The sequence below is a fragment of the Balaenoptera musculus genome, chromosome 5, assembly GCF_009873245.2.
Source record: "Balaenoptera musculus isolate JJ_BM4_2016_0621 chromosome 5, mBalMus1.pri.v3, whole genome shotgun sequence".
NCBI classification, from domain to species: domain Eukaryota; kingdom Metazoa; phylum Chordata; class Mammalia; order Artiodactyla; family Balaenopteridae; genus Balaenoptera; species Balaenoptera musculus.
The window spans coordinates 108459394-108603572 of NC_045789.1; the positions used below are offsets into that span (position 1 = coordinate 108459394).

At 39.5% G+C, this 144179-nt stretch overlaps 2 protein-coding genes across 4 annotated transcripts; both read right to left on the reverse strand.

Annotated features, from left to right (window-relative positions):
• Positions 1-11518: 11518 nt before the first annotated feature.
• On the reverse strand, positions 11519-114675 carry PAPSS1 (3'-phosphoadenosine 5'-phosphosulfate synthase 1). Of its 3 annotated transcripts, XM_036853441.1 has the most exons (13): positions 114253-114596; positions 113123-113275; positions 101683-101797; positions 96485-96720; positions 89996-90134; positions 85988-86106; positions 65496-65609; positions 62996-63107; positions 60392-60597; positions 57130-57265; positions 44431-44699; positions 27610-27839; positions 11522-12229 (listed from the first exon to the last, which is right to left on the reverse strand). In XM_036853441.1, the coding sequence occupies exons 3-13, from the start codon at positions 101792-101794 to the stop codon at positions 12091-12093; spliced, it is 1812 nt and encodes a 603-aa protein (XP_036709336.1). In that variant the 5' UTR covers positions 101795-101797; positions 113123-113275; positions 114253-114596; the 3' UTR covers positions 11522-12090. The 3 variants fall into 3 exon arrangements, with proteins under 3 accessions (XP_036709335.1, XP_036709336.1, XP_036709337.1); XM_036853440.1 differs by lacking the exon at positions 113123-113275 and having other exon boundaries at positions 11519-12229; positions 114253-114675; XM_036853442.1 differs by lacking the exons at positions 113123-113275; positions 114253-114596 and adding an exon at positions 113882-114043.
• Positions 114676-139591: 24916 nt separating this feature from the next.
• Positions 139592-140371, reverse strand: LOC118895335 (ferritin light chain-like). Its single transcript, XM_036852259.1, has one exon. The coding sequence runs from the start codon at positions 140369-140371 to the stop codon at positions 139592-139594; it is 780 nt and encodes a 259-aa protein (XP_036708154.1).
• Between the last annotated feature and the right edge of the window lie 3808 nt (positions 140372-144179).

Genomic DNA, 144179 nt, shown 5'->3' on the forward strand with positions numbered 1-144179 from the left:
GGGAACTAAGATCCCACATGCTGCGAGGCGCAGCCAAAAACAAAATAAAACAAAAAAAAAACTTCAGGAAGCAATTTAAAAAATCTAGTATAGCTGAAAATTTTCCCATTTTCATATTTTTCCACTGGTTATATTTTATTCTTTTTTTTTTTTTGATAAGATTTTCTCTAACACTTTTCAATTGATTTCATTTTTAAGTAAGTTCCTGGAACTGGAAGCCCTGGTTATCATAAAAAGTCACTTGCTTAGACACATTGTAGGAATCTCCTATAATCATGTCGCATAATAAGTCCTTTCATAAGCCTGTCCTGTGGCTTACTTCAGGACTGGAGGGTGGGAATCTTCCACAAGTGACTCTTGGCAGCTGAAGCAGTAGTGAGATGTCTCTCATGGGAAGGGGATGCCCAGACCGAGTGAAGTGTGAGAGAGTTGCCTTGTGTTCCTCAGAGCATTAAGAAAACTTAAAAAAAAAACCCAAAAACTGTAAACATTAAAGAGCTTGCCTAGAGGACTTTGGTGCTAAGCACTTTTCTGAGACTGAAGTGTTCTTTCTTCTCATATTAAAAACCTTTCCAGTGTGATAGGATTGTCATGAAGAAAGGGAGGTGGAAATGCTGAGAGACTGGGAGACTAGCTTGGTCCTGAAGAGAAAAATGCCTGTATTGAGTTCCCGGAACCTCAACTGAAAGGGCAGTGGGAAGCCTTACACCATGTGGGGCTACATCTGCTTATTTCCCTAGTGTTGGAGGGTTTTCTAAAGCAGGATTGATTTGGAGGAATCTGGAGATGTCTATAGGTACTTCGTATGCCTGTTAACCTTTCCTTCTTGAAAGTTAAAATCCGGGACTTCCTTGGCGGTCCAGTGGTAAAGCATCCTCCTTATAATGCAGGGGACGCAGGTTCCATCCCTGGTCAGGGAACAAAGATCCCACATGCCATGGGGCAACTAAGCCCACACGTCACAACTACTGTGCTCGCACACCTCAACTGGAGCCCACGTGCTGCAAACTACAGAGCCTACGCTCCCTGGAGCCTGCGCGCCACAACTGGGAAAGAGAGAACCTGCATGTCACAACTAGAGAGAAGCCCGCACCCCACAATGAAGAGCCCATGCACCGCGACGATAGATCCCGCATACCTCAACAAAGATCCAGCGTGCCACAACTAAGACCCGACGCAGCCAAAAATAAATTAAATAAATAAATAAATAAATAATAAATAAATCTTTTTTAAAAAGTTAAAATTCCATTAATTGATTATAAGGTTTTCAAGTAAGGACCCTGGGCTATCTAGAGAGTATTTATTTTTTTAGAGAGTATTTTGTCATTTCCTGGATGGAGTCTTGTTTTTTTTGTGCGTGTGTTTTTTCATTTTTTGTTTTTTTCTCCGTTAACTTTTTTTAAAAAAATAATTTTGAAGCAACCTAAATGTCCATCAACAGAGGAATGGATAAAGAAGATGTGGTACATATATACAATGGAATATTAGCCATTAAAAGGAACGAAATTGGGTCATTTGTAGAGACATGGATGGACCTAGAGACTGTCATGCAGAGTGAAGTAAGTCAGAAAGAGAAAAACAAATATCGTATATTAACGCATATATGTGGAATCTAAAAAATATTGGCATAGGCGATCTTATTTACAAAGCAGAAGTAGAGAACAAATGTATGGATACCAAGGGGGAAGGGGAGATGAGATGAATTGGGAGATTGGGATTAACATATATACACTACTATATATAAAACAGATAACTAATGAGAACCTACTGTACAGCACAGGGAACTCTACTCAATGCTCTGTGGTGACCTAAATGGGAAGGAAATCCAAAAAAGAGGGGATATATGTATACTTACAGCTGATTCACTTTGCTGTACAGTATAAACTAACACAATATTGTAAAGCAACTATACTCCAATAAAAATTTTTAAAAAATTATTCTGGGTGTACAGAAAAGTTGTCCAAATAATTTCCAAATACTCAGAGTCTCTACATGTTAACATTTTACTGCATTTGATTTCTCTGATTCCTCCTCCACCTTTCCTGGATGGAGTCTTGAACCAAGCAAACTGCAATCACCTGAAGAGGTAATCTAGGATCCGAAAAAAAAAAAATTTTTTTTAATGTTCTGTGTTAGCGGTGGTCTCGTTATATTCCTTAAAAAGATTATATGGACTCTTAGTATTTCAGGAATCCCTGAGAATTATTTATGGGAGAGCAAGTAGGTTTTAACCTTACAGCAAAGGAAAAAAGACTTATCAAAGCCCTAGTCAGGTGAGGACCATCCTTGATCCACCTCTGTCTCTAGTTGCAAATTCTCAACATATTTCTCAAAATGTTCAAAGGACCAGGGCTTTACTAAGTGGTTCTCAACAATAATGTCTCCATAAATCTCACTTTCTGGAGCTGATAGCCAAGACCAAAGCTTATTAAAGTCTTTAATTGGAATGTATATGCAAATCAAAACATGTTATAACTTTTAAACAAACCCATTCAAAAGAACTATCTACCTCAGCTTTTACACCACCAGATATCATACTTTAGGGTGCATAAGAATGACACAAAGCACATATTTAAATGTATATTCCTGGCTTCACCCAGCGATACCAACCCAGGTATCTTTAATAGATGGGTTAAGACCATAATTTGAAAAACATTTCTTTAGACTATTTTCAAATACAGCAGAAGTTGCTAAATACCATGCACCGTATCTTGTTACCGAGTTTGCCAAGGAAGCATTCTGAAGTCTGCCTACCAGACAGGAAAGAAGGAAATACCGTGTGGCTAGCTGTGTCCTCTCTCTTTTATAAGAAAAGCAAAGCCCCCACCCTAGCAGAATTCCTCTTACGTCTTCTTGGCCCAAATTGGTCCCATGACCAATGATAGTTACGAGAGAGTCTGGAAAACACGTAGTGTCTACTTCAAAAGGGGAGGAAGCAAACATATGTTGAATACCTACTATATGGAAAGGTCTGGATCAAGTACTTTCACATTTTAAAAAAATCCCAGTTAACATAATACGCCAAAGTCCCTTGCTTTCACCACATCACCTCTGCTCTCTTTCAGAGTTATCACGGTAGACAATGTCATCACTCCAGTCCCTTTTCTAAAAAGACGGCCTTTTAAAAGTTTCCATTTAATGTATTTTAATCACTCAAAACTGAGTTTCCAAGTTTTTCTCTAAGCTGTATTACATTTTCTTTTCGTGATTGAGGTCCTTTGTTCTCTTTTGTTTATTACTGGCAGTAAAGGAAAAATTTTTATGTAAGCTTTGAGCACAATACTTTTAATCCATTAGAGATATGAATAAAAGGAATCAAATCCCTTCCCAATGTTCCAAACCTAAGACTCTCGAAGCAGCTGTTATGTGGTATATGGTGATTGTCCTGAGAGATTGGGATATTAAAATTTTTCTTTTGTTCTCGTTTTTTAAAAGGAAACTAAATACAAAGAAAAATGTTAATACAATGCACAGGATACAAATTAAAACATGGAAGTCAGGAAATGCAAAGGTGAATGTTCTCATAGGAACCTCAGCTTATATGCCCTGAACACATGCATGATGATCTGTCAGCACTACACATTTTGTGTTTCTGCTGATAAACCTGATGTTCCTGTCACCAATCATTGTGAATCTGTAATTGCCTGGACAGTCATTGTAAGTATAAAAGTGAAAGAACTACTACTGGAACCACTGCTTATTAAAATTTGCATTTATTTTTATTCTTTGCCTTGTATGTATTTTAAAAATATGCCTATTTGGATTCACAAATTTTTAGTTCCCATCACCAGAAGAAATACTGCTGGAGGACTTCCCTGGCGGTCCAGTGGTTAAGACTCCGCACTTCCACTGCAGGGAGCGAGGGTTCAATCTCTGGTTGGGGAACTAAGACCCTGCATGCTGCACGGTGTGGCAAAAAAATTAAAAAAAAAAAAAAAGAAGAAGAAGAAAGAAGAAATGCCTTTGGATCAACATGATGCTAAAAACTCTGTTCTGGTAATCACAGGATTCCTATAAGAGGGAGGCAGGAGAATCAGAGTCAAAGAGAGAGAGAGATCAGAAGATGCTACCCCGCTGGCTTTGAAGAAGGAAGAGGAGGCCACTAGCTGAGGAATGCCGGTGGCCTCCAGAAGGTGGAAAAAGCAAGGAAACATATTCTCCCCTAAAGTCTTCAGAAGAAATGCAGCTCTGCTGGATGCCTTGATTTTAGCCCACTGAGACTAATTTTTGACTTCCAACCTCCAAAACTATAAGATAATAAATGTGTGTTGTTTTAAGCAATAAAACGTATATACACTATTGATACTAGGTATAAAATAAATAACTAACGAGAACCTACTGTACAGCCCAGGGAACTCTACTCAATGCTCTGTGGTGACCTAAATGGGAAGGAAATCCAAAAAAAGAGGGGATATACGTATACGTATAGCTGATTCACTTTGCTGTACAGTAGAAACTAACACAACATTGTAAAGCAACTATACTCCAATAAAAATTTTTAAAAAGAAAAAATAAATAAATTAAATAAAATAAACACTGTTTTATTCAGTAAACAGTTCAATCAACATAGCTCCAAATCGAGTCAGACTGCATGTCTGACACTTAATTGAATTATTTGGACATGTTACTATCAGAAGCATCCAATCTCACTCCCATGATAGGAGGCAGTTGAGCCTATGTACCACTCTCATTTCTCTGACTTTGCAGGTTAAACCTGTTGAGGGTCTGGGTCTCTTCCCTGTTGCCATCTCACTCCCACCCAAGCCGAAGAAGGGAATAGAAGGGTGAGCTATACAGACTAAATATTGAGTGTATTGCTCCATTCCCCAAGTCTGTCCCCTTCTTTTAGTAGGAACCCTGCTGTAGAAGTAATTGTCAGCCTAGAGCAGGGGTCGGCAAACTCTTCCTGTGAAGGGCCAGATGAAAAGCATTTTTAGCTTTTCAGGCCATAGGGTGTCTGTCTCAACTACTCAGTTCTGCTGCTGGAGCACAAATCAGCCTCAGACAATACTTAAACGTGTGTAGCTATGTTCCAACACAACTTTATTTACAAAAACGGACAGCAAGCCAGATCACCATTTGCCAACTCCTGGTCTAGAGAACTCTGCTTCTCTGTTTTCTTCTTATTTTATCCAGGATATATTCTATTTTATAGCTCTGTAACTCAACACTTTTTTTTATATACAGTGTTGCCTAATTCTGTTTTATCTTGCCATTGCTATTTTAATTGATTCTACCATTTATCCTTCTAATCATAAAGCTTCTAGGTGCTACTCCAGTTTCCCTTCTTTTTTTTTTACCTTTACCACAACCCAAATTTCCCCAGCCATCATCAGCTGGTGAGTACAATTGATACATGAGCTGTAATGCCTGTATTAATTAGTTACTGCTGTATAACAAAGCACCCCAAAACTCAGCGGCTTAAAAACAACTACTATTATTTTTCCTGAGTCTTTGGGTCATATAATTATCTTGCCTTTTTGGTACTTGTTATTCCAAATGAATTGATAAAATTATTATAATTCCCCCCCCTAAAAAATTCATTGAGATTTTAGTTGCCTCAAAATCATGAATTTTAGGAAGACTGACATTTTTATGCTATTAAGCCTTTTCACCCGGGACCAAGGTATACTGTTCCACTTTTTTAGACCTTGCTTTTATGTCTTTTCATAAAATTTTATAGTTTTACTCAAGTAGACCGTTTCTTTTCTTCTTAATTTTGTTCCTAAGTATCTTACAGGTTGTGTGACTGTCATTGTTGGTACATTGTTGGTTTACAAACTCAGGAATTTCCCCAGTGAAATCTGAAAACAGCTCGTGAACACAGAGGGCAGGGAGAGAAGAAAGAAGCAGCCACTCCAGATGCCTTGGGGGCAGTTTTAATAAGCAAAGGAACTTAACTTACAAGGCTTGTCTCCAAAGGCTGCAAAATGAGTACATCTCCGCACCCACCCGTCAGAATCTTGAGTTTGTATAGCAGCCTTAACAGGGTTCAGCCCTGCGTACCATCCAGATGGTCTCAACAACACATTATCTCTCAAGGCTGCGTCCTTGAAATGGCTCTGGCTGTGGGAATGGTGAGCGGAATGTACATTCCAAGGATGGAGAGGGATGAGGAATCTCTGATTGCCTGCATCCAGTTCGCAGGTCAACCGGCAGTCATGTCCTTTTGATGACCTCTGCAACAGACATTTTCACTTGTAGTCAATGACTGTTAATACAGAGGTTTTGATTTTGGCAGATTTATGTGACTTTGGTTTTTGCACTTTTCTCTTATACTCGACCTCTTTATCAAAGTTAACTTTTAATGTTAACTTCTCTTCTAACAAAATTATATTATACTGTTAATTTTTATTGCAATTCTTTGAAAAAAATTTTTCTTCTCCTTTCTTAATAATATTTCTTACTATGCCAGTTATTTTATAAGCATTAAACAAAATAATACATGTAAAGCACTTAGCACAGTGTCTGGCAAATAAAATAGTAAGCACTTAGCAAATGTTAGCTATTATTATGATTTTGATTATGTTTATTCAAGATAAATTTAAATTTTGTGCTATTCTTTACTCATTATTCTACTCTTAGCTATGAGATCTTTCGACTATATAAACAGGAAAAAAAAAATCCCTGTGTGGAAAACTCTGGGAAACCATATACTATTTTGCATTTCATATTCCTAATACCTTTATTCCTGTTATATCCATAGAAGATACAAACAATTCTCTAGTACATGAAACACCACTTACAGTTCAATTCTAAAAGTTAAATATATTTAAGATTTTATGATTTGATCAGAGGTGTCAACAAGCTGAACTTTTAAATGAAAAGTGTTGGGGCTTCCCTGGTGGCGCAGTGGTTGAGAATCTGCCTGCCAATGCAGGGGACACGAGTTCGAACCCTGGTCTGGGAAGATCCCACATGCCACGGAGCAGCTGGGCCCGTGAGTCACAATTACTGAGCCTGCGCGTCTGGAGCCTGTGCTCCGCAACAAGAGAGGCCATGATAGTGAGAGGCCCGCGCACCGCGATGAAGAGTGGCCCCCGCTTGCCACAACTAGAGGAAGCCCTCGTACAGAAACGAAGACCCAACACAGCCATACATACATACATACATACATACATAAAATAAATACAGTATAAAGTGTTAAAAATAAATAAATTAATTTAAAAAAAAAAGTGTTAACACTTGTAAAATGCAGCTTTAAAATAGGTAATGACCACATTAATTAAAGCAGGCCTTCTTCAGTAAACTTAATGTTGAGAATAAACTACCTTTCTAATCTTGATCTTCCTCTCGATGATGCTTTCCCAAAGTACCATCATTTTTTCATAGGATTAGTCTATGCTTGCTTTAGGCAAATGTGTATATTTTTCTGCTTTTTCTCTTTGCAAAAATGTACTAGTTTTCTTAATCTAGAAAACACAGGAGAAGTTGAACACAGGGAAAAATTGAGGGGAAAGTATGGCTGAAACAGGGACACTGTGTCTGCCTTTAGATTTGTATCTAACATATACCTGTATTTAGGCACTTTGCTCAGTGGGCTACAGAATGGTTTTATGAAGCAAAGATTACAAGGTATAGTCTCATAAATATTGATATCACTGTTTCTTGGCCAAAAGACTACATCTTTAAATAAAATAATAATAATAAAGGAGCAGTGCTTTACAAGCATTACCTCATATAATTCCTGACTATAACCTTTGGTCCACAGATAAGGAAATCAAGGCCTCATGAAGCTGAAGGTCACATAATCAACAAGGAATTGGTCAAGTTTGCCTTCAGAGCCTGAATTCTTAACCACAAAACTATACTTTCTCTTTTACGCTTGTGCTTCTGTTTAAGCCTAAATGTCTCCTAATAAACTTTTAACTTATTTTTTACTCAAAACTCTCTAATGGCTGCAAATGCCCACTAGAATTGCCCACAACGTATCAAAAGTCATATTGCTATAACTACACCTATGTACAACATATAGATCACACAAAATAGCACTAGCTACACACTGAGGTTCAAAGTCATTCAGGGCAGGCTCTGGGCAGCCAGGTGGTGAACCAGTCATGGGTCAGACATAACTCAGTCTCTCCTTCACTTGGCTTTTTTTCTTGAGGACCTGATTGTGCAGCAAGGCCTCAGCTTACTTTTAACAGATACTTTCTTTCTCTTGGGCAACAGAAGTGGTTATGCTCTCAGAGAGAATAGACACTTTTCAAAGAGGACAAGCCAGAGCTGTTGGAAGCAAAGCAGAGAGGGAGTCGGTGTTCTAATTCATTTCAGTGGAGACGTTTTCCTGTTCTTTTCCTTTCTTAAATTGAAGTATAGTTGATTTACAATTTTCAGGTGTGCAGCAAAGTAATTGTTTTACATACCTGTGTATGTTTTTTTTCAATTTTTCAGATTCTTTTCCATTATAGATTATTATAAGATACTGAATATAGTTCCCTGTGCTATACAGGTCCTTGTTGTTTACCTATTTTATATATAGGAGAGTGTATCTGTTAATCCCAGATTCCCAATTTATTCCCCGCCCCCCTTCCTCTTTGGTAACCATAATTTCTTTTCCTAACAAAGGCAGATCATTATAGATGCTCAGGGCTGGTGCAGGTCTGGGAAATAAAGGTCCATGATGAGATTTTCCATGTTTCTAATTTCAGTTCTTCAAATCTAGGCCCTAAAATCTAGTGCCATTTTCCTGAGGATCTGTTGAAACAGGAAGTTAGGAAAACGAGGTTCCAATCTCAACACACCCCTGGCTCAATTATAGTCCTCACGTACTTACCTTTAGGGAGGCCAGCTTTTACCTTAGTCCAGAAAAGACTGACCGAGAGTTAGGTGGGCAGAATGTGTTTTGCACAACTTATATATAATTATATTCAGGACAAGACTGTGTGGAGGAGGAAATGGAATCCGCAGAAATACAAAGAGGCTTATAGGCCAAGAAATACAGCCCACACATAAAAGCCCGGTCGGCAAATACTTCCTTACTTTGTGAGCCAACTCACCCCTGCATACCTATGTGCTAATAAAAATATACCATATGTGGGAAGCATGACTTCTGAATTTCCTGATAAGGTATTTAAATGCTAACTCCCAAGATATGGACATAATTGTTCCCCTCTTGGATGGAAATGAAACTCAAATATGTGGTCTTGATTATCAGAGTGGAATACAGAATTGACAGATTTAAAACATTATATTTCTGCCAAAACACTGTATTTCTGCACTTTCTTTTCCTCCTTCTTTTTAAAAAAATAATTATTTTTCCAACTGATGGAGAGATAAAAATGGCATTGAGATTTCCAAGACCACTTGGCAGTAGAGGTTTGGTGTAAGGGGTGAAGGTTTTAAAGGTTGGTTTGGGGTCATTTTTATGAGCTGGGAAAGAAAAAATTTCTACATATATCCTATTTGTAGATTAAAGGCACACATACCAACCTGTGGACTGGTAGAAATCACTGGGTACTTTTATCTTCTTCTCCATCTCTCTAAAACACATAAGTGGGTGGCCAATCCGAAGAGCAGAGGGGCTTAGAATCATGTTTTCATCATGTCCCTCTCTGGTGGGTTGAGAACAAGGGGCACTATGGGACTAACTCAGAAATGACAATTACATGACAGAACACAAAGCTCCTTTTTCGACCACATTTCACCCCGATGCTGTTGATTTCTGTTCTAAACGTTCTCAGCTTGATTTTATGAGTATATTTTTATAATTTTAAAAGAATAAGTTTTCTGAGTGCTAAGTATTAAAAATTTTTCTCTATATTTAAACTTTTAAAATATGCTAACAGGGACTTCCCTGGTGGCACAGTGGTTAAGAATCCACCTGCCAATGCAGGGGACATGGGTTCGACCCCCGGTCCGGGAAGATCCCACATGCCGCGGAGCAACTAAGCCCGTGCGTCACAACTACTGAGCCTGCGCTCTAGAGCCCGCGAGCCACAACTACTGAGTCCACGTGCCACACCTACTGAAGCCCACGTGCCTAGAGCCTGTGCTCCACAACAAGAGAAGCCACCGCAGTGAGAAGCCCGCGCACCACCACGAAGAGCAGCCCCCGCTCGCCACAGCTAGAGAAAGCCTGCACGCAGCAACGAAGACCCAACACAGCCAAAAATAAATAAATAAATTTTAAAATAAATAAATAAAATATGCTAACAGTAAAAATCACCTTGAATTTAGCAGTATCAAGATTTTAATGTGAAGTATACATTTTTTTCACGTCACCTGTTACGATCAGGGTTCTTGGCAAACAACAGAAACTCTATATAATTTAGGCAGCAAAGGAATACTTGGGGAGGCTGTTGGGTCTCTTACAGAATTGATGGAAAATGCAAGAGAATGAGCCTTGGAAAATGGTCAGGAACAAAAGGTTAGTGGCAGAGGACTCAGCCAACGTCATACCTGGAATATTCAAGATAGGGTACTACTTTTGCACAGGAGACCCCCACTGCCACGAGCACCACCACCACTGCCCCCAGAATCCTGACTCTGTCGCTGCCACCATGAAACCACAACTCATTCTGTCCTGACATCTTTGCATCATTCCTACACATTCAGCACTTCAGGCTGGAGTTTCTGAATTAGCTGAGCTGAAGTGCTATGTCACACCTTAGCTGTCTGTGGTTGGAGAGCCCATCTCCAATCCTTCAACCTTTATATATACATAAAAATTGAAGATTTATACAAGATTTATATAAAGGAGATCTCCCTAAAAGAGATCTAGATAATGTGGAGCCAAAAAAGTCATATCAACTATCACCTCTAATTCTTCCTATCAACATATGCATTCATATACTTTTTACATCGTCCACTAATGAATATTTTCATTCAGTATCCACTAGTGAATAAACCCATCCACTAGAAACTATTTACTCATATTCTCCATTTTTTTTCTATTTATCAACTTTCTCACTAATTGATTCCCTCGGTGATCTGTTTTTACTTTGTTTTCGTTTTTCCTTCTATTTCTTTTCCTAGTGGTATTTTATTCCCATTTGGCTTAATGACAATACATTATCTCCGTGTATAATCTGCCATCTCTTTATAATGCTGAATTTTCAAGGCCAGATCATGCAAGATTATTTCATCGTAGGAAATACGACTGCAAATCAAAAATGCTGGCATCTCAACCAAAATTATATATCCAGTCCCTAAATAAGCATCTCCTCTTGAATATTCTACTTGAGGATATACTACAAAAGCAAACTTGATATGCTGCCCACCCCCCGCCATGAACTAACCTCCCTCTATCATGTCTCTATTACTAGTACCACCATCTTAGGTATTTAAGAATATCAGAGAGATATTTGGGGAAACAGGTTGAGTTTTTGGATGGACTGAGAATGCATTATTATTTTCCCACTTAAAAATTCACTATGAAACAGTGCTTGGAACTAATTATTATCAATAGATTCCAGTAATGAAAGACGCCTGTATTTTCCCTTCCCCATCAGAAACTTCTTCACAAGAAGGATAAAGTATGTGTAAACAAAACAATATTTTTAAAAAGTCACATAAATAAGAAGCCAAAAAGTTTAATTTTATTGAATAAAGTTCATTCAGGGCTTACATAGATATTAATATACTTTAGATCATAACAGTTGAGAGATCAATAGCTGATAGGAAGGAAGGAAGAAAGCAGTTTGTACTTTCAATGTAAAAAAAAAAATCTAAATGCTACAGATGTCTTGTAAAATTCCCAAAACAAGGTCTAGCCAAGTTTATTGTTTAGTGGATTTTTTTCTTTTTTCAAGAGATGAAAAGTGAGATTCAATGTGTATACTATTGGTTACAACTGATATAACAGCTTGAAAAAATCATGAGACAGAAGCATAAATATAATACAAAAAGACTGTATTGTAGGAATATTTAACTATAAGTGGAAAAGATACATTAAAACCATGAGTGTGTTACACTAGTTCAGAACAGAACTCATAAGGCAGACCAAAACTGATGCTAGTTAAGGAAAAGGGTCTGTTTTTAGGAAGCATGTCCATACAGATACCACCACAAAGAAATGCCAACAGTAACTACATGGTCCCCTCTTGTTACTCAGTGAGGTGTCAAAGATGAAATGACTGGGTTAACAGCTTAAGCTTTCTCCAAGGATTTGTAGTATTCCATCAGCACGGTCCAGGCCTTGGGAGCCATGAAACCTTCAGGAGGTTTCTGGCCTTCTCGGGCAAGTTTGCGCATTCGTGTTCCTGATATAAATTCAAAGTCTTCATGGCTGAAAGGGAGAGAAAAAATAAAAATATTTCACATTTTAAAAAACTTAGTTATAGTGAAATTTTAAAAAACATTTGTTCCTTCTGTTCATGGTAGACAAGCTTAATGAAAAAACTATCTGGATGAAATATACTACTTACGAATATCAACCTGATTTCAAGTTTGTCATTGAGCAAAAAACACCACACTATCAAAACTTACAAAAGAAAAAAAAAAAACAAAAAACAATGATCCCTCAGGTTGCCCTTTTATAGACATACCCATTTCCCTCCCTCCTTCCCAACCCCTGGCAACTAATAATTTAGAAATAGAAATTTTTTTTTTTAGAAAAACATATAATTTAGATGTTTTAGATACACATATTGAAAACTTTTTAGGCAGTCTGAATCTGGAAAGCTAAATGCATTTTGGAACATTAAGAGAAAAATGGAACTTAAAAAATAACAACAGCACGTAAGTAGCAATAATTAATATTATTCCATTGATAAGCTATTACACAAAGGTAGTGCTAGTTCTTTTCATCTTCACACCTACAAAAACACACAAGAGCCCTTAGACCATTAAGCACAGAGCACCTATGGCTATGACACATACTGTCTATTGGTAATTTCAACCTCTTCCCTCAAACAAGGGAACCGACTAGATAGCAGACCCAAGAACAGAGCAAGAGTTCTGGGTCACTCAAGTCACCAGATCACATTCCCTGTTTACTCCTAGTCAGCAACTGTATGTTCCATCCCCACTTTGCTATTTGTGGAGTTAATCTGAGAATTGAGTGAAATCATAAACTGCAAGTGGCCCTTGTTTCTAGAGGTATGCCAGGTATGTTTTAACTAATAATCACACTTTTAGGAATCTACGTAAAGGAGATAATCAGAGATGGCAACAAATATTATGCATAAAGATAGCTGTCTGAAAACTGTTTTACGATAGTTAAAAATGTTGTAAATAATCTAACAGTTGAAGGTCTAAGTAAATTGTGGTACAGCCCTGAGTAGAGTTACACAGTCATTAAAGTATAGTTAAAGATTGGATAAAATGTTCACGATGTAATAATGGTAAGTGAAATAATCAGGACGCAAAACTTTATATACAATACCAATGCAATTTTGTTAAAATAAGGGGGTGGGAGGAGGAGAAGATCATAAAGAAATACACCCAAACGTTAACAGTGGTTATTTCTATGAAGTGGTATCACAGGTGCTTTTAGTTTTGTCATGATAGTTTCTGCAGTTTTCTACAATGATGATTTATATTATCAATATCAAAATAAAATTTAAAATAACATATTATTATCAATAAGAGCTTATTTTTAAAATCTCTATCCAAAAGTGAGTTAAATAATTTTAAATAATGTGACCTTTAATTGATCTGAAACCTCAATCATTTGGAACACTGCCCTGATGAGAGCAGATAAACAGGATGCTGATATAGCATTATACTCCCTATTCTGGCCCTACAGGAGTTACACTGGCTATTAATTCACCCCTAAATGACAGACATCAGCAGTAAAGAGTATATCTGAACAGTGCTGGGGACATACAGCATTTTCAGTAAATAATGACCAGTGATCAAGTACTTTATTAGCTTTCTGACTAGGAACTCAATAAATATTTGGTGAAATATGAAAGAATGAAAAGGTATATGTATAGAAAATTTTTATTCAATATAGAACCATTCAGAGTCTTATAGAAGTCACTACTCTCCATCCCCTGGCCAAAAAAGGGTAAGATGGGGTTTCTGATTGCTGTGGTTCATCTGAGCTCCTTGTATATTCCCTTTTCTCTAAATCTGGATTATTCACATGTAGAGGTTTCTACATGCCCTTCATGACCTCTTCAATAGTCATCTTCTGATCTAGCTTCTCTCTTGACCTTGCTCACCTCCACTTTATTTGGGGGAACCTGGTTCACTTAGTCTATCTATGAGCTCTTGGGTTGTCCACTTGGTAGGACTGAGCTCCAGACCAAGGAAGAATTATTGTGATTTCCTCATGATCCAGTGTGCCCCAGTTTCTGGCCTCTCCTGCTTTTCTAATTTGCATTGTCTGTGTGCTCAATGACCCGACTGCTCACTGGGCTTCTGAACCTTGGACTTGGTTATATTATCACCAGCCTCTACGTATCTTGCATCTGGCCGGTCCTTAGGCCTGCCCACTACTGTTAGTTCCTAAGATCAACTTGACTCTTGGTCCTGGATCTAGGTTTCCCTCTCATATTCGTTGCTGGTCCTAATTCTGGCCTTTCCAACTCCCCAGAGAGGTACCCAGAGTTTAATGAATGTCTTACCCCACTTTGAAACATCTAAGAGTCTGAGAGTTTTATTCTGGAATGCTACACATACAGGATAAGAATATAAAAAAGTGTAACTCATTTAATCAGCCACAGGAAAATCAACGTTAATGCTTTATAATCCCGTCTCTTGCTATTAAGCAGAAGTCACTACTTCTTTAACTCACGCATGTGACATCTTCCCCTAGTAACCTGTCCGCTCTTCTACTCCCTGCACTACCAGAAAGACAGGAAGATATACATTCAACTCAATATTTCAACAGCTCTCATCTTCTCAGGTAAAACATCTTTTAAATGTCTGCTCACATTTTCAAAGATGACCGAAGAAAAGGAAAGTTTAACAGATATTGCTCCAAAGCAAGATGGATTCAAGTAGTTTAAATCTAGGGAGTATCTCCCACTTCTATCATGTGTTCAATGTGCAAGAAAAGTCAAATCTACTATAATAAACTGGCCCATGCAGATGTGTTGGTTACAATAGTTCAAATATGAAGTAAGCTATCATCTTTCTCTTACATAAATGACTACAACTTAAGGGGAGAAAAAGAAATTGACTGCATGTGAGATGGGCCTAGGAAAAAAGCAAGACTATGAGAGGAGCTTTCCAAAAAATTCAGGAAAGGTTGGGGTTAGAAACATAATTTTTAAATTTATCAACACTAAAATGAAAACCCAGTTTGAGAAAATGGACAAGTTCTCCAAGAAAGAAGACTTGCCGAAAGGGAAAGCATTTGTCGAAAGAGTAAGAAGAAAACCAAGATGATTATATGGAGGTCATGGAAAAAGAAAAAAATTTAATGTGAAGGCCACAGAGGGGCTAAGGAAGATGACCATAAGGGGGGGAAAAAATCCACTGGATAAACGAATCAGAATTTAAATTTTCTTTAATCAAGGAGTTTCAGTGGATGATGAAGGAAAGAGATGGAGTGGTAAAGTGGCAGAGATACACAGTGGAGAAAAGATTTTTTTTTTTATAAGAAAAGGGAGGTCTTAGCATGTGTATAGGCAGAAGAAAATAAGTGGCATACAATGAGAAAAGGGAGGAGGATGAAAGCCAGGAGAGGGTAACAGGAAAGAAATGAAAGATGGAGAGGAAAGTCTGGGATGAAGAACACAGAGAAAGGAGCTCTGACAAGGAGGGTGAAAAATGAAGAAAAGAAGAAACAGTGAAAGATGAGGTGGTTAATGCAAGATGGTCTCAAGCTTCTCAGTAAAAATGTAAGGTTGTCTCCTGTGGGTAAACAGAACCTGTGTGGGAATGAACTGATAATAGGATCCATCAACACAGTTTGGTGACTATCTCTAGGCTAGAGAGGTTACCCCTCAGGGCAGGGCTTAGCAAAGCAGCATCTGGAGAGGAAGTCAAGGGCGTGCAGGGGTCCAGATCTCTCCAATTGCATCTAAAAAACCCTCATTCCAACCTGATGTAAAACTGGTTAGTTCAGCTGAGAATCACTTGACAAATATTGCTTGAATGTTTTAGTTCCTTAGGAGGGTCACTTATCAATTCCCTAAATAAGTGTCATTAAGGAAAATTATGACCCTAGATCTTTCTGGCCATGTCAATTTAAAATTTTGAATTCAGAAAGGAAACCCTGTGTCCCATGCATAAATTACCTGTTCCTGACGGGGCAATGAAAAAGAAATGAGGGACCAGCTTGTAGAATGACTCTGTCCTGACTTTGTGATTAAAGGAAAAAAGCCAGACCAATTAAAGTCCTTTCTTTCCTCAGAATGCCAAACAGTCTGAAATCCAGAAGTCTCCTTGCATTCCTTCTGAATTTGAATTTTAAAACCAAACTCCCTGGGTACCTCTTTTCCTGACGCTATTTCACACTCCATCTGCCCCACATGCCACAAGCATTTCTTCATCACATGAAACGGGACTTTCTGCTGCCACATGCTGGTGGTTCCTTCCACTCCACCCTGGCTACGGAAAACACATTTATTTCCCTCTGCCTCAGACTTGTATTTCTATCCCTCACCTGAGGATTTAATTTTTTATCAGAAGTCAGGTGCAAGGACTTGACACTTAGAGGCACTATCTGTAATCTAATCACAGTTTTCACAATTACATCTTTAAATGGATAGCACTTTACAGAAAAAAATTAAATCAAGGAAAAACTGAGGCATTTGGGGAATGCTCTAAAACTAGCTCTGAACTTTACCTGTGAGTAATCGGGAATCTGGCAGAAGCAGAAAAGGCTACTAAACCTTAGGCTTTCACTACAAAGCAATTCTAGCCAGTCCATCTAATTACACTGGTTAACCCACCTCCATGGCACCTGAAAAAGGAAATGCAAGTCTGTTTTTTTTTTTTTCTTCCCTTTTCAAAACCACTTGGTCACAGATTCTTACAATCCACAGCTGACAGAACACCTCCTCTTAAAACACACACACACACACACACACACACCCCAAAGAACAAAAAACAAAAAAAGCCAAAACAAAACCAAAAACACCAAAAAGAAACAACTGAAGGGGAAGGGGTTAGAATGCAAGGACAGAAAAAGCACACCATCCAGCAGACTATGTGGGACCCTGTGGGTCCAGCATCTTGTCCCATGTGGGACACACAACTACATATGGCCAGCATCTTGACCAACTCCAAAGTACAACAGCTCCTGGCCACTTGTTGAAGATTTTAATTCTTTACAAATATCTGCTGTCTCTCAGTCCACATATGTGGCCATCAGAGCCACCAGCACAAGCTGTCCAGACAAGAAGCTGGGGTCAGCCCAGGGGCCTTCAATTTTATCCTTCAAAAGTTCATATTCAATTAGACCAGCTTTTTAAAAAATACTAATTAGATAATAAGCAATCAGAGACGCAAAGGGGAGCTTCTTCTCTGATAGAACTAAAAATAATGGTAGTAACTTATAAGTGAATCTAATTAACTATTTGGGGGCTAACTACCTTTCATTTAACTCGAAAGAAACTCATATATAATACAGTATACATCAAGACACTAAGAATTCTCTTCAAATACAAATCATCTGTTCAAAACCAGATAATTAGTTATTTATGGCTTTCCAGGAGCCAAAAAGCATGGTAATCATGCATGACAAATTTAACAATTTTTATTTCCAAACCAAAGACCAACTGAAATACATGAAAAATTTAATTATCTCGAACTAATTTATCAAAATCCTTAATTCATCATGTTTTCCTCCCCTCAAAAATCTTATAAATAAAAGCTAGAGAACAGCTCCTATCAGACATTCAGTCAAACAAGAAGTTTCCAGGTAATGCCTACTCATCTTTGTTCCAATCCCCATTGCAAGCTACCGAAACCTAAACTATCATTTCATTAACTCTTGCCTGCACTAATGCACACCTTCACACTGACTTCCCTCCCATCTTTCTCTTTTCTATACTGCTACGTCATTTCTATACTTTTATGTGCCACGTAGTAGTTTCAAACTTGTTTTTGTTTTAATAAACACTGCAAGTATAGTTACTTTGTAATCCATGTCTGGTAATTCTAGTATGTGAAGTCTCTGCAGGTCTGCTTGTGCCAACTGTAGTTTCCCTTTTTGTTTTCCCTTGCTTTGGTGCTATGTTTCCTTGTATACTTTATCATTTTTTACTTAAGCTGTTCATTAAGCTTGTATAATTATTTGTGGGAATAAATTGAGGTCTAGGACAAAGCAGTAATGCTCTAGCGACAGTCTACATTTGCTTCTGCTGAATACTTAGAGGCATGCCCAGTTAAGAACCACCAAAAACTAATTTCATGGCTTGAGGGCTTTCTGGTTGTTTATTTGTTTTGTTTTGATACAACCCAGGTAGTATGAGTTTGGCCCATGTGAACAGTTCTGAGCTTTTTTTTTTTTTTTTAAATTAATTATTTATTTATTTATTTATCTTTGGCTGTGTTGGGTCTTCATTTCTGTGCAAAGGCTTTCTTTAGTTGCGGTGAGCGGAGGCCACTCTTCATCGCGGTGCGTGGGCCTCTCACTGTCGTGGCCTCTCTTGTTGTGGAGCACAAGCTCCAGACGCGCAGGCTCAGTAGCTGTGGCTCACGGGCCTAGTTGCTCCGCGGCATGTGGGATCTTCCCAGACCAGGGCTCGAACCCGTGTCCCCTGCATTGGCAGGCAGATTCTCAAGCACTGCGCCACCAGGGAAGCCCAGTTCTGAGCTTTTGAGCCTAAAGCTCAGGGCTGTGCTCAGTCTCCTGGGGTAGGGGAATGGGTGCGGTTCACTTCAGATTCTCTCTTAACTACCTAAGGTGGGAGGGAGCATCAGCTCAATGGGAGTGTCTCCTGTTGGGACTCCCCACCTCGGTCAAGACCAGGGAAATCACACTCAAATTTGCTAGGTCAACCAGGACAAAAGCAACAACACTCAACTTACCTGAAGTTCTAACCTTCATTTAATAGTTTAGCCTCACAGTTCTTATCATGTTATCAGCACCACAGTACTTTTATGAAAACGTATTCCTTTATCCAGAATTTTTAGTTAATTTCTCAGGAGAATCAATCTGTATAATCCAACTTACCTAATTATCAAAAACCTGAACTTCCCAATATTTAATGTACACGGTAACAACACACTATCTTTTCAAAATCTATTCTAGTTTGTACCATTCAAAGAACTGCCTTATCTAGTTCCTTTCTCATCATCCTTCTTTCACTCTCTTTTCCAGCCCACCCTGGCCTTCTTCCCAAACCCTCTGGGTCTATCTCACCTCAGCACCTTTGCATGCACTTATCCCTTTGTCCAGAATGCTATTACCTCCTTCTTTACCAAGGGAATGCCTAACTCATCTTTTGGAGCTCAGCTCAAATGTCTCTTGCTCCAGGAACCCATCCCTGATAACCCAGACCTGGTCACACAAGTGCTAGCAGAGCTTCCCACAAGTCTTCTGCAAAGCACATGCCATCCTTAAGTGGTTTATTGTCTGTCTTCTCTAGAATGTAAGTCCTATGAAGGCAACAACAATATCTGCTTGTTTCCAACCACAGTGCCCACATTTAGCAATGACATGTATGTAGTAAAGACTCAACAAATAGTTAATAAATGAATAAAGCATAGCAAAGTTGGAAAGTTCTATACTAATTTCAATGTAACATGTTGACTTTAAAACAAGACACAGCATATATAAAATATATAATTTGACTTTCAAAAATATACATAGTATTATGTCCCTAATTATGATTAAAATGTATAGTAAGAAAAGACAATGCAATAGATTTTAAATTAGACCTTATCAGTTAATGGTTACGCAATAACCCCCTGCAATAAAATATGTGCAAAATCTACAAACACAGGACAAGATTCATAGGCAAGTTCATGCAGTTACAGTCAGACTTCTACAAGTTTTTAAAAGAAACATCAAAAGTAATAAAAACAAAGCACTTTATAAATGAATGGAAAAGACAGTTCCCCAGTACTCTAACAAATATTTATGTATGGCAAAGACTACATAGCAAGAAAGAAAAAGAAAAGAATTCACTCAAGAAATATTTCAGGGGTCAATATGACAAGACCTGGATGTGAAGAGTGAGGCAAAAGGATAAAGGACTTCGATTCTACATAACGGGGAGAACAAGTAACTAAGGAAATTTAGGATTTGGAGATCTATGAGGGGAAAGGTAAAGTTGCTTCTGGGCATTTTAAATAATAACAAGAAATCTAAGCAGAAAACACCCATTAGCGTGGTAGATAGAATTCTAAGATGGCCTTCATGACCTTCACCCCATGGTGTTACTACCATGATATGTCCTTATATGGCAAAAGGAATTTTGCAGATGCCATTAAATTTGCTAATCAATTGACCAAAAATAGTGAAATTATCTGAGTGGGCCTAACCTAATCACTAAAGCTCTCTAAAAGCAAATATTCTCAGATGACAGCAGTAGTCAGAGATTTGAAGTCTGAGAGGGATTTGACCTGAGGGAGGTTCTACTGCTGAGATGAGGGGGCCCACAAGGAAGACTCTCAACGTGGCTTCTAGCTGCAGAGAGCAATCCCCCCCACTGCGATAGCCAGTAAGAAGATGGGGAGCTCAGTCCTAAAACTGTGAGGAACTGAATTCTGCCAACAAGAGTCATCTTGGAAGCTGATTCTTTTCAGAGCCTTCAGATAAGAGCCCAGCCTGGCCAGAGAGTCCAGCTTGGCCCACCCAGACTTCTGACCTAAGGAACTGTGAGGTAATAAATGAGTAATGTTTTAAGCCACTAAATTTGTGTCAGTTTGTTACACAGCAATAGAAAGCTAACATAATTAGCAACTTGGAAACACTGAGGAATAGCTTTAAGAGTCACCACACAGAAACCACTAGAACAGATGAGCTTTCCTGTAGAAAGTAAATAAAAGAAGTGAAGAATATATGAGAAAAGCCTTGAAGGATGCCTCTTAAGTAGAATGCTTTTAAAAAATGACACTAATAGTACATGATTTAAGGTGTACTCCACCATTAAAAAATATGAAAGAAGTACTCTACTGATAACATGGAAATAACCAGACAGCAAACATTTGTGTCCACCTGTCCCTTCACTGACTCATTTCCACCAGGCACTCTCACTCATGTGCACTCTCTTTTTGGTGAGTTGCTATTTCAATAATCTGAACCAAAATTTTGCATTTATCTATCCAAATACAAAGAAGATTTACTGCATAAAGGAGAAAAAATTAGAAATAGCTGAATTATCTCTAAATGTTTGTAATATGTGAAAGAATGGGCTTTAATCTTGTACTCCTAAAACTAAATTTCCTTGAGTCATTATTACAGCTAATATGAACCTACTTAACTTCCTAAGTATAAACAGATGATTTTTATCATAATTCTTATCAATAATATCTTGCCTGTAATCTTGATGAAATTTGTTTCTTTCTCCCTAAGCCTTGTCTTACACTGGTATTTAATCAAATCAAAAGCTACAAAATCATTAATTACATAAAATCTGGCATTGAATAACAGCCATTAATCAAACATAAGACAACCTCATATGTGCATAATTAATAACTGTTTTCTCACTACATCAAAGACTATCGCCTTTCCACAAAATTTTAATCACTTTCCAACATATCCCCATCAACTTAATTATATTTGAACATAAATATAAAAAATTAGAAAACTAAGGCAGTTTTAAAGCTTCCCAAGTTACAATTTATAAAGATTTGGTAACTCAAAAAAAATTCCAAGAAAATGAGCCAGTCATGCAACTAATACAGAATTCATCATTGGAAAATCTTATGAGAACTGATGTAATTATTTAACTTTTGAATGATTAAAAGAGAGACTTAAAGAAATACTACACAGATTTAACAAAACATGAAAGTTATCAAGGGCTTCCCAGCGCATCATTCAGCTACATACAGATGGGTTCTAGGATCCTGTGTGTGATTAAATCAGATGATCATGCAAAGAAACCACAGTAAGTAAACACATCGGCGCAAGAAGTGTAAAAGAAAAGCTCAACTCTATTTAGTTTTGCTTCCTTAACTCATCAAAATGGAAACTCACCTAAGTTTTAAGCATTTGGCCACTAGCAGAACAATTCTATTTCTCACCCCTCACTCTATAAGTGACCAATTGTTACTTTCAGAACAAGGTTATGCTCAAACATCTTGTACACAAAGTATACAAATAAATTGCATGCTGGGTGAGAAGTGAAGGGCTGCCCTGCCCAGGATTCCATCTCTGACACTATACAGTCTACAGATTTGTAGGAAGGCAAGGCTACCCTCTGTTGGGGGGAGCTTTCAAAAGAATTGTCAATGGGTAATCCTCTCTCCAGACTAAGGAAATTAAAATCTCTGATGGTGGCCCTACATATTTTGAACCACAGAAGGACAGACCTATATTTGAAACTTTTTTATTTTCCTTAACATTTAATTTGTATTTTCAATCACCTTTTGCAGTAATATAGTTCAAGGTTTACTCTAATTGCTTTTTCTTTTAAGAAATTTTCTTTAAGCTTCTAAGGCATCTCTTCGGTAGAAAAAGTCCATTTACAACTCTCAGCACGTCACTTTTATAGCTGCACTTTTTTTAGACAGTGAAATTGTAGAATGTGTGTACGTATGTATATAAGTATATATATATATAGACATACGCATACATATACATACATAAACACACACACATTTATTTTTAGGGCAAAACAAAACATGCCACGATTTAGAGCTAGTTCTAGGTATTGGCAAACCCTGATTTTGTACAAGGGTAAAAATATTCTGGTTTATTGCAAATTCTTCTCATGGTGTGGTTCTGAAGTATACTATAACCTGGGCCACAACTTGGATCTTCAGAAAGTAACAGTCTCGAGTGGCCACGCCAAGGCTACTGGGAACATCAGGAGTTCTTTCATATTTCCCCAAACCAGCTATCCACTAAGACTTTTCTGTTCATTGACTCATAAGGTTTTCCTGTATACTGCTACAGTCTATCACTCAGAAAAGACTGCTATCATCTAAAATTATGCATTTTCTCCAGAATTATTATCATTAAACGAGAAGCCAACAAATCCCTCAAACTCCACTGTTAACAGTAGTATTTCTTTATCCAGATAACTTATCATTTAATTAAATGACACCAAATTTTATGTCCCTTTCAGAAACAAGAGAATGTGTTGATTTTTAAAAAGTTTCTTTTTCCTTCTTGTCTGCACCATTACAAAACAGGCTACAACAAATGAGGACACAGGGTTAGGATCAGCGTTATTCCTGAATGCACAGTCAACTGCACAGTATCAAGGGAAAAAGGATGAGCGCTCTCAGATTAGAAGTTATTAGACTCAGTCAATTTTTAATTAGCACCTGCCAGTAGAGGTGAACTGATAAAACATAAATTAAAAATAGAGCCAACCCTCTATATCCATGGTTTCCACATCCAAGGATTCGATCAACCTCTGATTGAAAACATCTGGGGGTAAGGGGAGAATTCCAGAAAGTTCCAAAATATAAACCTGTAAAACCAAGAGCGGGTTTTTTGAAAGGGTAAACAAAATCAACAAACCTCTAGCCGGGCTCACCAAGAAGAAAAGAGAGAGGACCCAAATAAACAAAATAAGAAATGAATGAGGAGAAATAACAACTGATGCCACAAAAATACAAAAAGCCAAAAATAAAACTTGAATTTATCATGGGCAGGCAACTATTTACACAGCATTTATATTGTATTAGATATTATAAGTACTCTAGAGGTAATTTAAAGTAGAGAGGAGGATGTGTGTAGGTTACATACAAATAATACACCATTTTATATAAGGGACTTGAGCACCTGCAGATTTTGTTACCTGTGGTGGGGGGTCCTGGAACCGATCCCCCCCAGATACTGAGAGACAACTACTTACTGAACATGAATTGTAATTTACATTAAAAAAGCAGGGGTACTAAATAAGCAGATATAATTTGTACTAAATAAGCATCAATCAACAAAGCATGAAGCACCTACTAATGTAAAAAGAACTAGGAGCTACGATTCCCAGAAATGACTACAGATTTTGAGCTAGAAGGGAATCAACTCATCCACTGCCATCACTGTAGAGATGCAGAAACAAGGCCAGAGATGACACAGGAATCTCAAGTCACGCAGGAAGAACGGGGCGCTAGCACTCATGACTTCGGATTCCAGAGCCGCACACCGCCACTCTAAATTTACGGAGTGTACCACCTGCAGGCCTGTCTCATTTACTGCACTTCATTTTGTAGCGCTTTTCACATATTGAAGGTTTGTGGCGACCCTGCATCAAGCAAGTCCGTTAGCGTCATTTTTCCAACAGCACTTGCTCACTTCGTGTCTCTGTGTCACATTTTGGTAATTCTCACAATATTTTGAACTTTTTCATTATTATTATATTTGGTGATCTATAATCTTGGATGTTACTACTGCAATGGTTTTGGAGCGCCATGAACCACGCCAGTATAAGATGGTGAACTTAATCAATAAACGTGTGTGGGGCTTCTCTGGTGGCGCATTGGTTGAGAGTCTGCCTGCCAATGCAGGGGACACGGGTTCGAGCCCTGGTCTGGGAAGATCCCACATGCCGCAGAGCAACTAGGCCCATGAGCCACAACTACTGAGCCTGCATGTCTGGAGCCTGTGCTCTGCAACAAGAGAGGCCACGATAGTGAGAGGCCCGTGCACCGCGATGAAGAGTGGCCCCCGCTTGCCACAACTAGAGAAAGCCCTCGCACAGAAACGAAGACCCAACACAGCCATAAATAAAATAAATAAATAAATAAATTTTAAAAATAAATAAATAAATAAACGTGTGTGTTCTCACTGCTCCACCAACTGGCAGTTCCCCAGTCTCTCGCCCTCTCCTTGGGCTTCCCTATTCCCTGAGACACAACAATATTGAAACTAGGTCAGTGAATAACCCTACAATGGCCTCTAAGTTTTCAAGTCAAAGGAAGAATTGCACGTGTCTCACTTTAAATCAAAAGCTAGAAATGATTAAGCTTATTAATGAGGAAGGCATGCTGAAAAGCAAGACAGGCTGAAAGCTAGGCTTCTTGTGCCAAACAGCCAAGCTGTGAGTGCAAAGGAGAAGTTCTTGAAGGAAATTAAAAGTGCTGCTCCAGTGAACGCATGAATGACAAGAAAGCAAAACAAGCCTTATTGCTGATATGGAGAAGGTTTTAATGGTCTGCACAGATGATCAAACCAGCTACGACATTCCTTTAAGCCAAAGCCTAATCCAGAGCAAGGCCCTAACTCTCTTCAATTCTATGAAGGCTGAGAGAGGTGAGGAAGTTTAAGAAGAAAAGTCTGAAGCCAGCAGAGGTTGGTTCATGAGATTTAAGGGAAAGCCATCTCCATAACATACAAGTGCAAGGTGAAGCAGCAAGTGCTGAGGTAGAAGTTGCAGTAACTTATCCAGAAGAACCAGTTCGGATCATTAATGAAGGTGGCTACACTAAACAAGAGATTTTCCATGTAGATGAACAGCCTTCTCTTGGAAGATGATGCCATCTAGGACTTTCACAGCTGAAGAGGAGAAGTCAATGCCTGGCTTCAAAGCTTCAAAGGACAGGCTCTCTTGTCCTCTGGCTCTCTAATGCAGCTGGTGACTTTAAGTTGAAGCCAATGTTCATTTACCATTCCAAAAACCCTACTGTCTTCAAGAATTATGCTAAGTCCACTCTGCCTGTGCTCTATAAATGGAACAACAAAGACTGGATGACAGCACATCTGTTGACAACACGGTTTACTGAATATTTTAAGCCCACTGTTGAGAACTACTGCTCAGAAAAAAAGATTCTTTTCAAAATATGACGACTCACTGACAATGCACCTGGTCACCGAAGAGCTCTGATTAAGATGTACAACGAGATTAATGCTATTTTCATGCCTGCTAACACAACATCCATTCTGTAGCCTGTGGATAAAGGACTAATTTCCACTTTCAAGTCTTCTTATTTAAGAAATACATTTCATAAGGCTATAGCTGCCATAGATAGTGATTCCTCTGATGGACATGGGCAAAGTCAACTGAAAACCTTCTAAAAAGGATTCGTCAGTCTAGATGCCATTAAGAACATTTGTGATTCCTGGGAAGAGGTCAAAATACCAGCATTCACAGGAGTTTGGAAGAAGCTGATTCCAACACGCATGGATGACTGGAGGGGTTCAAGGCTTCAGTGGAGGAAAAAACTGCAGATGTGGTGGAAATAGAAAGAGAACTAGAATTAGAAGTGGAGCCTGAAGATGTGACTGAATTGCTGCAATCTCACAATAAAACTTAAACAGATGAAGAGTTGCTTCTAACGGATAAGCAAAGAAAGTGGTCTCTTGAGATGGAATCTACTCCCAGTAAGACGCTGTACAGATTTTTAAATGACAACAAAGAATTTAGAATATTACATAAACTTTAGTTGATAAAAAGCAGCGGCAGGGTTTGAGAGGACTGACTCCAATTTTGAAAGAAGCTCTCTTGTGGTCAAATGCTATTAAGCAGCATTGTGCGCTATCGAGAGACCATTTGTGGAAGGAAGGGCCAATCAGTGCAGCAACCTTCACTGCTGTTCTGCTTTAAGAAATCACCACAGCCCCCCACACCTCAGCAGCTACCATCCGATCAGTCAGCAGCCTTCAACACCTAAGCAAGACCCTCCACCAGCAAAAACATTACAACTCACTGAAGGCTCAGATAATACTTTATTTTTTAGCAATAAAGTATTTTTTAATTGAGGCATATAAATTGTTTTTTTAGAAATACTATTATTGCGTACTTAATATACTACAGTATAGTGTAAACACAACTTGTATATGTACTAGGAAATAAATATATTTGTCTGACTTGCTTGATTGAAATACTTGCTTTAATTACAGTGGTCTGAAACCGAACCCACAGTATCTCTGAGGTATGTCCGTACTGATATTATCTATAGATAGCAATAAAAGTTTGTCAGTCAAAGGAAGATAGAGGCATGCTCAATACTACCAATAATTTGTATTAAAAGGTTGTTATTTTTTTGCTCCTTCTAAGATCTTTGAAGAAAAAAGTTGCACTCGTTCTTAGTGGTCAAGCGCATAGGCTCTGGAGCCATACTGCTTGAGCTCAAGTGCTGAACTGCCATTTACTGGCTCTGTGACCTTATACAAGTTATTTGCACTCTGTAGGCCTCAGCTTACTACCAACCTACAAAATGGGGATAATAAATGCACCTACTTCACAGGATTATTATGGGGTATTAATTACAGGTATTAACACCTGTAAAGCAATTATGACAGTGCCTGTCACACAACGATTGCACAAATATTAGTTAAACTCACTCTCATTACATAGATCCCCTGGGCTTACCCGCAAAATCATCACTAGGCCTTGGTACTAAGTCCTAAGCACTTCTACATGCTCAGTAATATGGCAGACAGAAATGTCATTACTGCCCTTAAACACTTCACAACAAAATTCCTGAGATCATGAACCATGAAACCAGATTCAGTTTTTATTTCTACTTCTAACTTCTGAAATATTGAGAAATTCGTTTCCCTGGTTTGCCTTTCTCTGAAATGGGTACAACAAAGCTTGTCACTGATAAGTTATAGTGAAGACGAGACAGTATGTTGAAGCCCTCGGAGCAGCTTAGAGCACAAAGTGCTTCACAGATCCGCGCAGAGAACGCAAAGCTTACTGCTCAGAGTCATAGTAGTCCATCCGCTTCTTCTTCTTGTTATAAGCCGCAACTCGAAAGGGAACTATTTCCAGGGTGATTAGGCCAGGGGCCATGGTCAGCACTTTGGCACCATGAGTTGGCTCATACAGACCCTTCCCTGTTTCTGGATGAGGCACGCCAGCAGGGTCTCGTCCAACAATATAAAAATTGGCTCCTGCAACCATCCGTGCTCTGCAATGCCACTGGACCTAGAACAAAAATTTTCCTATTAGATAACCATGATTTTATGACCAGCACTTAGAAGTATTAAGTGGATAATAAATGCATATACTTCTTATACAGTCAGTATCAGCAGGAAATCTCAACAGATTAAAACGTTCACTTTGGGAGGCCAGAAACAAAACTGGCAACCCCTCGCCTTCCAAAAAATCTAAAAGTATATATGGTATGGATGTTTATGTATATGTATCTATATATTTGTTTTACTGGTAAGAGATATGTGAATGTACATCTGTGTCTATGTGTAGGATTTTATACAACTATTAGATGTCATTTATATATAGTTCAAAATCTAATATGTTGGTTAGAAATCAGGCTAGTGGTTGATCCTCTGAGAGAGGCAACTGAAAGGGGCTTCTGGGGTAATGATAATGTTCTTTTTTCCCCGCAGCTTTATTGAGTATAATTGACAAATAAACCTGTTTATATTTAAAGCCTACAATGCAATGATCTGATATACATATACATTGTGAAATACCACAATCAAGTTACTTAACACATTCATTACGGCACAGTTACCTTTTTGTGCCTATGGTGAGAGCACTTAAGATCTACTCTCCTAGCAAATCTCAAGTATGCAATACAGTATTATTAACCACAAACACCATGCTGTACAATAGATCCTCAGAACTTACTCATCTTATAACTGAAAGTTTGAATACTTTGATCAACCTTGGAAATAAAAGCTTGTACCTAATCCACTTGGATGTTAGTTCTAGGAGTCCCTGGTAATGTTGTTTCTTGACCCAGGATCCAATCCGGGTGCTGGTAATCAGAGTATGCTCACTGTAAGAGTTCACTGAGCTGTGCGTACACTGTGATGTATGTACTTTTCTCTATGTTATACTTTAATAGGTTAAAAAAAATTGGATGAAAATTATTTAAATTATATGAATATTTACATAAACCGGTACTGAGAAAATCCTGTCACCTAAATGATTACTACCTAAGATACTAGGTAAGAATAAAACAAGGTGTTGGTTGTGACTAAATAGCCATGCTGCATCCAAAGCTAGCTCTGTAGCCTATACTTTCACATTAATACTGTTTAAAAACAAAAATTAGTTAGTCTAACACCTAGAACTATAGAACTTTAGAAGTTAAAGTAACTAAGAGACCATCATTCTCATTAAAACTCGAAGGAAGTAAACCCTCAAAGGTTAAGTGACTCGGCCAATAGAGTGTAGGACAAACCCGGGTCTACAAACTTGGTCTTAGCTCCCTTTCAGCGTATGGCTGCATTATTTAGTGAGTTACAAAACCATCTCGGTTCTGTGTGAAAAGAGGTATAAATGATGACCACTACACATCACTTTCATTTTCTCTCTTGATAGTTTCTCTTATACCCAGTACTTTATTTTTATCAACATAGTTCAGAAAGTGCAAGAGCACAGGGGCAATCCCATACCCTACACTTGAATTGGTCACCCTGAGGAGTTTCAACTTTTTTAGTTGTTTCTACTGATATTTACCTCTGTTTTTCTTTTAGTTAGTTAGTTAGTTAGTTAGTTAGTTATTTAGGTGCACCGGGTCTTAGCTGCGCCACGCGGGATCTTCAGTTGGGGCATGCAGGCTCTAGTTCCCTGACCAGGGATTGAACCCAGGCCCCCTGCATTGAGAGCGCAGAGTCTTAACCACTGGACCACCAGAGAAGTCCTTACCTCTATATTTCTAAGCAGCATGTGAACACTGCTGCATCTTGACTGTTTAATTTTAGATATTATATACTGTCATCCCCGATATCTGTGGATGCTCAAGTCTCACAGTCAGCCCTCTGCACTCAAGGTTCTGCATCCATGGATTCAATCAAGCACAAACTATGTAGTACCGTAGGCATTTACTTTAAAAACCCTGCGTATCAGTGGACTGCAGAGTTCAAATTTGTGTTGTTCAAGGATCAACTGTAACACAGCCATTATTTCCACATTACTTATTTCCCACTATAAAGGAAGATATGGGACTTCCCTGGTGGCGCAGTGGTTAAGAATCCGCCTGCCAATGCAGGGGACATGGGTTCGAGCCCTGGTCTGGGAAGATCCCACATGCCGTGGAGCAATTAAGCCCGTGAGTCACAACTACTGAGGCCTGTGCTCTAGAGCCCACAAGCCACAACTACTGAGCCTGCATGCCACAATTACTGAGGCCGGCGTACCTAGAGCCCGTGCTCCACAACAAGAGAAGCCACTGCAATGAGAAGCACGCGCACTGCAATGAAGAGTAGCCCCTGCTTGCCGCAACTAGAGAAAGCCCACGGGCAGCAACGAAGACCCAACGTAGCCAAAAATAAATAAATAAATAAATAAATTTTTTTAAAAAAGAGAAGAAGAAGATATTTGGCTCTTACTCCACTATCCTCATTCCCTATCCAATTTACCCAAGAAATACAGTGATATCAATACTTTGGTGAAATAAACATTCATCTGTAAAATGGGAATTACAGTAGTATTTATCGCATTCAATTTTTAAGAAAATTAACACATGAAACATGTGAGGACTTAGAATAGTACCTGGTATCGAGTAAGTACACAATAAATGTTACCTGTTATCATCTTTATTTTATTCCTCTCCTTGTACAGCTGTTTATTTTTCCTAGAGTTAATAATTGTCTTGATTTTTTTCCACTTGCTTAGTTTTCTATGTACCTGTGTTTCTATGTACCTTGTACCATCCTTCTTCCTGAACACACAGTTTAATACAATTCTCAGTCTCCCTTGCAGTGTGGCCATATGGCTGAGTTCTGGCGAAAGGAATGAGAGCCAAAGTGATGTGTGCCACTTCCAAACACAGACCATTAAAAAGCCTCCAGAGCACTATCCTAGCTTGCTTTCCCCATAAGCCAACTAAACAGAAAGGACCCTAAGGCCCTATAATAAACTACTTCTTTTCCTACTACGGTATTACTTCTGCTTGCATTGAACTGCAACAGTTCTGTATGAACAAGATGGCAAAGCACAATGCTTTGTTCCCCACATATGCCCACCCATCCCAGATTCAGCTCATTCCCCTCTGCCCCTTCATAGCAGACCCACAGAAGACCTTTGCTAGTTCACACTCAGAATTTTTATCAAGAGGTCAGTCAGAATCAAATCATCAATTAACGACTCTGCAACTCCACTTAAATGGAAAATCTTTTCTGCCTCATGAAAAATAGCTACTGCTTACAGAGTTAAATTAAAAGGGCAGTCTAAGTTTTCTGAATTTAGGTGAACTTACTTTTCTCATTAAATATTTATGTCTGGATGCTTAAATCATTCAAGTGCCAAATGGTCAATATGAATATTTTTCAAAAGCATATTGGTGACAGGGGCCAGTGCTAATTCTGCCTTGTAAAATTGCCAGAAATTTAAACTGCTTCTCTGACTTCTTTTAGAAGTTATATGAGTAAATTAAATGTAAACACAACAAACATGGAGTCAGCATTCTCCGGCAGGTAGCCTGAATGATTTCAATATATATTTTAGTGAATGGTTCCCTTATGAGAATACTTTTTAAATTTTAACAGCCATGAATAGGCAAATCACTCGTAACTCTTCCAAGAATGCCTAAGTGTGAGTCAACTTACAACCTACTGAACAGGTAATATGTTTTAATCCAGAGAATGCAAGTCAGCCCACAGCCATCAGTATCTGGTTAAGAATATAGGCTTTATTTAGAGTCAGGTTGTCCTAGATTTGAATACTAGCTTTGCCCCTTAGTGATGGAATGCCCTTAGGAAATTTCCTTATATAAGCCTCAGTTTCCCAGTTTATAAAAATGAGAATGATAATACTTAATGAGTAAGATTTCTGGTAGTTTTGAAAATATTCAGGACACCACCTGGCCCTCAATAAAGGACAGTCACAAATATTGCTGCTGTTAGTATTATTCTGTAAAGTATTTCCTGACAATCACAGTTGAATTAATTGCTTCCTAACCTCTAAAGAAAATTCATTCACTCTCTAAAGATGACATACTGCCCAGAAGACGGCTGCTAAAAATCAGTAAGAGCTATCTATCTACCCAGCAGACTGAGGTCAAGATGTATTATTTATCTTTTCATGCCCAGTGGCTTGCATCATTATCGGAAAACTGAATGCATAGTGAAGAAAGAACATAAGATGATACCTAAAAGTTTTCTATAAACCCCTCTAAGAATCTGTAAATGGCCAACTGAACAACAAATGACTTATTTTTGGCTTTACTTGCATCTATGTAGCAAATAACAAATAGCTTTGTCATTTTTTTTTTATTATAAAAGTAATTTAATTCACAGGTGGCAAACACTGCTAGTTGCCTCCACAACAACTGATTTCTCTTTGCCCTGATCTCCCTATTCCCTGATGACAGAAACGGCACCTTAAATGATGAAAATGTCGGGTCCTTGCTTTCTCAGCCTTCCTTGACATACAGCCCTGCAGCATGGGCATCTAAGCAAACAACAGAATCTCTTGGGAAGTCTGCTGGAGGGTGCTGAAAAACTTTTCCTCCCTAATAAAATTCTCAACTTTCATTTATCTGAAATGTCTTTACTTCACCTTTATTTTTGCTTGAATACAGAATTCTAGATTACAGACTTGTTTTTACTTTTTTTCTCGCTTAAAAATGTTACTCCATTGCTTCTAGTTGATAATGCTCTTGAGAAGTCAGCCATCATTCCTATTATTTCCCTATTGTCCCCTCTTCCTCTCACCCTCCCCATCCCTCTACTTTTAAGGTTCCTCTCTTTATCATAAATTTTCAGCAGATTGACTACTATGTGCCTAATTGTGGTTTTCTTTGGATTTATCCTTTCTTATATTTACTGGGCTTCTTGAATTTGTAGGCTGATGTTTTTCACCAATTTTGGAAAACGTTCAACCACTATTTTTTTAAAAAACTTTTTCTGCCACATTCTCTCTCTTTTTTCAGAACTCCCATTATACATATGTTAGATGGCTTGACGTTGTCCACAAGTTGCTGAGGCTTTGCTCATTTTCTCCCATTTCTTTTCTTTTTTTCAAATAATTTCTATTGAATTTTCAAAAACCCACTGACCTTTTTCTTCTGCCAACTCTAGTCTGCTTTTAAGTTCATCCAATAAATGTTTCCATTTCAGATACTATACTTTTATAGTCCTTGAAGTTCCATTTAATTTTTTTATAGTGTCCACTTTTCTGAGATTCCCCATCCATAAGACTACATTTTTCTTTACGAAGCTTCAATGTTCTTATTTGCTAATTCCACCATCAGCATCACCTCAAGGTATGTCTCTAGTGACAGTTTTTATTCTGGATTATAAATCACACTTTCTTGCTTATTTCCAATAATTTGTTGCTGTATGCTGGACTCCTGAATGACTTGTTTTAAGGAGTCTGAATGGTGCTTTTTTCCTTTAGAATGTTAAGAGCCTGATTCTAGCAGGCAGGTAATTTACTGGCACCTCTCCTTATCTTTTTGAGGCTCAGTTTTAAACCTCGCTGGGCAGGTCCAGTCTAGCTTTTTGGGCCAATTATCAACCCACTGCCTTTCAACTCCAAATTCACCCTCAGTATTTGCTCTGAGATAACGGATTGAAAACTAAGCATTTCGCTTTCACACTGAGCAAAATGTTAAGTTTTATCAGTAGAGGGACATTGTAGAAGGAAGGGTGTGTAGTGGTACCTGAGTATGGGGATAGTTGGTGGCAGTCTGGTCCAGCAGCAAACTCAAAGTGCACCATCCTTCAACAACCGCAAAGCCCTAGCCTGAGGCCAGTGACCGCCTTGCTGCAGCCCTCCTAATGCAAACGCCAGTGCACTCCAAGCCTCCCACCAGCAGCTCCCTGACTCCCTCTGCTCACTCACTCACCACCCTGTGCTCATCTGTGCCTCAGAGGGTTGTTTCCTGCATTAATTCCGACATGGGTATCACACTGTGCACCAATCTGGCAGCAAGCCAGCTCCCAACGCCCTGACCCCCACTGAGCCCCAGTCTATTAGCCCCAGCTAGCTTGTGAACCAGAGGGTTGTTCCCTGCTATGTGGCATCTGTGAACCAGTGCGGTCCAGGCAATCCACTGAACTTCACCATCCAGTGGGATGAAACCATACCTTTTCCAATGAGATCTGAAGCCCAGCTTTGGGAAGAGGATCCCTTTTCCAAGTGTATCTATCTTTCCTTTGGTAATATCCCTCAGCCCCAGGATACCCTTTAGAGTTCACTCTGCATTTTTATAGTTACTTCTCTATTAAAGCTTAACAATTCTTTAAACTTCCCCTGTCCAACTCTGTGTGATTTCCCACCTCCTAACTGTACCCAAATTGATACACTGTTTCTCTAGGGTGTGGTCTTTGTTCCTAAAGCATGTGTTTCTGATGTCTTAGTTGAATGCCAGGGGTGTTAGCAAGGTTTCTCCACTCTAGCTGAGCTGGAATGTCATCTTCCAACAATGAATAACCTCTGGTATCTTCAATCCACTCTCAAACTTATTGCAGCCACTCTCTACCAGGCCTCAGAGTCTTGCCCTGCACGAATGCAGTCCAAGGAACCATGGGGAACACCCTCACAGTCTTCTGCTGCCTTAGCTCTGTACTGCAAGTCTCAGCTGCTCCAGCAGCCCTAAAATCCAATCTCTGCCTTCTCAGCTCAAGAGGTGTACTTATACAATGGAATATTACTCAGTGACAAAAAAACGAAATATTGCCATTTGTAGCAACATGGATGGACTTAGAGATTATCATACTAAGTGAAGTCAGAGAAAGACAAATATTATATTATCACTTATATGTGGAATCTAAAAAAATGATACAAATAAACTTATTTACAAAACAGAAACAGACTCACAGACACAGAAAATAAACTTATGGTTACCAAAGGGAAAAAGGGAGGGGGAGGGATAAATTAGGAGTACTGTATGGGATTAATAGATACACATGACGACGTATAAAATAAACAACAAGGATTTACAGCATAGCACAGGGAACTACATTCAATATCTTGTAATAACATATAATGGAAAAGAATCTGAAGCCGAACACTTGAAATTAACACAATATTATAAATCAACTATAGTAAAATAAAATAAAATGGATGCCAGAATAATGACTACTCAGAATAAGTCATTGAAATAAATTGATATTTGTTTCAGAATTTCCTCCCCAAATACATTTTTGCAGCTAATGTTTACTTGACTCTTTACTTAACTTCCACAGTGTAATACAAGTAAGAATTAAGTTCTGCTACCCAGTAGTGCTAATAGGGGAGTAGTTCATGATTCAAATTATAATCAACTCTCAAAAAAATGAGATTGATCTATGCAAATCCTATAATGGCTTCTCCCTGCCAGCCATCATAGATTAAGATATTGTGCAACTAACAAACCAAAAGTCATTGATATACAGAAACCTAAATTACCCATCTCCATACACATAATATTTATAATATAATATCTTTAGAATTAGAATTGTTCCTGAATCATCCCAATATGGCATATGACCTCGGAGAGTGTCTCTTCCCCATTTTTAATTCACGCCCCTTTTTATAAACATGAAAGTCTCATTTGCTCCCTGACTCCATTAGAAAATAGTACCTATCATTTACCTCTCTACTACCAAACCTAGCCAAGATTTTGGTAAATTTTATTTTCAGTAGTTTCTGAGAGAAAAATAAATAAATTACTTTTCAAATTTAAAATATTACATTATAAAATTATAAAACTGGACTATACCACTTACATATAACACCACTAGTACTACACCATCTTCTTCCTACCCCACAATGGAGAAATTCCACTGTCCTAGAAGCCTGGCAGGTTAAGTATATAATGTTTTCAATTTTGTTTAATTAAAAATACTGAAGATAATAAATAGAACAGTTATTTAAGTCCCCATTTAAATAACCTATTTCTTTATACATTTCACATCAAAATTTTCTTCATGTGTAATGAATTTTATATTAAAGTCAACATTCCATAAAGCCAAACTCATACACTCAACTGGTTTATGAAAGAACTTCAGGCACAGGGACTTTTTTTTTTTTGTAAATGTGCAAATCTGTTTTTTCTAAATCGTCAAAAATGTACTTGTTTTAATGTACGAAAATTCTTTAGAAAGTCAAATCAATTATCTATTTTTGTTGGGTAAAAAAATCTATATCTTCATTCATCTCATGAATTTCACATTAAAATACCTGGTTGTACATTATCACATCCCTTTAGTATTAACCTATTTTCTTGAAATTCCCAAATCTTAATGGTCTGCCTCTTGGTTTTTCAATGGTAGGAACCATTTTAAACTCTTCAAGTTGACTGGGAAAATCGAGAGAGGCAAATGAAAGACAAGGTTCATCCTTCCCATCATGTAGATTCTGGGTACTTATGACTTTCAATCTTTGTACAACTAAGTATTCTAAATGCTTCTAGAATTTCCATCACTCTGTACAGGCACTGAACAGTATTCAGTCGTCATAAGAGTCACATTTCTGATTTGCAATGCAAAAATTATGAAATCCACTTAGACATTCCATTCTCCAGCTTGTAGGAGAGAATTAGACACACCTTATAATTACTCCCATCAGACAATTTTAAGAGTAGAAAGGGAATTTAGATTGTGGAATCCAAATCCTTCAGTCTGCACATCAGGAATCTGAGGCCTGATTCCTCACAAAATACAGACTTTCCCAAAGATTTCCTTTATCTTCAAGGATAAACCTCAGCTGTCTCAGGATTCAAAATAACACAATTCAAGTGTAAGAGAAGTATTTGTTCAGAACCATCAGCAACCAAACTAATTTTATTCTTGTAAATTACCTTGCCCTGGCTGAGCCCAGGCCCCCAGCAGGTGTGAAGGGGGTCATGGGATAGACAGCAAATCCAGTATCCTCCTCCCTCTTCCTGCCTCCCAAGCCCAGGGACCACAAAATTTGCTTTTGATAAAAGCCAAGGGGCTTCCCTGGTTGTGCAGTGATTGAGAGTCCGCCTGCCAACGCAGGGGACACGTGTTCGAGCCCTGGTCAGGGAAGATCCCATACGCCCCAGAGCAACTAAGCCCGTGCGCCACAACTACTGAGCCTGCGCTCTAGAGCCATCGAGTCACAACTACTGAAGCCCATGTGCCTAGAGCCCATGCTCTGCAAAGAGAGAAGCCACCGCAATGAGAAGCCCGCGCACCGCAACGAAGAGTAGCCCTCGCTCGCCGTAACTAGAGAAAGCCCGTGCGAAGCAACGAAGACCCAATGCAGCCAAAAATAAACAAAATAAATTAAAAAAAAAAAAAAAGCCAAAAGTCCTTGATAATCTTCTGTCTCTCCACCCCCTCACTGATTATTAAGGAAGCAAAGGAAGGCAACCATGGTGGTATGTCATTGGAAAACATTTCATGATATCCTTTGCAGGGGTGAGAGAAGAAAAAAATAGGTACCAGTTATTGAATTCTTCCTAATATGAAAACAAAGTGTTTTATAAATACCTCATTTAATGTTTAGAGCAAATCAGTAAGATAATATTTCTGTTTCACAAATAAGAAAACTTTCAATAACACATTCAAAGCTGCAAAACGAACAGCGAAGAGACGGAATATTTGAACTGGGTCTTTCCGACCCCAAAGTCCATGCATACCTACTCTTATTGAGCTACTTACACTGTGTCACGCCCTACAACACAGGACATCAGAGCAGGAGAGGAAACACAAATTAGTACTCATTTAAGGAAGAAACAGCATAGATTACAATTGCAGAAAAAAAGTGAAAAGCCAAACTAAAACACAATATCTGAACTTGATGCTGCTTGAGTAAGAAACAGGCACAAAGAGATTCTGAGTTAGAAATCTACAGAAAAGTCAGGAGAAAAACAGGGTTTCCCACTCCCCCAGGAAAAGCATCCTAAAACACCTGTAAAATCTAATGTTTCTGAATTAAATTAGTAATTTCAGTTCTTAAGACACATATAAGCTAAAAGTATATAAAACAGACTACAGGAATCCCCAAATTATTTTTTAAATAAATCAACAGACTCTAAATGTTTTTGTGATAAAGATCCGCAACTGCTTACCAGAAAACCTGAAGTTCAATTTTTTTCCAGCTTTGTTGAGATATAATTGACATACAACATTATGTAAGTGTAAAGTATACAACATGATGATTTGATATAGGTACATACTACCAAGTGGTTACCATAAGAAGACTACTTAACACATCCATCTGAAATCCAAAAACCCAGTTTTTAACTAACTTAGCAGAACCTGATCAAAACTGACATGAAGTTATCTATGGCCTTTGCTGATCCCAATTAATGTGGAAAGTCATTCACTCTGCTACAGAAATATTAATGTGTTTTATGTCTCAGAACCATCAGGAGAATTAAGTAGTAATACATGACCCCAAGTATTTTGGATAAGAGACTGTGAATCTGTGTTATGCTATTCCAGATACATCAATAAAATAAATGAGCAGAAGACAAAATTATCAAAGACCTCAAAGAGAGTCAAAGGTTACAATTAAAACTTGGGAGTTTATGGCTCCTATAATCAGGCTCAGACCCTAAGAGTGTCCCTTTAGGTTGTTAAAGCTCTTGGAAGTGTTTAAGGGGAAGAAGAGGGTTTATACCCTAACAGACATCCTATTTACTACTCCAAATACTGGTGTAAAGCAGGAACTAATTAAATATACTGGCATCATGTGGCAATACGTTCCTACTGTAGCTGTTTAAGGGCATCTGCTCACTTAAACACAATCAGTTGCTATTAAGGAGTCATTTACCAAGTGCACAGATAACTTTCATGACAAAGAAAAATCCCAGCTTCTAACAATGCATTTTCTCCAAAATTCAGCTGGTAATTTTCACTCAAATGCCTTAAGCGCAAGACAGAACTCATTATTTGTACATATCCACATTCCAAGATACATCTTACTTTCAGCACTTTCACGTAACATGTCTTAAAAAGTATTATTTGTCCTTTACAGAGATGGATTTAGGATTTAGTGAGATGGGACAATTTTCTACATAGTGGATTAATGCCTCAAAAAAAAAAGTACATATATGACACATTTTTAGCATTAGAAAAGTAGCTCTCCCACCACATGCTGCCCTGCACCCCACCTACCCAATCCCTAAAACGGAATTTAGGAATCAAGCCATTAAATCTTTACAGACTGAAAAATCAGGGACATCCTGTTGATAACCAAACAGACTAACAGCTGCTCATTGTCTGAGAAGCATTTGTGCTGCGGAAGCAAATCTAGCACCAATGCCTTCTAAATGACCTACAGAAAATGATTAAAGGAAGAGTCACTGTTTTTTATTTTATTATTATTAGTTGGCACATGAGCATTACTGGCAGACTTTTTCCTGATGTCACTGGAAAAGCTACAAAATGAGTGTTGTGTTTTGGTTTTTTTTCTTTTGAACTATAAAAAAATTCTTCACTTGAGGCTGTGAATAAGCCAAATAAGTCAAACACACAAGTGAGGCACTTGAGAAAAAGAAATGGATAGTTTTCAAAAGCCACTCAATCTAACAGTTTAAATCCTGCCAGTTCATAAACATTAATATATTTAATGGTTTAAAATATGAAGACGTTTATCAGAATTTCTAAATTTTGTTCTATAAAAGTTCAGAAGTTAAAAATGGCCTTTGCTCAGGCACCAGATGCGGTGGTTCCTGAGAAGAGCTACACCTCTTAGCATGTAACTGACACTCCAAACAGAGATCTACAGACAGAAACTACTCTAACACACCTTTATACCCTTCTAGGAAACCTGGAAGCTCTGTGTAGGCTCAGGGGATCCTTAACTTCTTTGCCCTCCCACCGACTGCTAAGGTCCCTTTGAGGCTTCCAGGCAGCAAGGAGCTTTGTGCAAAGAACACACAGGCCTTGGAGTCAGAAAGGCTTGAGTTTCAGTTCCAGCTCTGTGTCTTGCAGGCTGTAAGATCTGACCAAGACTCTCCCCTTGACGTAACTCTGGTCAGGTTCCTCCAAGCCCTCTATGACTCGACCTTCAGTGTCCATCCTTGTAGGGCCTGTACCACCCAGTTGCAGCAAAAATCTTAAGTCAGTCTTGAAACCCTCCATCCTCGATATCTGATCAAATTCTTCATCCCCACCACCCCCCAAGTGATATCTGATCAGGCTGTCCTGCCTTCCGCAAGGATCCTGCTAGGTCTGTTTAACTAGAATCATCCCATGCCCATTGTTTCTGATGTTTCCTTTTAGTAATTTTCCATCCCCTGACCCCAACTCTGCTCCTTGGCTATAAATCCCCACTTGACCACCATGTATTCAACTGAGCCCGGATCTCTGCTGAGGTCTCTTTTCCCCTGCTGCAATAGTTCCTGAATGAAAATCTGTCTTTACTGCTTTAACTACTATACAACTCTGGTTTTCTTGGACAGACCATAGCTATGTTACTTGGTCTCTCTGAGCTTCAGTAACCTCAGCTATAAAATTGAAATAAAACCTATCTCACTGAGCTGTTGTGGGGATGAATACAGACTAAACAAAGATCACAACCCACAACTCTAGACTATGATAAACAAAAAATACGTTTGAAAGGCCCTGTACTAGAGATTCCACCTCTAATGAATGTCAGCCAAGGCCATCCTAATTCACTGTCTGGAACTCCTACAGGATATTTTAAGATTTCCAGTCTGTTTTCCAAAAATCTGCGGCCACATATTTTAATATTATATGATAAGATAAAAATTATTCTGTGGCAGTTATAGTACCTGGCTCTGGAGCCAGACTATCTCGACACTACTGTGTGATCTTGAACAGGTTATTTAACCCCTCTACCTCCGTTTCCTCATCTCTGAAGTGAGGATAATAATAATAGTACCTATTCTCTTGGTGTCGTTCTAAGGATGAAGTTAGCTAATACATGTAAAGCACTTGGAACATTGCCTGGCAAATACAATAAGAGCTCAATAAAAATAGGCTATTCTTATATTCTCAATCATGGTATATAATTTGCTTCTCCATTTCCTCTTCAGTGAAACTGTTTCAATGAAAAAAATTTTGAGGTTCATTAAGAAATAGTAAAAGTATTACAGAACGTTTGGTTACATAGGGCTAGAGGACCCAAATGGCTAAAATGAAAACAGTCATCAAGTCTAGATGAAGAAATACACTGCTGACGAGAATATAAAATGGTACAACCACATTGGAAAACTGACTGGCAACACCTACTAGAGGTGAACACAGGCATACCCCTAAATTGCCTAGAATTCCTAGGTATATAACCAACATAAATGCCCACAAAAAGTCATGCACTAAAATCTTCATACCAGCACTATTCTTAATAGCAAACAACTGAAAACTGCACAAACGCCCATCAACAGTACTGGGTGCAGTCACACAATGGGGCACTCCACAGTACTGAGAGTGACCAATTACAACTAACTACACACAACAGTGAGGGTGAGTTTCACCAACATAATGTAAAGCGAAAGAAGCCGGACGCCGAAGAGTATACACTGTATAATCTCGGTTATGAAAAGCCCTAGGAGAGGCTGGCCTAGATGCTGTGATGCAACGCCCGGGTCCCCCCCAGGAAGGAAGGATTACTCTGCCAGCTTTAGGAGTTGCCAACACAACACCCAGCAGCTGTCAGCCCTCCTTAGAAACTGCCTCTGTGGAAAAGAGCAGCAGCGCCCAAAGGCATGCCCTTCTTGTGCAACTCAGAACATCTTTGAAGGGCCTTTCCAGAATTCCACATGGGGTCAACTGAGGCTTCCACTAAGACTGAACTGCAGCTCAACTTCTCCCCCTGCCCAATCCTGCTCCCTTCCTATCTCTTCTCTTCCACTAGTGTTGATCCCAAGAGCTATCCCTGATACATTTCCTGAACGCTGATCTCTCACTCTTAGAGTCTGCCTCCCAAAGTATCCGACAAGCAAACGAGATCTGTGATGTGAGAGGTGAGGGCAGTGATGACTACTGTGGGGAGAGCAGGTAATGACAGGAGACAGCAGGAAGGAGATCCTCCAGGGTGCTGGTAACAGGCTTTCTACCTATCTGGGTGCTGGTCCTAGGACTGCTCCAATGGGATAAATTCACTTAATTGTAAACCTATGAGATATGCACTTCTTCCTACGTATATTATACGAAGTTAAAAGAAAATAAGGCAAATAAGAAAATGATGAGAATGGGACAGAACCTTAAAGAATATTTAGTCTCACCTCCTTGCGCATCCCTTAAATAACCCTTTTCTGTGCACTTAAACGTAGCTCAGCGAAGTCTAACCTGCGATTACAGACCAGCTGGTGACAAACCAGGCCAAGGACAGGCCCAGGCTTCGACAACAGCCTGTGCTGTTCTGACCAGACCATACTCTTGTGGGTAGCAACAGGAGTCAAATCCGAGGCTGGGCAAGGGCCTGCTGCAGCCGGCTCACTTCGCTGTCCGCTTTGCCTCGCAAGGAGGGAGACTCTGAGGTTAGCCGAAATGCAAGCACCCCAAAGGCACCTTTAGGTACCTTCACCTTTGAATCTTGAGAAACACACCTGGCTCTGAAATCAGAAGACTTAAAAATGTTTCTAGTGTAGACAAAACAGCATGCTTGACCCTTTGTGGTGTTCTCTCAAGAAAGGCCTTTCTCTCTTACCATAGCTGTCTGTTTTGTTTTGTTTTTTTATTAATTAATTTATTAATTTTTGGCTGCGTTGGGTCTTTGTTGCTGCGCTCAGGCTTTCTTCAGTTGCGGCGAGCGGGGGCTAGTCTTCGTTGTGGTGCACGGGCTTCCCATTGCGGTGCCATCTCTTGTTGCGGAGCACGGGCTCTAGGCGTGCGGGCTTCAGTAGTTGCGGCACGGGGGCTCAGTAGCTGTGGCTCACGGGCTCTAGAGCACAGACTCAGTAGTTATGGCGCATGGGCTTAGTTGCTCCGCGGCATGTGGGATTTTCCCAGACCAGGGCTCGAACCTGTGTCCCCTGCATTGGCAGGCGGATTCCTAACCACTGAGCCACCAGGGAAGTCCCATCTGGCTGCTTTTATTATTTATCTATCCCTTCATGGCCTCCTTCTCAAGAGCAGTTTTTAGTTTATTTAGGTAATAAAATGTCACATCTTCCCCTTTTACATAGGGAATAAAAAACACAAATAGGACAAAATATGTCCTCAATAGGGAAGATAAATTCCTTCATTTTCTTCACTGGCTCTTAATGAGATTATTGATAAACTCATTCCTGACCCTAAATTCACTTGCATCATTCCCACAGTAAAAACCACTCACCCTACAATTCTGGAAAACTTCAGTCCAAATCATTCCCTTAAAATGATGATGATGAAGACAGCCCCAAAAAAAGTTGAGAAACTATTGGAACAAAGTTGTTACTTTATTTCCAAAATAATTTAGTTCATCTTTGAGATGTAAGAACTAAAGACCATGGTGGTCTCTGGGAAACTAAAAGGGCTTTTGGTGCCCAATTCTTATGAACATTTTATACCAACAAAGAGGGAAGAATATGAGGAGGTTTACCTCATATGGAAGTTCTAATGCATTATTTAGGCTGGATCCAAGAGAAGAGTCAAATACATTGTCATCTCTTAAACTTGTTGTTATTGTAGTTTTCTGTCAGTATTTCTTAAAGAGTTGCACAGCCCCACAACTAAGCTCCAATAAAAATTTTTAGGCTTGCATAGCACAGGGAGATCAGCTCGGTGCTTTGTGACCACCTAGAAGGGTGGGATAGGGAGGGTGGGAGGGAGACGCAACAGGGAGGGGATATGGGGATATATGTATACATATAGCTGATTCACTTTGTTATACAGCAGAAACTAACACAACAATGTAAAGCAATTATACTCCAATAAAGATGTTAAAAAAAAAACACAAAATTTCAGGCTTGATCCCAAAGAATAGCCAAACACGCTTGTATTTCCTTTTAAACATTTGTTTTGAAGGAAGATATCACAGATTATATACAACTAAATTATTTAATTCTTTCTAAAATGGTTTGCCTCTCAGATAAATCTAAGTACATTCATCTCCCTTCAAGGCAGGGATGAAAAAGAATGCAATAATAAGGTGCATTCCATTCTTTATCTTAAACACTCAACAAGAAGCTGGCTAGGAATTTCCCACACACTGTTTTTTAGGTCATTTATTGATTTATTCATTTATTCAAACAAATATTTTTTGAAAGCCAACTCTATCTTGAAGCAAAAACCTAATTAACTCCTCTTCCTTACATATGGTTATAAAAAGATCTCAAAACCTCCCTTTTGACCACTAAGTAGAACTCTAAAACTCTCTTCCACCCCATAACAAGAAGCAATTTTACTTCCTAACCCTACCAGTCCTTCAATAAAGAACAGATGAAGAATGTCTTCTGAATGTTTTTTTGAAAAGATACCATGCTTTCCTTCCCACTGAAATACCAGAAGCAAAAGTCAGACCAAATCTGTCCCCTGGGAAGAGTAACTCTGGACTTTTCTAAAGGGATAAGATGAGTGTTATCAGATCTGTATAACATGGTCAGACAAGAGCCTGTGTCACACCTTCCCAAGCTCGCCCATGCGAGCATGCCTTGTGTTTAGAATAGACCTACAGACGAGAGAAAAATCAAAAGTCAGGTCTGTTGTTGACACCTGCTCTGTTAGTAACAGTGGTTCAGCACAGCTGCCGGGAATACCTCAGTTGGTCCAGCATACATCATGGGAGATGGGAAGATGGCCACCACTGTGGTTTCAGGATTCAGGACTCCTTCCTCCAGCACTGCAGCATGCTGCTTCATACGCCACATCAGAGGAACATCATCGTCCTTTGTCCAGCCACCAAGAGGGTGAAGGAGAAGGACAGGGCGCCGGTAGCCCCTCTCTAGAAGCTGCTTATGGGTATCCTGCATTAATAGAGCATGGCCATTGTGCACTGGGTTGCGTAATTGAAATGCAAAGACAGCATCTGAAAGAGAATATTCAGAGTTAATAATAGTCCTTTTCTAACAGATTACCTTCCAAAGGATAAGCAATTCTTCTTGAAGCTTGATGCTTAGGATTAAGCAAACACGCATGCTCAGAATCAGAAACTGGTGAAAAACATGTAGTGCGCTGACCATTTACTCCAAGGCAACACGATATAGTAATTATTACTTTACAAATCTTACAAGCCTGAGCATGTGTCACATAGTAGTGATGGATTTATAACAATTACTTTCTGCATTCATGGGCAACCTGAGAATGATAATCAGACTTTCTGGCCCTAACATCTCGGTTCAACTGCTTGCAATGGATATAAATTCTCGGTGTATGCCTTAATTACCCATCAAGTCAATCCTGCCGTTGGATCTAAGATACTCCTTTATTGAAGGAAGACAGAAAGACAGAGATACGTAGAGTTTAAAAAATTTACTTACTCTCCAAATAAGCTCATTTATACTGATTGCTCTGCTTGACTGGAACCCAATGTTGTTTTGTGATGCCAGGTCTCGATTTTGGATTATAGTTTAGCAACAACAATATCCCTTACAAGGACCATTACTATTACTCAAATGTTGAAAACTGCTGGATTAATTAAACTGGTTAACTATGTATCAGCTGATTACAACCCTGGCTTCACTCCTACATGGGGCTCTTGCTATCAGAAGACCTTTCTTAGAAGGCATGGTTCCTTGGAGTCATAGAGTAATTTCACAGAACAGAGTAACAACGCAGTTAGAGGAGCTCTGTATTTGATGCCCTCACAATATCTGATACATCATCACGCCATGTTGATCCAATCTTGACGCAGAGAGGAACAACTTCCTCTTCCCAAATAATTTTAAGCCGAATAGTACAACATCCCCAATCTATTCTCAGTTCTGACCCTCTTCTATCACCGTGACAAAAGGCACAGAAAGAAAACTATGGCACCCTACTTGACCAGGAGATTTTTGGGGACACATCCTGTGATATTCCAAGATTTAGAGCATTTTCACTATGCTTTGAAGTTCTCAAGTTACCTTTTCCTGAGAAACAAGGCTGGTTTTCACCAAAGAAATAGCTGCTAGCTTTTATCTGCTAGTTTTAGCATGCTGCAAATACTGCCAAATGGTGATTTTTCTAATTCCATCATTCCATCTACATGTACTAGTTGAATTTCTACTATAAGTTAGAGTCTCCACTTCTCCTCCTTATATGACATAAGATACAAAAAAGAAGTCTTGATACAAATATGTGAGTATTTAAAATTATGCTGCTTTAAGAAAATGGGAGGAGGGGTACAGACCTGAAAGTTTTTCTATCCTTCTGAAATCACTTCAAATTTTGGATATAGTATATGGATATCAAAAGATTCCAAAACATCCCTTTTAGCCATTAAGTAGAACTCCAGAACTCCCCTTCCCCAAGACCAAGAAGGAATTTTACTTCCTGACTCTATTATACTCCAGTCCTTCCAAAAAAGAACAGACGAAGAATGTCTCCTGAATATGAGCACTAACGTTGCTCCATTTAGGGGATTACTGCCTGAACTGAACCCGCATTCTGATTCTGGCCTAAATCTCATCAGCAAGGTTAGTTCTCTCCCCTCTCTTCCCTTCCCTTTGTACTGCCCATTCTTTGTAAACAGCCTTGAAGCACAACAGAGACACTTAACTAAGCATTAATAAATCCTACTACTGGGCTAATGTGAGTTACTGCACTGATGGAGAGGTTGGGGGCGAGTGGCTCCAGGCTTGCACCACGGGGAGGAAAGAGAGTAAGAGGACTCTGGCCCAGCACAAGCCTGCAGCACCAGGGCCGAGGAGATGCCTGCGTGGCAGGGGCAAATAGCGCCAGGGCTGAGAAGACAGCTCATTTGCCTGGGAGCGTAAACAGAGCAGATAAGAAAATAGATTGAGTAGAATGGCAGCCAGGATTCTCACTGTAGGAGAGGAGAAGCAAAAATACCAAAAAGAAGAAAGGCTAGAAAACACCACGTGGTATTGGATTAGGGTTGACAACAGCAGCGTGACCTCATGGTTTTCAGCTATATAGACAGATATATATACAGGAACAGATATAAATGTGTGTAAGTGTATGTGCTTATGCACATTTCTTGGTTCTGTCCGCTGAAAGGTCCTACAAGCAATGACTACCCAGTGGCAATGAGCAAAACTAAAGCCCAAATTTTACATTCTAAATACTACTCCTCCTCACTTAAACCAGGGTTCCTTGACAAAGTGGCCAATTGTAGGGCTAGGGAACGGAAAGTACAACATGAGCTGGAACGTCTTTTGTGTCATAAGGAAAGGAAGTGCTCAGAGAATAATGAGGACTTGTCAAAAGGATACAGCAACCAGTCTGACATGGTCCCAAAGGCCAACCTAGGACAAGCTAAATATCAAGTAAATAATACTATTAATGGATTGTAAACCACTGAGTAAAATAGGAATCTGTAAATCCAGAAAGAATAAAATAAATGAAAAAACCACTGGAGGAGAAGTGGAAACTCTAACTTACAGTAGAAAGTCAACTAATAAATGTAGATGGAATGATGGAATTAGAAAAATCACCATTTGGCAGCATTTGCAGCACGCTAAAACTAGCAGATAAAAGTTTGATGACAAGGGGATATTTATGGAGTCTCAAAATCTCTCCCCCAAAATACCTGTTAGTACATACAAAATAATTTGTTAACTTTACAGCACAAAAACCTGGTAAACATGATCTTAAATGATAAAAGTTAACTTTAAAAAAGTTAACCTCATCTGTAATAGGACAAATCAAAATTGTGAGCCACCAAATATGATGCACCAAGAATTCAGCATTGCTTCCTGCAGGATTCCTGACAAAAATGTGTAACTGGAACCTAATCATGAGGAAACAGCAGATAAACCCAAACTGAGAGACAGCCAAGAAAGTAAACGACATGACTATCCAAAAATGCCAAAGTTGTAAAAGACACAACAAAGACTAAGCGACTGTTCCGAATGAAGTGGACTAAAGAGACATGACTGACATCCTGAACCAGGAAGCAAAGGTGGCAAAGAGAAGATTTTAGCTGTCATTGTTGGTTTTGTGATAAAAGACATTATTGGGACAATGGCATGACGTGAGTGAAGTGCACAGATTAGACAGTGTTATTATATCAATGGTATTTTCCTGAGTTTGATGAGCATACTGAGGGTAGGTAGGAGACTGTGTTTATCTTCAGGAAATACATATGGAAATAACTAAGGAGTAATGAGGCATCATGTCTGCAACTTTCAAAGAAAGTGAGAATGAGAAAGCAAAGAAACATAATGTTAATTATGGAAACTGGGTGAAGAATATATAGGAGTTCTTGGTACTATTCTTGTAATTTTTCTGTAAATTTAAAATTATTTCAAAATAAAAAATTAAAAAACAAAGTAAAAAATTATGACAGGAGACATATGAACTGGTTATAACATGTAGATTTTATTTAGATCCTGATTCAAACAAACTATAAAAAAAAGAAATGTGACTATTATGAAATTATCAGAAATATAAACACTGACTAGATATTTGATAGTATTAAGAAACTATTGATATTATTATTATTTAGGTGCAATAGTGATATCATGGTTGTATTTTTTAAAGTCCTTACCTTTAAGAAATACTTTCTGAAATATTTAGATGGTAATGACATGGGGTTTGAGATTTGCTTCAGAATAATATGCAGGGATGCAATGGGGTAGGTAGGGGTACAGGTGAAACAAGAGTAGCCAAGAGTTGGTACCACTGAATTTGGGTTAGAGGTATACAGGGGTTCATTCACACTATTATATCTACTTACAAATGTAAGTAGCATATGTTTAAAATTTTCCCTAATAATTTTTAAAAGAGAAGATACATGTAGAAGCAGCACTGCTTTGGAACATGATATTTACGGGTTCAAATTACAGGTCTAACAATTTTTAACCATGGACTGTGGTCTTTAAGGACTTAATTTCACTTTTGACATCTTCGTAGTGGGGATGATACTAAGGTTACTGTCATGAAGATAAAATAATATAAAGTACCCAGCACGGTGAGATGTACATTGCAGTCACTTAAAAATTTAAGTTCCTTAAGACAATTCATTCTTTAAAAAAACCCAAAAAAACACCATATCTAAAAGTTCCTGGCAGGAAATTGAACCCACTGTTCTACTGGTGACTCAAGGTCTACTCTAGTACGAACTAACACTCCAGTGAGTGTTTCCAAGATGAGGGTGCATTAGCTCTGTGCTGCAATATGCAGCCTTCGCCTTCCTTAATCAGGAACAGGTGCCTAACTGTGAATAGGACCCCTGGGTAATACATCTCAGGTGTATGATGACTACATTCCTAGACTCCAATCAGGTCAAATCTGATTTTGTAAAATTGCCATTTAGCAAGATTATTTATATGACAGCATGTGCAAAAGGAAACATAAATAAATTCTGTCTCAAATATATGTGTTTCACAGATTCTAATAATTCATCTACCTAGGTTTCCTTTCCAAAAAGAATTAATCTAACTCCACACTGGACATTTAACAGATAAAGTTAAGATGAATGACTTGTTAAAAGTTTACATTAGCAGCATATAAAGGATTTTGCTGCCAAAATTTCTTCCAGGTAGAATTATTTCCTTATTATCAGTTCCATTCAGAAATCCAATGATCATTTGCTCTGTCTGCCCATTTTTTCTTGCCAATATTACCAGGTCTTTCCTAAACTTCCAGCCTTTTCAATCCCTTGTAACTATTTATCAATGAATTACACAAATGGCTTTAACTGCCTGTAGCTCCAGACTGCATTTTCATCCCCACCATCTGGTTTCCCCACTAGAGAACTTATGTGGATGAACAATGTAATGGAAGCACCTGATCCACTGGAAGCTTACATTCCCAAGGTACTGCCCCAACTAACATAACCCAGTATGCATCACCATTATATTTTCCTCCAACAATTTTCCATCAAGGATGGAAAAAGAATAATGGGCCACTATGGACCTGGGGCCACTGATACCTAGAGCAACTTTCAGTAATTCTTCACATTCTCATCCCCATTTTCTAAAGGACAGTGAATTCCCCGTTGTCACACCATAACTGGTAGAAAATACTTGCCTTTTCGCTTATAACTCTTTATGGATTAGTTGAAGACTGCTTTACCTAAGATCAGGGTTTCAACCGTGTTTGAAAATGGGACATTATCTTCAAAATGACTGGAATTTAATATTAACATTTATGATTTCCATTTCTTTCTAGCCTTCTGCCCCCATTTGTGGGAAAGGACCAGGAATTCCATAATTGTGATTTATAGAAAGTACATTGTGAAGCTGCTGATGCCGTGCACAAAAGCAAACTTTTTCCTTCAAGAGCTAGAGTGAATATTTTAAGCTTTGCAGGCTATGGGGCTTCTGCTGCAACTACTCAACCCTGCCGAGCAGTGCAAAAACAGCCACAGACGATGCATAAGTGACTGTGGATATTTCCCAGTAAAGCTTTATTTACAAGAACTGGCAGCGGGCCAGATTTGGCGTGCAGGCTGTGGTTTACCAACCTCTGAAAGACAAATGAAATTCGGGTGATGGAAGTAAGAGCACTGTAACCAAGACGCCTGGGGTGAGCAAAAGTGTGGAGGCAGGAAAGCAGATGTGTCTGAGGACACAGAATCATCCATCTTGTCAAAGATGGATACAAAGCCTAGCACTTGATATTACGCAGGATTTTGAATGATAGGTTAGGAAGGATACTGTGTTCCAAACAGAGGTTGTGAGTTAATCAGTAATGTTGCCCAGAAAATTAGGCTAGCAGACTGTGCAGGACTGAGGTGGGGGAGGGTCAGTGGGTGGAGTGGGGAGACAGCAAAATCAGAAGACCGTGGCACAGAAACGTGCTCCCATATTTTCCATATAAAATAAACCATCCACCAACTCTTCCATTCTCCCCACTCACTCGATCTATTCCTCCCCCAGGATACAGACGGGCTCGTCTGACCAATCACAACCTACACACTGGGAATGGGGTCACCACGGCAAAGACTGGCACTGCCTGCTCCCTCAAACCCCTCCCCAGTGCTGAGGTCACTGAGCAGTGCTCTGTGTGTTACTGACTCACAGATCTACGTCATCTGACCGAAACTCCCCTAAGCTCCACACCGTCTCTCCACCTGCCTCGTAGCACTCCACGGGCACCTCAGATCACCTCCTGCCAGCCTCCTTGCGTGCCTCTGGTCCTCCTCCACGCCCTCTGAGAGCAGGCACCACTACCCACTGCAGAGTCTTAGACTCTGGAGGACCACTGCCATCCTCCACACGCAGTGCGTTGCTCTGCTCCCTAAACCTCACTAAACCCTGCTTTCTTCACTCCCCAGGCCCACACCAGCCCTTCATCCCTGCTTCACAAGACAACTGGTCTCCCCCCACAACCCCATCTAGCCTCCATCCAGCAGCCAAAGCAGGCAGGGGGGCAGGGAAGAAAGGAGTTGGGACAGGATGAAAATTCTGTTTTAGATACACTGTCCCGGGGGAACAGTGAAACTGGTCCTGCCCCCAGGAGCTTACATCTAGTCAGAGGAGGAGAAGCAAACATTCACTAATCAGACAATAAATCCATGTTAGAAGGAATATACTTCCTTCAACTCCAAGAGGACGTGATTAGGGCTTCCCTGGTGGCGCAAGTGGTTTGAGAATCTGCCTGCCAATGCAGGGGACACAGGTTCGAGCCCTGGTCTGGGAAGATCCCACATGGCCGCGGAGCGACTAAGCCCGTGAGCCATAATTGCTGAGCCTGTGCGTCTGGAGCCTGTGCTCCGCAACGGGAGAGGGCCACGATAGTGAGAGGCCCGCGCACCGCGATGAAGAGTGGCCCCCGCTTGCCGCAACTAGAGAAAGCCCTCGCACAGAACGAAGACCCAACACAGCCATGAATAAATAAATAAATAAAATAAAAAAAAAAAAAAAAAAGAGGACGTGATTAGATCTTTGTTTTCAGAAGGTAAGTCTGGTGACAATGTGAATGATAAAGTGATGGAAGAAAAGAATGGGAATGGAGTCACTCCTTCAACTAATCCCTTCCTGCTCTGCCACATAGTGAGTATGAAACCCCTGCCAAATCCAAAAGGTACTTTCCTGTTTTAAAGTCCTGACCTCTCTGCTGCCTTTGACATAAAAAAAAAAAAAAAAAAAAAAGCTATGCCACTGTCTTCATAGCCTCAAGGCCTGCTAACCATGGCACCAACCTTTCTATTCATCTTGCCTCTACGCTTTTTCTTTAGTAAACAACCATGAAACACTGAAGAAAATTTGGAGGGGAAAAAACCACCCAAATGCACTATCTTAATATACTGTTTTTGGGTTTTTTGCATAGTCTCCCTAGTTTTTCTCCTTATGCATACATTTTTACACAGATGTGATCAAATGTGTATGACATTTTATATTCTGCTTGGCCCATTTTGGTCTAGTCACCTGTTTCTGACATCCTGTGTCCTCTCAGAGCCCAGAGTTCATTGCTGGGTCCTATGAAATTCTTTCTTTACGTACTCATTCAGGAGACTCACCCCTGCGCCTGGATTCAATTACCATGTGCATACAGATGGCTTCTGTTAGCTGCATCCTAAGTCCTGCCTTCCAACTCATCAGTTACAGAGACTTATTACTAAAAACGTTTCAATAGATGCTGCTCATTACCACCCCACCCCTCAATTCCTTCACCTTCACTTACTACCCTCACATCTCAAGCCAAAAGCAGGTCCAGCTTCTAAAACCTGCACCTTCTCCTATGCCTCATGTCTAAGTAAGGAAGAGCCCCATACTACAGTTCCTCTCCCTCCCCTCCGGATTCGACACCATCCAGTTCAGGAGCCAACACACCATGTTAACAAGTACGTCTGATCCCTTTCCCTCCAGCAGACGGAAGGGGAAGAAGACAGTGAAGAAGGTTCTTCTCAGGATGTGCTGATTTCTGACAGGGGAAGGAATGACAAACCGTGAGGTGTTTTCTGGTGGTGGGAGGAGGGTGGGCCCTGACCCCCAGAATACGTGCAGGACGCGGGCTGCCTAATCTAGCGCCACGGCCACGGAACCCTGATGTGGCACAGTACAAACACCTGGGCTGGACCCCTGTGCTGCACTTTCTCTTGCACCCCGCAGGGTCCGGGGACAAGTGCAGCTCCCCAGCAGGGCAGCTGTGAGCAACGAATGAGCTGGTCAGGCAGGGGAGCGCTGCTAACTCCTTCCCCCAGATTTCTCAGACCTGCGCTTCGCTGCCCAGCCCAAGGCAGAGCCTGGCCTGCATCCCAACAGCTAGACCCAGAATTACAACATCCGCCTGCTGTCTCCTTTCAACTTCTCTGAAAACTGGTCTGCATACAGCAGTAATTAATAAGTCTTCTCTTGCAGTCTACGCAAGCTCTATTATCTGCACGTTACCCCAAAGCTCTAAGTACAGGGCATTTCTGATTTTCCCCAAATCAATACAGTAGCTGAACAAGAGGGTCCTGACGGTCGCTCTAGCGTTGCTGGGAGGGCAGGCTGGGGTTGCACGCACGCTATGTTTTTGTGGGAGTTTTTTGAAGAGAGTCGGAAATGAGAAAGAGTTTGATCCCCCCTCCTCCCTCGGGAATGTCATTTCTTTTACTTAAATGGCTCATGGGCGGGGGGGGGGGAATCAACAAGACAGGGCTAGGCTACTTGAGTAAATATGAATAGACTAGAATTTTTCACCAACAGGCACTCTCATACCCCAAAGTATGGCAGCAAGTTGCTTTTCTTTCTCAGGACTAGAAATGCTTTCAAATTAAAGTGAAAAATAATGTTGGATATAAAGCTTTTTTGCCAGCTGGACTCTGTACTGCCTGTTCTCCATTCCCCTTCCTGTCCAGCCCTGTCCCGTGCCTCTGTGCGCGTGTGCACACGTGCATGTGCGTGCGTGTTTGGGCGTGGGAGTGCTGTACTTCTGCCTCCATATGGGAGACATCAGTAGGCAACCAGAGGACGGAGGACAAAAAGTCTTGCCCCAGTAGCATCCTGCTTCAGCGCTGTGATTACAGCGGGGTCTACACCCCAGACAACTAGCTCCTGCTCGGCAGCCCCTTGCCACAGCTCCAGCTCCTCTTACCCCATTTCAGAAACAATGCTGCCTTCCGATGCCCTGTCAGGAATGGTAATACTACCCCAAATTGCCAGTCCCCGGATGCCTCATCATTCCTTGGCGGTTCCCTTAGCCCTGACCGCCCATCTTTAAATACTCACGTTGTTAGATAATGTTCACAGCCTCATCTGAGTGTGCCTTGACCTGACTGACAAGAGGCTCCATCACCCAACCTCAGATTACAGCACCTCCAGCCCACTGCCGCGTATGGGCAAGAAAGCCCGGTGCCTTCAGAGGCAAACTATCTGCTTCCACCTCGGCTTTCTCAGGCATCTGTTGTTCCCAACTTTGCCTAATATATCCGTCTACTGTCTCTATCCATTCATTTAAAATACAGTCTGTGGCTCAACAACTTGACAAAGCTTTCTCAGATTTATTCAACACTGTGCTACCCCATACTAGCTTGAAAGAAATTATGTCAGCGTTTCCCTTTGTAACCCAGCAGGACACCAGTACTCTGTGTGGAATAAACACTAACTGGCTCTTACTTGGCTTAAGTGAAATTCAGTCTTTCTTTCCAGGATAGTGGTCAATCATCGGTGGTTCAAAGAACTTGCCATCTGGAACCGTGTCACCTTGCAATCACTGACGTGGGTATTTAAAGACCTCTCAAACCTTCCAGCTACAGAAAGTCTAGAAACAGCAAAACTGATCATATCAATGTGCACAGGACAACAACCCAGCACAGGGTAATCCAAAGATTACCTAATATTCCCTAAGATGAGGGGAAGGAGAAGGAGGGAGAGGTAAGAAAAGAAACCCTAAGTAAAAGAAAAAAAAATATTCCCTGTTTTCTCTCCCTTGAACTATGATTTGTACACAAGAGTAGATGACTTGTTATTGGCTTCCAGAAAGAGTGAATAAGAACTATAAAGGGACCTCCTCAGTCTGTTGCTTATTTGCCTTAGTCTAAAATGGAAAAGTAAAGAAAATAACACTCCATCATCTTTTTTGCTGGATTTAAGGCTAATAACCAGCTCTCAGCTACTTTAAACAAAGTTGCAATCACTCATTATGCAACAAATCCTCTAAATGATTTAAAATGTTTGGTACACAAGGAAGAATGTAAAACAGACGTAATATAAAGTCTTGGATTATGAATGATAATTTCTTGATAAGACCCCTCAACAGTGCTAAAAATTTATTTAGTAACACGAATTCCAGATATAAATTATTTTGAAAACAAATTAACGTAAGCAAGGAGGTCTCAGCAAGTCCTCAGCGAAACATGTTCCTCTTCACCAGAAAAAAAGAGAGAAGTCTACACATATTAAACTATCAGATGCTTCTGGATGCAAATAAACGAAGACCCAACTAGAAGTGTCTCATACAACTCAAACATGCATTAGGTCTTTGAACAACAAATCTGGATACAGAGGACCCAAGGGCTGGATCAGAAACTCAAACAGTATAAGATTCTTATGGATTCTCATGGTACAAAACGGCTACCAGAGCTCCAAACATTGCACCCTTACATGACAGTATCCAAAGCAGGAGGAAGAGGAAGGATGGGAAAGGATAACTTTTTGTCCTAAGCCAGATTCTTTTCAGGAAGGAAAACCTTTCCCAGAAGCCCCACTTGCTTACATCTCAAAGGTCAAAACTGACTTACACACGGACCTTTAAGTCACACACTAACAAAAGAGAATGTGGCACCATCACTGACTTATAGCAGTCATGATACAGTTCATGATACAGTCCTCTATGACTGGGCCCAAAACGTGTTAGCAAGAAAGAAGAAAACAAACTGCTGTATAAGCAAGCACCAAGTGTAATATTCGGAGAAATTCCTGCACAAGTAGTTTAAGCCAAATATGTGCTTCAAATTCAGAGGAGAGGAATAAAATTCAGAAGGAGGAACGGGGTACTACACTATCAAATACCGTAAGGGGGCCAAGCAAAAAAATGTGCGTGAACGAGGCAGGCTGGTGGGGGACTGTGGAGCTCTGAAGAGTGTGTGTCCATCTCAGGCCTCCAGTTCTTGATCTCTTTCACATCACTTCAAATATCAGCTAATTACGATACAGCTTAAGAAAAAACAGATACTCTTTCTCTTCCCTTTACTTGTATACCCTTTACTTACTGGTAAAACTAGCTTCCAACTCACATAACAGAATAATGACACCTTAACCTCTTACTGTGTGCCAGGTACTGTTACGGTGCTAACCATCTTAGCTCATTTCACTTTTTAAAAATAAAATCCTATGTGTCAGGTACCATCACTGTCCTCATTTGTACAACTAGGGAACTGAGCCTTAGAGAGGAAACCCCTTTCCCCACAACCACATAACTTCTAAGTGGTAAAGTAGGGGGCAGTGTGCACACAGGACTCTGAATGACTACCCAGGATCTGAGAGGTCACAGAACCTAAACACAACTGATGAAATGGGAGCTCTTGCCCAGATTCTGGAGTCACTTGGGAAGGCGGGCTTCTGGTTAATAAATACGGCTGGGTGGCCAGGTAGTTCCTTAAAAGGCATCCATATCCACCTGACTTTTCTCAGCCGTATCTCCTCAATTTGTACACAGAAGATACTTTAAAAAGCAGCACCAATGCTTAGTGTTTAACCATTTCTGTAGTGGGTGAGAATTCACTAGCAGCATGATTGTAGGAGGCTTCAAATTCTTCAGACCTTAAAAAACAGCCTCCCAAAATCTACAGCGAATACTGTGGCAGGCATCCGGAATTTGCAAGTGTGGGTGCACCAGTGTAAACACATCATTTACCTACTTTTGTGTAAAAGATCTGCTAATCACAGATGTCTAATATAAAAATCCCTGTCCTGGGGCACTTTCTAAGACAGTATTATAAAGAACAGTTTCTACAAACTCTCTATATTTACTGCTCACTTCATCCTAATCCAGAAATCTGAATCATTATTAACCTACTCTTCAACAACTTTTTCTGTTATTTGTTGACTCTCTCTTCTACACCATAAACTCCTGTCTTATTTATTTATGAATCCTCAGCACTTGGTACTCTGGCATATAAAGATGCAAAACAAACACTTGCTGAATGAACAGCAAATGTGATATTGTTGTTCTATTATTTTCTGCAGTGGTACATTCCACTCCAATAAGACATTCTGGGATATAAAGCACATTGATATGAGTGAACTACACAGGTTGATTCAGATTGACTACCTTTCCTTACATATTCCATTGCTAACTAAATTTATCTTTACTCCTCATTCTGTCTTACATTTTAGCAAGCATTGGAAAAAATCTTCAAGAACCTCCCCATCAAGGAGAAACTCCAAGTAGTCTCATGTTAGATAATTAGGTCCATGTCTTACCTGCATTCATATCTTTAAACTTCTGCTTTAGCTCAGTAGGAGTAAAGCGATACTGATCAAGACCATCATTCCAATAAATTCGGTCCAAGACTTGAAGATCTCCTCCAATCAGCCAATCTCCTTGTTCCATAACCATCTAATGGCAAGAGAAAGAAAATAATTTTTTTTTTAACAGGAACCAATATCAAAGTAAGTAAGAACATTTCTCTCATACAAGCTAAATATACCTGTAAACTACTCTCATCTTAAGGTCAATGGTCAATCTGTTTGGTTTATCAACTGAACTGGCATTAGAGATGCTGTAGAATTAGAATATATTTTATAATTTTGCAAAGGATTTGTGATGCAGCTATTATATTTGCATATGAAACGCAAACAAAGTCAAAATGAATAATTACGACTTTTTTAAGTAACCAAAACATTCTTTTCATTGCTGTTGTTATGTTGATTAACAGAAAAGTGTGTAAGCCTGGGTCATCCTGCCCTCTTGTGTTCTCCAATCCTAAACTTTTGAGCAATTAAAGTAATGATGATGGAGCTGAACACAAATTCATGCCTTCCAATCTCCACACCACCTCAAATTTCTTTCAGCTTCATTGGGGTCCTTTCTCTGCATCTGAGAGGAGAAGATATACCCTCTAGGACCCGTCCATTTTTGCAATGCAGCTCAAGCTCTTCCCCCACTGCTTCAACTCACCTGCTAACAATGCACCTCAACTGCGTAGTCACTTCCTGCCTGGTCTCCCTCACTAGTAGGTCTCTGCCCATCCACCAAACCACTCATTCAACAAATATTCACTGAGGACTGGTATGTGTCAGGGCCTGTGCTAGGCACTGGGAAATACAGCAGAAAACGAGAGAGAAAGATCTTACTCCAATGGAGCTTATATTTTAGTGGGCGAGACGGAGGAGAAACCAGAGAAGTATCAGCTAGTGATAAACGTTGCAGAGAAAACAAACAGGGCACTGGAACACGGTGTCCAGGGAGTAGAGTGAATGGCATTTAAGAGAAAGGAGTTAGTAAATGCCTCTCTGAGGAAGGTGACATTTAACCTGAGATGATGAAAAGGAACTCATCACGGAGGTGAAGTAGTTCATGCAGACGGACACCAAGTGCAAAGTCCTGGCGCAGAAACACGTTTCTGTCTTTGAGGAACAGAAAGAAAGCTAATGTGGCTAGAAGGTCAGAAAGGCCAAAGCAAGGAGAGGGGCAGCGGTAGTGGAAGAGATCGTGGAAGAAGGCCAGGGCCGGATCCCACAGGGCCTCACAGGTTTTATTCTGATTACAATGAGCAGCCACTGGAGAGTTTTAAAGGGGGCAGTGATATGTTCAGATCTATATTTTTAAAAGACTCACTCTGGCTGCACTAAGGAGAATGGATTTCAGTGGGTATGACAGGAAGCAGGACTCCAGCCAGGAGACTGGGAGGGCGTGGCCGGTACCAGGGGGGCATGGGGCTGGAAGAGGGACACCCTGCTCTAGACCACCCGGCTGGCTTCTTAAATCACCACGTCGTTTGTGACCCTGTCAAATCTGCCTGCCACCTCTCTGTTCCTAGGAAGGCAGAGCAGCACAGGGGAAAGAGCACAGAAGACCTAAGACAGACTCTAATCCTGACACCTCACAGGTACCTCTGCAGCTCTGGGCAAGTTGAACCCACTCTAAGACTCCTCAGAATAAAGGAAATAACCTTGTCTACTTCTAAGGGTCACTGTAAGGGCTGAAAAGCAGAAACGTGGTTGAAAAGCATAAATACATGTAAATTGTTATTATGACTGAACAAAATTTTAACACCTTGGAGTAGAAATTGAAGCCCAAGGTCCTCTCTCCCGCTCGACCACCAACTATCTCTCAAACGCACCGAGTCTTTGCTCCTCTGGCTCCAGAAACCTGGAAAGCTGTTTCTTACAGTTCCCTCCTATCCAAATCCTACTGGTCCCTCAAGGCTGCACACCAAGTACTAACTAACCTAAGAAGTCTTACAGACTGCTCTAAATAAAAGTGGCACACAATATAAACAGCATTCACATATGTTCAGTGATTAAAAAATGTCTCCTCCAATGAGTTCATATAAAAAGTACTCTCTAGTGGTAGGGATTACATAGTACGTGAAGCTCTACATAAACCAGTAATGACTTTCTGCTAAGGATTATGGAAGATGGCTTTAAAGCCCAAGGTCTTGGATTCAAATCAGACCCTCATCCCAACCATAAGCTGCGTAACTTTGGCCAAGAACATATATCCCCCATAAAGTCTCAATTTCTCCATGTGTAAGATGGAAATGCCACCCATCCTATAGGTCTGCTATGTGGTTCAAAAAATTTACATAAGCATGGTTTGTAAACTATGTTATTTGTTATTAATAACTGTAAATTTTAATGCTGAAGGAATGTCTGACACCACCATTAGTTCAACCTCCTTATTTTATAAAATAATATATCTGCCTGCTTTTTAAGTTTATCACTTTTTTGTCCTACATAAGACAATGAAATGAAATTTAGCACACTTCCATGATCTAAACAGATGCTATATAAAGTTTCTAGGTAAAGCTACTAAAATTTCACTTAGTTTCTTAGTTTCTTTTCTTTTTTTTTTTTTTGGCTGTACCATGCAGCTTGCAGGATCTTAGTTCCCCGACCAGGGGTCCAATCAGGGCTCTGGCAGTGAAAGCGCTGAGTCTAACTACTGGACCACCAGGGAACTCCTTCGCTTAGTTTCTTTTAAAGTTCAAAGGCTACTTTAAAACGAATGACAGAAATGTGACTTCAATGATAACATTTCACATACAATACATAAAATACATGAGGCCCTTCGGGGAGACTAATTAAAAATTTCACTGCTTTCATACCAGAAACACAATGTTCAATTAAAAGCCCAGATTAGATAAAATCACCCAGCATGGGTTCCCATAGCACCCTGCCATCACATCCTACCTGTAAGTACAAGTTCAATGTCTGTGCCCACCACCAGACAGCATGCCCCAGGCATATAAAGATTGCCCTGCCGTGCACATCAGCCCTATATACCCAGCACTAGCACCTAGCTCAGTGCCTGGTGTACAGTAGATGTTTAAAAAATATTTGCTGAATATTTATGTGGACCAAACGACAAAACCATATGCTTATCACACGAAGTTCCAGCCTTGATTCTGCAAAATATTAACAGTTCCAGTGGCATAGTTGATATACAGGTAATGCCTCACAATTCAGCACAAACATTATTGGCAAATCAAGATAAAATGCGGCAAGGTTGACTCAGGACCTTGATGTAGGGGTGGTTCTTGCATGTTGTTCCCCACTGCCTGGCACAGCGCTCCTCCTTCCTGTGCTCAAAAAACTCTGGATTGCGAAGAATAGCCACGCGGCGGCCCTCGTACATCAGAGCAAAAGCCGTGCAGCCGTCCAGCCTCTCTTTATCTTCCTGAGTAGCTGTCAGAACTATCGGTACTGACAAGTTAATGACACCCCCTGCAGGGCACAAAAGAACATAAAGCACACAGCTTGCATTACTCAGCGGGGGCCTCGCATCTACCTTTCACACTTCAGTAGACACTCTTCAAATAATAAAAGATTTATTGCTCCAGTGACAGTGTTCCACTGGTACCTGGCACAGAAAAGCAGGGAGAGAATAAGCAACAAACCCAGAGTTGAAAAAAAAACAAAACAGCAAAAATTAAGAACATCAACATCGTGTGTAGCAATACTCCTCACAACCACTCATGAAACTGTCTTTAGGGGGAAGAATCACAGAAGTTTAAGAAACTGTTGAGTAAGGAAGAATCAGCTGGTAAAGCCTAACGTCACCAAAAATATATGAGTAAGATAAAGAATTATGCTTCAGGGCCTTTACAGGAAAAATATTATAACTGATACTGCTGACAACTACATTTTGAGTGGCGAGTTGGTTAAGTAACTTGAGTATACTTGGTATACCTGGATATCCTTGAGAGAGGAAGACGAAAACACTCAAAAAGTGTTTTGTTTTTTGTTTTTTAATCAGAATGGAACTAAGGCCACCTATCACTAGTCAAGAACAAAGGTAGTAATAATCAGTGGCCCATTTAAACCAAAATATGTTGCCAGTGAGACCAAAGGCACATTCTCAGTTCCCAACCTTTCAAGCTCTGAAAGTGTTTTTTTTCTTTCCTATTCATCATGTGCAAGTTAGAAAAATAAAATACACTCTCAAATTCATATGTGGATATTATTTACATATCAAAGAGAAAAAGACTTTTTGGGAAATCATGGTATGCCTTCTTTGGGCAAAAGATGTCAACAAAATCAATGATAACAGTTTGGCTGTTTTAAAATTACCACCATAAGGTGGAGTTCAAAATGGAAAATTATAGGTAGATTTACACCACACCCAAGACTAAGTCATTACTAAGGAGGCAGTCCACAAAGACTTTACCATTATTTCCAAGGAAGAAAATCAAAAAGTAAAATTTAATTCTTTTGTTAAAGGTTCTTGAGAACAATGAGTAGGCATTACATTTTCTAGTATATTATTTTACCCCCCGTCAAAAGAAGTTATAACACAGAAGAACGTGGTCGCAACTTTGCAGGGTTCTATGACTTTTTTTTTAATTGAAGTATTATAGTTGACGTACAATATTATGTTTGTTTCAGACGTACAGCATAGTGATTCAACATTTAAACATATTAAGAAATGATCACCATGATAAGTCTAGTAACCATCTGTCACCATACAAAATTATTACCATATTATTCCTTATGCTGTATATTATATACCTGTGACTTATTTATTTTGTAACTGGAAGTTTATACACCTCTTAATCCCCTTCCCCTATTTAGCCTACCCCACCCCTTGTGGCAACACCAGTTTGTTCCCTGTATCTACAAGTCTGTTTTCGTTTGTTTGTTCTTTTGTTTTGTTTTTAAATTCCATATATAAGTGAAATCATATGGTATCTGTCTTTCTCTGTTTGACTTATTTCACTTAGCATAATACCCTTCAGGTCCATCCATGTTGCAGCAAATGGCAAAAGTTCATTGTTTTTTATGGCTGCATAGTATTCCATTGTGTATATATATATGTGTGTGTATATATATATATATATATATATATATATATGTATACATATGTATGTATGTACCACATCTTCTTTATCCATTCACCTATTGGGCACTTAGGTTGCTTCCATATCTTGGCAATTGTAAATAATGCTGCAATGAACATATGGGAACATATATCTTTTCTAGTTAGTGTTTTTGTTTTCTTCACGTAAATACCCAGAAGTGGAATTGCTGGATCATACGGCATAGTTCTTTAACATTTAGCAATATTTTCTTTATTGTAGTAAATTAATCTTACCAACAGTATACAAAGTTTAAGGTAGCTGGAATGTAATTACAATACCCTAAATATCAACTTCTTTGGCAATTTTTTTTTTTTAGTGTTTTAAAAGAGTAGGAAGAACCATCCTTTTAACCACCTATTTCAGGACTCCTTAACTTGGGACTCCCTGATTCCTTGTTAGAACACCTGGCTTAAGCAAGCATGGGCTTCAGCACAGCACAATTAGTACGTATGTACACTTCCTGGGGAGAGGCTTTTTACCGTGATCAGGTGGATATGACATAGGGAAACTGTATTTGTTTTTTAAATCCATTTTCAGCCCTAATCCCCAGGTTGTCCTTCTCCCCCTGCAATAAATCACAATCAAGAAAACTAAAAATGGAAAGATCTCATGATACATTTAAAATATTCAGTACTGATATAATTTAGTCTTTAAGTGCTATCTCCATTAAGATGTTACCAGTACTCTCTATAAATAGTGACGAATCCCTGCAACTGTGTGCTTTCTTTTCCATACTCAATGTACTTGAATATAAAATGTCTTACCATCCAGAAGACAATCGAAATGAAGACACTGCAAGTACTCCCTCTCTCTCATAAAGCCATTCAGCGGGGTTGCCCAACCTTCTGCCAAAACCTGCACCCACTGCATATCCACCTAGTAAATGAGACAGTAAAGAAAAATGCTCTATTTCATGTACTTATGAACAAAAGCATTAATGGCTTTTTGGAGTTTAATTTTGAAAGCAATGGAAATGAACTTCTCAAGAATGTTTATAGATTATACAAATCTAATAAACAATAAGGGCACTAGGAAAGTATGTATTTTTCTTAATAAATTTGAATAACATTAGGCTTCCCAACATTTCTAATAAGAATAGCATCTCTTAAACCAGTGGTCCTCAAACTTCAATATGTATTAAGAAACCTCTGGAAGGCTTGTTAAATGAAGACTGCTCCACCCTCCAGTTTCTGATTTAGCTGGTTTGCTGGGGCACAAGGATTTGTATTTTTAACAGGTGCCCAGAAAATGCTAACAAATGATGGTCTGGAAACTATACTCTGACAACCACTGTCCTGAACTAAAACAAACTTTAGATAAAAATATTTACCAAAAAAAAATCCCTCACCAATGACAGAGTACCATTCATTTTACAAACACTATATTATTTCTTGAACTTTAAGATTTCTAGTAGATCCCATCAGAATATTAAAGAATTGATGAATTAACGCAAGCTGGACATGCTCATTTTTTACGTGTGTGTGTGTGTGTATGGAGCAGTGATTCTCATATGAGAAAAGATAAAGCACCTGGCCAAGAGGTGTGCATTATGATGTGACTTACCATGTATTCCCAAAGTATTAGGTTGGCATGTTCCACTGAAAAACCGAATAATGGTAAAGCATTCCCCTCCTTCAATTCACAGGAAAAAATTATATTCATGCACCAAATTGTTTCAATTTCAAGTTCTCCTCTAACTAATTTTTCCTAAACCTTTGACAATGGCCACTATTCTTCTCTATTGGAATCTAATTCTAGATGGTATCTATTATAGACTGAATGTTTATGTCCCCCTGAAAATATGTTGAAGCCCTAACCCCCAATGTGAATGTATTTGAAGATCGGGCCCTGAAGAGGTGATAAATAAATGAGGTCATAAGGGTGGGTCCCAACCCAATAGGTCTGGTGCCCTCATAAGAGAAAGAGACACCAGAGGTCCCACGGACACCCTGTGAGGATAAGGTGAGAAGGCATCTGACAGCAAGTCAGCAAGGGGGCCTCGCCAGGAACCAAATCAGCCAGCACCTGGATCTCGGACTTTCTAACTTACTGAACTATGGGAAAATAAACTTCTGTTGTTTAAGCCATCCAGGGTATGGTATTTGTTATGGCAGCCTAGCATACATTATATGATGTAACCTAATTTTTTTAATTAATTACTTTGCATACTGCTGTGCAAAGAACAAACCACCGTATTGAAAAAAAGATCACATTTAGAAAAAGCTGCTGTCTTTCTGGGTTATAGAGTCTAACTGACCTGGATTCATATGCATTCATTCTCAGTTTCGTTCTCTCTCTCCCCTTCCCTCCTCCCTGCCCTGGGTGTGTGTGTGTGCGTGTGCGTGTGTGTGTGTGTGTGTTCTCGTTCATTTGATGCACAGTCTGTCAGTGACAGAATCTGTTGTTCCTTTGCAAAGTCAGCTTTGAGTGGCTCTGCTCTCCAACTCTCCCTCTCTCTGCTCCCCTGCAGCGTGTCTTAGCTTCTGGTCAGAAACCCAATCACACGAATCACCTAGATAATGTACTCCTATCAGGAATTTGAGTAAGTCTTTGAGGAGTCTTCCTCTGACCTCAGAAGGGTTGAGGGTTTATTTTTCTTTCTCCTTACTTGCACGTTTGGCACCTCCCTGGGTGTCCGGGATTTTTACTATATTAAAAGAAAGGCTGGGAAATTCTAGTCCTGGTCCACGTTCTTATTCCTAAATCTCTCCATTTTTAAAGTATATCTGAATGACACAATTTAAAATTCTCTAAGATTCGAAAGTGATAAATTATAGTCGCCACTGTCATATCTAGTTTAACTAAGCAGTTTTTTATTGGGAAAAACACCTTATGATATTATTAGAGCTAAGATACACAACAGAATTATTCTTCACAATATAAGAAAGGGAAGGTCAGGGTTTTGACAAGGGATTAGGAAACATGTTTAAAGGAAAAAAATGTTCATTTTAATTATTTAATTATTAAAGGTTTTTAACCTTTTAGAACCCATTCCTTCTGATAAGCCTAAAAATCTTACATAATCTTTGTTCTTTGATATTTCATAATAAATAAATATTATGACTAAAATGAAATCAAAGCCATGGTAATTTGGAAATATGGTTTTACAAATTAAACATATTTCCCATCCCTGGGAATTGTGATATACACAACTACCACTACCCACCCACACCGTCAAACACAAAAATAAAATCACAAATTCTATAGACTAACAACTATACATAAGGTCAAATCACTCAGTAGGAAAAGGAACAAAGCACTCACTTTATTAATTTTCAATGCTGGTAATGTTTCTGCATCTGTTTTTGCCAAATGAAGTTTATTTTCTGGCACATACAGTTCTTTCACTTCATAAGAGGCATCCACAGGTACAATATCCTATACATCCACAAAAGTACAGTTAAATGTTTGATTCAACAATTTAGCTTTCTCCAAAGGGTATCTTAATGAAGAAAATTAACATTTCAAAATGAGACTTAAAAAACGAAGCGTAAGAGAGGGATTTAATGCTGTACCTCCCAATCAATTTTCCTAATGATTGTTGGTCTACTTGCAAGCAGGTAACATCCCACATGCAAGACTTCATTAATCATAATCTCTCACTATCTAGTGAGACAGAAATTCCTGGAATGTGCCATATATGTCAAGATCAGGCAACTGCAAGAAGAGGTGACCTCAAGTAAGGGGTAATGATAAAAATAATTTGGAAACAAAGAAATAAACAGAAAAAGCACTCTAATCATTATTTTCTGTAACATATTATAAAACCATTTCATTCCAGCTTCCACATGCATCTCTGTCACCAGTGTCACTAAAGCCATCTTCTTAGTCATGTAACACAGTATTCCAGAGCACGTCAGCTCTACTCCCACCACTGCAGTCTGAGAAACAGCACTCTCTGATGTCTTACAAAATGCAGTCCGGAAATTTTAACCAAACTCCTAGTATTCATTTATATCACATTGGGACAGTGCTTCTTCTCATTTATCCCACAAGTATCTATTTGTAATTACCACAAACTTATATACTGCTCTTATACACTGCTCATCCAGTGATCTTTACAAGGCCTATTCACACTTGTCATACACCCAGGAATAATTAGTAAATGTGTTTTTTTGGGTTTTCCTTTTTTTTCTTTTTTCTTTTTTGGCCACACCACACAGCATGCAGGATCTTAGTTCCCTGACCAGGAATCAAACCGGCGCCCCCTGCAGTGGAAGAGCAGAGTCTTTTTTTTAACATCTTTATTGGAGTATAATTGCTTTACAATGGTGTGTTAGTTTCTGCTTCATAACAAAGTGAATCAGCTATACATATGAAGGGCAGAGTCTTAACCACTGGACCACCAGGGAAATCCTACTAAATGTGTTTAATTACTTTAAAATTTTCCAGTCAAATCAATCAAGTAATCTCTATAAGCATACAAAACTGGCACTGATTAAGGGTTTTTCATATGTATCCAAGCAGTAATTTCTTATGCAAAATAAATTAATTCTCAAGAGAACGAGAAGACAAGCCACAGACTGAGACAAAATATCTGAAGAAGGACTGTTACCCAAAATATACAAAGAACTCTTAAAACTCAACAGTAAGAAAAGAACCCTATTAGAAAATGGGCCAGAGACCTGAACAGACAACTCACAAAAAAGATATACAGATGACAAATAAGCATATGAAACGATACTCTACATCATATATCATCAAGGAAATGCAATTTAAAACAACAATGAGATACCACTATTAGAATATACTTATTAGAATGATCAAAATCCAAAACACTGACCACATCAAATGCTGACAAGGATGCGGAGCAACAGGAACTCTCATTCACTGGTGGTGTGAATGCAAAATGGTACAGCTGCTTTAGAAGACAATCTGGTGATTTCTTACAAAGCTAAACATACTCTCACCAAATAATCCAGCCATCATGCTCCTTGGTATTTACCCAAATGAGGAGAAAACTTACATCCACCTGCACACAGATGTTTATAGCAGCCTTACTCATAATTGCCAAAACTTGAAAAGAACCAAGAAGTCCTTTAGTAGATGAATGGATAAACTGTGGTGCATCCAGACAATGGAATATTAATTATTCAGCACTAAGAAGAAATGAGCTATCAAGCCATGAAAAGACATGGAGAAAACTTAAATGCAGACTACTAAGTAAAAGAAGCCCATTTGAAAAGGCTACATATTGTATGATTTCAGCTATGTGACATTCTGAAAAGGCAAAACTATGGAGACAGTAAAAACATCAGTGGTTGCCCAGGGTTACAGGGGAGGGGAGAAGGGATGAATAGGAAGAACACAGGGGATTTTCTAGGGCAGTGCAACTATTCTCTATGATACTACAATGGTGTATAAATGTCATTACACATTTGTCAAAACCCACAGAAGGTTCAACACTAATGTAAACTATGAACTACGGATGATAACAATGTGTCAATGTAGGTTCATCAATGATAACAAAGGTACCACTCTGGTGAGGGATGCTGATAGCAGGATAAGCCGTGTGTGGCAGGGAGGGGACATGGGAGTTCATTCTGTATACTTTCCACTCAAGTTTTGCTGTGAACCTGAAACTGCTCTAAAAAATAAAGCCCATTTTAAAAAATGAATAACAACAGAAAAAGTAATTCAAAATGAATATTAATGGAAGAACCAGGTGTTTAAGGACAATACCTACTACTTTTACCGAGGAAAAAGTTTGGGAAGAAACTTCAACTTACATTTGGACTTTCATTAATATCTTCAGTAGTGGAAAAAAGCAGAGTCAGATATGGGTCTCAAAGCTAGACCATCTCATGAAAGCCTGAGTGCTACCACTCAAGCAGTCCGTATGGGTTCTGAGAATCTATAAAGAATTATTCTACTACATTTTTCTGATACTCTGTTCCCTCAAAGATGGAACAGCACTGGCTAAATCATGTACCAAAATCAAGCTCCTCCTACCAGTAAATTCAAGGCCTCTGATCTTTCTCATGAAAAACCCAAGAATGAATAAGAAGAGTAAACATGAAGGAAAAAAGAAAGAAATAATAAAATTAAAAGACATAAATAAAGAAGCACTGCTTACTACCATACCACGTTCAGCTAGCTCTCTGGAGGCCCTTTGTCCTTTGAGCATCCCACTACTCATGGGAAAGTAGAAAGTGTGTGTTAAGCACAAACTCTGCACAGCACAGGGCACTTCATAAACCTTCCAGACCTCCTGCAATTAAGCCTGCAGTAGGTACCCACAGCAGAGGACTATTTATTGTATTTACTAACGGTAAACACTACATGAGGGCATCAAAGAATAATGATGAAGGAAGAGACACAGCTTCCACCGGCTGCCTCAATTTTCTCTTTGTAGATGTAAATACTATACAACCTTGTAAGGACTCTTTTTTAAATCTAGCAAGAGAAATAGCTTAAGGTAGTCCATTCTGTACCTTCTAACTCCAGGAATTATTTTTAATACATTTATTTTAAATTATAAAACAGCCATAAAGAGAATGTGGAAAGGAGAAAAACCCATCACCCTATATATGGCTATTATTGTCATTTCTGTATACTCTCCTCCAAGCGTTTTTCACCCATGGGCATTACAGGGCAACTGGTAGTTTCAGCATTTTTTACAAAGGCTATTACTCCATCAACCAGAAAACAAAAATTCAGAATCAACTTTTCCCAGAACAGTATGATGTGCATTAAGTGAACTGCACACACTTCTTGTATGTTCAATTAGCTTCTTGGACATGTAAAGCTCTGAAAGGTACCTTGAGGAACACACATTTTTGTAAAATAAAGAATTTAAGTCCTCCACACTAGGAACAAATGCTAAATTAAATTACACAAAAAGTCAGGCATTCATTAGGGCTTTTGTGAAAAAGAGTATGGTAAAGTTTCACAAAACATACTTGAAATTAAATATCTGCATTAATCACAAAACATTAGAGATACAACATTTTCAAAACCAAAAAGAGCTACAAGAAAGCAACACAGGTCTATAGGTCAGTTATTTCTGATTTTTGTACTTAAGATCGGAGTTCAGATTCTAACAGTGCAACCTTGAGCAGGTTATCTAACATTTCTCACCTTGTCTCCGTCTCAGCTGTTTAACAACACTGCCACCAAAAAGTGTGTGTGTGTGTGTGTGTGTGTGTGTGTGTAGTTATAGGGCTGCTGTGACAAACAACTTTATGTAAACTGCGGGGCTCCCGTTTACTGGATGCTATCAACAATACCAGCAATGTTCTAAGGGCTTCACGTGAATTAATTCATTTAATTTTCATGCAATCCTACCTATGAAAGTAGAAGAAACTATTGCTATCCTCCTTTTTACAGATGAGGAAATTAAGGCTCAGGAGAGGTTAATAACTTGCCCCAAATCCCTGTTGTACTGTGTTCCAACGTGCTTACCACACAAATAAATACTCAATAAATAATAGTTATAGTGTGCTTGCTACATGCCAGGAACTGTTCTAAGCACTCTACATTTATTAACAGAATCCTCAGTACAATTCTGAGACAGGTACTATTTTTATTTCCCATTTCACAGATGAGAGAATTGAAGGCAGAGAAATCAGGTTATTTTTCCAAGGTCGTACAGTTAATTGATAAGTGTTGGAACTGGGATTCCAACTCAGGTCCCAACACTATTCTCCTCCAAATAAAAAAACAAGTTTTTAAAAATAAAAATTAAAAGAAAAACCTTTACTGTTTTTCCCATAAAACTAAGTTATGAAACATTTTGCCACATAAATTGTTCTTAGTTTACTTTCATGATTTTGTTAAACATTTACAATTCCCAGGGTTTCTGGTCAGCGTGTGATCTTTCTGTGTTAATAAAGTCCTAGACAAAAAGTAAAGATATTCAACATTTCAGTTACATCTAAACATTTCTATTAATAACAAGTGAACGATTTTCAACCAACTTTCTCAAACTCCATCACTGTGAATAAATTGAAAACCTCCACTTCCACCACTTGAGACCCCTTAGAACTTTGAAAACCAGAATCACAGTCTGGGAATAAATGACACAGGAACTCCAGGGAAGAGAAGAATTTCACTGATACAAGCAACTCTACGTAAAGCTTTCTTTGCCATCTCTGAAGCCTATATTATTTTGTAAGGATGAGATGCCTTTTTTCTGATGGGTGTTGACTACTCTCCCCCACCCCCCCATTTACCACTAATAGCTGTCAACAATCTTGGAGGGTCAGAGGAGCGCATCCAACAGACTAAATCTTCTGATCTCTGTTGGACGCAACAGGGCATTTTTAGCTGGTTTCCTAAGCCATCATCACTAGAGTCAGCTCACAAACACTAATGAATAGCAGCAGTGCACAATGCCCACTGTAATGCTCCCAGCACAAGGCTGGGTGTGTCTCCACCTTGCCTCCACCCTGGAATCCCCCCTTCTGTAGAACACCAGGACACTGGAGTGTACACTCAGGTATGTGGATCTGCTCCCTCTGAAGAGACTCTGTTCAAAGTAAGAACTGAGAACCAACAAATGTTTCTATACATCGTGTCTATTTCCTTCCAACCACACCCTAAGTTAAAAAACAAACATACCAACAGTTTGTGAGCAAATCCAAGAGAAATAGTTCGAACATGAAAGAGTGGTATCTATATTATAAATCCAACCAAATTATTTTTTTAATGTTCTGTACACTAATAATGCCATAGCTTTAGGATGAATGCATTGTTAGTAATGTGCTGCTTTGTATGCATGAACATAGAGGCTATAATCACTTTTTTTTATTTTTTAATTTTTATTGGCCATGCCACATGGCTTGCAGGATCTTTGTTCCCCAACCAGGGTTCAAACCCGTGCCCCCTGCAGTGGAAGTGTGGAGTCCAAACAACTGGACCGCCAGGGAATTCCCCTGTAATCACTTTCTTTTCAAAAAGGAAGGAAGTCGTTTGAGAAAATAATTTTAAATTACATAAAATTTTATTGTTTAATATTTATAATTAAAATTTTATTAAAATTATTTAAGTATAAAATTGTTTTCATTACAAGCATGTCACAAAATTCTTCCCTTTTCAAAATTCACACCCTGCAATTATTTTAAAGTGAATTTTAACCTCACAACTTAGATATAAAATTCTTCTGATATCTAACCAATGGCAAAATAAAGGTTCAAGAGGTTGCTACTGTTTTTCTCTTCTAAGAAGGTACATAAAGTGAGCACTTTTGGAATTAACACAAACATAGCAGGAGCCAACAGGAACATGGAACACGTATTCAGAGAAAGCGAGTTTTCTGTGGATTGGACATGTAGAGAGAAGAGAACTATCAGGAAGACAAAAAGTTTTTAAAATGCAGACACAGCCAGTTCCTAGCACATTCTACTGACAAATATTTTTCGTTTCCAAAACCACTACTGAACATCTAAAAGAGTCAAAACCACCTCAAAGTGAGACAAGAGATCTGGACAACAGAACATGAAGTCCCTGCCACATGAGCTATCCATTTTAGTTGGGATTCATTCGGATTCCCAGGGACACAGTCAGCTGTTAGAAAATAATGTGTTCTTTTGAAACCTGTACAAATAAAACCCTTTATTTCAGGAAATTTCCTTTAAAACAAAAATAGATCACAAGCCAGGTCAGGAACAAGTGTTCATGTACCTAACCCCTTACTTCCAGTTTTAAGAGTTCCATAGTCACCAAGCATTTAAGGGTAGAGAGGAAACAGGGGTGCTCCTAGGAGTTCTCCTGAGTAGGGGGTCAGTAAACAATTCACATGCTACCATTAATGAGGTAGGTCTAGAAATATTTTAAAATTTAATTTTAAAATGTAACATGGATACTCAAAACTTTTTCTTTTTTTTTTTTGCTTGACTGACTAAATACAGTCTAACACCTAACATATGTTGTATCCATATCTTTGTTCAAAGAGAAAATTGTTTGTTTTTTCCTGGAAACTGGCCAGGAAAACAAACAACATTCACTACCTGAAAATAGTAGTTCTTGCTTTCTCTTTTTAATCTTCCTAAAGAACTGTGAACAAGTTAATAAACACAGTGACTTCACATTTTAAATTTTTCCTTAAGTATTTTCTGAACTTTTTCTTGAGCCAAATCTCAACAGATTTGAACACTAGAGCTCAATCGTATTTTTATGAAACTATTAAATTTCTATTATCTAAGCTACATGCATCCAAAGCATGAACACCAACGACATACTGGCATCACTTTAAAACTGAGCTGCAAAGTCTGGTTTTACATGCAGTATAAAACCCATTTAGAGCACTAAACCACCATTTCATAAGAAGACAAACCTTTAAATAATTTATAGCACTACTAAATCTAGAGTTCCTAGTAGATTTAAAAACAGTATTTAAAATATCACTTTAGATTAAAACCATCAGCAAGAAGCCTACTTCTTTATGTCATAACCCATCAAGTTAAAATGCAATACCAGCAGGCCATCTAGTGACCATTCAAGGGTTAGGAAAAAACTTAAATAAAAAACCCTCAGTATTTTCCAGTGTCTTCTATCTTCTTGAATAAAAATGTGCCAACTGAAGCATACTGAGAAAATAAAGATGCTCTGACAAAATACTGAGAAATTAAGTATTTATTTAAATGACCACACTGCCTATACCAATTATACTACATAAGCCAGATCAAAAGAGAAATAAGACAATCCAGAGATGATAGAACCAAAATACCCATCATCCTAAAATACCCACTGTAAACCACACTAAAAATATTCTTGGACAGTGAAAATCAATTCCATATCTTAATAATGATAAAATTTCATATTCTAAGGCAAATCAAGGAAAATTTAAACATGAAAAATTTTCACTGCCCTTTGACCTCTCTCCCCTCTACTGTGCATTGTGTATCTGCATTATGTATTGGCCTAACCCTCCCCACTAGCAGAAATTCATGTTCAATCATAAAAAGCAATGTTCTCCTAGCACCAACAAGACAACTCCTTAAAAGATAACATTCTTTCTTGGGGACTTCCCTGGTTGGAGCAGTGGTTGAGAATCCGCCTGCCAATGCAGGGGACACGGGTTCGAGCCCTGGTCTGGGAAGATCCCACATGCCACAGAGCAACTAAGCCCGCGTGCCACAACTAATGAGCCTGCGCTCTAGAGCCCGCGAGCCACAACTACTGAAGCCCACGCGCCTACAGCCTGTGCTCCGCAACAATGGAAGCCACCACGAGAAGCCTGCGCACCACAACGAAGAGTAGCCCCCACTCGCCGCAACTAGAGAAAGCCCACGCGCAGCAATGAAGACCCAACGCAGCCAAAAATAAATACATTAATTACTTAATTTTAAAATAAAGATAACATTCCTTCATGATCTTGTAAGGGGCCACAATGACCTCCACTTTGTACTCACAGATCTGGATTGTGCAAACTATCTATGTCATTTAATGTACAGCCCTCTGTCTCAAAAACCTATATAACTGTGCTTTGACCTTTAAGGGCAGAACAGTCCTCAGAGCTTGCTGAGGTTAAAATCCTGGGTTAAAATCCTCTATGTGACTCGAATAAAGTTTTCCATTTCTTTCTTAGATGGATTAATTTTTTGTCGACAGTAAAGAACGTTAAAGAAACAATACCTGGTAGAATTCATTTCAGAAGAGTCTCTCCAAAGTAATACGGAGCATCAGACAGAAAAAATTCCACTTATTACCAGAGGAGGCAGCGCTTGTCAAACACCTGAACTATCCTGGGACAAACAACTTCACCTCCCTGAATCTGTTTCCTCATCAGTAAAATGAAAATTGTAACTACTTCTCAGAGTTTTAACAAAAATTAAATGCAATGATGCTACTGAAGGGACTACCAAAGGCTTCACACATGCTAAGAGTTCTGCTCTTCCATCTCTACCTGCGCCATTCCCTGCCAGCACTCACAATTATATTCTTAGACATAATGCTAGTTAACGCAGAACCTCTAATCTTCACATCCCCACTCAGAGCACACACTCCAAAGCTATGGAGATTTGGTCACTGTTCCCGGAAAACACCATTGCACTCGACATCTTCATCCCCTCCACCCGCAATCTGTATTTGTGATATTAGCTCTACCATGTGAGCTCACATAACCCACCGTTGGAAAACCTAACAGATATCTTTGTGGAACTTCCCTGGTCGTGCAGTGGTTAGGACTCCAAGCTCCCAATGCAGGGGGCCCAGGCTCGATCCCTGCTCAGGGAACTAGATGCCCCATGCATGCCACAACCAAGAGTTCGCATGCCGCAACTAAGGAGCCCACGAGCCGCAACTAAAGGAGGCTGCCTGCCACAACTAAGACCCGGCACAACCAAAATAAATAAACAAATAAATAAATAAAATATTTTTTTAAAATGTTTTTGTGATGACAATGAAGTTGAATTGCACTGGCTACCCCTGGACCACCAGGGAGAAGGAGCTTGTTAGGAAAAGCACATTATACTAAGTCACCTTGCGATAAGGGTGCAGCAGGCAAAGAAACTCCTTGTATCACCAACTAACCATAAACTCTGAGCTGAACATCAGGTATGCACTGGTTTCCCCATGTCCTAATGTTCAGCTGAGATTCAACTTTGTGAGAAAATCAAAGGAGAATAAACGCCAGAACAGAAGTAGTTGGGTATGTGTGCATATTTCTTCCTTCAATTGTACTTTTAAATTCTATATCATGTTATAAAAGAAAAAAAAGAATTTATATAGTCATTCTAGTTTATAAATAATGGTAGTAAGGACCAAAAATTAAGGTCCATGAGGCAGGAATCTGTACTGTCTAACTCACTGTCACATCCACAGTGGTTTACAACAGTGCCTAGCGTGTATGCCACTAGGTATTTGTTAAATTAACTCACAGGATCAACCAGTACCAACAGAAATACATACTTCCAATGGGAAGTGAAGTCATTTACTTAGGAAAGCATATAACTGAAATCTTTTCCCCAAATGAGGGTGGTTCCCAAAAAAGCAACTGCATTAAGGAGGCATTTACATTTATTCTTTTGTCACCACCCAGCTTTAGAATAAAAATGAGTAATTTTCAAAAGAAAATTTCCCTGTCTTAAACTAATATAACCAGAATACCTTTCTGGCCGTAAATTTAATTATATTGTACTTGAGTTGTAATAAGAACACTCTTGAAAGTAAAAGCCAGAGGCATATGAAAATGAATTCTAGGAATTCATGTACCTGGAATCCTAGGTATGGAGTCCAATAAGTTCATGAACAAGCTAGTTAATATCTCTGAAATACTTAATAGATTTACTCTGTGAATAAAATTAGACAACATACACAAAGTACTCAGTGCAAAGACCAAGTAGGAAACCACCAAAATAATTCAAGTGAGAGGTGGTTAGAAGCTAAAGTAGGACAAAAGACCATTTCCCCTGAGATTCTAACAATCAAAGCAAATATTTTAAAAGACGCAAAGCCCCCCATACATGTCCCTTACAATAAGGATTCACTAGATGTTAGTTTATCTATCCCTCTTTTTCAAAACCTTGAATGAAACTGTCCAATTATCAGATTGTGTAGCAAGAATAATATAGACTAATATCTGTATAAAAGGAAGAATAATAGGTATAATCATTAATTAGGAACAAACAAATTGGGAGCAAGGCATTAAGGCCACAGAGACTAAGGCAAGCAATGGCATCAAAAAAAGAAAAAAAGTAAACACTGTGGTGAAAGCGTAAGGACAATAATTTTGGGCTTCCCTGGTGGCGCAGTGGTTGAGAATCCGCCTGCCAATGCAGGGGACACGGGTTTGAGCCCTGATCTGGGAAGATCCCACATGCTGCGGAGCAACTAAGCCCGTGAGCCACAGCTACTGAGCCTGCGCGTCTGGAGCCTGTGCTCCGCAACAAGAGAGGCCGCGATAGTGAGAGGCCCACGCACCGCGATGAAGAGTGGCCCCCGCTCGCCGCAACTAGAGAAAGCCCTCGCACAGAAAAGAAGACCCCACACAGCCAAACATAAATAAATAAATAAATAAATTTATTAAAAAAAAAAATAATAAGAACAATAATTTTTAAAAAAGCAGCTTGGAACCAAACTATGGAGAAGCTTGAACACAAATTACCTTAATTCTATAAACAATGGGGAAAAAATCAATATATATTTTAGAGTAAAAAACGGAAAGGATTAGACTACACTTTAGAAAGATGATTCTGCCAACAATATAAAATGGAATAAAAGGCAGACAGGACTGGAGGTGGGGTGACCAATTGTACAGTGGCAGTCAACACTCAATTTTTTACCGTTACAGGGGGGAAAAAAAGGCAAAGTCCTGTGCACAACAGACACCACATGAGCCTGCATTTTCATTTTACAGAATCATGGTTAAAAATAATTTAAGTCTAAATACAGTGAGGGATCTTGGATTGAATCCAAGAATAGGAAAGGCTAATAGTGGAAAAGCTTGTGAAATCCAAATAGGTTTGTGCTTTAGTACAAAGTACCAAGCTTAACTTCTCAGTTTTGAGAAATGGTCTATGATCATGTAAGTTATTAACCTAAGAGGAAGCTGGGTGAAGGATATACAAGAACGCTCTGTAATATTTTTAGATTTACAGAAGAGTTGCCAAATTTTCTCAAGATAAATTTTTCTTGAAAAACAACAAATCATCTGCCCACTACAAAAAAAAAAAAAAGAAAGAAAAAAGCCTCTATGTAGGTAAAGTGTCAAACTCAAAGGACGCAACTCTGAGCAGGGTCCCAGAGAAGTGTTTAGGAATTGAAGGAAAGAAAGAAGGGAAGGAGGGTAGGCATCACACTCTAAGTTTAATAATCCCTTGAGCGTCTGAACTATCTGGAATTATCTATAGCCCATAAAATGGCTTCTGAGATTCATGAGCCCCCTAAAATTTTATGAGAATATCTATGTGTATTTTTCTGAAGTTTTGTAGAACACTTAAGAATCAGTAATTAGATATAAAAAACAGACAATCCAAACTAACAGAAAATAGAACTATCGGGAATTCCCTGGCGGTCCTGTGGTTGAGACTCCGCACTTTCACTGCCATGGGCCAGGGTTCGATCCCTGGCCAGGGAACTAAGATCCTGCAAGCCGCATGGTGTGGCCAAAAATAGAAAAAGAAAAAAGAAAATAGAACTAAGTATAACTTTCTAACATTGATACGACATATCTTAAGTTAAAAAAATAGATAGGTTCAACATATAAAAAATGCAAACAAAACTACAATCTAAATATAAAGGAAGAATACTGAAAACATAGTTTCAATGAAAATGGCATAGAATTAATATTTATTGATTTCATACAAATGTATAAGAAAACTATAAACAACCCCAACAGAGTAAAAGTAGAGTAAGGATAGACAATTCGCTGAAAATAAAACAGAAATTACACAATAGACCACCACCTAACAAGCAGAAAGGCCAGCTAATCTATAAAATCAAACTTTCCTGAGCCCATCACAGAGCTGAGGTCCTAAAGCAATAACATGAGCTGCTTCCAAAGAGTGACAAGTCCCACCAAGAAAAGCCAAGACACATGAATTATCTCCCTTTAGTAAAGCCTGGGAGGAAGAGATGGCTGCAAGAAAAGCAGGAAGAAGAAAACAGCTGTAAAGTTTTGCAAATTCTTCAAGGCTGAGTGTGGACTAGTGTGACAGATTAGCATCACTGGGAAGCCAGACACGAGGAGCTCTGCGCTCACTCCCAAGCAGGCCTACAAGAGGTGTGCAGAAGGAACATGAGGGGCAGGTCTGGGGACCAGAGAGAGCGCTCCCTCGGTGGTGCACAAGCACAAAGCTCCGCCCACTCCCTGCAACACTGTCTCATCCAAAACAAAAGCCTCAGGCTGATGGGGGAGGGCAGGAAACCGCTCCCCACCCCACCCCTAGCCTCCCAGGGTCTGCTGTTTTGGGGGAGGGGTAGAAGCAAGTATGGTCTACCAAAAGGAAGTGGAAGAAACTCTCTTGGCCCGGGATCCTGAACCGATACAAACCAGAGATCTGCACATGAGGAGCAGAAAACTCACCCTCCAAGACCTCCCAGGTTCAAAGAGAGGCTGGCTACCATGCAGGGAGGGGAAGCAACACTGAGAAAGACCCACTCCGAGATCCAGAAGCATAGGTCCTGCTTAAGACTGAAGCTGGACCAGCAGAACTGAAGACCACCACTGCTCCCCCATCATGAGCTTGGCACTAAGTAATAAGCAACAGTAGTTTACTGCTGGGAGAGACGAGCAAGAGCCTGGAAGGGGACCCCCTTCTGTGGTACAGGCATATAGGGAATGCTAAAAGCTGAGGATGGAGTAGAAACACTGCGGAAAACCCTCCAGCAGGCCAGATCCCACACTAAGCACAAGGAAACGAGCTCACCACTGGAGAAATGTGAAGCGGGTGGTGCACTAAGAATAACTATAGAATAAGGAAACCCTAACCCAGCCGAACTACTTATTAAACTAACTCAACTCACTACACTAACAGTGTGACAGAAGAAGCATAAATGCCCAAAGCATAAATATCACTTACCTCAATCTCTACTGTTCTTCCAGACACAACACCCAGCATTCAATAAAAAATTAGGACACATCAAAAAGAGCAAGGAAAAACACCCACTGTTAAGAAATACATCAAGATCCAGAAATGACCCAGAGGTTAGAACCATCAGACAGGCCTTTAAAATAATTAAAATTACTATGTTAAAACATCTAGTGCAAAAGTGGACAGCATGCCTAAAAAGATAAAGGATTTCAACAGAGAGATGTACACTTATATTAAAAACAAAAAAGAGAGCCAAATGATGATAGAATTTTTTAATTATCAGAGTTTAAAAATTCTTCCTATGGGCAAATCAATATATTGGATACAGCTAAGGCATCAGTAACCTTGAAAATAAGTGAATAGAAATTAATAAAGCTGAAAAGTTAAGACAAAAAAGGGTGAAAGAACAGAGCATCTTTAGGCTGAGGGAAAATATTATATTGTCTAACATATGTGTAACTGGAGTCCCAGAAGGAGGAGGGAGAATAGGACAAGAGAAATATTTGAAGACATAATGGCCAAGAGTTTTCAAAAACCAATAAAAGAATAAACTACCAATCCAAGAAAGTAAAAGAACTCTAAAATGAAAGAAATCGACCTAAATATACTGAGAGACCTATAAACTTCATACTAAAACTGCTGAAAACCAAAAAGATTAAGAGAAAATGTTGAATTTAGGCAGAAAAAAAAAGAAACATTATAGGGCTTCCCTGGTGGCACAGTGGTTGAGAATCTGCCTGCCAATGCAGGGGACACGGGTTCGAGCCCTGGTCTGGGAAGATCCCACATGCCGCGGAGCAACTGGGCCCGTGAGCCACAATTACTGAGCCTGCGCGTCTGGAGCCTGTGCTCCGCAACAAGAGAGGCCGCGATGGTGAGAGGCCCGCGCACCGCGATGAAGAGTGGTCCCCACTTGCCGCAACTAGAGAAAGCCCTCGCACAGAAACGAAGACTCAACACAGTCATAAATAAATAAATAAATAAATAAAAGAACGTGAATTTCTGGAAAAAAAAAAAAAAAGAAACATTATAAAGAGAGGGGAAAAAAGAAAAGAATCACATCAGACTTTTATCAGAAACAATGCAAACGGGCTTCCTTGGTGGCGCAGTGGTTGAGAATCTGCCTGCTAACGCAGGGGACACGGGTTAGAGCCCTGGTCTGGGAAGATCCCACATGCCGCGGAGCAATTAGGCCCATGAGCCACAATTACCGAGCCTGCACGTCTGGAGCCTGTGCTCCGCAAGAAGAGAGGCCGTGATGGAGAGAGGCCTGTGCACCGTGATGAAGAGTGGCCCCCACTTGCCGCAACTAGAGAAAGCCCTCGCACAGAAACGAAGACCCAACACAGCCATAAATAAAAATAAATAAAAATAAACTACATTCCTTAAAAAAAAAAAAAAAATGGAAGCAAAGAACATTGTAACTCCTTCTAGGAAGGAAAATTAAAAAAAAAAAAAAAGAAAGAAACAATGCAAACAAGAGGACCATGGAACAACATCTTTAAAGTACTAAAAGAAAAAAACCTGTCAACCCAGAACTCTATGCCCAACAAACACATGAAAAGATGCTCATCATCACTAATTATTAGAAAAATACATATCAAAACTACAATGAGGTACCATCTCACACCAGTTGGAATGCCCTTTATTCAAAAGTCTACAAATAATAAACACTGGAGAGGGTGTGGAGGAAAGGAACCCTCTTATGCTGTTGGTGGGAATGTAAACTGGTGCAACCACTATGGAAAATAGTATAGAGGTTCCTCCAAAAACTAAAAATAGAGTTGCCATATGATCGAGCAATCCCACTCCTGGGCATACACCCAGACAAAACTATAATTCAAAAAGATATATGCAGCCCAGTGTTCACAGCCCCACTATCTGCAATAGCCAAGACATGGAAACAACCTAAATGTCCATCGACAGATGAATGGATAAACAAGCTATGGTATATACATACAATGGAATATTACTCAGCCATAAAAAGGAATGAAATAATGCCATTTGCAGCAACATGGATGGACCTAGAGATTATCATACTAAGCAAAGTTAAGTCCGAAAGAGAAAGACAAATACCACATTACATCACTTATATGTGGAATCTAAAATACGACACAAATGAACATATCTACGAAACAAAAACAGATTTACGGATATAGAGAACAGACTTGTGGTTGCCAAGGGGGAGGGGGTGGGGGAGGGAAGGACTGGGAGTTTGGGATTAGCAAATGCAAACTATTATATATAGGATGGATAAATAACAAGGTCCTATTGTATAGCACAGTGAACTATATTCAATATCCTGTGATAAACCATAATGGAAAAGAATATGAAAAAGAACATATATATGTATAACTGAGTCACTTTGCTGTACAGCAGAAATTAAACACAACATTGTAAATCAACTACACTTCAATAAAATTTTTTAAAATGTATCCTATGCCCTCTCCCAAAAAATCCTTTAAAAATGAACAAACAGATGAGAAAGATCTGATATAAAGCCTTTCCAAACTCAGTCCTCTGTGCCTCCCAGTATGCTATGTATACACTGAAACTATGGTTTCTAGGACACTTTCTAGGAGTTATATACTCTAATTTGTTTCTATCACCTACAATGTAAATTCCTCAAGGACAGAAACACAGCTGGTTAAGCTCTGTAGTGCCAGTGCCCTAGAATGTGACTAACTACAGTAGCGGGCTTTTAACAGATATCGGATTGATGATGGATAATGAAAGAATGAATAATGAAGAGGTGAGAGGGAAGCCAGAAGCAGAGCAATAGGACTAGCTCAAGAGCTCAGAAGTTGGTTAATAGGAAACCTATTAACCAATGGAAAAATGAAGAAGAGCAGAAAAATGAAGTATGAAACCTTCTGGGATTAGGTCTCATTGACCTGCAGAGAGTACATCAATATATATGAAGAAAAACATCAGAGCAGGGCAGTTAGCAATTCATTTTATTTCTATCTATTCAGCTAAAATGCTTATGTAAGGGAAATAAATTAGGAAAGCAAGTCCTAGACTAATCATCTGGTAAACATTTTATAATATGGAAAAATTCAAAGGCTAAACATTCATAGTATATTCAGATATAGGTAATTTTTATTTATAAGTTGTATGCTTAGTATATCCAGTAAGAAATACTACATGAAAGAGTTTTATGGTAATAGGATTTTAAAAATCAAGAGTGGGTTCAGAAATCACAAGCCACAGTTAGGACAGAATGAGGAGCAATGATGCAATGCCGAATGTGTACCACCATATCAGGAGTTCCTGTGCAGCACTGAACAGCAAAGGTAGGGACCCCATGACTGGGGAGAAAGCAACTACTGACACCCACATGAAGGCCAGATCCTCTTCAGCTAAATGAACTGTGACCCTCCACTGGAAAAGGGGAAGTATGGAGAAACGAGCAGAGAAGGGAAGAAAAATAACTTCTAAAAACTGAGATTAAACTAAACTCTGAGAGAATCATGCACCTAGTGGGCCTGAGTTCTGGATAGCATCAAACCTCTTTACGTTTCCATATGCTCAGGAACAAGACAAAGGTCCTTATGTCCTGGAACCTTCACCTCCCTAAAATTCAACCATAAGATGTCATCAAGTTATCACAGGGGAAATCTGGACACTCTGTAAATGTTTAGGAAAAGTTAAATACATTATGTAACTCAACTTAAAAATATACTGATGCCAAGTTGTAGAGCTGAATAACCAAGGATGACTTTCCTCTATAAGGTATTTGTGTGTTAAAATTACAGGTAAAATAAAAGACTGTTTGTCTCTCAAGCCTCCTGTGGTTTAGACTGACTGGAATATTTCACATGTGGTACATATATGGTGCCCCCCACAGCACCTAACACAGTGACGCACATGCACAGAAAACCGTCAGTGCTATAAAGAATTTAAAATGCACGTATTCAGCAATTAATGTATTCAACAACACATTAAAAGGATCATACACCTTGATCAAGTGGGATTAATCCCAGGGATGCAAGGATGGTTCGATATCCACAAATCAGTCGATGTGATACGCCACGTTACCAAGATGAAGAATAAAAATTATATGATCATCTGGATAGAGGCAGAAAAAGCTTCTGACGAAGTTCAACATCCATTTATGATAAAAACTCTCAACAAAGTGGGTATAGAGAGAACACACCTCAATATGATAAAGGCCATATATGATAAGCCCACAGCTAACAGCATACTCAATGGTTAAAGCATTTCCTCTAAGATCAGGAACAAGACAAAGTTGTCTACTCTCACCATCTTTATTCAACATAGTATTGGAAGTCTTAGTCACAGCAATCAGACAAGAAAAATAAATAAAAGGCATCCAAACTGGAAAGGAAGAAGTAACACTGTCACTGCAGATAACATGATACTCTACACAGAAAATCCTCAAGACACTACCAAAAACTACTATAGCTAATCAACGAATCTGGTAAAGTTGCAGGACACAAAATTAATATATAGAAATCTGTTGCATTTCTATACATTAACAATGAGCTATCAGAAAGAGAAATTAAGAAGATAATTCCATTTACGATCACATCAAAGAGAATAAAATAGGAATAAATCTAACTAAGGAAGTAAAAGACTTCTTCTCAGAAAACTATAAGACACTGATGAAAGAAACTGAAGATGACACCAACATGCAAAGATATACCCTGGTCATGGACTGGAAGAATTAATATTGCTAAAATGACCACACTACCCAAGGCAATCTACAAATTCACTTCAATTCCTAACAAAATACTAATGGCATTTTTTACAGAACTGGAACAAATAATTGTAAAATTTGTATGGAAACACAAAAGACCCCAAACAGCCAAAACAATCTTGAGAAAGAAGAACAAAGCTGGAGGTATCATGCTCCCTGATTTCAAACTACACTATAAAGCTGCTATCATCAGAACAGTATGGTACTGGTACAAAAACAGACACATAGATCAAAGGAACAGAATAGAGAGACCAGAAATGAACCCACATTTATATGGGCAATTAATCTATGACAAAGGAGCCAAGAATATACAATGGGAAAAAAGACAGCCTCTTCAATAAATGATGTTGGGAAAACTGGACAGCTACATGCAAAAGAATCAAACTGGGACTACTTTCTCACACCATATACAAAAATAAATTCAAAATGGGTTAAAGACTTAAATGTAAGACCTGAAACCATAAAACTTCTACAAGAAAACATAGGCAGTATGCTCTTTGGTCTTAATCGTATTTTTTTTGGCTATGTCTCCTCAGGCAAGGGAAACAAATGCAAAAGTAAACAAATGGGACTACATCAAACTAAAAAGCTTTTGCACAGCAAAGGAAACTATCAACAAAACAAAAAGGCCACCTACTGAATGGGAGAAGATATTCACAAATGATATAGCTGATAAGGGGTTTATATCCAAAATATACAAAAAACTCACACAACTAACATCAAAAAAACCAAACAATCCGATTAAAAAATGGGCAGAGGATCTGAGGATCTGTTTTTCTAAAGAAGACATGCAATTGGTGAACAAGCACATGAAAAGATGCTCAACATCACTAATGATCAGGGAAATACAAATCAAAACCACTATAGAGATAACGCCTCGCACCTGTCAGAATGGCTATTAACAAAAACACAACAAATAACAAGTATCGTGGAGGATGTGTGGAAAAGGGAACCCTCATACACTATTGGTGGGAATATAAATTGGTGCAGCCACTATGGAAAACTGTATGGAGATTCCTCAAAAAATTAAAAATAGAACTATCATATGATACAGCAATACCTCTCCTAGGTATTTATCCAAAGAAAATAAAAACACTAATTAGAAAAGCTATACACATCCCTATGCAGCATTATTTACAACAGCCAAGAAATGGATGCAACCCAAGTACCCATCAATAGATGAATGGATAAAGTTGTGGTATATGTATATAATGAAATATTACTCAGCCGTAAAAGAGAATGAAATCTTGCCATTTATGACAATATGGATGGACCCATAGGATACTATACTAAGTGAAATAAGTCAGACAGAGCAAGACAAATACTGTATGATTTCACTTTTATGTGGAATCTAAAGAACAAAACAAATGAACAAACTTAACAAAACAGAAACAGAGTTATTGATACAGAGAGCAAAAAGATTACCAGAAGAGAGGGGACTGGGGGATGAAGAAAGAAATAGGTGAGGGTGATTAAGAGGTACAAACTGGGCTTCCCTGGTGGCGCAGTGGTTGAGAATCTGCCTGCTAATGCAGAGGACACGGGTTTGAGCCCTGGTCTGGGAAGATCCCACATACCGCGGAGCAACTAGGCCCGTGAGCCACAACTACTGAGCCTGCGCGTCTGGAGCCTGTGCTCCGCAACAAGAGAGGCCGCGATAGTGAGAGGCCCGCGCACCACGATGAAGAGTGGCCCCCGCTTGCCGCAACTAGAGAAAGCCCTCGCACAGAAATGAAGACCCAACATAGCAATCAATCAATCAATAAATAAATACATCTTTAAAAAAAAAAGAAACAAAAAACTGAATGGGGCTTTTTAAAAAAAAAAAAAAAGAGGTACAAACTTATAGTTGCAAAATAAATGAGTCATGAGTATGAAATATACAGTGTGGGAAATATAGTTAATAACTAAGTAATATCTTTGTGGCAACGTAACTAGACTTATTATGGTAATCATTTTGAAGTGTATATAAAACATCAGCATGTTGTGTAACAGAAACTAACACAGTGTTATAAATTATACTTCAAAAACAAATGAACATACAAACAAACTCACAGAAAAAGAGATCAGATTTGTAGTTACCAGAGGCAGAGGGTTGGGGGAGAGGGAACTGGATGAAGGCAGTCAAAAGGTACAATCTTCCAGTTATAAGGTAAATAAGTACACTAGGGATGTAATGTACAACATTATAAATATAATTAACACTGTTGTGTGTCATATATGAAAGTTCCTAAGAAAGTAAATCCTAAGAGTTCTTATCACACACACAAAAAAATGGTTTCTATTTCTTAAATTCTGTATCTATATGAGATGACGGATGTTCACTAAACTTAACTGTGATCATCATTTCGTGATGTACATAAGTCAGATCATTATGCTGTACACTGTCAACTTATACAATGCTGTATGTCAATTATATCTCAATAAAATTGGAAGAAAAAAAAAGAATATAAAATACAAATGTTACTCCATATTACCACAACCCTTTTTTTGGATGGGGAATGTTATGAGATGGATATAATTATTCTCTGGGGATTCCCTCTTGGACCTCCTCTTACCCGTTCCTGTAGAAGTTCCACAACCTGCTGGACACAGTCATTTACATCACAGGAGTCTGTTTTCAGCACCAATTCCGGGGCCTCTGGCTTTTCATATTCAGAATCAATCCCAGTGAAACCTATAAAAGGTAAAAGATAATAGAGGGAGTGGAAATTAAAATAGGTTTGTTTCCTCAGTGCAAGTCTCTGCTATGCTGAAGTTCATATTTATGCTGCCCCTTCTAAGTTACGGGGTTATAATATTGAAACTTCTTTCCTGGGAGAAGATTTCTAATTAAACTTTTGTTTCTTCTTTGAACACAAACAGTCGATCCTTCTTATTCGCAGTAGTTCTCTTCAATAAGTTGCCACACACACAAAATTAGTGAATACTGAACCACTGCTTCTAGGAGAAACGTGGGTTTGGCTTCCTGTGAGCCTCTAGTCACCAAATTTTTGTCAACCAATTAATACATTGTTTTATGAGTGTTTCTGTTTAAAGACACCTTATTTCATATATAGTGCTGATTCATTAACACCGAACTCATGGCCAACAGCACCAGAACTCATGTCTGAACAAAGCTTACCTAACACATGTATTTTCTCCACAAGGCAGGTCAGTCTTCCTGCACTTGGGAACACTGGACAGTACTTCAGCACTGTGCCGGGGGGCCATTTTAAACAGCAAAATCACCAACAAAAAGAAAAAAAAATAAAAGCAAAACACATGGCACCAAATAGGCCATCAAAAGGACACTTCTTTACAGTATGAGAGCTGAAACACAAAAGCCTTGTTCAACTTCAGCTGGGAATGTATATTCTGGGTGACTAAAATTTTGCTGCTCTGTGTGTGTCTACAAGTGACAGCCAAAGCACTGTGGGTACATGGATGTGGGGTAACAAATAAATTTTTAGTGAGTAGGCACATTTGCAAATCTGGAATCTTCAAATAATGAAGATTGATGACATTTCTATCACCTTTCCTTTTTTCTGTTAAGTAAACGCCTACAGTGCCTGTGAAGAAACAGGAATGAATACCAAGTAATCCAGAGCATCGAATTTCTCCACAGGAACACAGGATATACTGCCTAAACCTTGGGCATAAAACCAAACTCGACAAGATGTTTTTCCCTCTCAGTGCAAAAACCAATGCCAAGTCAATCTGTCCATTATATTCACCAGGATTATCTACAGCCGAATTGAAGCTCTGCAGGGTTCTTCTGCCATTCACATTAAGTGTTCAGGCAAGACAGAGTAACTACTATTAGCTTAAGCAGAACATAAGTAAGGAATCCTGTTATATCACCAAAAATGTTCCACAATCAAATGTAACCAATTTAGATATTAACCACTATTTAGATTTTCCCTATCTGTATATGTGCTACCGTGTAACTGCCTAGAAGAGAAAGAACACATGATGTTAACCACAGAATGGGCTGGTTGAGCTGAAGATATGCTATTCCTATCTTTCACATTATTCCATTCCGAAGTCATTCGAGATCTGTCTGCCTTGGAATGCCAAGTCATTCTTGGGTTAGAATGGTCAACATGAATTTAAAATCATTACTAAAAAGCTTTAAAATAAACACTACAAGTCTACAGCCCATCTATTTCATTTTTTTTCTATTTCATATTTTTAAGTATCACATCAAGTCCTGAACCCAAGAAGAAATTTTTGCATTACCAATATTCCTAACAGTATTAGTGGTGAGTCACAGTAAAATAGGTGGGGAAAAAACAAACCTGGTTAAAACACTAGTTCTTAAGCTCTGATTCTCAAATGTAGCTACACGCTGGAATCACTGGGTCCCACCCTTAAGAGATTCTGATTTCAATGGTCTGGGGTACAGCCTTGGCACTAGATTTTTTAAGTCCCACCAGAAAATGCTTATGTGCAGCAAAGCTTGAGGATCACTGTGTTAGAAGACTTGGTTTAACATTTTAAAAGCCCAGGAAGTCTCTTCCTAGTTAATTTAGCCCGTAAGTGATTACAGTAAATGTATACTGTGAGAAAAACATTTATATTTAAGTAAATAACAACTAGTTGAGCATTACTCATGAAAATAATCTAGGTATTAGAGTAGCTGACACAGGCATATATTTACAGTTTAGTAAATGCCATATAAAGGCCTATAAAAGCCTGAAGTCTGCTGAATGTATGCAATCTCACCTGTCCCTGAAATGTTTACCATCTAGGCTCTGAAATAGCATTGGTAGGAAACTTTTTAAGCACCATTCTTACAATGAGTAAATGATTTTGAAAACTGTCCAGTCAGGAACTCTAGAACCATGGCAAACCTAAAATAAATAAACGTGTGTACACACATGCACACAGGTATACATTAACCTAAGAACATTTTATGTCTATTCAGAGGAATTAAGAAACACCTGGTAAACAAGTAAAACATAGAAAACTGAACTAATACAAGCACATTCCCAGATACAGAATGCAAACTGTAAGTGACTCAAGGTATTTTGGATTCAGTCTTATTATTCATCTTTGCATCCCTAGCACCAAATATAAACCTTGCAAATAGAAAGCACTGATCAAAGTGTTGAACATCCAATTTCCACTCCACCTTCTAATCCATTCGACAAGCATTTACTGTGTGTGTGTACCAAGTATTATGCTTTGGGCCATGCTCTGTGCTAAATTCTAAAAATACAAAAATGGTAAAGATGTTGTCCTGGCTCACAGGGTGCTTACTCCAGCTGAGCAAACAAATCTACCTCCCTCATCAATCCATCCTTGCAAAAACAACAAAAGCAACTACAGTTAAAATAAGTAGGAGATTCAGACTTCAGGATCCTGGACACACTGTTCTGCTTCTCTTTGCAAATCTCTATTACAAAAAACAGAAGTGCACACTGGCCGTCAACAGAGAGAGGGTGACCTAGAAATTAAATGGATAAACTGTTTTCCCTCCTGTTGCCATATATTATTCAGGTCAGGCAGCCTATTCTCGCTGAGTCAAGAAAGCACAGGCTTAATGGGTGAAACTTGAGTCTCCATGATGGCAAGACTGGATACGAGCCCTGCCCAAGGAACCAGATTCACCACGGCCAGTGGAACTTGCCCCAGCTGCTGAGGGGCTCCCAGGTCCAAACAGAAGAGCCCAGAATAACAAGCATTTTCCTTCCTGTTCCACCTTTTCCTTTCTAGGGCCAGAAGCTGGTGCCAAAATCTACACTTCATAGAGCTCCTGATAGTCTGAGGCTGTCACACTCCCTGCTGGGAAGGCAAACAAAAGTTAGGGGCATGAATTGATCCCAAACAATGCTGAACCTATCTTTGATTTTTCTTATGCTGGCATGCCCTCTTTAACTGTTAATAATAATACCGGTAATAGACCAGGGCTAATGTCAAAGGATGTCTAAAAGATAAACAGAATGACTGGTATCAAGGGCGACAGCAGAACGGGTTCTAAATGTCTCTTTCTATGTCCAAATTTTCATCATAGTTGAAACTCTGGGAGCAGACCACAAAATCGAAAATACAAGCTGTATGTACTCTGGTAAAATCACAGATATGTTAATTTAATCTAATGCAACAATCACACATAGAATGAATTTCAGACCATTCCAGGCACTATGATATAAATAAGAATGAGATATTTTCCTTGCTCTCAAGATGCTTATAATTCAGGCATTTTTCCCAGTAGCTATGGAATGTCCTACATTTTCACTGGAACAAAGAGAACAGAAGTAGCAGCAACTAGCAACTAATATCCAATCTAATGCTAGGTACCTAATTATACCAAATAGGTTTCCACCAGCCCCCAAAGTCCCAATCCTCTAAAACTGCCTTGTGAGTAGGATTTCAACCTGATCGATGATACTGAGTGTACACAGTGCCAGGTACTACTGGTAGGCCTGAGAGATACAACAGTGTAACAAGACCTGCCTTCTCTTCTCAAGGAGCTCCAAGTTGTTTGAAAACTTCCATCTCCTAGAAAAGATTATCAGTCTCAGATATGGTAAGATGAAATATCTAAGGAAAGACAAACTGGGAAAAAAAATATTACTTACCTTTAATTTCTCCAGCCCGTGCTTTTTTGTAGAGTCCTTTGACATCCCTCTGTTCACAAACATGCAGGGGAGCGTCAACAAACACTTCAAAAAAAGGTAAACTTGCACCCTCATGAATTTGCCTTGCATTGTTGCGATCCTTAGAAAAAAGGCACATACAGAAACGTAACAAAGAGTGCTCATATGAATCAAGGGTACTGTATTAATGCCAAGGACAAGTAAAAGTGCTTTTCAGCTGTGTTAGTGGAAAATAGACAAAGTTTAATTTATATTTTGAAAATATAAACTGAAAAAAAATAAACCCAAGAAATTATTAGATTAACACACCCATTCTTCATAAAGGATTTTAAAAGGCCTGCTATTCTAAAAATCTGAGATATTGGCAAGTTCCAGGAGGGAGAACAATGGATGCCCCATAAAAACTTTCACCTAAATTTTACGAGGAAGCTGAGCCAAAGCCCAGCTTAAATGCAGATGTCATCAGGCCTCTCTCTTAACAACACGCTCAACCTCAGCCTGAGCTAGCATGAAAGTAACTTCACAAGGGATCCATCCATTCAGAACCCTGAGGCTAGTTTATTCACTTGCCAAATACAAACCCCTGAAGCCACTACACATCTCTAGCATTCCCAAAACTTTACTTTTCTGCATGGCTCCTAACCCCCAACTCTGCTAATACCTTCACTGCTCGGCCTAAACTCTCTCTGGAACACTGCTTCCTTTGTAAGTGAAACTCTTTTTCTTTCTGGTCTTAACTAAAACCAAGTTCTCCCTTGAGGAGTCACTCATCTCCCTGTTCTCAAACGCAGGCTCCACATTCATATTCCATAGACAAGGCAGTGCCACCATTTTCAAAGCTAGCCCTTGCACCTTCCTCCATCCTATCCCCACATGGCTCATGCTATCATTTACCACCTTTCTTACGGCCCCTCAACCCATGCCTACTTCCACTCTTATCAGATGGCCACACTTCTAATTTCAAAAAGAAAATCCCCAGGGACTTCCCTGACCGTCCAATGGTTAGGACTCCACGCTTCCAATGCAGGGGGCGTGGGTTCAATCCCTGGTCAGGGAACTAAGATCCCACATGCCGTGCAGCATGACCAAAGAAAAGAAAGAAAGAAAGGAAACGGAAATCCCCAGACACGAACGCTCTCAATCTCCCCTCTGCCATATAATTTACCTATATCCCCCACCTTTATCTCCTTCCCTCCTGCCACTCCTCCCTTCACAGATTCAAAAATCCCCTACTCTGCAATGGAATACTATTCAGCCATAAAAAAGAATGCGATTTTGCCATTTGTAGTAACACGGATGGGCTTGGAGGGCATTATGCTAAGTGAAATAAGTTTGACAGAGAAAGACAAATACTGTATTATACCACTTGTATGTGGAATCTAAACAAATACAACAGGACTTCCCTGGTGGTGCAGTGGTTAAGAATCCACCTGCCAATGCAGGGTACACAGGTTCGAGCCCTAGTCCGGTAAGATCCCACATGCCGTGGAGCAACTAAGCCCGTGCGCCACTACTACTGAGCCTGCGTTCCAGAGCCTGCGAGCCACAACTACTGAAGCCTGTGTGCCTAGAGCTTGTGCTCTGCAACAAGAGAAGCCACTGCAATGAGAAGCTCAGACACAGCAACGAAGAGTAGTCCCTGCTCGCCGCAACTAGAGAAAGCCCGCGTGCAGCAACAAAGACCCAACGCAGCCAAAAATAATAAATAAATAAAATTAATTAATTTAAAAAAAATACAACAAACTAGTGAATATAACAAAAAAGCAGCAGACTCACAGATATGGAGAACAAACTAGTGTTTACCAGTAGGACGGGGGGGAAGGGGCAACATAGGGGTGGGGAGTCGGAGGTACAAACTATTAGGTGTAAGATAAGCTAAAAGGATGTATTGTACAACATGGAATATAGCCAATATTTTGTAATAACTGTAAATGGAAAGTAACTTTTAAAAATTGTACATAAGAAAAAAAAAATCCCCTTCCTGCTAATGAACCTTGCTCAACCCATTATCGCTGCTGCATCTGGAATTTTCAACTACCTCCTTCTCCACTGGCAACAAACAAGGAAAAGTCACTCTCTTCCATTAAAAAGAGATGAACTAACAAATCATACAAAAATTCCCTTAATCATGGCACCTTCCAGGCCATTCTGCCACATTTCACACTACTAACCCTGTGTACTGCAATAATGCTACTCCCCGGCCGTTCCTATGCCGGCTCCCCTGGGCTCCTCTGACTTCACCCATCCCCGAGGCACTGGTGTTGCCCACATTCTACCAGGAGCCCGCTGTTCACGCTGCACGGTCCCTGAGCACTTTTCTCAACTGCTTTCACAGTGTAAACTGCAGCATACAAACCACTCAAGCCTGAACTCTGTCCTCTCCTGAAATTAAACGCACCTTTCCAACTTCCTCCAAATTACACCCACCTGGAGATCTCCCAGGTACCTCAAACTTAACACGTCCAAAACTGAGCCCACTCTCTTTTCTCCCAAGCTTGCATTCCCACCTATACTGCCCAAATCAAGGGATGACAACACGACTCACCCAGAATCCCCAGACTTGTTCTGGTTTCTTCCCTTTGCCGTCCCACCCCCTGCATTTTGTCACAAAGTCTTTCAGATTTTACCTCTAGACATTACACTAACCCAGTCTGCACTTCTTCCCTAGCTCCTGGTTCAAGCTCATTTTTCTTGTCTGGACAACACCCTTTTAATCAGTCTGCTGGCTTCCAGCTTTGACCTGCTCAAAGCCACACTCTACATTGTCCCCAGGATGACAGAGGATGCAAATTCAATCACGTCACTAAACTCTTCAGAGACTGCCCAGCACCATCAGGGTAAACCCCAAGCTTCTCAGTGTGACGCGTCAGGCCTTCTCCACCTGGCCCCACCATTCTCAGTCTTGCACCTGCCTGGTCTACCAGGCTGTTTGGGCCTAATGCCTTTGCAATCCCCCCCTGCCAAAAACACTCCACCTCTCTCCTCTGGCTACAGCAACGTGTCCCCTCACAGCACAGCTCCATGCTAAGTCCTCCAGGAAGCCTAACCTCATGTCCAGGCTGACTGAGGCCTCACTCCCGCTGCGTTCTCAGAGTACCCACCATATACCTCTGTCACAGATCTCATCCCACTATACTGAAATAACTTCAGTAGCTTTATACCCTTAGTATCTGGCAGAGTGATTAAGTCGTGATCCTACTATTCCAACTGTCCTTTTAAATGAAGGCGTTCCCCAAGTTTCCATCTGTGACTCGCTTCTCATTCTATATACTCTTTTGTATACTCAACTTCATCAAGGTTTCAACAATATAGTTAATGATTCCCCAATTTTTTTTTTTTAATTTATTTTTGGCTGCATTGGGTCTTTGTTGCTGTGCGTGGGCTTTCTCTAGCTGTGGCGAGCGGGGGCTACTCTTCGTTGCGGTGCGTGGGCTTGTCATTGTGGTGGCTTCTCTTGTTGCAGAGCACGGGCTCTAGGTGCACAGGCTTCAGCAGTTGTGGCACGTGGGCTCAGTAGCTGTGGCTTGCGGGCTCAGTAATTGTGGCTTGCAGGCTCTAGAGCACAGGCTCAGTAGTTGTGGCGCATGGGCTTAGTTGCTCTGTGGCACGTGGGATCTTCCCCGACCAGGGCTCGAACCCGTGTCCTCTGCACTGGCAGGCGGATTCTTTAACCACTGCACCACCAGGGAAGCCCCTGATTCCCAAATCTTTATCTCAATTCTACACAACGTTCTTGAGCTCCAGAACCAACTTCCCAATGACCCAGTGGTCATCCTCACCTAGATACGCCACCAGCATTTCAAACCTAACCCAGCTAAAATGAAACAGTCATCTTCTCCCTTCCTACCCTACATTTTCTAACTCAATCATACCATCTTCTCTTCTGAAAGCACCATCCTTCATGTTCACCCCCAAACTCAGCAATCAACCCGGGCACCACGCTCCACTGATGCTACAGGCTCAAGGGCCCTCAAATATGCCCCATCTTTTCTATTCCCATGGCCGCTACCTGAATTCACTCCAAAAGCCTCCTGACTAGTCTCCTACCTCCAGACCCTTCCCATTCCAGGCCTTAAGGGTGACCTCACTAAAATACAAAGACACCAGAGACACTATTCCCCAGTACAATCTCAAACTCTAGAGCACCTGTGGGGCAAAGTCCCGAGCTGTCCGGAGTTCACCGTCAGGCCTCTGCAAATCGCTCGAGCTTCATCTCCCCTCACGTTCATCCGGCAGAGCAGCCAAAACAAACTACCTACAGTTCCCCCAAAGACCTAAGTCCCTCACATTTCCATGCTTTTGCAAATCCTGTAGCATCTCCTCTGTGAGATAGTTTTCTCCTGCGAGAAAACTGACTCATCTTTCATGACGCATTTCAAGCAGCACTTCCTCTGTGAATCTTCCACGACACCTTTATACACATGTACCTCACCACCTGCCTCACGATACTGCAACTGTTCGCATCTCTATGCTCCCACCAGACTACCTACTGACTCCTCAAGGATAAGAACTATCAGGTTTATTTTTACAACCAAGATGCCCAAGGTTAGTGGTGACAGAGAAGAATACACATATCCTGTATTATATGATTTGGTCCAAATATGATCATGAATTTTGACATGACCTAAGCATAGTCCGAACCTCATTTTCATTCTTGGTGCTTCTGGGGATGAGATCAACAAAGGTGTTGCTCCATGCTATGGAAACAAGGGAGCCAAAAAAACAGATCAGCGTATACTTTTAGATACCCAGGTCTCAGCCGCTCGCTCTCCAAATTAGGTGTGACTTTCTCTTTTTCCAAGAGTTGCAAAGCTTCCCAGAAAGGGCAAAAATATCACTGTTACTTTATTACTATGAAAACTGTTTATATGCAAGAATTCAGGAACTCTAACAAGTCTCATTCTCTCATACACTTCATTATTCAGGATACCTTAAACTGACATATTGACACCGATGCCAGTGTTTCAGGAAAATGAAAAGCAGCTAGTGCTCAAAGAACCTTTTAGGACTCCTGCCATGAGTGAACCTGTATGATTAACACTCAGTCTCACACTTATCTATAACCCTTACAGCTCAAATTTTGTTTTTGTTTTTAAAAAAGGTCTAAGTAACCATCCAGATTTATGATACAGTACTAGAGTTGCACCATTATTTACTACACTTACTGAATATTTATTACACATCAGGCACTATGCTGAAACCTGTGAATGCATGATTTACCTAATCCTCAGAGCAACCCTACGAGGTAGGTATTATCTGAGCTTGGAAGGTTAAGTAAATCGGCCAAGGTCCTAACAGTAACTGGCAGAGCGGAGACTTCAGTCTCGTTTCTGGCTTCAAAGCCGCTATGTTTAACTACTACACTAACTCACCTGTTCTTTCATATCTGGGCTTCCTAAGGGGCTACGCTATCATTTAACAAACACTAAATATCTACTGTGTTCCAGGATCTGGGCTTGGCATCAAGATTATAAAGATAAATCAGATGTAGTCCCACCCTTCAAAGAGCCAGTGGGGTTTCGAGACAGCAAAGCACAGTGGGCAAGAGCACAGGTTCCACTGACGCTGTCTGGGTGCAAATCCTTGCTCTGCCATGTAGAGTGTGTGAGGTGGGGTGACTGACACCTCTGTTTCCTCACCTCCACCCTCCTCATTGGGTGATGAGAACTAAGTGAGCTAATTCACATAAAAGCACTTTCAAACTGTTACCAGTACACAGTAAGTGCTCAATAAACGTTAGCTGCTATTATTATCATTATTATTATTATTACTGCTGCTATTAGCACCCCCAACCAAAGAACTGGTATTTATAATAAAACAATGTACTATGGTACAATAACAAGGGCACCAAAGACAGGTACCCAACAAAGCCTGAGAGACTTAGGAGGAAGAAATACCCAACCTGAGTCTCAAAGCATGAACACGTGTCAACCGATGCTGAGGCGAGGCTAAGAGGAAGGAGAAGAGGGCCTTCGAGGCAGAGGGAAACAGAATTCTCGTGGTGAGAAACAGCCTGATTTTTTTCAGAGACATACAAAAAAGTGAATTAGTGCTCTATGGTCTCTAAAATAAGACAGAGTGTGATGAAAGATGAAACTCAAGAATTGTGAGCAAAGAAGCCACGATAGGACACATGTTAAGAAACCTAAGATTTTCCCTGGTGTTTGATACATGTTGAGTATTTACTATAGGATTTTTGAACTGAAAAGTCAAACTTGAAATAATTTGGCCATTGACTTCTTCAACAACTCTGGTTATACTTTTGAGGGGGGCGGTGGGTGTGTGGGTTATATAGCAAGCTTTTCAAAAATCAATCTACTCAGGAAGCTGCGGCACAAAAATGTTGTAGGTTAATTGTTTTAATTTGGATTTAGCCTCAAAGTACATGTCAGTGTTTAAATTATTTGCTTTGCCTGACACCATATTCTCAATACATGTAATTAGAACAGCAATGGCGCAAAAGCCACATACCTGAGTATAAGGCGATATAAAACTTGTGATGCACACTAAGCCAGCATCTGCAAACAGCTTAGCAACTTCTGCGATGCGTCGAACATTCTCTTCTCTGTCTTCAGGACTAAAGCCAAGATTTTTATTGAGACCTTGACGAATGTTGTCCCCATCCAAAGTGTAGCATGGAATACCATGGCAAACCAAGTACTCCTCCAAAGCCATGCTTACGGTGGTCTTTCCTGCTCCCGATAAGCCTAGAAATGAACAGTCCAAACAGATTCCATACATAAAGTTAGGAGGGTAAGTAATAAAGAATTTTAACCACAGGCTTAACTATATTCATTATTCAGAGCAGTCTCTTAGCAACATTCTTGTCTAATATTTCTCTGTAAAATTTTACTACGTCTTAGCTAGAAAAACATCTGTAGTTTAAATATAATAAGCATTTATGTTTTTAGTAACTTCTGTCTAACCCCGAAGGTACCCTAGAAATCACTGAGCTACAAAGGCTTAACCAATTTTAATATTACACATGGTTGGGTAGATATTCACTTTGTCCTCTTGTTACCACTATTCTAAAGCTGCATGCCAATTTTAAAAGAAAGTTATATGACCAAATTATTTCTGGTGAGGAAAGAAAAAGAAAGGACAAAAGTAAGTGAAATAATATTAGAAAGTTACCTCTATATCCCAGGATCAACACCTCCCAAAGGTTACCATGATAAAAGCACCTGGGAATCCAATTTATAATATAATTAACCTTGAAAGAATATCCTCATTTCATCTTCCTCTACCAATGTTTAGTCACTAAACGATGAGTAAAGGAAAAGGAAAGAGTACATTTATGCACTAATACTTGCCACCTTGATGAGTGTATCAGAATTCACAACTAAGATAGGTACTTCCCTCGTAGTCACCAGTGGCTAAGACTCCACACTCCCAATGCAGGGGGCCCAGGTTCAATCCCTGGTCAGGGAACTAGATCCCACATACCACAACTAAGAGTTCGCATGCCGCAACTAAAGATCCCACATGCCACAACGAAGATCCCGCATGCCGCAGCTAAGACCCTGACGCAGCCAAATATATAAATACACAGATAGATATTTCAAAAAAAAAAAAATTAAGATAGTTATGAGACAAGAGATAAAACACTGAAACCTAATGTACTGATACTTTGACGTGCTAGTATAGAAGGCTAACTGAAAAATCAATTTTAAAAAGGATGATATGTTAAGAGGATCAATATAGTGTTATATGGTTTCTACATTAAAAATGTATATTAACATGAGTACAGCAGGTAGTATTTTCCAAAGATTGACTGAAAGCTTTTTTACAATGTGACACTGCCACTGTCACACCCAGAGGTAGAGTATTTCTCAGCCCTTGAATCTGGGCTGGACTTAGGCGTCGCCTGTAGCCAAAACAATAGAGTGAAAATGATGAGCATGACTTCCAAGACTGGGTCAGAAAAGGCTATTCAGCTTCTCTTTGGATATTTAATTCGGGAGAAGGCAGCTGTAAAATACTCGAGACCACCGTGCTAGAGAAATCAGAAGTAGGTGTTCCTGTCGAGAGCCTTAGCCAGCTAAGCTCCCAGCGGACCAGCAGCATCCACCGGGGAGTCATCGCGGACACCCAGCCACTTGTGGCTTTAGATGACTGGAGCCCAAGCCAGCATGACTGCAACCAAGCAAGACCCAGGGGGGAACTGCCCAGCAGAGCACTCCTGGATTCCTTACCCACAAAACAGTGAACAAATTAAAATGGCTGTTTCACACCACCAGGTTTTGGGTAATTTGTTGCATAGCAACAATGACTGAACAAAGTGATGGAGGTTGGGGAGACTAGGTTTTTCTGTTCTTTGCTATTGTTGTTTTTAACTACCAGTTGAACACTAAGTATCAGGGGAAAAAAAAAACTGAAAACATCAACTTTTTATACAACAAAGACAACCTAATCAACTATACTCCAATATAAAATAAAAATTTAAAAAAACACAAAGATAACCTCAACTACAATTGAAGTGTCTGTTTATACATACATGTGTACATGTACATATTTTATGTATATATTTAATTTGAAACAAAGAACAGACACTGCCGAAAACTGAACTAATGACACAGAAAATTTCACTGAACGTAGACAAAAAGGCTAGGAAATCAAAGTGGTTAGAGAAAATTAATAGATAATGCAAGACAGATAATCCAAAACTAAGATAAAGCAAACTGGTATACCAAAGAGAAACCAAATGTACTAGATTGAATAGTGTCCTCCCCAAAATTCACATACACCTGGAACCTCAGAATGTGACCTTATTTGGAAACAGGGTCTCCGTGCATGTAATTAGTTAAATTAAAATGAGGTCACACAGGACTACAGTGGGCACTAAATCCAGTGACTGAAATCTTTATAACAAGGCCATCTGAAGGCGAAAGCAGAGACTGGAGTGGTACCTCTACAAGCCAAGGAGCGCTAAGGATTGCCAGCAGAACCAGATGCCAGGAGAGAGGCATGGAACAGATTCTTCCCCAGAGCTGACAGAAGGAACCATCCTTGATTTCAGGCTCCCAAACTGTGAGAGAATAAACTTCTGTTGTTTGAAGCCACTCGGTTTGTAGTAATTTGTTACAGTGGCCCTGGGAAACTCATATACCAATCAATGTAAAAATACAAAACAAGAAAGTTTTTCCGAAATAAGATGTAAGAAAAAACAGTGTTCCAAGAAGATGACATACAAACCACTCCATACCTGGACAGATCTGGTTAAGCTACTGAATTGCAAGAAGAAGAAAGAAATCATGACTTCTGTTTCCAACAATATCAAAAAAAAAAAAAAAAAAAAGTGAAGGCTATAAATTTGACAACATAACTAACAACCTTGGTCTGATGAACATATATAGAATATTGCCCACATTAGGGGAACACATTTTCTTTACAAATACACATTTATGAAACTGATTACATCCTACACTGTAAAGCAAGTACCAAAAAAATCTGATAAAAGTATTTATAAGCATCATTAGTGGTAAAATAAATGGAATATACCATGTTTAAGAAAAGGAGTACCCAATATTCTAAAGATCAATTTCCTCCCAAATTGACCTTTAGATACAATGTAATCCCAAATCAAATCCCAACTGGATTTTGGTGGAATTAGTTAAACCTATTACAAAATTTATACAATACAAAGAGCCAAAAAAAAAAAAAACAAGTCAAGACATTCCTAATGAAGAAGGTAAGAGGATTTACTCCACTAGATTTCAAGACTCTACAAATATATAGTAATTAAGACAGTGTGGCAATAATAGAGCAATAGACAAGTATACCAGTGGAATAGATCAGAGCTCCCAGAAACAAATCCACACATAAGTGGAAACCTGATCTAGGACAGCTGGCACAGCAGATCAGAGAAAAAGGATACCCTCATCTTGGGACAACTGATTATCCATATGGAAAAAAAAGAAAATGGATCCGTCCCTCACACTACACGCAAAAATCAACTGCAGAAGGAAAAGGGCCTAAACGAGAAAAGCAAAACTTCCGAAAGAAAATATACGAAAAGAAATAATTCTTCAGGCATGCAGGTGAAAAAAGGAAAGCACCTTAGAACAAGAAAAAAAATTGGATTAGTCATATTTAATAGAAGAAATGTCTGCCTGTCTTTTATGACAACTTGGCTGGGTAAAATATATATTTGGTTCATACTTTCTTTGTCCTGGAACTCTTAAAACATTACTCCAACATAAAAACTCAGGGAATTCAGAATCCAACGGAAAGCCATCTTATAAAAACCACTGAACAAAAAAATACAGACCATAAAAACTTGACTCAAAGAAAGAGCTCATGAGTAGGCATGCCGTAATAAAAGAACTGATGGGAAGGTGGTAAGGTTGAATCAATTTACTTACAGAACTCAAATACAAACAACTATGGAAATTTAAGATTTGGAACAGAATGTGTCACAAGCCTAGACAATATAAATGTAACAATTTAACATCAATCTAGACTTAAGAATGAGGAGATGAGAAGAACTCAAAAATGCTCTCTTCTTTCATACAGAAACACACAGACCTATCTATAGCTGAAATTTTCAATTTATAAAAACAGAAAATGGGAATGCTGTTTTTTGGCAATCAGCAAAAGTTTTAAGGATGGGTAATATCCATGTTGACAAAGACACTGGAAAATGGACCCACATCCACATTTGGAAAATAAATAGGTATAAATTTTAGTGGGTTGTGTGGCTGTCGGCATAACTGATGCCAACTTGGCGCTTCTCTGTCATCAAGGCTTTGTAGTTAATAGATTGTTTAATGTTTGTTAGGTCCAGGTGGCCTCTATGCTCTGTTAGTCCCCAAACAATGATGAAGAGCTTCGCTAATATATTCCTGGTGCCCAGAAGACTAGTTACCCATTCATAAATCCTGACTAAGGAATACACTTCCTGTTTCCAAGCACATACCCCCGTACCCTAGGTTAACTATGAAATTGTCCCAGTGGCCCCTCAGCAGTGCAGAGTGCAGCTGTGAATGTTTCCAGATCACTGTTTGCCAGATCCCACCCTGTGAATAAGTTACCCTATAATAAACTGATCCACTGATTATATGGAGCTGCCTGCCTTGCTTTTCAGTCTCAAGATTCCTTCTCAATTCAGTGGGCACTTTTCATTCCCTCTGTCCTCCAACATGGGTAAATTGGCAAGATGCAACAAAATTTTATTTAAAACTCCTAGAAGTGAAAAAAGATCCATCATTTTTAAAACCACCTCCAAAACCTGGATCAATTTACCCTCTCAAAGAGATTCTGGGAAAATCAACACAAGAATCAATCAGAAGCCAAAGCAGAAGAAGAATCATTAGAAACTGATTGTGTGAAATTCTTTACCACACATTCTTTCTCTTCATATGGTCTATATTATTAGCATCTTGAAGGCAGAATCCAGGTCCTATTTGCATGCAGAATTTTATAGAATGTAAGGTAGTTATCAACTAGAAAGTAGTTTTAAGATGCATTCTGATTTTCCCCATTTAACAGCAATTTTGTAAAGAACGAAAGGAATTACCAAAAGTTATTATTAAGCAACTTTGTCAGTTACATATTCTGATGCTCCAGATACAAGAATAGAGCTCAAAATTTAGGTATCCTTACTCCTAGCTCAAGGCTGTCTATACCACTGCTTTTGAAATAGACTGGCTTATCTCTCCAGACCGTACCTGTTAGCCAAACCGTGCAACCGCGAAAGCCACCTCTGGTCCCCACCACCTGACCTCTCTTGTTCCTGCTGACGTGGTGAGCTTGATAGGTGACATTAGTTGCCCTCTGCATCCCCTGGAAAAAAGAAAAAAAATAAAGAATTCTGGTTTACCTGAGTCCCTAAAAAGGTAAACATATATTCCTTGCAAACATACAGTAACTGCCCTATGTAACATGCCAAAAGCAAGGAAAAAGATGAAAACAGCTTTTTCTTTCTTTAGAGTACCTGGCACAGTGTTCAGTTCTTTACATACACCAATTAATTAGTCTGCAAAGCCCCTCAAGGATGCAGAAACTCCTACTACTGTGGTTTTCCCGATGAAGGTGTGAAACCTGAGAAAAGTTAAATAACTTGCCCCAGTTCCCCTAACTAGTAAGTGGCAGACTCCAGAGCCCAGTCTTCTCACTCATTCATTCGTTCAACCATTGTTTCCTGAGGCCCTACTAGTACACCAAGTGAACAAAACAGGGTCCCTACTCTCATTGAGCTCATTCCACTGGCAGGAGACAGACCAATAACACTTAATTATTAAATCAGAGAGTGACAAGCGCACTCTGAAAATAAAACAGGGTAAGAATGGAAAGAGAGACAGAGGATGAGTGCCTTTTTAGACAGGATGATCAGGAAAAACCTCTGAGAAGGTGGCATCTGAGCAGATTCCTGAATGAAGTGTGGAAGGGATGTCTGCAGGTATCATGAAATGCATGATGAAAAAAATGGAACGTAACTGTTGTTCTCTCAAATTTTCTTCTCCTTAAACAAAAAGGGCATAAAATTACATAGTTCTCAAAGGATCTTTAATAGACGTTTCTCCAAAGAAAAAAATACAAATGGTGAATAAGCACATTAAAAGATGCTCGACATCATTAGCCACCAAAGAAATGCAAATCAAAACCACGAGATACCACTGTACACCCACTTGATGGCTATAATCAAAAACACAGGAAATAACAAGCGCTAGTGAGGATATGGAGAAATTAGAATCCTCATACGTTTGCTGATGGGAATGTACAGTCACTTTGGAAAACAGAAGTTCTACAAAACATTAAATATAACTATCATATGTCCAAATGATTCCCACTCCTAGATTTATGCTCACAAGAAATGAAAACATGTCCACACAAAACTTGTACACATATGTTCTAGCAGCATGATTCATAAAGGCCAAAAGGTGAAAACAACCTATTTGTCCATCAATTAATAATTAGATAAACAAAATTGTTTAATTGTATGGTATATACATACAGTGGAATATTATTTGGTCATAAAAAGGAATGAAGTACTAATACAACCTACAATACGGACAAACCTCAAGAACATTATGCTAAATGAAAGATGCCAGTCACAAAGACCACATATTGCATAATTCCATTTATATGAACCATCCAGAATAGGGAAATCTAAAGAGATAGAAAGCAGATTAGTGGTTACCTCAGGCTGGGATGTTGGGAGAGGAATGTGGAGTGACTTCTAATGGATATGGGGTTCTTTTCTGGGGTAATTAAAATGCTCTAAAATTGACTGTGGTGATGGTTGCACAACTGTGTAAATATAATAAAAACTACCAAATTGTACATTTTAAGCGGGTAAATTGAACGGTAGGCAAATTATCTCAATAAAGTTGTTTTCTAAAATTAAAAAAATGAATTACATAGCCTCTATTTTCTCCTCCTATGGAGCAAAAACATAATTTAGATTCTTTTCAACAAGTTATGCCTTTATAAAATAGGTAAGTGACAGCATTCTTTTAATAGGGTGTTTGTATTTGATACTGCATATAGCTCTTATTTTTTTTAAGACAGTTTTATTCATCATTCACTCAAAGATATCTACTGAATGCACACTACATTGCTTGACATTCTTCTAGGTGCTGATGAAACAGAAGTTCACAATACCAATAAAATCACTGTCCTCCTGGGGCTTCTCTAGTCTTCCCTCCCAGGGCAGCGGCTCTCAAAGCGTGGTCCCTAACCAGCAGCTTTGGCATCTCCTGGAAACTGCTAGAAATGCAAATTATCAGGACCTGCCCCAAGCAGACTAAGTCAGAAACTCTGGGGTGGGGCCTGACAATCTGCATTTTAAAGCCTCCAAGTGACTCGGATGCCAGTTCAAGTTTGAGAACCACTGGACTAAGAGGAAAAATAGAGGCGAGAAAAGAAAACACCAAGATAAATAAGGAAATTATGTAAGTTAGAAGTAAGTATCAAAGAGGGGGAAAAAGTAAATAAAGCAAAAAAAGTGACGAAATATCATAGGAAGTGTGATATTTAGACAGGGTGGCCAGGGAAGGCTTCAGCAAAAAGAGGCTATTTAAGATCTCTGATGACCTCTGAGGGAAGCACCTTCCAGACAGGGAATAGCAAGTGCGAAGAAAAGTGAAAAAGTAACTGGGGAAATCCAGAATGATTGCTGGGCAGTCCAAACAAGCCGTCTGGAGGCAACGGTCACACATCTAAAGCAAGAGCAGTGGCCATGACCATGTTTTCTGCAGCCACGTGAGTGGCTCAGGTTGAGGCACGGAAGAGTCAGACTGATTCACCCTTGACCCAGAGGTCTTCAAAATGGGGAACAAACACCCTCATAGGTACACGAACATGGACTTTGTCAAGGGACCATTTCCATCCAGATCTTCAACTTCCAGATGTGTTCTTTTCTAAAACTGGTTGGCCTGAGAAGGTGCCTGAGGTTCAGGATCTCTTTCCCCCTCTCCCTGCACAATCCCCCTAGTGTACAGGAGAAAGCATCTCTGCCCATCTGCATCTTACTCTCACTCACTGCCCTGGGGGTGTCCTCAGGAGCCAAAGGGACAATTTGACCATTCTTTTAATAGGCCCACCACAAAAGCTGCACCCCTCCCCCACTAACCATCTCATTAGCAGATGTATCAATAGTTCCAATAATCACGAAGAATTCTACTATGGGTCTCCCAAACCATTTCATTTCAATTAAACTGATGAAGCAAACATAACTTTCCAGCTCTGCATTTCCAGGATTTTAAACAAAACCCGGGGTGTCTGACCCAGACATCTGCGTCTCCCGGGAAGCAGCGGCCCCTCTTTCCTGCGGTATCCAGTTTTAGCTCCCAGGCAGGCAGCCTGGGAGGAGAGGAGACAGGAGCTGGGTCTGCTGGAAGGGGACAGGACTGGGATAGGGGCACAAGGAGGGTGCTATACACATTAGCTGCCTACACTTGCAGAACCTGTTTGACTTCGTCGTTTTGTTTCGGGATTTTTTTCCAAGTTACTTTGCTTTGGGGCAAGAAGAAACATGTATTTAATGAGTTTTAATTCATTTTGGCACCATAAAATTATCTTCTGCTTTTCTTTTTAAATTGAGTAGAATGTATAAAAACTGAGAAGCTACAAAATGCTGAGGCTGTGGTTGAGAGAAAATATAGGATAAGAGATTGTTTTAATCACTAGAAAAGTATGCTTCCTCCGGGCTTCTTGCCTCCTACATTTAAAAAAATTCTGGCAGTAAATATGGCAGTCTGGGTACAAGGAGGCTTACTGTTAATGTATGTTTGATATTTTCCATATTAAAACACAAACTTAAAATAAGATTTGCCACAATCTCCTACCTCCCGGTTTTTCAGAATAAATCAAAGAGCACTTTTTAAAACTATTAGAATTGCAAGGTGGTGGGTGTATGCCTGAATTTTACTAAAAATCTAAAGGTCACTTCCATATGTAATCTTCTAGTTCCCCTTCCCCTCTCTTTTCCTTTTCCACCCGCTCTAGCCAAAGCCTTCCTATAATCCCGCCAGGAAAACATGACATTAGTGGGTGCATCAGTGAGTTATTTCCTTCCAACTCTCCATTCCTGTTCTCAGAGTCTTCAATGCCCTAGTTTCTATTCACAGAACAATGAAATCAGGCTTATTCTTTTCTAAGAGTCTGGGTGGTTTATAGTAATATTTGGCTTGTTGTACATACACCCAAGGCAGCCCCTGTAACATTTACTGCCCATAGGATTCGTCTGTTATTTATGGACCGTTTTATACGATGTCTTTTTGTATATAATTTTTACTTCCTTGGGAGAATAGGCCAAGCACTATGAGTTATAGTTCTTTGTGTTTTTCACAACACCCAGCCTCTTTTCTTGTGTCTAGTCAGTGTTCAGTAAAAGTTAGATATAAGGCATTTATTTTAAAGCATGATTTGTGTTCTCTGTATAACTTGCAAATGAAATGATGATTGACATTCAGAAGTCTTAAGAATAGCAGAACTGGGACAATTCAAAAGAATTCCTTCTCTTTCTACGATTGGGACTAAATGACTACCAGTCCTGTTACTAGGCTAACGTCAGGTGGCCTCTCATATGTGTGGTGTACATTTCCTACACATTCTACAAACTGCTGTCCTCAACACCCACACGAGTGGCCCTGTGACCCTTTTTGACCCACCTTAATTTCCACATGGGCTGTTTTGTTATTTTATCCACTTCCCTATGGGACAAATTAACTTCTCCTATGATGCTATTTAGGAGAATTTCATGGTTTGTGAGTTTATGATGATTTTATGAAGAACTCTGCATTTTTAAGTGAAATTTGTAAAGGCACAGAAAATATACCAAATATCAAGCATAATTCTGGACTTCAACATCTATCACTCACCCCACCACCCATCTTAAACTGACTGCCAAACAGTATATTCTTCCAAAGAGAATACCTGAAATGGTAACACGGATGTGTCTTTTATATCCCAAGACATACTGTGAGTAAACTGGAGAGACGGTAGAGTACCATGTGGATAAAACTGAAAAGAATACAATGAGAAGAAAGCTGTAGTTCACAGTTATTGATAACTGAAATTAATCTTTCAAACGTTCACGTTAACAAGCCAAAGACAAACAGCAAGAGTGAGGCTCATACGTTCCTGGAGGTTAAGAAAACAACTTGAAAAGGCCACACTTAAAACCTTGCTGCTACGAAGCATGGGGCACAGCAGCACCGGCAATGACCTGGCTGCTTCTCAGAAAGTGAATCTCAGGCCCCACCCCAGATCTCCTGAATCAGAGCTAAGATACTGGCATGCCTATTCGATCACCGACTGTCATGCATACACTCCGCATATACATTATGGCTCTCCAACTATTCTGTTTTAAAGATTAAAGAACACTTAAATATTTACTTAATGGATATTTTAAACTGTCAATACTTTTAATGGAAGGGGCCCTGGATGACCTCCAGTTGGGAAGTCCAGCCATAAGAGATTCCTGGAAGTCAGAAATGAGCCTGAGACTACCTGCTCATTCATCATTTGTTGATGGAGCCCTCCTAGATACGGGGAGTAAAACAGATCAAAAACATTTCAGGGAAGGAGACAAAACAATAAAGAGAGAAAGACACCTTTACACTGAGACAGGCCCCTGCCTCCCACTATGGTGACAGCGGGGCTTTCCCTACATACATGATGGGGATGCGTCCTCTACAAGTGGTTGTGCTTTTGTGTACTTTACTGTACAATACTGTATAGAGTACAGTAGTACAGTATCTTTATTTCAAGCCCAGGATGTCCAGAAGTAAGCATAAAAGCAGCAGTGATATAGCCAGGACTGTACTGTACTTTTCAAGGTACTGTACTGTAAGATTAAAAATGTTTTACTTTTTGTGTTTGTTTGTTTTTTATGTATTATTTTTGTGAAAAGTATTATAAACCTATTACAGTACAGTACCATATAGCCAACTGTGTTAGTTGAGTACCTAGGCTAACTCCGTTGGACTTACGAACAAATTGGACTTATAAATGCGCTCTCGGAACGGAACTCGTTCATATGTAGGAGACTTACTGTACATGAATGTTCACAGCAGCATTATTCATAGCAACTGAAGAGGGGAAACAACTCAAATGTTCATCAACTAATGAAAGGATAAGCAAAATGTGATACATCCAGAAAACATAATATTATTCAATCATATAAAGGAATGAAGTATTGATACATGCTACAACATGGATGAACCCTGAAAATATTATTCTAAGTTAAAGAAATTAGACACTAAAGGCCATATAGTATATCATTACATTTATAGGAAAGTCTAGAATAGGGAAACCCAGAGACAAAAAGTAGATTATTGGTTGGCAGGTGCTAGAGAGGGGGAAAGGGGAAGGATAGGGAATGATTGCTAATGGGTACAGGGTTTCTTTTTGGGGTGATGAAAATGTTAAAAGTAGATATTGGTGATGGTTATAAAACTGTAAATATACTAAAAACACAATGAACTGAACACTTAAACATATGAGAGATAAAGACAGAGGGAAGGGATGCAACCATCAAAGAAACTACAGAGAAGAATAAGAACAATGGCTGCAGTCATCTAACTGGATTTCTGTATGTACTGTCCAATATTTCCACTGTTTACTCAGTTAAAACTTACTTGGTAGAGAACTGTGTCCTTAGGAAAGGATATTTCACAGAAATAATTACCACTTAGGTAAATACCAAAAAAAAAAACAAGCAAAAAAACAAAAACAAAAACCAGTCTCTTCATTTGAACTAATTACTTAGTAATTCGCTTTCAAAATAATTCAGGGTTGGATTTGACTGTTTTGTTGTTGGTATGCTACGGGTAATTGATCCATCTCAGAGCAAAAGATGGTAACATCCTAGCTGGTGGAGGAGAAAATGCTAGTATCGGATTTTATTTTAAATTACTAGTTTCGCATTTCAGAGTTACCTCATTTATTTCCCCTTTTTCTTACTCAAAGCAAAGAATAGAAGAGGGTTTCTCAACCTCAGCATTAATGTCTTTTGGGCCTCGGCATTAACGATAGTGCTTTGCTGTGGGGACTGTCCAGTGCACTGCAGGATTTGTAGCAGCATCCCTGGCCTCTACCCAGCAGATGTCAGAAGCAACCCCCCCTACACACACACACACACACAAATATAACAACCAAAAATGTCTCCAGATATTTTCCAAACACACCCCTGGGGGCAGTAAATTTTTACCTGGTTGAAAATCACTGGAGAAGAAAACTACTCCCCAAAGGTCAATGTAATAGAGCCAAGTTGGGGAAGCTTATTTCATATTTCAACTTTAGAGGAGCCACTATGCTAAGGGGAGGCTAACTGACAGCTGGGTACCCTGCCGGAGCCAGGACTACAGAATTGCCCAGAACCGTGATTCCAAAGTTGCCACCATCTCTCGAAATTTCCTTCCCCGGGGAAGAAAGTAAGAACGAATACACGAGTACAAAATACACACATAAGTAGGAAAAAATGTCGGCAGCCATCCCAAAGTTACTATCTAGACCTGTCCAGTATAACTTTCTGAGGTGATGAAAATGTTCTATACTGCACAGCCCAATACAGCGGCCACGAGTTTCCTATGGAAATGTAGCACCTGAAACACGGAATGTTTCATCTTATTTTAACTAAATTTAAGTTGCCACAGGTGGCTACTGGCTACCAGATTGGACAATGCGGATCTAGACCCTGCTGTCATTCTTCCCGTTCTTGTTGTCAGTCAACACGGAGTACATTCTTGGTAGAAGTCCAGTTCTCCTTCTCCTTTAGGCAACTTTTCCAGCAGTATCTCCCTAGCTTCCAGGGAAGGAAACTCAGTACCTGCCCCTGCACACAGCCAGGCCAATGCTCTGAAGGAGGACTATATGGCTTTCCAAATGCTGTGTGTTCCATTTCTGCATGCTTGCTTCATTTTTTTACCACCTCAGTCTTCCCCCAAATCCAGAACGGGCTGCTGGCCTTCTACGAAAGGCATCGAACAGTATGAGGGACAAATTGTTCAGAAAAAGTAGAACTGATAAAAGGGAAAAATATCTCATTCGTGTATTTGCTTTTCAATTAACCCTCTCCCAGGTAGAATGTAATATCCATGAGAGCAGGACCCTTTGCTGTCTTTTTACCACTGCATCCCCAGCACCTGGAACACAGGCACACACACAAAGCAGGTGTTAAATATTTGATGAATTAATAAATAAGAACACCTTAAATAGTGCTCATGTGCCAGCACTAGAGTGCTTTAAATGTATTAAATAACTGAAACCTCATTATAACCCTATGAGATATGCCCTATTAGCTCCACTACAAGCTATGTTTCATTATCCACATTATTACATTTGAAGACAGTGAGGCACAGAGGAGTTAGGCAACATGCCCAAGATCACACAGGTAGTAAGTGACAAAACTATAATTTTAATTCTACCACATATGGAGCTTATTCTCTTACTTAAGCTGTGCTAAGGTACTAGTAAGTTATCTAAGACTTTTAATAACATAAGTACCCAAGCTTACTCAGCACCCTAACCCTTATCCCCATCCTGTTATATGAGGAGAAGCTCCATGTAGACTCAAAACCTCTATAACGAAATATGATTACATGATACACGATAATAGCAGAGCGCAACAATAACACAGAGGTGCACAAAGAATTCAGCCTATGTGCAACAGCGTGTGGACACAGGAGGCCACAGTTTCGGTACAGGAGCCCGAGGCTCTGAAGACTTCCGCAAGTGATAAAGGTCAACAGGCATCAGGGCAGAAGGAAAGGCTTGTGTAAAACCCTGAGGATGTAAGGTATAGAAGGAGAGTTGGTGCTGGAGATATGGAGCTATGGGAATTTGGGGCGTGGAGGAGAGAGGGGAATGGAACGGCAAACCAGAATGAGATCGTATGTGCTTCCAAACAGCAATGCTAGATCTCAGACTACTCTGTGGGTAGTCGGGTCCAGCTCCACTGTAAAGCGGGTCCAAGCAACGGATTTGGCCCAACATGAGTCTACAAAATAGGTGAGTGACACCTGGGTCTGAACTGAGGGCCAGCTAACACACAGTTTGAAATGTTTTACGGAAGACAGATGAAAACTGGTCCCAATAGAGAAAGGTTCAATCAGATGCTAAATGATACTCATTACACCTGATGCTTCGTCAGACTGAGATAAGAGGAGGCTAAAGGGGCATGTTCATCCTTGATTTTCTTTACCATTCTTGTAGGTACATGGAGACACCTCCCTTCTCTCTAGTATATTCTCTAACTCGAATTTAACCATCAAATCTTTATTTTCGACCTTAACCTAACTCAATCCCTAGAGATGTGCTGTCCACAGGTCCCGACTGAGTTTTTAAAATGTGGTTAGTAAATGTAAAATAGATAGCTAGTGGGAAGCAGCTGCATAGCACAAGGAGATCAGCTCGGTGCTTTGTGACCACCTAGAGGGGTGGGATAGGGAGGGTGGGAGGGAGACGCAAGAGGGAGGGGACATGGGGATATATGTATACATACAGCTGATTCACTCTGTTATACAGCAGAAACACAACGCTGTAAAGCAATTATACTCCAATAAAGATGTTAATTAAAAATAAATAAATAAATAAAATGTGGTTAGTCTACAGTGAGATGTGTGCTAAGTGTAAAGTATATACTTATGTATATTTTTTAATAATTTTATATTGATTATGATAGTATTGAACTCATTTTTATATTGAGATGACAGTACTTTAGCTATACTGGGTTAAATAAATATTAAAATTTATTTCAACCTGCTCCTTTTCACTTTTTTTTTTTACTATGACCTCTAGAAAAATTTAAATTACATTATGTGGCTCACGTTATATTTCTATTGGATAGCCTTGTTCTACAGACTATCTCTACTAAGGCCATCTGTCCCTTACATGCAGCATGCTTAATTCTGGGTCCACCTTTTACAAGCTCTATGACATCTCTGTGCCTCAGCTTCTTCATCAATAAAATGGAGATACTAATTGGAATAAAGAGGATAACTAACAATAACAGCTAACACACAATACTCAGACTGTAAGAGCTAACACACACACAACACTTACAATATGCCAGACACTGTTCTAAGCATTTTTCATATATTAACTCCTTTAATCTTCACAATATCCCTGTAAGGCCATCACTCCCATTTTATAGATGAGCAAACTGAGGCACAGAGAAATTAAGTGACTAGCCAAAGGTTACACGGTTAGTAAATAGTGAAGCCCAGGTTTGAGTCCAAGCAGTCAGTTCCAGGGTCCTTGCTTTAAACCACTGTCTCTCACGATACCCACCTCAAAAATGGTACAGAAATTCAATAAGTTAATTTAGGTAAAAAATTTCAAACTGTCTCCAGCACATAGTAAACACTCCTTCAGTGTTTAACTATTATCACCATCACTCCAGCCCTCAACCTACTTCCCAAATTCCCTGCATGCCGTGACTTTTCTCCTCATTTCCCAGGATTAAAACCTCAGGATCCTCTTTTAATACGTCTCCCTCTTTCATTCCCTAACTCGTCAGGTCCTTCTTACTCTTCCTTGAATGCTCTTAACGCATCTATTCTGCTTTTCCACTACCACCTTAGCCCAGTACTCTGCACCCTCACAACTGTATGAATTAATAGCAGTAACAAGACAAAGACCTTAACCGGTGCTCATGTACCAGGCATTCTTCAAGTTTATTAATTCATTTAAACCTTACTATAACCCTGTTTGTTCTCCAGGACTTCTACATCTGGGCTCTAACAGTGTCTAATTTCTTTAGCAGACCAGTCTTCCTGGAATACCAATTTCATCATGTGATGGGAACTTTAAATGTGTCTGGATTCACGTGTCCTGACACGTGTCCCTATCAGCTGATGTATGTGAGAGGAAAAGATGATGGGTGTTCCCTACTGGGGCAAAGAAGGATTTACAAGGCCCTGAAAATTAAAAATTCTAGCCTCGTCCAAAATCTCTCACAGAATCTAGTCTCAACTCAGCAGCCAAACATTAACAACTATACAACCTAGCCCCATGCTGCTCATTCAATCTTACCTCCAGTCAACAAAAACCCTCCAGAGTGGTTAAACAGGTCTCTTCATTGTTCCTGGAGTAAATAATGGTCATTATTATTATTATTTATATTATGTATAATAATAATATTATATATTATTATACATAATATAAATTATTATTATTATTAGACCTTATTCATACAGTTCCCCTCTGCCTCAAAAATCTGAGCACACTTCTCCTCCATCACGCCCAGACTAAACTAATCTCCCCTCTACACTGTGATAAAACAGCTGTCTTACCCCGCTCACTGGGGTCTATAATGATATATTCATCACCCGGCAAATGCCAATCACAACCCCAACCAGGCCCTGAGCAACTGGAAGGCAAGCACAGAGTCCCTCATTTCTCACCTTCCCCGTGAGTAGCACATGCCTCTACAAAGCACATGCACTTATTTGGCAAATGGAACACTAAATGAGTTACAGACAGTGTAGCCGAAATGACATGTAAACACCCTAATTCAGCCAACCGTATTTCCCTAACCAGCAAATACCTCAAGGTAACACGAGCAGTGGCAATAGTTTCATAGCAGTGTTATCACTGCACTCTCCAAGTCATTATCTTCCTTACTCCACAAAACTCTCCAGTGAAGTACCACTACTATACCTTTAAGTCAGCTGAGGTTTAAAGAAGTCGAGGGTTTTTACTCAGGATCACACAACTACTACACAGCAAAGGTGGAACCAGAGACCAGGCCGCTAGTCCAGCGCTCTTTCCAATGGTCTAATTCACCTTTTATCTCTTCTCCGTCCTTATCACCTAAGGAAGAGTTAAATAACTAAGAGGGGAAAGGAATCGGGTGAGAATACTTGGTAACAACAGATGTGGTAAATTAATGACTTGAACATTTGTCTGAAATGGCTTTTTTTTCTTTGACTCACCAAGGGTAATGACGATTTACAAGGCTGCATTTAAACCTCATAATCTTGCTGTACTGTGAAATAAAAATTTCCACCCAAACTTAAAACGGGTATCTTTCCGGCCTCCAGAGCTGGACACCACCTCCTCCACCCCACCCCCTCTGCACTTACAAAATCTTAGCTTAAGGCTGTTTCTTACCAAGAATAATTAAGGAAGTAAGCAACCTTCTGAGGTTGCTTAACCATCAAAGCAAACTGGCAGTCCTTGCTAAACGTTATAAACCATTAGTTTCCCCACACTTTACTGTTTCCATGTTATTTGCTAGATATTCCGATTTAACAGCGAATCACAAAGAACCTCAGTTCAGGGCAGTCTCAGCTCATGAATGGCCACATTGTTGGGTACTCTCCCTTCACGCTGAAAGTCAGAAATGGAAAGACGTGGAGATGGACCCAAACCTGGGCTCACTGCGCTGGCAGAGCCAAGGAAAACCGGGAAACGTACCAAAGACGCCTGCCTCCGCCTCCTCCGCAGACCTTCAGGCCACTGGAGGGGATGCGGGCAGCTCCCCCTCAGGGGATGCAGGTTTCAGCAGCCGCCAGCTCACCGCCGAAAGAGCGTCCTCGAGGTCTCCTCTGAGGCGAGGAGCTGGAGAAGGGGGCGTTCTTCCCACGGACCCTGGATCGGACCCCCGCCCCCGCCGCGCCACTCCACCCGGCACAACCCACTGCCCCAGGTGGAAGGCGCCGCGGCCTCGGGTACCACCCCCAATTCTCCAGGGAGGATACAGACGAGGCGGAAGGGAGGCAGCGGCTCCGAAACAAGCTGCAGCCGGAGCCTCCCAGAGCCTCCTCCGCACCTCTGCTCCGACTCACCCAGTTCTGCGCGTTATTGCTCAGCTTGACTTTCTTGCACAGGCTACCGGGAACCTCCATGGCTGCACAGCGCGCCGGTGCCCTCGTTCTCAGCGCCCAGAGAGTAGTCGGAGGATGGGAGGCCGGCGGGGGCGGGACGGGAAGGCGGGGTCTCCTCGCGACCGGGCTGGCACGCGCTGTCGTAGGCACGCGCTCGTGCTCGTGGCTCCGACTGAGCCGCGCCTCGGCCCCGCCTCCGAAATGGGTCCGGGGCAGAGGTGTGTGAGGTGGGGCGAAGCAAAGGACGAGAACCGGACGCAGTGGGCGGCAGCGGGGCTTCAGGGCGCGCACCGACGCGAGCACGCACGACGCTCCTCCCTCTTGATTCTGAAGAAAGGGGCGGGGCCTGAGAAGGTAGTCGTGGAACTTCCAGAGTCCTCCCCCGCTCGCCGCCTTGCGCTGCGCATGCGCAGAGGCAGGAAACGCGTCTCAGGCCTCGACCTGGAAGGACAAGGAAAGATACCAGGCCTCCAGCTCTTTGCGGGTTTGGCTGCCTGCTGCTGTTTAGTAGATGGCAGAAGGCATTGACGTGGTCTTCCAGCCCTCTGGTTTTTCCTCCATAAACCCGGCCACCAGTTTCCTATCCTCCATATCTGTGCCCTCCTCGCCCTGGCCACATTTAAAAAGGAATTTTCCAGCTTCGCAGAGGGAAGATTTGCTAAACAGCTCATTCTCCACACGTTCCACTTAGCTTTAAAATTCTGCTCAACGCACAGTTTCAAAAAAAAAAAAAAGTCAATACCCCATCCCTGGACATCAGTAATTAATATCTCTCTGGTTTTAGTGGTTATCTGCAAGGTGCCTCCTTCCCCACTTGCAGATGTCTTTTCAGGAGATTTCTGTCGGATTCTTCTCACCCGCTAAGCCAAAAAGGGGCTTCTATTAGCTTCTCAGGAAATCCTTAGAGGAATGAAATCCAGGCTGAGGGAGGGCCCTTGGTTACCACAGAGTAGAATGTCCATGTGTGGAGGACATTTTCAAATTCACCTAAGTATTCCATGGCTACTTCACAGGAGGATGGGCTGGGGATGGAGGGGAGCCTGCTCTAGGAGTTGTCTCCCCTTCCACCCCCAGTACCCTATGGGCCTTCCCATAGCTTGCCCCTGGCACCAAGATAGTTGTTTGAAGTACTTCTCCATAACGCAATGCCCTACCCTACAAATACACACCAATCCCTACGGCCTGACATTACTGCCTCTTTGCTGGAGGACAACAGGGAATGAAAAATGCCCACCAAACTAAGATGGTATCTTGAGACTGAGGAAGTGAGGCAGGTGGCTCCATGTAATCAATGGATCAGTTTATTATACAGTAACTTACAGGGTGAGATCATGGAGGACTATAATCCAGAAGCGTTTACAGCTGCATCCACACTGCTGAGGGAACATTGGGACAGTTTTATAGCTAACCTAGGGTATTGGAGTAGTGCTTAGAAACAGAAAGTGCATTCCTAAGTCAAGGACTATGAGTGGGTAACTAGTCTCCTGGGCACTGGGAATATGTCAGCAAAGGTCCTCATCATTGTCTGGGGACTAAGATAGCATAGAGGCCACTGGGTCCTAATGATTATTAAACAGTATCTATTAACTTCAAAGCCCTTGACGACAGAGAAGTGATTTACTGCAGAGTACAGTCCTGGGTAGGGTCAGTGGAAGGACAGGAGGAACTTCTACAGGCCCAAGTTGCCATCAGTTATGCTGACAGCCATACATTCTTTTTTTTTTTTTTTTTAATTTTTATTTTTGACTGCACTGGGTCTTCGTTGCTGTGCATGGGCTTTCTCTAGTTGTGGCGATCGGGGGCTACTCTTCGTTGAGGTGCGCGGGCTTCTCATTGCAGTGGCTTCTCTTGTTGCGGAGCAGGGGCTCTAGACGCGCAGGCTTCTGTAGTTGTGGTGCACGGGCTTAGTTGCTCTGCAGCATGTGGGATCTTCCCGGACCAGGGCTCGAACCCGTGTCCCCTGCATTGGCAGGCAGGTTCTTAACCACTGCGCCGCTAAGGAAGTCCCGACAGTCATACATTCTTAATAGCTAGCAGATCAGTCCCCTGTTTATTTCCCCCACTGCTACTGTGTTAATATTAGGCCTTTCCCATATCCAGGATGAATCACAACTAATCCCTGTTTCTGGGCATCCTATGCATCTGCTGCCCACACACTCCATTCTTAACATTGCTGTCAGCGTGTTATTTCTAAAACTTCAATCTTGTTACTTGACCTCAAACTGTCAATGGTTTCCTTGTAGCTTTTTCTTTGGGGATTCTTCATTTGCAGTCTGTATATAGAACTTAATTTCAGTATATTTCTGAACTCTGCCAATAACAGAATGAGCTTAGAAGAGGATCCAAAGCTTCAAATGAAAACACAGCACCACATTTGGAATCAGCCATTTCTCTAAGGAGTCCCAGGATTCCTGGTTTTCAGAAGGGAATGGTATTTAGATATCACAATCTGGGCTTCTAAGACTGTTTAGTGCTTCTGAGTCAGTCCATATTTCTGGACTTTTTCAGTGAAAGACTTTTTTCAGGTAAAATATATCATAAGTTTACCTTGATACTATCAATTCAAATGTATTATTTCAGACATCATTCATGCAAATGAGCCTGAAACATCCTGTCAAATCCAAAACAAGGAATTATCAAAAACCACTAGGATTATGTCAAAAGGACTCAGAAGCCAAACTGAAGAAGCTTTCCCCTGTCAAAATCACACAATTAGAGCACTAAAGGGATAATATCTATAAGGTATTGAAACAAATCAAATATGTTTAAATCTAAATGTTCATAATGATGACAATTTAAAAAGAACTAATTGTCACACTTTGAGGATGCTAATAAACCAACTCATTGTTTTGAAAACTTATAAATAAAAGGAAAGAATTAAGCATTTACCCTGGCTTCCATCACTAACTGTAAGTCAGGTAATGAAAAAGCTGATGAGAGGAAGTTTTTCTTTGTAGACATACAGCTAATAAATTAGGAAGGAAAGGTAGATTTTATAATGTCACCATTTTACAACTTTAAATGAAAAATGGATAAAGATAATGGTCCTCAATGGCTGCTAAATCATGAAAATAAAGAACATTAGAATTTTCCTGCTTCCTGATGAAGTATTAATGCCCCCCCAAAAGTTAAAACTGATCTTAATTAAGTCTTCACGTTTCATTATCAATTTATAGCTAATGCAGAGGAAAGAGGAAGATGTAAAATCACCATAGATGCAATCAGTCAAGTCCAAACTGTGGAAAACTACATCATAAATGACCTGATTCTTCAATAATTCAATTATAGGAAAAAATAAAGAAGAACTAAAGATTAAAAGATAACTTATGAGAACTATCAAGCAATTGAAATACATGAACTTATCTGAACACTGCTTCAAACAAAAAAACTTTTTAAATACAGGAAATTTAGAGAGTCCCTAGACTCTTGATATTAAAGACATTCTTTTGGCATGATAGTGTTGTTATTATATCTTTAAAGGAGTAATTTTAGAGAAACATATTGAAAGATTTAGCAATGAAATGGCAATGCCATAGGTATTCAGGAAACAAAATTGGTCTCCTGGAAATTAAAAACAAGATAGCAGGAGTGGAAGAAAAGGTGAAGAAGATATCTTTCAGAATGCAGAGCAAAAACCCCAAAAGATGAGAAATAGAGGAGAATTTTTAAAAAGAAAGAACAGTCTAGGAAATTTAAGATCCAAATATTAAGAGTTCCAAAAAGAGAAAACCCACCAGAGGAAATAACCAAGGAAATTATTCAACAAAATTTCCTGTAACTGAAGGACTTTAGACATTCATTGAATGTCCAGCTCAACAGATAAAAATCAAACACACAAAGCACAGCACTATGAAATTTCCAAACAGTGTTCCCCAGTGTTCTGAAATTGTTTGGAAATCCTACAAGCTTCCAAGGAGAAGATGGAGAGTTCACAAAGAAAGAATCAGGAGTATAAATGAATTGAAGCTATCAATAAACACACCAAGAGCTAGAAGACAAATGGAACAATAGCTTCAGAGCTCTAAAAGAAAAGTATTTCCGCAAAGGAAAAAGAAAAATATTTCCAATTTAGAATCTAGAATTATCATACACCCTCTCTTAAAGAAATATTAGAGGATACGCTTCACCTAAATAGAAAGAGAAAAACATGGCATCCGGAGAATAGGAGTTCCCACACAGGAAACAACTGGAGGGAATTCTAGTGAAGGGAGATCCCAGGATGACAGCAGTATACCAAGTCTAGAAGATAATCATTCAGAAGCCTCTCCAAGAAGTCAGGAAGCCCTTGGAGAGCCCTGTTTAAGAAGATGAAATTGATAGAGCATTTGCCGGGAATGACCATACTGAAAATAATTTAAGTAGGTGACAGAGTTTGGGATTAAATTAGTGATAACTACTTAGAAAACTAAGTCATCAAAAAGGATACATTGGGAATTCCCTAGTGGCACAGCGGATAAACTCCACACTCCCAATGCAGGAGGCCTGGGTTCGATCCCTGGTCAGGGAACTAGATCCCACATGCATGCCGCAACTAAGAGTTCGCATGCCACAACTAAGGAGCCTGCAAACTGCAACTAAGGACCCCAACTACTGCAACTAAGGAGCCCACGTGCTGCAACAAAGGAGCCCACCTGCCGCAACTAAGACCCCATGCAACCAAGACCCCATGCAACCAAATAAATAAACAAAATTTTTTTTTTTTTAAAAAAGGATACATTTATCGCACCCTTTCTGTACAAACTGTATTTCAGGGTAATCAAATAGTTGATACGGGAAAGTTCAGACTGACAGAATTTTAGCTAATAAATGCAGAAGGAAAGTTGGCATTTAAAAATAACCATTTTAAACAACTGACGAGGGAATTCCCTGGCTGTGCAGTGGTTAGGACTTGGAGTTTCCACTGCAGAGGGCACGGGTTCGATCCCTGGTTTGGGAAATGAGATCCCGCGCTGTATGGCACGGCCAAAAATACATCTGAGGGGGTAATTGATATAGGCAATAACCATTAACGACTGATAAAAGTATTAGGTGAAAGGTAGTGTGATGGCTAATTTTGTGTCAACTTGACTGGGTCATGGGGTGCCCAGATATTTGGTTAAACATTATTCTGGTTGTGTCTGTGTTTCTGGATGAGATTAACATTTGAATCAGTAGACTGAGTAAAGTAGCTTGCCCCCCTAATGTGGTGGTCTTCATTCAATCAGCTGAAGGTCTGAGTAGAGCAAAAAGGTGACTATTCCACAAGTAAGAGGGAACTCCTCCTGCCTTACTTCCTGGAGCTGAGGCATTGGTCTTTTCCTGCCTTCAGAACTGAACTGAAATGTTGGCTCTTGGGTCTCGAACTTGCTGTCTTTCATACTGGAATATACACCATCAGCTCTCCTGGGTCTCCAGCTTGCTGACTGCAGATCTTAGGACTTCTCAGCATCCACGATCACATGAGCCAATTCCTATCTATCTATTTATCTATCCTATTGGTTCTGTTTCTCTAGAGAACCCTGACTAATACAGGTAGGAAAGGGAATTTTATAATGGACACATCAGGCTGACACCACCTGCGTCCACTTGTTAATCTTAGCATCTCTAAAACTGGGACAGCAGATATCATGTACCTTAAAATGTGATGTAACAGGAAATACTCAGCACTATTGTTTTAGTTTGGGTTGTTGAAGAAGCAGGCATGGAAAGAAGGATTCGAGTACAAGTCATTTATTTGGGAGGTGATCCCAGGAAACTCCATTAGTGGAGTGATACAGGAGCAAGAAGGAAGTCAATAAAGAGTGTGCTATCAAGCAGCCATGGTGGGTAACTGGAGCTAAATCCCACCAGGGAACTCTGAGAAACAGTGTAGAGCATGTCCTTCAGAGTATCTCACCTGAGGGAGAGAACTAGGGCATTGATACAACTCCCTTCAGTCATTACTCAAGGACTACTCCCAGGAAGTGTTCATTCTCTGGTACTTTTGGATTGCAATGCACATCTATAGAGAGGGCACTAGTCCCAAAGAAAGCCCTCATGCAAAGAGATGGCAGTAAGGGCAAAGTGGATGTGGACGGGCACCAGAAGTGTTTACCAGAGCCACTTATGAAGTATTCTTTTTTTAAAAAAAAGCATATTTCTATACTATTTCTTTTTTATGTAAGAGCACTTTTTTTTAAGATGAGAAAAAACAAAGAATTTTTCAAAGAAAACCACACAAACCCACTTTAAAACAAAAAAAAAAAGAAGCGAAAAAAAGAAAAAGAAAAGAAACTGTCTCCAGAGGAAAAATATCATCCTGGAAAGGAAGGCTAATAATAGTTTTACTACATGGCTCTGCTCTAAATCACACATATTTAGTCATAATAATGTAAACTATGAATATAAACCTTAACAAGATCGCGGTATGACTAGCTGGAGAGTTTGAGGGGATACAATGAGTGTGTGTGTGTTGGTGGGTGGGTGGGTGTGTGAGATGATAATAGGAGAGGAAAGAGATAAATCCTCATTTTCCATAGTGAGAGAACAAGAGATATTGTCTAAAACATAAAGACCAAGAATAGCAATACACCCATTGTTTCAAGATATGGAGATATATACCAAGAGAATTTGCTAAAAGACTTAAGAGTGGTTGCCTCCAGGGAAGGAAAATTGCTCTCTGTTTTAAAATTCCTTATTGAATTATTTGACTGTAAACTATTTGGATATTATCATTTTGACACACATACAAAAAAACGTTTTTTGGAAAGAGTGAATTAGAAGTCAAATGAAGTTAGCATGTGAGAACAACCCTGAAGATGTTTGGCTTGAAAAAAGGAGCAGAGATATGGGACATAGTTGAAGGATAATACAGAATCAAGATAGGATAGTTTACAAAGAAAGGAGAAAAACTAGAGTAAATTGTATGCTGATGAGAAAGATCCAACAGAGAGAGAGGGTAACTGATGGATGGAGGTCCTTGCGGCTGAGAATCCAGAGCATAAGTAAAGATGGGCCTTTAATGGGCAGTAAGTAATTCCTGCAAAATAAAGTAAAAAGAGAGGATGTGCACAGATGCCAGTCCATTTGTATAGGTAGTAGAAAGATGAGGGAATTTCCATTGAAGGTTTTTATTTTCTCATTTAGTATGAAGCAAGGCCATTAGTGAGAGAAGACCATACTTTGAGAACTATTGCTCTGAATAATGGATGGGCATTCCTAAATATCTATAACTAAGTAATTAACCTTAGGCATTAAGATCTCTCTCGTAATTTAACTGTATATTTCAAACATAATAAAAATTGAAAAGAAAAAATTAAATGTTTTAAGCTAAACTGAGGAGCTATAAAAATTAGGAAACCCAGAGCAACGTGTATTTTAACCCTTTGGGTACACAGGTATTCTCAGTAAGAGAATAATAGTTAGGTAAGTAAGCTTGGTAATATTGTAAGTCATTCACCTTGGTAATATTGGAGCATCAGTCTCAGAAGTTCACCTGGAAGAATTAAAAAGATGCCACACAAGCCAGAGATAAATGGTCATTAGGATCTCATTCACCTCCACACTCCCTCATTAAATCCCCACCAGCTGAGAAACTGGTGTGATAGTTTGGAAGCAGTCACGGATATTTGGTTTCCACCTGGAAGGAATCACCATCGATTCAGGAAAGTTCCCTTCAAGTCTCTGGGACTTGCCAGAAGATTTCTAAGTCAGTCTGTAGAGAAAATGACCCCTCTAGTCAAGGTGGTTCCATTTTCCACATTTTATGTGTGAAGATATATGAAGATACGTAAAGGCATATCTTCTCCACTAGGGGGATTTGATTGAATAAAGAAACAGGACTGAAAGAATCCTTGAAGCATCACTTAATTTCATCTGCAGCATTTCCTTCTGGTTAACATTGTCTTTTTTTTCCTTAGAAAAAAGCCCCCAAATAGTGAATTGCATAAGACCAGTTACTAAAAAAAATATTATATTTTAAAATTATGGCTCATTCAGAATTCAAAGGAGATCTTCAGAGTGACTGGAAATAACTTGCTAGAAATCTACGTTTTCTACTTTGCCCATATGACCTTGGGGAAATCACAGGACTTCTGGGGATGGGGGTTGGGCAGTTGGATACATTTATCTAAAAGGATTCTTCCTCTAAAATTATTCTAGGTTCTTAATTTGTGTGTCATCTATACCTGTAAATAATAATTTAATCAAAACCACAAACTGTCTTTAAGTACCTTACTATATGTAAAGCATTGTGTTAATAATTTCCGTGTGTTAAAGTAGCTAAGTAGTAAGTAATAGGATACATCACCAAACACAGCACATATTCTTCTCTCTACATTCTTTCACCGTAATTATTGAGATTCATCCATGTTGCTGTGTGTATCAATAGTTCATTCCATTTTATTGATGGTTAATATTTCATTGTATGTTGTTATGACTTGATCAAATCACATTTGTGAAGTGGAGTATAGGGTGCTGGATGGTGAGCTGTGGCTCCACTACCGACAAGAGAAATTGAAAGAGAGAAGTTTATCACTCACAGACCCTGAACAAAGTACATGGCACACCTTGAGGGGCCGCATTGGGAGATCAAAGCAGGGTGCAGGCAGAGAGAGAGGCAGGACCTGGGGCACATGCCTTTATTAGGGTCTGTGGGTGAGTGCTTTGGGGCTAATGCTGTATTGTATTGGTTAATTCAAACCAAAATTAATGCGGCTTTGGTAAGCCCTATGAGGGGGTCTTATTTAAGAGGCACACAAGGAAAGGTCTTGGGAGGCAGGGAAGACTTGATCACAGGGGCTGTTGGGGGAGTCATCTCAGGAAACCTCACTTGCTTGTGAATCTGCAGGCTATTTTCTAGGGCATATACTTGCATGATTGAGCTAGTGTCAGTTTAAGTCCCCTCTCCCCCCAAAGCCTCTTAGCCACACAAAATAATGCTGAAACAGCAATACCAATTGAGTAACTTAGCTAAACTCTCAACACATGGATACACCATGATTTGTTTATTCGTCTGTTGATGAATGTTTGGGTAATTCCAGTTTTGGGCTTTTGCAAATAAAGCTGCCATGAACATTCATATACAAGTCTTTGTGTGGACATATGCTTTCTTTCCCCCTGGGTAAATACTTAGGAGAGGAATGGCTGAGCCATATGGTAGGTATATGTTTAATTTTTTGAAAAACTGCCAAAACCATTTTCCAAAGTGAATGTACAATTTCACATTCCTGCCAGCAGTGTATGAGAGTTGTAGTTGTTCCACATCTTTGCCAACACTTGGAATGGCTGGTCTTCTCAATTTTAGTCATGATTGTAGTACGCAATGGTGTCTCATTGTGGTTTTAATTCTGCTTCCCTAATGTCTAATGATGTTGAATGTCTTTTCATGTGCTTATTTGCTATTTGTACATCTTCCTTGGTTAAGGGTTTGATCAGATCTTTTGCCCATTTTCTAACTGAATTGTTTGTTCTCCTGTTACTGAGAATAATATATATATATATATATTCCATCTCAAACATTTTACTTTTCATCTCTAGAAGTTCAACACGGGTCTTTGTAAAAAAAATATGTCTTCCATGCCTCCATTTAACATGAGAAGTCTTTCCTCTACCTGTTTGAATGTATGTAATGTAACTTTAATATCCTCATATACTAATTCTATTATTTGTGTTTACACCTTTTTGTATTGATTCATTTTTTTCTCATGATGTGTCATAGCTTCCTCCTTTCCCCCACTTCTTCCCTCCTCCTTATTAGACCCCTGATAGTGTGAATTTTACCTTGTTGAATGCTGCATATTTTTGTATTCCTATAAATATTCTTGAGTTTTATCCTGGGTCACAGTTAAGTTACTTGGAAACAGTTCGATACTTTCAAGTCTTGCTTTTAGCATCATTAGGTGGTACCCAAGCAGCCTTTAGTCTATGACTAAGTGTGCCCTACCACTCAGAACATGATTTTGGATACTTTGCCCAAAGCCAAGTTTTTCTACTCTAGTCAGTGGGAACGCTATCTATTTCTGCTGGTGTGAGCTCCCGGCATTTTCCCCTGTGCTCCTTTTGGGCGGTGTTTTTCTCTGTCCTACGTTAGTGTCCTCACTTGCCTCTGCTCAGGTGGACATTCTGCCATCTCTGGAGCTTTCTCTGTGGTAACTGTCTCCTCTCCTGCACTCCACTGTGTCTCTCTGATTCCCAGCTCCATCTCCTTAACTCAGGGGGACTCCTGGTCTCTGCTTGGGTTCCCCCTTCCTTCCACGGTAAGGTAAATGTTAACAACAGGGAAAACTGGGTGTGGGGTATTTGTGAACTCTCTGTACCATCTACTTAATTTTTCTGTAAATGTAAAATTGTTCTAAAAATAGAGACTATATTTTTAAAAATAAAAGAATCCTGACACCCTAGAGCAAACATGTTTCTCTCTTGTGCTAAATCCCCAAAACTCACCATCCACTGAGCCTGTTCAGACAACAGCAGTAAAATTTCGTTTACTCCTGGGGTCTCGACTTAATTTCTTCTCCCTCATGTAAATTGCACTGTAGCCTCAAAACTCTCTCCAGGTAGTAAGCTGAGGCAATTGTAGGGCTTACCTTGTTTATTTCCCCATCTCACTGCCCTGCATTGCCTGGTATCTAATGTCTGAAAATCAGTGTTTCACGTATTATTTTGTTGGGTTTTTTACCTGTTTCAGGTGAGATAGTATGTCCAATCTCTGACACTTTATCTGCCCAGAAGTAGAAGTTACTTTTTATGTGGTTACTGTTATAGTCATAACTTCTTTGCTTTCTTGTTTGTTTCCCCATTTAAATGTACATCTCTAGATAGTGTAATTAATTCTTACCAATTTCAAAAGTATGATATGTCTTTAAGACTATTTTAATCTGTAAATTTACTTCTCCTTCCTTTTCATTTCTTCACAGCATCACTAAAGGGAAGTGGGTGCTGAACTAAGTAAATTTGGAAGAGTGGGATCTGTAAAACCAAACGCAAAAGGAACTTCACATAAGCACTGTACTCTAGTTGATAAAGTCATTCCCATGAGTGTACTGGTTAACAATTCTGATGCTACTGTACATGTACAATGGAATTGAACAATTAAGTAAATGGATGGCACAGAGTGGGAGCCAACTTTCTCACTGTTGGAGTGGGATTCAGATAAGCAAGGGGTAGGGGTTGAGGAGAGGCTAGAATGATTCATTTGGTAGTGGATTAGAATTGCAGACACTCGTAAGAAGTCATGTGTAGATTATTATAGATGCAGATGATTACATATAGAAATATTTATTGATATGTGTATATATGTAAGCGATATGCACATGTATATTTCTTTGCTCTGTCGGCTGAGGAGACTCAAAAGAAACAATGCCCCACTCATACTAACAAGTATACCTAATGCCCAGATCTTGGTTTCTAATGCCACTTCCAATAACTAACCGGGATTCCTTGGAGTAATTGCTGATTTTAGGACTAGCTAAGAAATAAACGAGATGAGCCTGGGACATCTCGTAGTGTCAGAAAGTAAGGAAGTACAAAAACCAACAACAAAACAAAACAGAATATAACAAAATACCACATTCATGTGGTTCTGTCAAAGGAGCACAAGAGCCAAATGAGAGTTGCCAATGGCCAAAGCTGGAACAACTTGGGCAACAAAATAAAGTAGTATTGAATTATCACAAGTATAAAATAAATATCTGTGAGTCCATATTGATATAAATAAATGATTTAATGAATAAATAAATGGGAGAAGAGACAAGTCTCCCATGGAGAAGAATTCCAAATAACTTATGTAGATACTTTACCCTCAAGGAGAGGGACCATAAATCTCCACTCCTTAAATATGGGCTGTGCACACTTCCTTCCAAATGTACATTATGGAAACGGAGAGAAAAAGAGCAACTCTACAGTAAATAAACTTCACAAGCACTACCTCAACCAGGTAATCAAGATCGACATCAACAGCGATAAGTCATGTTGATGGTATGCAGTCTTAATGCGATGTGATGAAAATAACACTTTACCTCTGTGATCTTCCTTCAAAAACCCATGGCTGCAGTCGAATCATGAGGAATACATCAGACAAATACCAACAGAGGAATAACCTACAAAATACCTGATCGGTACTCAAAACTCTCAAGATCATCAGAAACAAGGTAAGTCTGAGAAACTGTCACAGCCAGGAGGCGCCTAAGGAGACATGACAACTAAATGCAATGTGATATCCTGGATGGGAACCTGGAGCATAGAAAGGAATTAAGTAAAAGCTAAGAAAATCTGAATAAATTGTGGACTTTGGTTAATAATAATATATCAGTATTTGTTCATTAAGTGTTTCTTCTGTAGCTATTAACCAAAGAGTTTCCCACAACAGTTGAAAAAACTTCCTGAGCAATTTGTGTGCCAGCCTACCCTACCATTCTTCCTATTATTGGCGCCACTAGTAGCAGTTCCCACTGTGTTTACAGGCTTCTGAAGAGTACGTGTCATAGTGGCACTTCTTCCTTGAGTAGATAATTGAATAGAGTGTTTTCTCATTCTGAATAAGAGAGCATTGGGCCTCCCTGACATCATGTATTAGACTACATGTATTACATGTATTAGATAGTAAGAAATAGGGACATAGTTGGGCTACCACAGTTAATGGGGTTTTATTCTAAAGATGGGGGAAGAAAGGGAAATAGGAAGTGTTTTCAGCAGCCACAAAACCAGGATCATGAAGAAACAGCAACCTAGGGTTGCATACAATGGAAACTCATGTGTTCTCTGCTTCTGCTTCTACTGCTTCTACCCCTGCCAACTAACTGACTGATTTTCCCACATTCAAACTACCCAAGTGACAGGATCTAATTTGCTCTGCCTATCACAATCCAATTTAGACTACTTTTGGTGAAAGCTCTTGTGCCAGACTATCTTTCAAGTTGCTGGCCAGCCTGTAGACAAGTGCCTTTGGGTCAGGTGCCCATGCGAGTCTAGTCACCTACAACCAGGAGATGGGGTCATACTAAAGTACAACAATTAATTCATTAGGAAACACCTAGATGGGGGCTGTAGATCAGGAGGAAACTCAGAATCACATACTCCTTTCACAAACTTCCTTCCTGGAAACACCAATTCTTTGTAATGTACGTGTATGTTTTATGAAAAAGGGATAAATCTCATTCAACAAATATTTATAAGTGATTACTAAGTGCCAGGCACAGTCCTATGCACGTAAATGTTTGGGAAATGCCAGGTTAAACAAAGTAAATATATTTTTATACTGCAAAATCCTTACTGTTTTTAGTAAGCCATTATAAACCCAAGAGGAGGGCTATCATTTCTACTGCCTCCCAAATTATTAACCTAACTGCTCTTTTTCTGAAAGGCATTTCTTAAGCCTCAGATAACACAAAGGATACATCCGGAGAAATACTCAGTTTTACCCTTGAGGATCCAGGAAATGATGTCATCAAGGGACACATGGACCGAAGTAGCTAAACTCCACAAGGTACCTCCTCTCCCATGAGGAACTGCTCATCCTGGTATTCACACCCTGTGTACTTCTCTCCCACCCTGAATTCATGCTGACCCTGTGACTTACTTTAGCCAACAGAATGTGGCAGAAGCGACCGTGTATCTGTTCCAGGCTTACACCTGACAACTTAAGGAGTCTAGCTACTTTGCCAGAAGAACGAGAGAGAGGCCACATGGAGAAAGAGAGGTTCTAATGCTATCTGGAGAAGACCAAGGAACGCAGCCAGCAGGGGGAACCAAAGCCCCAAATATCTGACCATAAGAGAGCCATTCCAGTAAGACCCATCGTTCAATCCATCCTAGCTCAAGGGACAAATGTGAGTGAAGCAGCCAGCCTGGACGGTCCAGTCCAGTCCAAGTAGTGAAATCAACAAGCCATAGCCAAATCCCAATCCACGAACTGTGTGTTATGTGAGGCATAACCAAGTTGTGGTTGTTTTAAGCCAATAAGTTTTGAAGTAATTTTTTTAAACAACAGTAGGTTAACAGAAAGTATATTAACTGTTTTGGAAAAAGTATTGCATAAACTTAATATATCGTGCCTAAACTATATTTATAAACACGTGTCTGCTTCAGAAATGACCCACTTTAGAGGAAATACATTAGATATTTACTTACAAATACTTAAATAATTTCACTGTTTACTACAATCATTTGCCTTCAGTTACTTTTGAAAATAACCACTTTATTAGTAAAAATTACAAATCAAATAAAGGAAGTTATGAAATATTTAATCACAGAGAAGCCAATTTAATTATGCGTATTTCTTACAGTAAACAAAACTAAAATACTTTCATACAGTAAGGAACTATGCAAAAATTGGATTGAACCTGAGACATCCATTAGTTTATAATAGGCAAATCTAATTTACAAGAATATCTGCTTGTTTTAGGTTGCAACAAATATCAATAGCAATTAGGAAATTATAAATTCATAACATAAAAACAAGGTCCTAATTTCAGTGAGGGAACATTATCCTGTTATTTACAAGCTTGGGGATACTCAGGATTTGCCCTAAGACGATGAAATGTTAAACACAGTTCTCTTTCTTTCCTCCTCCTCCTCCTTTCCCCTTCCCTTCCGCCCAGCCTTCCCCTCACCCCTAGTTCTTTTCTCCCCGGACGTCCAGAATACTAGGTAGGTCACACTGGTCTGAGTTTTTGTGAGGTGGTGTTCTGAGAAACCCACAGGTTCATTTCACACAAGCCAGTCAGAAGCCCATGTTGTGTTACTATGTTGTAATACTGAAAAATCGTCCCCATTTTAGGATTTGCCCCTTTCTAGGTTGAGCAATCTAGCAACATAAGATGCACAGGATCTCAAATCAAGCTCTTCACTCCTTCCATAAAAGCTATATTCTTGGTTAACTTTATTGGACATGACTTCCAGAGAGTCACACAAAAATTATTCCACTTGGATATTTTAGTACATGAAATTCATGAAAGCAAGAGTTGTAGAACAAGAATTCCAATATTTAAAAGTAAATTTTTATTTTGGAATTATAAGAACACATTTCAAGATAATGTGAAAAGACACACTAATAACATTAAGTCCAATAAAACACAAAGTTAATGTTGTTAAAAGAAAAGGTAGAAGAAAGGAAGGCATGGAGCCTCAAAGACAAAGCTTCTGCTCTTCAAACCAATGTGTCATAGTGTTTGCTATGGACTTGATATTTGTGTGTCCCCCACCCCCAAATTCATATTTTGAATCCAAACTCCAAAGTGATGGTATTAGGAGGGAGGGCCTTTCTTTGGGAGGTAATTAGGTCATAAGGGTAGTCAACTTTAAAAACATAATAGCCAGTTATATTACCAGCAAAACTGAGTTTATTCAGAAATAGCAGAGGAATTGCAATCCAGGATACGTGAACCATGGCAGACCACAGGCAAATCCAGAGAACAGGGAAGGGGAACTTGCCTTTATAGGGGAAAGGTGGGAGTTGGGAGGGGCTGTGGTAACCAAAGAGTCCATTGGAGTCCAAAGTATGGAGGCTTTTTATTCGTTGGGCTGCCACTGTCTCAGATTGGCTGGGCTGTCATGGGGCAGAGAGTTTTCTTCTTCCTACTGGATGGTAGAGGCACCTTCCTGTTGGAAATATAGGCAGAAGTCTCTGCCTAGTTGAAGTGATTGATGATGTATGGCAGGATGTGAGAGCTCCCCCTACAGGCCTGTCCTGACTCCAGTTTTAGCTGAGGTTCCTCAATTAATTCCACAGGTGGAACCCTCCTGAATGGGATATAAAAGAGACCCCAGAGAGATCCCTAGCCCTTTCAAATATGTGAGGACACAGTGAGAAGACACCAGCTATGAACCAGGAAGAGGGCTCTCATCAGAACTCAACCCTGCTGGCGCCTTAATCTTAGACTTCCCAGCCTCCATACGTAACTGTAAGAAATAAATGTCTGTTTTTTATAAGCCACCCAGTCTGGGGAATTCTGTTACAACCAACTGAACAGACTAAGACAGTGCTTATGTCTATAGTTTCTCCAGGGCACTCATTTATGTCTCATTTCGTAATTTATGCAGAAACACAACTTGAGAACTAGATTCTTGATATATCTAGGTACAGTAACTTTAATGAACTATTTCCTCCAAAGTAAATTTAGATTTAAATTAGTGATACTGATCTGTTTCCTTCAATACAACAGCTGCTCTTAAGATAAGTACAGTGGGATCTGATTTATGATTAGAAGAGGAAGGACAGTTAAAACTAGGCACTGAAAGCTAAAAGATGAAACAAAGTAAAGCAGGGTACTATTGTTACTTGATAGCGCTCATAAATTCTTACAGGAGACAGAGAGATGAAAGTCTGCCTGAACTTACAGTACTCCTCTATTAAATGTGTGTGTACATCCCAGCATTTCACCTGGAAGAGTCAGATGTAGGAAAGAAATTGAAAGGTCAAACCTGAGGAGAGTGAAGCCAGCATGTTAAAAAGAAACAAAATTAATGCAGCTAAACTTATGCTGACCTCCAAACACTGGGATGCAAGAAACAGCAAAATAATTCTCTGTTGCATTCAAGAGAAAACCTAGAGCAAAAAAAATATAGAAAAATATATGCAAGTATATTTTCTCTCTCATCAAATCCTAAGAAGGTCATTTTATCTAAAGAGAAAGAAACCAAGATGAATAAAATCTTTGATATATTTACTCCATTTTTTCCTTACTCTGTGTGTGTTTGTGTGTGCATGTGCATGTGTGGTATATACACACATATAAAAACAAGGCCAAGTTTTTTTTTATTTGGACATCAAATTAGAGGTACTATAAATGTTTGTTAATCAGAATTATTAGAGGAAAATCTGTAGTAATTAACTATTTTATTTAACCAATAAAATGAGTCAAGAGTCTTTTGGTTGCAAGTGACTGAAGACATTCAAATGGATTTAAGCGGAAAGTGACCTTACTGGCGTAAGGAACTGAGAAGTCCAGAGGCAGTGCAAGCTTCAAGCACAGCTGGTTCTAGGTACTCAAGGGATATTAGGACTGTGTCTATTTACCTCTTGTCTCTACTTTCCACTGTGTCGATTTTACTCTCAGGAAAGTGCTCATCAAGGAGTATCAGTTTAGTCAACAGCAGCTCCAGGCTTGTGTCCTAGCCTAGCAACCACAGCAGAAAGAGAGGAGCCAGGAGATGCAAGTCTGTCGTTCTAGGAAACATCCTTAGACTGAGTCTCATTAGTCTGTCCCAGACAATTTTCCTGCCTATTCTAGAACTAGAACACGGCTGGGGAGGAGGGCTGGTATGTGTATGTTCTGATTGGCCAAACTGAGCCTAAGTCTTCTGGAACTTGGGCAGGAGCGGCAGAGTAGGGGATGTTATCCCCACAGAAACTATAGGGAAAGACGGGGGAAGGGATGATTCACTGAGGAAAACTGGGGATTCTTTGACCAGCATAAGGAAGAATAACTACTTGGCAAACAACAACTTCATATCAACGTGTTTAATTTCTTTCTTTCTTTCAAAGGTAGACAGCAAGGTGGGGTGAGGGGTCCAGCTATTTGTGTTCGATAGTCATTTGATTTCTAGACAAGGGAGAGTTTTTATCCAATGAAAATAAAAATAAATTCAAGAAGAGTTTAAGAACTATGGAAATGACAACTAGGTCTCAGAGAAATGTAGCAACAGAGCAGCTGGTCAAAGACTCGTACTACTGAGGTTTTCAAATGGATTCCCTTTATGTGCTTTTTCTGGTTTACCACCACCCTTTCCCTGTCTAGAGAATTTCCTGCCTTTTGATCCACCTCCACACGGCAGGAGTCAGAAAACTCACTCTCCCAACTCACTCACAGCTAGGCTGCAGGCACAGAACCTAGGCTCCCCGAATCGCACACACCCACTCGAGACGTCAGACCACAAATGAGCTACATGGCAAGACAGGGCTGCAGGAAATCCATTTTGGGGGCAAAGGTAGCCTCTGAGACGTTATCTTCCATGGTCAGAAGGTGGAAGTCCTGACATCTCATGTCCACAGTGAGTGGTGTGTAATGCAGTGTCTGGTTTCATTGGAGCCTTTACTGGCACAATCTCTCAACCTGGTTTGGGCATTGTTTCTGACTGCATGGCCTCCAAACCTGGCTCTCTAGTTCTCCAAAGATTCTCTGAGCTATCTAATATTCCTTAGGAAATGTCTTTTTTTTTTTTTTCTCCTTAAACATGTATGTACTAAAACATGTATGCACTAAAGTTTATCAAGAACATAGCACAGATGTAAAAGGGAAAACTGAGCAATTGTTAGATGAGTTTATCAGTTCAAACACCAGATCCAGATAATAAAAATAATAAAATTTTGTCAGCATTATTTGGATAGTTGACTAAACTTTCTATCTAATGTTATATGGTGACCCCAGACCAAGTTCTGTACTTATTTTAGATGGAAGTGTATAGCATGTGTGTTAAGAGCATGGATATTGGAACCAGCCTCTTGGTTTAGAAAAATCAAATGACAAAGTATTGCCACTTACCAGCTTTGTAACCTTTCTGTAACTCAATTTTCTCATCTTTAAAATGGGGGTAACAGAGTAATTACAGAAGTCAAATATGTATTACATGCAAAGCATTTAGAATATCTGGTACTCACTAAATACTAAATAAATGGTAACTTTTTATTATCTAAAACAAAAATCCTTCAAAAGTTGTAAACATCTAATACATTTTATTTTTTAAATTTCCCATTTAATACATTTCAAAGACTAATTTCACTATTTTTCTACTGCTTCAAAGATTTGACCCTCAGCCTTCTCACATTCTTTATTCTCCCTAAAGAGTCCTGGGCATTTGCCATTTTCTCTTTCCATTATCTATCCTCATTCACTGTGGTCCTCACACGTATGTACACACATCTTTAGCAACCTCCTCCTTTCTTTCCTTAATTTTAAAACATTCTCAGTTACCTCAGGAAACTCTCTCTTGATCTCTGGCTCCAATTTCAAAGAGTCAAGATCTTAACTACAATTTTTAATAAATAGTTCTTTATTGGAGTATAACTGCTTCACAATACCGTGTTAGTTTCTGTTGCACAACAAAGCGAATCAGCCATATGCATGCACACGTCCCCATATCCCCTCCCTCTTGAGCCTCCCTCCCATCTTCCCTATCCCACTCCTCTAGGTCATCGCAAAGCACCGAGCCGATCTCCCTGTGCTATGCTGCTGCTTCCCACCAGCCAACTATTTTACATTCAGCAGTGCATATATGTCAATGCCACTCTCACTTCCCCCCAGCTTCGCCCTCCCACCCCATGTCATCAAGTCCATTCTCTGTGTCTACCTCTTTATTCCTGCCCTGCAACTAGTTTCATCAGTACCATTTTTTTTTTTTTAGATTCCATATATATGCATTAGCATACAGTATTTGTTTTTCTCTTTCTGACTTAACTTCATCCTGTATGACAGACACTAGGTCCATCCACCTCACTACAAATAACTCAATTTCATTTCTTTGTATGGCTGAGAAATATTCCTTTGTATATATGTGCCACATCTTCTTTATCCATTCATCTGTTGATAGACATTTAGGTTGCTTCCATGTCCCGGGTATTGTAAATAGTGCTGCAGTGAGCATTGTGGTACACGTCTCTTTTTGAATTATGGTTTTCTCAGGGTATATGCCCAGTAGTGGGATTGCTGGGTCATATGGTAGTTCTACTTTTAGTTTTTTTTAAGGAACCTCCATACTGTTTTCCACAGTGGCTGTATCAATTTACATTTCCACCAACAGTGTAGGAGGGTTCCCTTTTCACCACATCCTTTCCAGCATTTACTGTTTGTAGATTTTTTGATAATGGCCATTCTGACCTGCGTGAGGTGATACCTCGTTGTAGTTTCGATTTACATTTCTCTAATAATTAGTGATGTTGAGCATCTTTTCATGCACCTCTTGGCCATCTGTATGTCTTCCTTGGTGAAATGTCTATTTAGGTCTTCTGCCCATTTTTTAACTGGATTGTTTGTTTTTTTGATATTGAGCTCCATGAACTGTTTGTATATTTTGGAGATTAATCCTTTTTCTGTTGTTTCATTTGCAAATATTTTCTCCCATTCTGAGGGTTGTCTTTTTGTCTTGTTTATGGTTTCCTTTGCTGTGCAAAAGCTCTTAAGTTTAATTAAGTCCCATTTGTTTATTTTTGTGTTTATTTCTGTTACTCTAGGAGGTGGGTCAAAAAAGATCTTGCTGTGGTTTATGTCAAGAGTGTTTTTCCTATGTTTTCCTCTAACTACATTTTGAAATAATCTGTTTAGGTTACACTAATTTTGTGGGACCAATTCTAAAAGTGAACACTAGATGGCAACATTCTTAAACTGTGCTGTTTTCCCAAGAAACAGTTTCTGACAATGGCAAATGTTGAGAGCCTCAAAATGGGACTGCATGATTCTTTAATTTCTTAAACTTTTGTTTGTTTGTTGTAAAAATCAAATAAGACTTTGGATCTCTCCATAAAGGATCCCTATAGTGGCTCATTCTTGAAAATAAAGTATTCCTTTTTATATCTTGCATGATCATTAATCTCTACCTTTAAAAAAATTTTTTTTAATTTTGTTTTTTTTCCTTAAAATAACACAAATATAAGTTGTGTCCATTTATTCATTATACCATATGATGCTTATGGCATATTAAATAGATTTAATTCTTTGTTATATCTAATATATTTTTTATTTAATTTTATAGCCATCCAGAAATGATATTTTATATAATATACATAACAGAAGAATATATGCTTTTTTTTCTTTCTCCATGTTATCCTTATGGAAATTTGAGCTCAGGAACTGTAAAATAATAGCTGAGAATTTCCTGATAGTGAGGATGAAGGAGAGCAGAGGTATGTTTTCTTTGAAAAGGGAATTGTATAACTCTCTTAAATTTCCTTAGGAAATTAAAATGTTAACTGGGAAATTATCTCTGGTAAAATGAAAAATTTATTAAATAAAAATACATGTTATTGTGGTTAAGGCAAGGAGCTTTTAATACAAAAGGTCATTTATGACTCCAAGATAAAAATAGACAAAGAATATGAAAAATAAACTAGAGAAGAAATGCAAAAAGCCAGGTACTACATGAAAAAACTTGAAAATCACTAGCATTAAAAAAAGCAAGGGAGCTTCCCTGGTGACACAGTGGTTGAGAATCTGCCTGCCAATGCAGGGGACACGGGTTTGAGCCCTGGTCTGGGAAGATCCCACATGCCACGGAGCAAATGGGCCCGTGAGCCACAATTACTGAGCCTGCGCGTCTGGAGCCTGTGCTCCGCAACAAGAGAGGCCACGATAGTGAGAGGCCCGTGCACCGCGATGAAGAGTGGCCCCCGCTTGCCACAACTAGAGAAAGCCCTTGCACAGAAACGAAGATCCAACACAGCCATAAATAAATAAATAAATAAATAAATAAATAAATAAAATTTAAAAATAATAATAATAAAATAAAATGCGCTTTTTTTTTTTTTTTCTTTAGACATCTTTATTGAAGTATAATTGCCTTACAATAGTGTGTTAGCTTCTGCTTTATAACAAAGTGAATCAGTTATACATATACAATAGGTTCCCATTTCTCTTCCCTCTTGCATCTCCCTCCCTCCCACCCTCCCCATCCCACCCCTCTAGGTGGTCACAAAGCACCGAGCTGATCTCCCTGTGCTATGCGGCTGCTTCCCACTAGCTATCTATTTTACATTTGGTAGTGTATATATGTCCATGACACTCTCTTACCCTGTCCCATCTCACCCCACCCCCTCCCCATATCCTCAAGTCCATTCTCTAGTAGGTCTGTGTCTTTATTCCCGTCTTGCCACTAGGTTCTTCATGGCCTTTTTTTTTTTTTTTTTTTTTTTTCCTTAGATTCCGTATATATGTGTTAGCATACTGTATTTGTTTTTCTCTTTCTGACTTACTTCACTCTGTATGACAGACTCTAACTCCATCCACCTCATTACAAATACCTCCATTTCATTTCTTTTTATGGCTGAGTAATATTCCATTGTATATATGTGCCACATCTTCTTTATCCATTCATCTGTCGATGGACATTTAGGTTGCTTCCATGTCCTGGCTATTGTAAATAGAGCTGCAATGAACATTGTGGTACATGACACTTTTTGACCTATGGTTTTCTCAGGGTATATACCCAGTAGTGGGATTGCTGGGTCGTATGGTAGTTCTATTTGTAGTTTTTTAAGGAACCTCCATACTGTTCTCCATAGTGGCTGTATCAATTTACATTCCCACCAACAGTGCAAGAGTGTTCCCTTTCCTCCACACCCTCTCCAGCATTTATTGTTTCTAGATTTTTTGATGATGGCCATTCTGACCGGTGTGAGATGATATCTCATTGTAGTTTTGATTTGCATTTCTCTAATGATTAATGATGTTGAGCATTCTTTCATGTGTCTGTAGGCCATCTGTATATCTTCTTTGGAGAAATGTCTATTTAGGTCTTCTGCCCATTTTTGGATTGGGTTGTTCGTTTTTTTGTTATTGAGCTGCATGAGCTGCTTGTAAATCTTGGAGATTAATCCTTTGTCAGTTGCTTCATTTGCAAATATTTTCTCCCATTCTGATGGTTGTCTTTTGGTCTTGTTTATGGTTTCCTTTGCTGTGCAAAAGCTTTTAAGTTTCATTAGGTCCCATTTGTTTATTTGTGTTCTTATTTCCATTTCTCTGGGAGCTGGGTCAAAAAGAATCTTGCTGTGGTGTATGTCATAGAGTGTTCTGCCTATGTTTTCCTCTAAGAGTTTGATAGTGTCTGGCCTTACACTTAGGTCTTTAATCCATTTGGAGTTTATTTTTGTGCATGGTGTCAGGGAGTGTTCTAATTTCATACTTTTACATGTAGCTGTCCAATTTTCCCAGCACCACTTATTGAAGAGGCTGTCTTTTCTCCACTGTATATGCTTGCCTCCTTTATCAAAGATAAGGTGACCATATGTGTGTGTGTTTATCTCTGGGCTTTCTATCCTGTTCCATTGATCTATATTTCTGTTTTTGTGCCAGTACCAAACTGTCTTGATTACTGAAGCTTTGTAGTATAGTCTGAAGTCAGGGAGCCTGATTCCCCCAGCTCCATTTTTCGTTCTCAAGATTGCTTTGGCTATTCGGGGTCTTTTGTGTTTCCATACAAATTGTGAAATTTTTTGTTCTAGTTCTGTGAAAAATGCCAGTGGTAGTTTGATAGGGATTGCATTGAATCTGTAGATTGCTTTGGGTAGTAGAGTCATTTTCACAATGTTGATTCTTCCAATCCAGGAACATGGTATATCTCTCCATCTATTTGTATCGTCTTTAATTTCTTTCATCAGTGTCTTATAATTTTCTGCATACAGGTCTTTTGTCTCCTTAGGTAGGTTTATTCCTAGATATCTTATTCTTTTTGTTGCAGTGGTAAACGGGAGTGTTTTCTTAATTTCACTTTCAGATTTTTCGTCATTAGTGTATAGAAATGCAAGCGATTTCTGTGCATTAATTTTGTATCCTGCTACTTTACCAAATTCATTGATTAGCTCTAGGAGTTTTCTGGTAGCATCTTTAGGATTCTCTATGTATAGTATCATGTCATCTGCAAATAGTGACAGCTTTACTTCTTCTTTTCCGATTTGGATTCCTTTTATTTCTTTGTCTTCTCTGATTGCTGTGGCTAACACTTCCAAAACTATGTTGAATAATAGTGGTGAGAGTGGGCAACCTTGTCTTGTTCCTGATCTTAGTGGAAATGGTTTCAGTTTTTCACCATTGAGGACAATGTTGGCTGTGGGTTTGTCATATATGGCCTTTATTATGTTGAGGAAAGTTCCCTCTATGCCTACTTTCTGCAGGGCTTTTATCATAAATGGGTGTTGAATTTTGTCGAAAGCTTTCTCTGCATCTATTGAGATGATCATATGGTTTTTCTCCTTCAATTTGTTAATATGGTGTATCACATTGATTGATTTGCGTATATTGAAGAATCCTTGCATTCCTGGGATAAACCCCACTTGATCATGGTGTATGATCCTTTTAATGTGCTGTTGGATTCTGTTTGCGAGTATTTTGTTGAGGATTTTTGCATCTATGTTCATCAGTGATATTGGCCTGTAGTTTTCTTTCTTTGTGACATCTTTGTCTGGTTTTGGTATCAGGGTGATGGTGGCCTCGTAGAATGAGTTTGGGAGTGTTCCTCCCTCTGCAATATTTTGGAAGAGTTTGAGAAGGATAGGTGTTAGCTCTTCTCTAAATGTTTGATAGAATTCACCTGTGAAGCCATCTGGTCCTGGGCTTTTGTTTGTTGGAAGGTTTTTAATCACAGTTTCAATTTCAGTGCTTGTGATTGGTCTGTTCATATTTTCTATTTCTTCCTGGTTCAGTCTCGGCAGTTTGTGCATTTCTAAGAATCTGTCCATTTCTTCCAGGTTGTCCATTTTATTGGCATAGAGTTGCTTGTAGTAATCTCTCATGATCTTTTGTATTTCTGTAGTGTCAGTGGTTATTTCTCCTTTTTCATTTCTAATTCTATTGATCTGAGTCTTCTCCCTTTTTCTCTTGATGAGTCTGGCTAATGGTTTATCAATTTTATTTATCTTCTCAAAGAACCAGCTTTTAGTTTCATTGATTTTTGCTATTGTTTCCTTCATTTCTTTTTCATTTATTTCTGACCTGATCTTTGTAATTTCTTTCCTTCTGCTGGCTTTGGGGTTTAAAATGCGCTTTATTTAAAAAAAAGAAAAAAAAAAAGCAAGGGCTTCCCTGGTGGCGCAGTGGTTAGGAATCCGCCTGCCAGTGCAGGGGACACGGGTTTGAATCCCGGTCCGGGAAGATCCCACATGCCACGGAGCAACTAAGCCCATGCGCCATAACTACTGAGCCTGCGCGCCACAACTACTGAGCCCCATGTGCCTAGAGCCTGTGCTCCGCAACAAGAGAAGCCACGGCAATGAGAAGCCCATGCACCGCAGTGAAGAGTAGCCCCCACTCGCCGCAACTAGAGAAAGCCCGTACACAGTAACGAAGACCCAATGCAGCCAAAAATAAAAAATAAACAAAATAAATAAAAATTTTTTTAAAAACATAAGGACATAAAAAGGTTGAAAGTAAAAGTAAGTGAAAAGACATATGTGGCAGATAGTAACCAAAAGAAAGCTTGTTGTCATGTTAGTATTGAAATAGGGGGGGTTTTGGGTTTTGTTTTGGGGGGGAGTTTTTGTTTTGTTGCTGCAAAAAGCTTTATTGTTTCCATTTGGTCCAAGGCTTGGGAGAGGGCTCCAGGGTGGTTAAAAAACTGCCTAGTGGCTGAAGAGAGAGGCTTCAGGCAGAAGCCCTGGCACCAGAGGGCTCCTCAAAGGCCGCTGGGCTGCAGAGGCTCCTTCTTAGTCATGCTTGACGGTGAGCCTTTGGACGGTGAGACACTTGCACAGCCCAGCCTGGGGACCAGACAGCCATCGGAAGTTAGTCAGGTGGTTGCCCATCTTCTTGATGAGTTTCACCTCCTCACCTAGGAGGTGGCTCTCCAGGAAGTCACAGAGCTGAGGGTCTGCACAGGCAGAACCCAGAGCAAGCAGATCTAAAAGGGCCTTGTTCAGCTTCTTCTCCGTGAGAATGGCAGCTTCCATAGTGTCCTGGGTCTTAGTCCACTCATCCTGAGATGAGTTCTGCCCGTCCTGGAAGAGGGCACAGCCGCTGCGCTGGGTTTTCATTTTCAAGAGAGGCTTGGCGCCCTCCTGCTTCTTCTCAGTCAATTTGCGGAAAAAGTGGCCCAAGCCCTCCAGAGCCATGTCACTGTGGTGGAAATAGAAGCCCAGAGAGAGGCGGGTGTAGGAGGCCGGCCCATGCAAGGTGACCAGGTGGTTGAAGGCGGCCTCCACCTCGATGGAATAATTCTGAGGAATCTGGTTGATGGGTAATAAGGAGTTAAGTTCAAAAAACAGTGCTGGCTGGTCCCAAAGGCCGAGGATAACTGAGGGGCTGGTTCTGAAAGTTGCCACTGGAAAAAAAGATGGAGGGTGGTCGGAGGCTTGGAGGAAGGGGCCCCCCGGGTCTGTTCCGCCCAAACACTGTTGAAGCAAGAGACAGGTCCGCGGGACCTCTGAGCGCACTGCCTTGAAATAGGTTTCATGACCAAAGTTTAAAAAACAAAACACTAAAAACATTATTAAGAGAGACTGAATTCATCAAGATGCTGCAACAATTTTAATTTTGTATGCATCTGATAAAAAAAAAACCTTAAAAATTTAAAGCAATAGTTGATATAATTATAGGAAGAAATTAACCATGTAATGGAAGATTTCAGTGTCCATTTGCTCATTTTATTTAATAAATGTTCTTGGGTTCCTGCCTGCTAGGAACTCTCCTAGCATACATACAGCTATGAATGAAACATAAAAATCCTCAACCTTCTGAAGTTTACCATAATGGAAGGAGAGGGGGAAACACACAAATAAATACAGTAAAATCCTGTGAAAATACACCCAGGATATCATGAATTCTGAGATTATAGAATGAAGGATTTGCTCCTACCCACCACCAAATGCCACAGGTGGTAGGAAGGAAGGAGAGTAAAGTTCTTATTCTGAGGTTGGGGAATGGAATATGACAGGGGGTGAAGGGAGGAGCCCGGCAGGAAAATAGCACAAAAGCCAGAGGGGAGGTGAAGTTTGAATCCTGCTAGCGCAGTGATCTACCAACTCAGTATTCCCAAACTGGACCAACGAAACTATTGCCAACTAGCCAGCATTTCCTGGCACCACTGGTGCTTTCTTGAAGTCCAGTCAGCTGCAGACCCTGAATCCTTCCCATCAATATGTAAACTGGAGTGGACGATCACCACTAGGATGGTTCCAAACTGTAGTGGGGACCCCGATGGATTCTGGGTAATGAAGCAACAACCCAGCATTGTGCACGGTCCCCTGCCCATTTTATTAATCTCACGCTGAAAGACAAAAAAAAAATCAAAGACAAAAAGATTGGAAAGGAAGACAAAGGACTGCATTTTTTCAAAAAAGGATATGATAGCCTATGTAAAAAAATCTAAAAGATTGCTTATTAGAAGTAATAAGAATTTACCATAAGATCAATATGCAAAATTCAGTTGCATTTCTATAAAATTTAACAAGTATTCAGAAAACAATTCTGTAACAACATGCACATAGAAAACATAATTTAGAAAGAGATTACATTTAAATAGCTTAAAAATAGATATCTAAAATGAAATCTAATAAAAGATATATAAAGCCTATACAGAAAAAAATATAAAATGTTATCAAAAGACACTCAGAAGACCTAAGTAAATGGAGAAATATGCTATGTTCATGGAAAGGAAGGCTCAATTTTTTTTAAAAGAAAGTTGTTCTCCCCAAATTGACGTGCAGAGTTAATGTAATCCTAATTAAAATATCAACAGAGGTTTTGTGAAACATGACAGTTGATTCTGATATTTATATGGAAAAGGAAGACTATCCAAGGCACTTTTCAATTTTTATTGAAGGAGAAAACTTGGTCAACCAGACATTGAAACTAATGATGAAGCCATAATAATTGAGATAGCGTTGTTTTGGCACAGAGAAGTCCAAATGATCATTGAACAAAAGAGAAAGCCAAGAAAGACCCGAGAACATATATGAAAACTTGACATATGACAGAGGGGACAATGCTGATTAGTGAGGAATGTTTATACTGAGATTAAATAAATAGATGAGTTTCTTCTGATAATAAACAAATAAATAGGGAAGAAGGAAAAATTCTCCGTTATAGGAGAATCTCATGTAGAAGGAATAAGGTAGAAAATCACCATTTAGCACTATTATAGCAGTAATTGATTCAGACAAAATTGTCAATGGATGCCAGAACTATTGGGTTGAAATTTGATGAAGATAGCTACATAGTCTCAAAGTATCTCTCCATAAATTACTTATTAATTACAAAGGGGAAGATAGTGCTTTTAGAGAGGATAAACCTGGAAGAGATCACCGTAGCCAAGTAGACAAAGTCGACATTACCAAAAATGGAGAATACTGACACCATATACTTTCTGAGTGTTGAAAAGGGCACAACCTCATACAGTATTACTGCCAAAAGGTCATCACCTAAGTCTAACTGTGAAAAAACATTCCATGAAGAAAATCATGAAGAAAACCCACATTGACAGACATTCTACAAAATAATTGACCTGAACTGTTCAAATATGTCAAGGTCAAGAAATACAAAGATTGACTGAAGAACTGTTCCAGACTAAGTGAGACTGAAGAGACAATTCAACTAAATGTAATATGTGATCCTGGACTAGATCCTATAACGGGGAGATGGGCTTGTGGGGTGGAATAGAATGACTACAAAATATATTTATTAGGATAACTGGTGAAATTTGAAAATGGGCTATAGGTTAAATATAGTAATGCATTAGTGTTAATCTTCTGATTTTGATAATTGAATGTCCTTGTTTTTAGAAAACTTACACCCAGGTATTTAGAGGTAAAGAGGTATAATATCTACAACTTATTCTCAAGTGGTTCAGAAACAACAACAACAACCATATGCATAGAGACACAAAACAAGAAAACAAATGTGGCAAAATGATAACAATTGTTGAATTTAGTGAAGGGTATACAGAAATTTTTTGTAATAGTCTTTAAACTTTTCTGTGTTTTAAATTATTTTGAAATAGAAAGTTTAAAAATAACCAGGGAATAATGAATACAAAACTGAAAACAGTGGTAACCTCTGGGAGTGATGTGAGAGGCCTGAAGGTGGGAGAGGGAGGAACCCATAGGTAGATGCAACAGTACTGATTGTGTTCTAGTTCCTAAATTAGATGATGAGATTGTGGACATTTATTTTATTATTTAACTTTAACAATTATATATACATTATGTATTTTTGTACATGTAAAATATTATACTTTAAAAGGTAACAAAGGGAAAAACAAAGAAAAAGCTAACAAGGCATGAGTCAGAGGCTATCTGGTGAGCTGTGTGTGCATATGAGCTCTGTGCCCTTAAGTACGTTTCTTTTCCTCTCTGAGGTTGTCCTCACCTACAAAAAAAGAATAAAAGATCTACTGTGTAGTTTTGTTGTAAGGCACTTGGCAATAAGTGCTCACTAAGTGGCAGCTACTGTTGCTATTTTCTCTGACAGAGCAGAGATAAAGGGAGTATACCTACAGCAGTGGGCTTGATAAAAGTGGTAGAAGTTTGGAATAGTCTTTGGGGTCAGTTGGTAAGCAGGTTATCTAGGGAATAAAACTGAGCTAATGTTGGAAATCATTAAGTAGTTGTAGAGCCAATGAGCTTTGTGTGTTTTTCCCAAGCTGCATTCCATGGTCAGGAAGTAAGACTTGGAAAAAACAGGTATTTAGGCTGGAAGGTCTAAAGGAAGGTCAACAAAGCAGAAAGGCTGCTGAGAGTGAGGCAGATATGACAGGTCAGAGCATCTTACCTAGGCAATGAGCTTTCTCTCATCTAAAATTTTGGAAAAGGAGACACAATTTAGAAGAAGTGGAAGATAAAGAGTGAGCTGATAATTTACTAGATTAACTGGAGACTGTATGAAGCACACCTAGCAGAATAATGATTTTCCAGCCCAGAATAAGGACGTCCATTCCTACCTTTTATGTATCAAATAAAAAATAATTCTATCATGATATATGTACACCTAGGTTGCACAAATTCCCTCATAGTTTACCAACGTTTTATATAGGAAAGTCCTTAACAAATTGCAACAAAAAAAAAAAACAAAAAAGCAAGCAAATATGTATTGAGCTGCCACTTCATTCAAAGATAGCTCTGCTGTAAGGATTATGATTGAGGATCTAGTATTAGCCAGTCTGTGATTGATGAAAATTTTAATTTTTCAGTATTAATTGCTTTCTGAGTATATACACACAGCTAATTTCAGCCTATCGTGCATGAAATTAAACTCAGAAAGTATGAACAGTAGAGCAAATTTGATGATGCTTATACATTA

What these genes read in the sequence shown, in the direction of transcription:
- PAPSS1 (XM_036853440.1), bottom strand. Translation starts at nt 114,312, where the DNA reads ATGGAGGTTCCCGGTAGCCTGTGCAAGAAAGTCAAGCTGAGCAATAAC. An exon ending in TTATATCGCCTTATACTCAG is followed by an intron (nt 90,135 to 96,484) that starts GTATGTGGCTTT and finishes CTTTTTTCTAAG; the next exon opens with GATCGCAACAATGCAAGGCA. An exon ending in GACTACTATGACTCTGAGCA is followed by an intron (nt 12,230 to 27,609) that starts GTAAGCTTTGCG and finishes TCTCCCTTTCAG; the next exon opens with CCATGAAGACTTTGAATTTA.
- LOC118895335 (XM_036852259.1), bottom strand. Translation starts at nt 140,371, where the DNA reads ATGTTTTTAGTGTTTTGTTTTTTAAACTTTGGTCATGAAACCTATTTC.